The 144,179-nt window shown below is 36.3% G+C and overlaps 1 protein-coding gene across 1 annotated transcript; it reads right to left on the bottom strand.

Annotated features, from left to right (window-relative positions):
* Nucleotides 1-29,913: 29,913 nt before the first annotated feature.
* On the bottom strand, nucleotides 29,914-91,701 carry GABRG2 (gamma-aminobutyric acid type A receptor gamma2 subunit). Its single transcript, XM_030459025.1, has 10 exons — nucleotides 90,933-91,701; nucleotides 66,903-67,051; nucleotides 65,170-65,237; nucleotides 63,972-64,192; nucleotides 61,267-61,349; nucleotides 60,421-60,558; nucleotides 35,838-35,990; nucleotides 33,648-33,853; nucleotides 31,823-31,846; nucleotides 29,914-30,299 (listed from the first exon to the last, which is right to left on the bottom strand). The coding sequence occupies exons 1-10, from the start codon at nucleotides 91,037-91,039 to the stop codon at nucleotides 30,024-30,026; spliced, it is 1,425 nt and encodes a 474-aa protein (XP_030314885.1). The 5' UTR covers nucleotides 91,040-91,701; the 3' UTR covers nucleotides 29,914-30,023.
* Between the last annotated feature and the right edge of the window lie 52,478 nt (nucleotides 91,702-144,179).

Here is a 144,179-nt window from a genome sequence, read left to right as displayed (position 1 = left end):
GTGCAACTTTTATTATTGTAAATTACTTTATCCTTCAAAAATTAGAACTTTTGAGACTTTGGCATATTTTAGCCAGTGATTGTTTTAAGTTGCTGAGAAAACTAATTCACCTTTCTGTTTTTAAGAGAGATACTAATTTCAATCTGAAAAGGTGGTTGGTTTCTTTTTTATGGTTTGGAGTTTGTAAGTTGGACATCTGCATCTTTAAAAGATTTTTGATTCTACTGTGGAAAATTAGACTTTACTGTTCTGACACTGGACAGAGAGCAGCTAGGAGTTCTCTTCCTTGGTCTTCTTTCAGGACAACTGGTCAGCCATAAATATATACTTGGACTGTAAAATTAACAGAGAAAATATCACTATAGCTAATAAAAAATCTTGTTCTGGGTTGTGCCATGTTGTGATTAACCTGGCAAGAGGAGAACCAGTTATAACACCTCTCAAAAAAGGACAGATTTTAGAGATAAATGTGAATATTTGGGGATCGGGGTAACATTAAGTTAGAGAACTTAATTTCTGGTACTTCCTTTTCTTATCAATGTGGGAAGAATTAGAGTGGTGAAAGCTGCCGCCATACTTTTGTACTCTAAGTGGGAATATGACCTTAGGAAAATATCCAGTGACTTTGACTTCTGACTGGGGAGTCTTTGTTCCTAAATTTTAATCAGCTACCTGTAGATCCATAAATTTGTAATTATTGTTTTTTTGAAAAAAAAAACCAAAAAATCCTAGTAATCTTATGAGAGATGAATGAATGAAAGAATGAAACTTTTTTGTAAATACCTCAGGTAAAATAATGAGGCATGAGAAATGCTGTCTGATAAACCTTGACATGAGCAGTGATCAAACCTGCCATCACTGGGATTTTTACAGTGTGTGGTCTCTGTGTAATCAAGATTAGGCTCCCACTATTGTGTTAGAAAAATTCAGTTTTAAAAAGGCAGTCACAAGGTAGAAATTAAATTTTTTGTGACAGTGCTTAAAGGACTACATATTTTAAAGTCTAGGTTAATCCTGTTTGAGAGAAAGGACACATTCTACTCTTAGCATGTGATTCTCACTGCACTCTTAGCTTCTGCCTTCAGGCTTTACCTATTTCAAGAACATGCAATAGGAAGTTCAGGCCACTCTAACTTTGTATTTGACATTAATTTTTTTTATTTCCTTCTGTTTACACGTACTTGTATGTTCTTTTCCACTTTGTGTCCTTGTCCTCAAGGTATCTGCTCTTCTCACTATACTCCAGCAGTAACTTATCATATGCTGTGAGTTCCACATTTTAGATGTCTGCTGCCTTAATATTTAGGTAATTGCCCTCTTCACTGGAATAACCTGTGTACCCCAATTAGAAGTGATCAGCCTCTTAAGCTGTAACCTCTGGAGCAGATGTCCCTGCTGGAGGGGACAAGGTCCAGCACATCTGTGGAAAGTGTAAAGGATTCTCTGTCATCAAAGCTAGAACCAGGCTTTTATGCAATACAATTATTGGCTGTTGCCATTTCACTACTTAGCCATACCTTCACCTTCAAAATCTTCTGCTGGAGAACAAAAAGGAAACAAGAGAAAAACCAAGAAAATGTTTTAAAGAATTAAGTTAATTCTTTAATTTATGTCTCTATTCTTGTGTGATCTCTGTTTGGCCTCACTGAGGTCTGTGTTCTTCAACACAGCAGAGCAGCCAGTACCACAGATATCAACTTAACCCTCTCTCTGAACTGGTAACTGGTAAAGTACTGAGCTTTCTGTGCCCTTTGCTTTCACATTGAAATTCAAATTCCATGTTAAGAGCAGTGAAGCTGAGACACAAAGAGGCAGGGACATTGAGGCAGAGCATCCTGCTACAGAGCCAGAGTAATTTTTCTGTCTTGCAAGGAAATTTAAGGATATTTTTCTATAGTTTGATGGGGGATTTTCTGGGGGGTGTTTGTTAGACCACATCTTCTCTGTTAGTACTCTTAGCCCAAAGAATGTGAGCCCTCTGCCCTGAATGCTACCATACATTCAGGGAGGATACCACCCATTGTCCTGTGAGGTGTGTTTAGCCAACTGTTTGTACTAAGGTGGAGAAATTAAGGAAAATATTTTCTAAAGAGAATACTTGTTAGCTGGAAACTTTCCCTGTATTTCTAGTGCAACCTTTTAAAATTCACGTTTTAGTGCTGATTTTCACTGAATCACAGAATTGCTCTGATTGGAAAAGCACTTTAAGATCAAGTGCAACTACATGTGGATGTCATGAAGTTGAGCTGTCATCCATGGATCTACACTGCTTTCTAGTAGCTGAGGATCTGTCATGTGCCATGTGTATCCTAATTTTATAGATTTATCTTCAACAGGCAGATTCTTAATTTATTTCCATACATATTATTTCTATGAAAAAAAAATAATATCATAGGATTGTACTTAGCTCAGAATGAGCTACACGTTGATTTTTCAATTCTGCTTCCAAGTTAAAAAAAAAAAAAAGCTACAGAAGCCCTTTACTTCAAGAGTTATTTATGGTACAATAGCCACTGGGTGAGGAGGTTTGCATTGAAGTTGATGTGATTATTGGTGAGCTTTGTTGTTTCTACAGTGTTGAATAAATTGTTCTCAGTGTTTAAGTCTTCTGGTCAAACTCTTGTTTCCTGACAGCTCATATGGATTTTGAACTGTGCTGGATGATGCTTTGTCACACTTTTTGTTTGGTTTTTCTTTATTAAATTGTTAAAAAAACTACAGAAAACTTGCAAATGTACAAAAATCCTGAACTGCCTTATTTCTCAAAATTGGTTTCCAGCCCCCTCAGACCAATTATTCTGTTTTTTGTTTAAAAAAGTTACCTTGCCCCTGTATCACTGGAATATGTGAATTTTAAGGTCAGTTTTCACAGAATCGGAAATTAAATGAAACAATACATTTGCCTGAGATTCTAGGATCTAAGCAAAAGGAGAATTAATAACCTTGCACAAGCAGTAATTCATACTGCAAGATACCATGGCTGATTTGAAAGGATTTATATTACCTGGCTATCAACTGGGTAACAAATCAAATAAACCCAAGCTAGAAATGTTTCGTATTGAACTTTGTGCTCATATTCAACTTCTAATATTAATACTGAGAAACTGATACCTGTCTTGTAAAGCAATTTAAAATGTGAATAACAAATATTTCAGTAACAGGAAACTGATGGTGAATAATAAAAATTTGATGAAGACTGATGCAAGTTATTTATACCCTTGGGAATGTGTTTCCACAGCAGAGGACAGTGCAAGTGATGGCAACAAAACTACTATAGCTAAGAAATACTGAACCAAATTTTGCCTTTGTTAAGTAAAATAGTTATTGTGTTAGTGACTAGAGGAGTTGGTAAGTTATATGTTACTGTAAAAATGAGCTGTAGGAAGAAAAAAGCTTCTAGTACTTACTAGCTTAAATTTAATCCATAAAATCAAGTAATAAATTAAAACAAAAACCCCAAAGAATCCACATAAAAATGGGTTTTGTAGCTTCATGAAGATATTCTTGTGGTTAAGAACCTGCACCAAAACAATATTCCCTTTCAGGTAATGTTTTTAAGGAGTAAAAATAATAGTAATTATATAAGTACAGGATGAGTCAACGGGAAAAGTGGATGATCCACCCTTGAGGGGCATGAAATTCATCATGACTCAAGTGCCTGAAATGCTGAGCTTCTATTTAAACCCTGTTTTTAACAGGGAGAACAATGACAAGCAGTTGAGCATTTAGGCCACACTCTGAAGCCTACTGAACTTGACAAATCATGCTATTAATTTCAATCTGTGATGAATTAGCCTCGTGGTTAATAAAGGCAATGACCTAAGAAAAGAAGCAGGTATGAAATGCAGCCTTTCAGCCTGCTGATGTCAACAGGACAGGACCTCTTTGATTAGCTCACCATACCTCTTTCTCACCTATTGACCCTTTAGATCTTTAGTTACCAGATTTAGGGAATTAAATAGGACATGGAGCTTTACAAATAAATATATTGATGAGGAAATGACTCAAGGTTTTAAAAAATTTATAGTAAGGAGCATAGAGGGGAGTGTGCCTGAATTCATAAAGTTATTACACAGCTCTAAGGCATGGAACACTTCATGATGATAATGCTCTTAGACACAGAGGAACACAACCACCTGCTCTTGAGAGAAATACCCAGCTTCAAATAACACTCTCATACTTTGACTAGAATCTAAACTCTCTAAAATTTGCTCAGTTTCTAGCTGTCTGTTTTTTTGCAGCTTTGCAGAACTTCTGTGAAGAAAAATAAAATAGAATAATTAGAGGTGATACTTGAATTTAACAATAAAGATGCTTTTCACCTCCAATGCTTCAAATGTAACTTGTGTAGGACTCCTTTCTCCAGCAAAAATATTTTAAGTAGAAAACCAGATCTCCATGTCAAAACTCTTTACTCAAGACAAAACTTCCGGATGTGAGTGCTGTACCAGGGGAAAACAGTTAATTTTCTTGTGATTTATCACTGTGTGTGTCTACTAACCATCAGAGAATAACAGTGTGAAACTTGGCATGAAATAAGTGGCAGATCTTTGTATGTATAATATCTGTATGACAGCTCCTGTGACTCAAGCTGGGAGTAAACTGCATCTTCAGAAGTTCTATGAGTTCCTACTTTACTCACATGATAAGATGCTTCAAGGAGCTACTTGTCTCTTTCTGCTGTACAGCTCTGACTTGAATCTTCCTGGGTAGTGAAATAGACTGATAGATAGACTAATAGATATTTTAATAACTGAGATCAATGCAGCTTGTCCTTGAGAGTAGTGTTTTCTACAATAACCAGGGGATGTGGGACCAGGCAATGCCATGGTCAGTCTGCAGAAAAAAGAGCTGGAGGAAAGTTACAGGGTTTGTCAGTGACACAGGCCACTGAGCTGAACACAGGGTTATTGACCTCAGGCTCAGTGTCTTAGAGAAAAGAAGTAACTGAGTTCAGGTACATAGAGCTTCTCACACTGAATTCCCTGACTTCTCAAAATGTACAACTTGAAACTAGCTCACAGCATGCTGTTTTTTAAAAAAAGAGGTTTATTATTATTATTTTTAGAAGCACTGTATTGACTTTGCTGCAGGCAATAGGTAGAAGGATAATGGCACTGTGTCTTGAGAAAGGTTTGTTAGCATTCAGTTCAGTAAATTATTGCTATTAGCATTCAGCTGGAATAAATGATTGCTGCCAAGAGACAGCTATACTGCAAGCTCTTCAGCTGTGCTATTTAGGTGTTATGGCACAGAGTTAAAGACCCTTTCAAAATCTTGCATTCTCTTCTTGAGTGGGGTGAAAATTGAGATGTTTAAATTTTTTGGAATAAATGAGAAGCTATAGTAACCTCAGGAGCTTGGTAAACAAGTGATGCTCTAGATAGTTACTTTTAAATTAAACAGTCACTTGTATGTTGCTTAGGAGCAAAGGATGGTGACAGGTTAGAGAAGATGTGGTTGCTTGTGACTTTCTAAATGTAATAACAAGATGGCACCTACAGACAGAAGTCACTACTATCAAATTTTATTCACTGCTGAAACAGCAGGAATTTACTGAAAATAATAAAAATACTGAAATGTACAGGGGTTTTTTCACAATTTTTCAGAAGCTCCTATGGATTTAGGAAAAATGTAGGTACACAGTTCACATGTTTCCCATAATTATGTGGCTGTCTACTTGTAACTACTCTGAATTTAAGTCAAGTTTCTTCAGTTATTTTTGTACAGGCTTTGATCAAAAAACTTCTGTGTGGGGAACACCAGGGAAGAACTGAAAGTAGACTTTGGAACATAAGTAAGCCTGAAAGAACACGTCAGGCTTGCAGGAGGCAATATAGAGAATAATGCAGGATTTCTTTAATAATTCAATATATAAAAATATATATATTATTTGGTTTAACTAGATTGTATACAATTGAGGATTTATCATTATCTTTTAGGGACCTTTTTGACCTGGACAAGAAAAATCTGAGTTAATCAGAGCTATTTCAGTGTACAAGCTAATTTAAACTTTCTTCCAAAGCAAAATCTGTGTTCTTGAAATCAAAACTAAAGGTCTTTCATAACTGTTCAGAGTTCTTCCCTTGCTATAGCATTCCAGCATATTCTGTCAAATGCCTATGCTCTGCATTTTTTAGAAATACTGTAGCTTGTCTTGCGAAGTTAATTCACAGCCTGCTCAGCTTACACTTGAGATTCACTGAAGAAGCCACGAATCAATGTTGACTTCATTTTATCCACCGTGTCTTTGAAAAGTTTTGATGTCTTGGATAGTTCTGGAGAGCCATAAGAATGTACAGCAGAGGTGGAAGAGCTACTGTTTCAAAGCCTCTTCCTAAGAGGCAAACCTTCAGTATATATTTGTTGCTCTCCTTTCAGTCTAACCTTGGCCTTTTCAACTGGCTGTAAAATTCTGGATATTAACACTCACTATGTTCAGTTTATGACCTTCTGAATACCTTCTCTTCTGTGGAGGAGCCTACAGGTTTGTTGGATTTTTTTTTTTTTTTTTTTTTTTCAAGGAAGCTCTGTGAGTCTGACAATTCCCTTTAACTGAACAAATGTAAAACTAGACCTTTTGGCTCCCTTGTCTGTGTCTGCTTCTGAACAAACTCAAATTTTCAGATGCAGATAAAGTGCTAATGGCTTCACTTCTACAGCTGTAGTTTGTTATCACTGGAGGCTCTTTGAAGAGCCAGCAATACATGCTAAAAATTAGTAGCTTATGCTGGGGAGTGGGTTTGGAGTTAGGGGTTTTTAATTATTTTTTCTGAAAACTAACTGGGTTTTCTCTTTAGATACTAAAAAAATCAATCTTATTTTGCTTTTTAGTGCCTGTTTGCAAATATTTCTGGTGTAATAACTAAAAAATAGGCATTCAGTGGCTCCCAGTGTGCACTGCTTCAGGTGTAACTGCAGCAGATGTACTTGTATGTGCCTGCTATTACTGATTATTTGAATAAGCTGGGAAAGGAGAATAAAGGCATTAAAAGAAATTAGGTGCCAAAATTCCTTTTTATTAGACAGCTGTTCCTGGTTTCCATTATATCCACAGACTTAATTTTCATTTCAGATAACCTTTAGGATTTGTCCAATTGCCTTTTTTCACTGTCTTGAGGGGTAAAAATTGTTGCCTGTTTTTTTGTTTGTTTTTTCCTAGTAAAAATATCAGCCTACAAGGAGACAGATGGGCATGAAAAACTCATTGTTCATTCTTACCATTTGGAGAATTCAAAAGTGTCTGGTTGTGTGTGAGGACTGATCAAGGTGGTATTAGTGGATGCAGTGATTAAGCAATCAGTCTTGCTTTTGATGCATACCCAGGAGTATGCTAAGAGCATACTTATGGTGATGAACAGCAGAGCATTACTGATGAATTAGTGTATTTATTTCAACACAGTGAAAGCCATTTTATAAAACTACGTCCTCAGGCCTAAAGTTTGCAGTGTTCTCTTTATAATGTTCTGGGGCTTGGGCTGTTTTAGGGCATAGTATGTAGCATGATTCACTTGCCAATTTGTGTTAGCAGTGCTGCAAATATCACCTAATTGCTAGGTTTGAGAGGCTATAGCAAATCCTGTCACTCTTGGGTTTGTTTTTCTGGTCTTTAACCTTATGGTGGCTTATTACATATGGTAAAGTAAGTTGCTTGACATGAAGAGCAGTCCAGAACTGACTGACTGTTATAACTGAATAAATAGTATATGGATGCTGACATCATGCCTGTGTGAAACTGGATTCACAATTAAGAGATCAAATGTATTTTTTAATGTACATACTTTCTGTCATTTGATGATAGATACAGGTTTTTGTCTGGGAATTCTTTACAGACAGTAAGGTGAACTTTTCCTGCAAAAAACTAGGGGAGAGGGAAGCAGGCTGAATGACTAAGAACTCACCTAATAAATCAGATATTGAGATAAAGCATGGATAGCAGCAAGTGAAAGCAAATTTGAACTATGTCCAAATGCCCCAACATGAATTGTACTGTCCTGTTATTAAAAGCATAATCTATGAGTAACAGTTATCTTCATTCTCCTTTGAATATTATGAAATAATTTTAACTTGTAAGAAGTCTCTCAGCTGGAAGTATGAAGCCTGGTTTGTACATGCTCAGCAGATAATTGGACTATGTACAGATGAACAAGAAAAAATAATGTACACATCGAAATAGTCTAAAGCATCTATCAGTTTTAAACAAATAGAATTTTAACACAAGGTAAAATGTAGTGAGAAGGAGGGCTTCAATTTTTTTATAAAAAACATTTCATCTTAGACACAAGCTTGCTACAAGAAGTGTTCCTTTAAGCAGGAAAATAAGAGAAAGCACCAAGGAGATTTTTATAGTGGCAAAGTTCAGTTCCATTACTGAGAAAATGAGAACTTGACTCTGCAATCAAGTCAAAATGTGCTGACTGTAGCAGTGTCCCCCATATGTAGTGGAAGACTTTTAAAGGAAGAAAACTACTTTAAAACTTAAACTTTCTTGTGTGCCAGTATGAAGTAACTTCAGGCAGATTTGCCCCCTTCAATATAGATTATTCTGGTTTACTTTTTAAATAGGAGGATTTGTAATGTTTGTTTTCTTCTTTAGTTTGATAGTGAAACCTTCTAGCCCAGATGACTCTTCTTGCTGTAAGGTTACTTTCAAGTTTGTGATAACTGTGGGCACTTTGCAGGGCATAGAGAGGGACCAATTCCATTGCATCTGTACTGTCACAGAAGTAAGAATAATGCATGTATTGGCTACACTAGAAAATGTAGAAAACATAATCTCTAAAGTTGTGTTTGTGTGAGCTGATAGAAAAGTGACAACCTTTTATTTGTTCACAGAAGATTTTAAAAAGCTTAGAGCTTGCAATGTCAAAAATAAAACAACTGCAACACTACAGCAACTGAGGAAAAAGTATCTGGTAGTGGCAGCACTTCTCTTAGGGAGTTAATTATTAGTAGTGTATATATACTCATATAGACAGCTCCTTAGGAACTGTGTTTTCAACTGTTTTATTTCAAAAAGACTGTTATACTGTTTTAGAATAAATGCTAAGAGTTACCATGCAGCAGTTATGGTCTTGGATATAAATGAGCTCAAACTGCAGAGTAGTTTTCATATGACAGATGTATTATGCAATGGGCATGGTCCTGACCAAACAGGATTTATGACTGTGAAGGTCAGCAAACTTTGTAATAGTTTCTGTCTAATTTGAAATTTATTGTGCTTATCTAGGTTGCTCTGACTTCCAGATGGGTTATAAATGGTAGTGTACAGATGTTCTGACAGATTGTAATGCACATTACCTCTTAGGTTATTCTAATTAATTGAGATATGAAATTGTTATGAGATCAGTATCTAAGAGCTTTGATTCCAGAATGTCCTTTCTCATCAGACCAAACACAGATTAAAAAATGTACTCTTCTTGGACAGCATGAAGGGTTTAGATACACTGACTTGATGCACTTCATAATGCATTTACAATTGGTAGCCTTGTTGGCAACCAGGTTTCTCCCAGGCAACCAGAACCTCTAGTTCAGTTGACGTAAACAGTTTAGAAGAAAACAAGATTGAATTAATTATCTGTGACTGATGCATTTGAATGTGAATTTGCATATCATAGTCCTTCTAAAAGGACTTGCAAGTGGTTCTTTCTACAGGCAGTGAGCACCCAGATTTTCTGATTCAGGGCATCTCTGATATCAGAGAGCTACAATTTACATATTATTCATCATGAGATTTTGCAGCCCCATAAACTGGAGCTAGCATGTCCAGATGCTATCTGTTCATAATCACAATGGCTTTGTTAGAGATTCCCAGCAAATGAAGGAAGTGTAGGATACTCTGCAATGCTTCTCTTAGTGAATTTCTTTCCTACCAGCTGCAACTGTGCTCTGGCACTACTGCCTCTTAGGGACCAGAAATATTGGGGATCATTGTAATGGCTTTGGCTGGGACAGAGCAACTTTTCATAGGTAGTGTGGGCTCAGGTTTTGGATTGGTTCTGAGAAGTGGTGATAGCACAAGGAATGCTGAGCAGTACTGACAGACTCCAGGCCTTATCTGCTGCCCATCAGTAGGCTTGGTGGGGGGTGATAAATTCAGAGGGGACACAGCTGGGACATATGACCCCAGCTGAGCAGGGGTTATTCCATGCTGTGTGAGCCACACTCAGCAGTAAAAGCTGGGGGCGAGGAGAAAGAGATGTTCAGACTGAGGGCATTTGTCTTCCTGAGGAACCATTAGCATGTGATGGAGCTCTGCTTTTCTGGAGGTCACTGTGCACCTGCCTGCCACTGGGATCTAATGAATGAATTTCTTCCTTAAAAGTCAGAACAAGTTAAACAAGTATTATATCTGAAGTTTTTGCACTACCTATCTTTATTTTGTAACTAAAGATTTACTGTGTTTTGGATCCTGCAGATATTATTTATTTAGTCCAGTTTTCTTAAAAATCCTGAAGTGCCAGCATGAATCTATTTAATTTTAAAACTGTTCCAGAGAACACATGTTGTATGAATATAGTAATGCTTAAACATGCCAAAAAAAGCTTAATATTGGTATAAAATACCTCTGGATTGTAAATTTAATAATTTTTTAAGGTTTATGCTAATGGGGAGTCAGTTTGATTTGGCTTCCCAAGTATGTAGATATGTTTTTTTTCATACATAAAAACTAAAGTGAAGGTACACTAAATGGCATTTGAGCTAATGTTAGTTGGTACTTGCTAGAAATATTTATGCTTTGATATTGAAAGCTTAAGTCCGGCATCAATGTCTGTACTTTAACAGCATTCTACACTGGAAGTTGCCTGACACATGGCATTTTCCAGAGGCAAAATCATTGCCCTTTAGAATTACTTTTATCTACCTCAGGAACAGAAATGACCAGTGGCAGAGAAGTCAGTACTCAAGGCAGTGCCTGGGAAGGTTTTGACAACAGGGAATGTTCCACATTACATCCTGTTTTACTGTTAGTTTGTTAGCAGAGGATGCTTCACTTTGCCCCAACACATAACTGGTATTCCTGCAAGGGATTTCAGGATATTGTTGTACCTTAGAGTTGAGCCATGTGATCCCTCCCAGTAAGCCAACTAAACATGAAGAAACAAACTATTGAACGTTTTGTGTTGCTGAGTAAGAACTTTGAACCTGAAAGAGCAACAAAACCAGAAATACTGTCTCATATTTTTAATGTTTGCTTACGCATTCTTTTTTCTGTTTCCTCTGATGTTCAAGATAAGAAAATTACTTAATGCATACTCATTAGATTTAAATGCTTAGCCAAAAGTCCACAGAAATGCATTTGCAATTGAAATGTAATTTGCAGCAAACAGAACGCTCTCACGTTACGCAGTGTTGGTTATTTATATGAAGCACCTAATTAGAAATGTAAAAAATTACATTGCATTACTTAGTTTATTAGCACCTCATACTATATTTTGAACATGGAACTCTTGTGATAACTACTCCAAATTAGATTCATGGACTTGGAATTATTTGCTAAGGGATAGGATAGAACACTTTAGTTGATGAAGGAAATAGAGGGTAGCTTGAGAAGGAAAAAAGGACAAAGTAACTGCCTATGGTTCGTAACAGCTCTCAAGGAAATAAGTAAGAATTTTCAAGCTGAATGTTGGCTGACTATGCTTCTTCAGTAGCAAAACAGCAAACATCAAATTCAGGCTTGCAATTAGACTTCAAACTCCACGTTAGGCCCAGGTGGCTGCTAGCAACTTTATTTGGTCTTTTCTACTCACTAGATACAGTTATAAAAAACACTCTCCAGCAAGAAAGCACATTTTTGTTTGTTTGTTTGTTCCCTTCTTTCCCTGCTGCTGCTTCTACTCATCTTTTTGTCTATCCTTGCTCTTTGAGCTTTGAGAACTGATTTGGAATTTGATCTCTACTTAGGGAGGTAGGGGAAGAGTTGGTCTTCTCTGTGTCCAGGCAGGCTGTATTATAGCTTGTTGTCAGTCTCAGTCAGAAGACCATGGTCACATTTATCTTCTGTCCATCTGCAAGTGCAGAGACCTAGGGTAGATCTTAGACCTCAAGATAACCTAAAGAACTCACCCATATAATTGCAGACAATTGACTGAATAGAAAGAAGTAGGGAACTTTCTCAGCCTAAAGAGGAAGGTGACAAATTCTCTGAAGTCACAAGGAATTATGAGCTTCAAATTGGAAGTGGAGTTTCAGATTTGATAAGTGACATCTATTTTAAGAACAACAAAATGAAGCATGGAAATGCAGTCTTTGGATTCTCTGTTACTGGTAGTCTTTAAGAACAAATTAGAAAAATAATGTTTTGGATATATGTAGCTAGGCATAGCTGATCCTGCTTTGGAGCAGGAGAACTAACTACAGAACTTAGACTCTCTTCCTCCTTTATTACTTTTAGTATGTTATAACCCTAATGTTGATTTTGTTTTCATTGTTCTGATCAGCCCAAATGAGTGGAAAGACACAGGGGCTTTTCCTGCTTTATCAAACCAATGAATTTCTTTGTCTGTAAGGAGGAATGTTTCTAAAACTTTTAGAGGCTTAATATCTGTGAGCAGAAGTAAGCTGACATCACAGGATAATATTAGACAGAAAATCATGATTTTTTTCACACAAAGTTTTCAAATTCACTGCACAGTGTATATACTGTATGCAGATGGTTTGAAAGGAGACAATTAGTGTTCCCAAAGACCCTTGTTTTCTCAGATGGATAGTGATATTTCTGAGGCAACAGGAGTAAAGATGTGTAGGCTTCCTGATGGGTGTCTTTGCCAGTAAGTGAGTTTTAGTGGGAAAATAACAGCTCTGAATTTGGCAGCTACATCTGTCTATTTATATACTGTACCAGCTATGGTCATCTTGGTGCTGTGTGGGACGTTGGCTGAGTGGGCTACCAAAAAGCTATCTTTTATGATAATGAAGTATAACAGCTTGGGAAAATGCTTTTCTGTGGAGATGTCTGGACTTAAAACAAGCCAAGCACATCAAAGGAACTAAATCCCTGACAAGGGGTTTGAAAAATAGGTCTGGGCACAGAGAGGAACAAGAATATAGCAAACACGGAAGGGGAGTCCAAAAAAAATTATCATGTCCAAAGAAAAAATCCAAAGATCATGTCCAAAAAAAAAAAAAAAAAAAAAAAAAGCATGAGAATGGACACCTCTCTGTAGAAGTCAGTTAATGCTTTTTCTTAGAAGGGTGTGAGTTTTCTGTCAACCATTCCTCCTACACAGCTGCTATTTTCTCACTATTTCTGTTTTTAATAAATCTCTTTGAAAATACCTATTGAGAATTAGAGCAGCTTGTATGGTTTGTCACCTTCAAGAGAATAAAATCTTTTTATATGCTGGGGAAAGTAAGAAAGGGTGAAGGCCTGGAGCTGGAAAGCTGATGCCTTTGTTGTTTTCTTAGGAGACTTCAGAAACAAAGGAGCCATAAGTAGGCAAGGAAACGGAGAGGTCTAAGAGCAGCAAACTATACTTCTTTAGAAGGTAGCTCTAGTAAAATCACTGGAGTTTTTATCTAGGAGTTGAATTTAGTATCATTTTTTCATTATTACCCCCAATATTTTTGTCTCCTAGAGCAGAAAGAAGTGATGCTTGAATTAAAAATGCTTGAATATTAGCAGTGCAATGAGGAGACATCTAAGTATGCCACCCTCCTTCAAATGAAACAAAAAATATATAATCCATACAAATTGGCTTGAAATCACTATTTCATTAGCTTGTGGTATTTCTGGGAAAATGGATAAAAAGAAAACATGAAATAAGCAAGTTAGAAAATGGATTTGCTGTGTTATTTGGAATAGTTCCGGCTGTAGTGAGACAGGACCAGGTGCCCTGAGTTATTGATGAGTGGGTGTGGGTTCACCTGTGTCTGGCCTCCCTCCTGAGCATGTGCAGGAGCAGGGGTCCAATAAGAGAGCAGCTGACACCCACGGAGAGAGCTCTCACTCTTCAGTGAGGATGGAGAAGCTCACAGCTCAAGGAGCCCCAGGAGCAGGCAAGAAGGGGTAGATCCCAGAGCCCCAGGAACAGCCCTAGGACATCGTCCAGGAATGGGCTAAACCCCGAGGCCTCAGGATCAGCCCTAGGAGCAAGAAGGGCTCCTCCCGCTACATCTGGCTGTGCAGAACCGAACAGGAAAACTCTCTTTATTAATCCAGTATATTTTGCTGAGTTACTTTGTAGATCTACCAGCCAGCAATGCATAACTTTTATTGTGATTGTGCTTATGTGTAAAAATATTGTATTTAATCAGTTAAAGTAACACAATTGAAAAGCTTTTCTTTATATGATCTCATTGCTTCTATTATATTCTGCCTGAAATCACATCCTATTCTTTTCATCCAATAGTTTTTTAATTCATATCCATTCAGCTATAAAAGTGTCTTAGGCAACTTTCCAGAAGTCTTCCAGATTTTTTTTTTTTTTTTTTTTTTTTTTTTTTTTTTGGCAGTGCTTATTGGTGATTTCTTCAGCAGGTCCCTTTCTTCTATCCTGCATCAGCAATGATTTTTAATACCTAGTTGTTACTGGGCATTTGGCCCAAAACTTTTTGGTCACTTTAAGTGACTTGAATTTCAAATCTGACATAGAAGCTCAGTAGCAGATGTGGGTCTCAGAAGCTAGAAAAGATGAAGGTAAAATTATCTATCTTGGAGATAGGTTTTCATCTGAAAAAAAGAATGTTTTTTATCTCTATAAATCACTGCGGTGACTTGTCTGTGACTGCAGTCCATTTTGTATTGGGAGTTCCAAACAAGGCACCAACAGACCTGTCAATACTCTCTTGCCCTTTCTAGGTCACTGACAGCCCAGTAACTTGTTTGGGGGTTTTTTTGTTTGTTTTGGTTTGGTTTTTTTCCTCCCTCTCTAATGGATTTGCACATAGCTAATTACAAAGGGCCATTTTCCTGGACTGCAGCCAGGGTGTAAAGCTGTCTGAAAACCACTTTTCTATATGTATCTGAACTTTTTGCTCCCAAAAGGTGAGCCCTGTGAAGTTTGCAGTTCATCCAAAGAGCAGATCTTAGCAGTGCCATTTTCTATAGACCCAACCTATGTGAACCCTGACATGGAGGATCAGCCCTTTGGAATGAAAGGTTAATTAAATGTCTTATGCTTTTGAGTCCTAGTTTTTCTAGCAATAGTCCTGATTTAGTCTCAGGGCAAGTTTAAATAAAGCCAACTTTCCTGCAGCAGCACTGACCATGTATCTCTATCATCTTTTGGAAGTCTGAGCCCCAGAGTCTGCAGTTCAGCTGGACTTGGTTTAGCCTATTTGCTGCTGAAAAATTGCCTTCTAGTTTGAAATACCCACATTGTGTGAGGCAACTTAGGACCAGCAGAGACACTTTAGAGATGTCTTGAGTCAGCAGAATGCTTTGTCAGTAGTAGTGTGTAAGGACCCGATACGGTTGAAACGTTTTTTGAGTATTACTTTTGGCTTGAAAATGGAGAAAGAAAACATAATAGATTTTTGGTCAGGTGTATTTAATTGCATCACATCATAATATTTTATAGAGAGAGAACTGAACAGGCTCTCCCATACAATTTGTTTTTATATTTAAGAACTATGCTGCTGGTTTGCTGAGGTTAAAGCTTCTGACACTGGTATAGTGTTGCTGATAAGTTTTCAGCATTAAGCTTTTGAAAAACCAAGGGCAGACTCTCAATGCACTTTCATGGGATTAAGAGTGTGGAGACACTTGGCTGTTTTCCTTCTGGAAATTGTGAGGAGATTTTGCTCTGACATCCACAGAAATGAAAAGGTTTATAAACCATAGGTTTTTGAAAAAGTCATAACCCATCATAGCACAGTTGTTTCTAGAGTCTCAGCCTTAGGAAAGGTGGCTCAACTTATGAGAGGTTGCTCTGGCATAATAGCTACTATCCTGCAAGAGCCACCAGCCTCAGAACAGTGAAATAATAGAGCTGTATGATGTACAGTTCCATTTTCAGGAAATGGAAATTTGGAGCTTCATGAATGCACTTAATATATAGGGAAAAATAATTTCTAAATATTGACTTCTCTCCAGAATAATATATCCACTGTATGTGCCTCTCATATACTGCCTCTCCATAATCTCTTTTTGCAAATATGATTTTGTTTCTGTGAATGCTGAATAAACACAAATTTTGATATAGAATCAAGATTCCTAAAATGAAAATATGATTTAAGTAGCAGAAATAATTAACTCCTGATTGTGTGATCTCACCTTTTTAAAAGTAATCTGAGTTGGATCACATTGCAAGGACTTGAATAGTCCAGTACACATTCTTAGAGGTCTCTACAGGCTGAATTCACAGCTTGAAATAAATTGATTAAATGAATGGTTTTAAGGGAGAAAAATGGTAAATAACAGAATTATCACAATGCTTATGTTCCCTTCATAAGGTCGCCCCAAAACTTATTCAATGATCTGCATGTAAGGAAAGATTTTAATTTATTTCAGCAGTGATTTTTAAATAAGGTTGCCTATATTAAGACTGAAGAAGCTGCCATGAGTTTACTGAATTAACTTATTTAAGAGTTTAAAGTAATCAATTAATATGCAATGCACACAGATTTTTAGGTTAATGGGGGAAGCTAGAGAAGTTAAATAGTGAGCAGACTGTTTCCTGATGCCAGAATAAGCAATATGGATATTTTAGTGCAAATTTGCAACAATTTCTTGTGTTTACCATAATAAAAATTTATCAAATTATTTTATGAATTTACATTTACAGTGGCAACTGGTGCCACTTAGTTGCATCATCAATCCTATGGAATGTAAGTGTAACATATAATCTTAAAAGTGTTCATTACAACCACAGTCATATTTTTCCTTGTGCTTTTGTATTCAGATGACTCAAAATTTCAGACTCCTTATGGTTACCAGAAAAAGGAGAAGCAAAAAAGACCAGTCCACTGTTTACCTAAACTGGGGATTTATCACAAGATCTTAAAGTTTCTGTATTTGGAGTATTGGCTCAGATTTCTGTCTAAGCTAAGAACCTTCAGATATATGTGGTCTTAGTTTGGCACTTAGAGTGTGCTCAGTGTGCAGGATGACAATTCAAGATATTACTTCTGCCACAGACCTTGGAGTAGAAAGGCAGATAGAGTCAGACCACTCTATACTTAGCACTGTTAAATTACAGTACAAGGGAGCAGTAGTTATGACCCTGATGACATTTTCTTCAGGAGAAAATTGAAAACAAGTATGTCTGCAATGTTAGATACTGATGTCAAAGCTTCAGGGAGTTGTAGAAGTAAAAAGAAAAATGTAAACCAAAACCATAGTATGATCTTGGGGTCTTTGGAACCATCACTCTCAAAATGATGCTTCATATTTCTGCAAAAGGAAACAATATTTGATACAGTGGTGGGTAATGTGAGATTTTCTCCCATTTGTAGAGGGTTTTGATTCCAAACAGATCAACACTAAATTGCAACATCTTTTTCACATCCCAGTGGATGAAATAGGAAGACACTTTCCTTCAATCTCAGGCAACAGCTATGATAGGTTAAGAGAATAGAACCATTGGACCCAGAAGAATCAGAACAGAACCCAGACTGTGAAGAGGAGAAGCAACCAACAGGACTTAATATATGAAACCAAATGATTAAAATCACTGTAGACAAAAAGCTAATGTTGGCTTGAGACAGCTCACTTTGTGCTGTGTGGCCACAATACACAACTGCTCCTGGTACACTGCAGCTTCCAAGCTTCAAGGTGATTCTGAGTAGTAAACAGGAGGGGGTTTTATTCTACTGAATGCAAAATACAGCCTGCTCTGTCCTATACTATTAGTTAGACTTGTTATGATTCCAATCTGACTACATCAGTACAATATCAGCAGGTCTGATTAGAGCAACTTGTGATGGAACTGAGAACTCTTAAGCTTCCATGCATTGTACCAGACCCCTGGTGTGATCTAACATATGAGGGAGGTTCTCATACTTTTTAATTGCAACAGTTGAGGTACAAGGTTCTGTATCATGTTGCCTTCAAGATAATCCCTTGGCAGACTTTCACATTCAGACGTGCAGTATTAACATACTTTTAACCACAGCAGTTTTGCTTACTCTTCTTCCCCTCTCCCACAAACATTATTAGAGCTCTGTATGAATTTAAGACGCCAAGAAAAGGGAAATGACTTTGCACTGCCTAGGTGATATAGATCTGAAATAGTTTAGGCCTCTCACTGTGTCATTCTTTACTACATGAATGGTCCCTGGGCTGCAGAATCTGATAAAAAACATTTATTCAGAAGCATTTGCAGAAAATATTAACTCCTCTGAGAGGGCTAACAGAATTTTTCGCATATTTTTAATTAAACTGAAAAGTTCCATTTTTGCATAATAGGCTGGTTTGCTTGCTTGCTCAGTTGCATTCGCTTTTTGCTCTCTTTAATTATTTCTTTCTTATGCAAGAATCTTCTTCGCACCTTCTCTTTGCTCTCTCAGCAGTTTGTTTTTCAGTTTGATCTTCACTGACAGCTTTCTTTGCTGTGTTTTGGTGCATAAAGAGCAAAATATACTTTTCAGTCTCAATGACTTTCATTTTAGATTAGGAAAACTGAGATACAAAGTGAGAACAAATGCAAAATCTTCATGAGAGAGAAAGCACAGAATCTCTAAGATCTGCCGTTTACAAACCTCTGTAAAACCTTTCATCTTTAATCCTCTTATAATGCTGAGAGGCAGGTGGAGAGATTTTCCTACTTTATGGCAGAGAAAGGACAGATTTGTGACTAAGGCACAGATTGAGTCTCAGAATTATAGTGCAGTTCACATGTTTTGATATAAAATTCATATGGGTGTTTTTAGGCTTCACATGGCCCGTGTCCTTTCTTTCCTCTTCTTTGTAAAGATAGAATTCCTGGGTCTATTTAGATACTGTAATCTTGTAAATGGTTTCTTTTGCATCAGAGCTGTTAACTTTGCTGTGGTTTGAAATTGAGGCCTGATAAATCCACCCCAGTATCTCCAGTTGTGCATGTGCTGAATCCCTTTAGAAAGTCAGGCTAAGAGCTCACTTACTCTGTCTCCATGCTCTTACCTGAACTGAGGATGAATAAGGCAAACACACAGTAGTTTTTCAGAGAAATTATATGTAGCAAACAATGGCCCTGTTAACAATATGAAATCTGCATTGCACAAACACTGAGCAAATTTCTCTTCAGTGCTGTGAGATGGATGGGGATCTGTTTATATTTCTATGTGCTGACAACTCTGAACTAGGAGCACAAATGAATATTCATCTTCTTGATGGTCTGCAGACAGCAATGTATATTTCAAGGGCAACTTCAGTAGGATTTGAAATGCATATGAATATTTTAAAAGATTCTTTTTGAAACCTATTACTTTTTATTCCTGTTATCTGACAGGTAATTTATTTTCATATTGTTCATGTTTAGTTATTGGGGCTTTTTATCTCATCTGACATTTTATGCTGTTCAACTCATCAGGAAACCAGGTTCCTTTTCAGCTCAGAGTAACATACCTTGCTTCTCTTTAGCCTATTTTTTTTTAGCATTGGGGAAGCTATGTGAGCACTCTCATGGAATTCAGTGGTTTAGAGCTACAGTATCAGTCAAGTGAAGATCTTTGCATCAGTGAAAAAAGTGTATTTGTGATGGTTTGAAAAACAAAACATTTTGGTTTATTTTTATTTCCCAACTTTGCTTGCAGATTATGGAATCTATGTAGAAGTTCTGTGTAGGTGTCCAGAATATCTACAATTTCTGTCTCCCTGATATTTTTGCATTCTGTCTTAGAAGGTATAGATATCTTCCTATTGTCCAGTGGGTTTGCATTCATTTCATATTTTTATTCCCCTTTAAAGAAAGCTTTCAGAAGTACCTTATCAGTTCTACATTGCCTTCAGGTATGCATTCATTTAGTCTTAGAATGGGCAAACTTGGGGTGGGCGTGAATAAAAATTTCCATATCATCTGTAGAGTACCCATCCTGGTTCCATTGGTAACAACAGGAATTTCTCACAAGTTTACTTGTACAAATTAATTCAAGGTTCAATTGGTGTTACTAGCTGAGGGTGATTGCTTTAGAGGAGGATTCTGGTTTTGGCTATTGCTTCTTGAAATGGAAAATATTAGCATTATTAGCTAATAATTAGGGAATCATTATGGGGTCAGAGATTGAAACCTGGGATTTTCACTGCCCATGGGTGAGTTAGGTTTTATTAATGTGAGGTAAAGGGGATTTTTAGATTCAAAAGAGTAGGAATAACACAGTGTACCTCACGTCATCCCCCAGCCTGGAAAAAAAATCAGCTGCAAATCACTTGAGACAAGTAGGGCTGCTGTTGTCTTCAGGTGATGTTCATAGTGCTTCCCTCCCTAATGGTGTTGGGCAGTTTGCTAGACAGTTTGAAAATAAATAGGGATGCTTCCCCTGCTCAGAACATGTCCAGGTGGTATGATATTTCACAAAGAACCTCATAAAATGGAACACTTCTTCTCAATATTTACTGCAGAACAAAGTATGATAAAGGTGAAGGTTACTTAAGGAGATGATATATACCTGAACAGTATTTTTCCTATGAAGTGGTAGAACAAACACTTTGAAGGTATGAGTGAGACACAAGGTAATTAATATTGTTACCTTTTTATGCACCTTAACATCTAACTTCATATAAGATAATGTTTCAGAGCAAGAATCTATCACTGAACTGCTTTTGTTAAAAATATTCTATGCAATAGAATTGCCTGGCAATCTGAAAAGAGGAAAAAGCAATCATTCATTTATGAAAAGCCTTGTAGCTGTTTCCTACACTTCTCTTTTTGCTAATCTATGTATCTCTGTCATCTAGGTTTCTGAGTTTGGATTTCACCAGCAAAACCCCTGACCAAATGCAACAAGTCACAACAAACAGATGGTCCCATAGCTTTGGGGTCCATTTTGTAACACAAGTTACATTATTCTTCTGCAGTTGTACCTGTGTGGTAGATCTCATGAGGGTTTTCTTTGGTACTGCTGTGCTTATACAGATGGGAGTGTGGGATCTTATCCTAAATTACAGCAATGGACTTGAAACAGAAAGTGGCTCGGTCCTTTATAATTTTTAAGGCCATTTTTTCCAGTATTCCAAAGTATGACAAGGAATTGTCAGTGTTTTCTCCATGAAACTCTGGAGAAAAAATGAAAGCATTACTTTTGGTGGTTACTTAAATGACTAAGTGGAAAGTCTCCACTCTATGGGGTTTTTTAGTCTTTTCAATTGCTTGCTTAAGCTTTGGTTGTTTAAGCATGCTGAGTAACAGGTAGAATGAGATTAAAAAATGTAAAATGTTTGTTTAAGGAGAGCTTAAGAGAGAGGACTGCTGTCTTTCTGAACAAGAGAAAAAAACAAACAGCAACCAAAGAAACCCACAAAAACAAACAAACAAAAAAGTCCACAAAAAAACCAAAAACTACCCCAGATCTGCATAGCTAAATATAGATGCTAACTTGCCTTCAGGTGGGGATATATTCATGGACATATATCTGTCATATAGCTCTCCAAAGGTTTTGATTTTTTTTAAAATTATCATACAACAAATTAAGGGAGAAGTGGAATGTAAACTTCTTGAAATGTTAAGTCTTAAAAATGTAGCTAGTGAGGTATTAAATTTGTATTCCATTATTTTACACTTTCAGAACTCTACTTCTTTTACCTTTTATTTTTACTTGCTGTGCAATGATTATGACTTTTTTATAAGTAGAGGACTCTGCTTTAATTCTTGGAAAAGCATATTATTCCTTCTGATTACTGCTGAGCACCTTTAGAAAGTGGCTGTTGCTGTTTAGAATACAATGCATTCTCTTCTATTATAGCATGAATGATTGTGATTAGCATTTTGAGTTGTATTTTGCTGGCTACCAATGGATTAAACAGGGCTTGAAAAGTTAATAATTTTGTCACTAAAATTGAAAACCTGGTACTTTTTTGTTTCAAAATATTCATTGTACATGTTTTCTAGGCAATATCAGAATGTAAATCCATTTATTGCAACTTTGACAAATAATTCAGACAGGATGAAGTTATTTAATTCTACAGGATAGAGTAATTGTTATGTAATCTCTACACCAAAATGATGTGGTGACCTATTGTACATCTCATATGATTGCTTTTGATGGTCTTAGTAATTTTCTAAATTACTAGCTTCTTATTTTTCTAGGAATTTTAGTAAGACAAATAAAGAACAGGCTGCCAGTACTTTTCTTTTTCTTTACCTAGAAAAGTTGATTGCAGAATTAGTTTGAGGTTTTTCTATTTTAAAAGTTCCCCAAACACCACTTTTCAGTTCTATGAATTATTATTTTTTTTTCCCCAAAAGGCAGGATAAAATAAGGGTGTCTTTGGAGCATCTTTTCAATTTGAGTTTTCTTTTGCACTTTACATAAATAAATGTGGACTGAGGGCTGGCTCCTTCTGTACCTAGGTGCCAGGGAAAGTGGGAGGGGAGGAAGAAAGAGCAATAACATAATGCTAAAGTTAGTGAAATCCTCAGAAGAATTTTTATAATCATCTTAAATGTTCATGGGATGTGACCTTCAGCCTGTTACATAAGCAAAGTCTGGGTGTCTGCATTAACTTCTCAGCATTATTGATTATTCTTATTTTACAGGTAGAAAAATTAAACTCTGGAGGCTAAGTATATGGTTACAAAACAAGCTTAGCTTTTTTTTTTTTTTTTTTGACAGCATAGCTTTTCTCATTTCAGGTCTGGGATGAATTTTAAGAGTTCTAGGGAAGAGGAGTGTTATATCCTTAATTTTCTGCTTAAGGACAGAAATCACACAAAGTCGACCAAATGATTCTCAAATTCCAGAGATCTAATCACCAAAATTTTACTGGGCAGGGATGCTGTATTTTTCTTCATAAGAGCTCTAGAATATGCAGCTACAGAGAAAGATGTATGCTACCATTTACAATTCAGCAATTTCTGGTCCCAGCTGATACCATTACTAAAAGGAGCAGCCAGAAGCTGAACAAATGTGGTGTACAGTAAGCAAGAAGATTCTTAAGGTTATGTATAGAAACTAGCATCACTTTACTAATCATTAGTACTAGGTAAGAACACTGAATCATTAATAAAGTTTCTCTCACTGATGCTGTCCCATTCTAATCAAGTTACTATTTCCATATTGTCCTCTTGCATTGGTTCAGGAACACTGGACCCACTAACAGGAGTTGAGGGGGCTCCAGTAGCACTCGCGTAATAATTCAGGATATGCTGTTGGAACACCCAGCAGCTTGTACAAGCTGCACACACTTAATGAGAATAATTTTTCCATTATCTGAATTCCTTGATGGGCAATGGAGAGGGCTCTTTAGAGGATTTTTGGAAGAAAGTTATTACTTTGGTTAAAAGAATATCACATTTCTTGAGAGTTCTGTTCAGTTGTGCTGTCAGATATATTTGGGATTTGGGTTTGGTTTTTTGCACACAACTGATAGTGTCTAAGGCCAATGACAGCTGGAAGGAGGAACTGCTCTACCTTTGCTTTGAAGTGAATGCTCCAAAAGACAGAAAAGCATTTCAATGCCTACAAATGTTATTTTATTAAAACACAAACTAGTATACTAGAACAAGATGACTCGTCAAATGGAACAAGTTCTGATCAACAATGGCAGATCATACAGGGCAGGTTATGTGTACTAGGAGGTTGCAAAGTATTTTGGGTTTTTTTTGACACCGTTTTGCTTTCTACTCGGATAGATTTGTGATTTTTTGATGATGTTCTTCCCCATGTAGAATTCTCTCAGGGAAACCATCTGGTTTGGTGGCTCGGACAGTTCTGTCCAAATGCTCTGTGGAACCTAGAGGGGACCAGAACAAATATACAGTTACATGCCCTGCTCCCTGTTGTTTACTTACCTTTGTAACAGGTTCTAACTTAGGATGTTTCTACAGTAAAATTAAAACTAAAGAAAACATTCTGAGAAATCAAAATTGGATTTGTACTTATCTTTGTATTTTGCTTTAGTGCAGCTTTTTTTTTTGCTTACAGTGGTAGTTTTGCAAGAGAGGCTGTATAAATAAAGGGAGAAAAACTCTTCCATAACTAAATCAGTTTCTTAGCCTCCTCTTGCAGTTTCATTTTGAGTGTTTTTATTCCTTAGATTTTATTTCTTCTATATACCAAGTGTTTGATCTTAAGAACAAATGCTTTCTTTTGATTCAAACATTACAGCATTTAATAACCTACCTGCTTTTATCCCTGCATGGTCTCTACTTTGTTTCTCTGACACTGCACTCAATCCAGTACATGCTCAGCTCATGTGGATCTTTCCAAAAGAACTATCAGTACCAGGAAGGGCAGCCAAAAATGCTCCTGATGTGTGACTTGGGGGTTAGAGGACTTACTGACAGCTGTTTTGCTATGAGCTTTGTTTTTGCTTTCCAGAAATATTTAAAGAGCTTCAGCACTTGTAGACAGCATCCTCAGGTGCCTGACACCAGCAGGAGTGCTTCTATATGGGGAGAGGATGACTTTGGTGACATTTATGCCACACCTGGATGTCAGGATTTGCAGGTTGCTTGAATATGAGGACTCTCTGGGCCAGTGGAACTCAGAGAGCCCTCAAAAGAGTTATCATCAGCTCTCCTGGAAACAAAGACAACCTTGAGCTTAGCAGTTGGTCTATCTTACCTCTGTTTAGCTTTCTAGTGTTGAATCAGTTAACATTACAGCTTCAGCTGCAGTTTATTTACAATAATATCTCAGAACTGAAATGGAGTCACAAATCTTGTTCAAGCTGTGAAAATGGTGATTTATGCAAGAAAGCTCTAGAACTGCTAGATCAGCAGGAAAGCTATGAAATTTGGGTGAGTGTTCAGTGAGGGCAAAGGAATTGGAAAGAGCAGAAGGAAAATGCTTTTTTCCTACCAGAAATCTCACTGTGGTAGCAGATTAAAGGGCACTGATACAAGTAGAATAAGAATGAGAAACAGAAATCCCTGTGAAATCTGAACAGATTTGTGAGATTGCAGAACTGCTGAAATTGTTGGGCTAGGCTTTTCTCCCAATCTTAAAGAAAAGAATAAAATAAAGCCTGAGAATTTATGAATTTTTTGTCAACACAAACATGCAGACATTTAGTTTTTACATAAAAGAATAGTAAATAAATTTTTCCTTTGGGTAGATGAAGGATTAAATTTCTCGCAGCAAAAAGTCTGAATCTATTGTTAGGATTGTAAAGAGTCATGGCTGATTATTCCTCATTAGACATTTCAATATGCCAGTTATGAAAAAACATGTCCGGAAAAATTACCAGTATTTTGTATGTTTTCCATACTGGTTGCAATAAAGTTCTAACAGTCTTAATTATTGTTTCTCTTCGTTTTGATAATCAATACGAATTTCATGTGAGTTCAAATGACAATCTTATCCAGCCATGTCATACTCTGTTTTCTTTCCTTACAAGAAAGAGAACCTTTTTTAGTGTTTTTTCTGAATTAATTCAACAATCTGAATTAGTTATTCAAATGGCTTTTCTGATTTGTAAGCAAAGCTTTTGGTTCATGTCTGTTACTCAAGATAATTTAAAGGTCATGAACATTCTTTTATGTAGTTGAAAGATATGTTTTTCATTGCAAATACTGGCTCTAAAATGAAAAATACAGTAAGGTGTCAGTAGGAGTCTAAATATTTTCATCTTACAGGATTCAGGATCCTTCTTAACAATGAAAGCACATTGGTTTAATTTTCATGCATGGAACAATAGATCTCTCATGGGTATAATAAAGTGATTTACCTGGGAAGCTTTTCACAGGATTTAATTAAATTCTCTTTGCAAAGCAAATTTAGTTTGAAAGACAACACTTGCATTTCAAAATGCCACATTTTCCCCTGGGCTGTGATTAAATTTCATATGGACGGCTCCTTTCTAATTTCACTTTTATTCTTGTGTTCATGCTTACTGCTGGATTCTGCCTTGGATCCGTTAGCTAAAAATAACAGGCTTTATTCTTCAGCTGCAGAAGCTCATGACTGGGCTTTAATTTTCAGTAAGTTCTTACCTTGGACCCTAGCTATTGATTTCCAAATAACATTAACTTTGTCACAGCATAATCAAAATCTGGTTCTTCATCCAGGAACATGAAGCCTGAAACCTAAATGTGCTCTGTCTGCTTCAGAGAACTGCAACCTTCCTTATTCTGTCCTTGACAATTATTCTATGAGTTCTTCTTAGCCTGCTCTTTGGGCTGCTTCTTTAGTTCATTAATGTACATAATTTGTATGTAATTAGCACATTCTTTTGCTTCCTTCTGCTTCAGTTCTCAGCTTCTGGCTGGATTAAGCTCAATATTGACTTCAGCCTCCATGCCATGGTCATGCTTTAGTTTCATTTCTCAACTACCCACTTCTCCACATAGATTGAGTCCTGCCTTTCCTCTTATAGCATAACACATTAGAAAAACTGAAAAAAATCATTGTTTGTCCTTTTCAAATCCAAATTTATAGCTCATCCCTACTTTGATCCTACAAAACCAAGATTTTTGTGGAAAGACAGATAATCTAAAAGTATATTTTTCTATTTATTTTTTGATTCCATGTTAAATAATGCTGTCTACTGAAACTTGTGTAGTAAACAAAGCTTTTTGTTCCATTTCTCGTTATTTCCTTCAGTATTTTAGTACTACTTTTTCCTATCTGAGTTTTTAGACTGAAGGGTTTTCAAGTCACAGGGTCACTGGAAATGTCAATGGAAAAGGGTAACTGAAACTGATCCTCGTAGCATGATTGTCCAGGTCACTCATGTCAGCTGGAGTTATGTGGTGGTGGGAAAATAAACTGGAAATTAGTGGATTAAAAGAAGACCATTTGATTTTTACTTGTTTTTGTATGTGTATATAATCTCTTCTGGGAACTGCACCTTCAAGAGCTTTAATATTTTATATTGTACAAATGCTTAAATAACTCAATACTGATGACTTAAAATAGTCTTTTCTAGTTGCTTAACATGCAAAATAGGAGAGTTCTTATTCAGTCACATCATTTCTGTCAATACCAGCTCTTTATTTACAATCTGGGTTTTGTAAATGTTATAAATGTATGAAGATGTATAAATGCTTTGAAAGTGTCCTTGTTTGATATGTATATATGACATAATCCCTAGAACAACCATGTCCTGTCTCAGTTGAGACATCTAAGTGCTGTTGGAGTATAAATAGCAAGCAAATAATTGTGCCACTAGTGTACACTTGACAAAACTCTTAATGAGCATCTGAGTGTCCTTGGACTTATCCCAGAGCAGTAATAGCTCTATGCAATGTGATGAGCTTGAAAATATTTTAGTCTGTTACATCAGGAGTAAGTTTCTTCACTAGAATGCAATTGGGAGGATTTATGTGTACAATGGGTATATTAATGTATTTTTATTATGTATGTGAACATATAGATAGGCTTCTGAGAACCTTTCTTCTAGTTAATAACTCTCTTCATACCCAGATGAAAAAAGCTGTTTCACTTGCTTTCTTGTTTGCTGTGGTGGCAGTTTGGCTTTACAATACAAAGGACAACTTTGGATTCTGTGCTGAGCAGTTAATGTCATCTCTGTTCAGAGGAACATCATATTGTGTAGTGCTAGGCTGGGATTCCTCCCTTGCTGGAAGGAGAAAGCCAACTTGCACAACTTGATCATTTATTCCTTATTGCTACATCTGATTGTGCAGTGTCACAGGTTTTCTATAGGCACCTGCAATCTGATGACTTGGGGTAAAGGATTCAGTGTCACCAAATACTTAATGTCAAAGACCTTGAGAAAAAAATAAATCTTAATACAGTTACTGATATGCATTTGGATTGAGTCCTTGGATTCAGGGAATTAAAGGACTTGTTTGGGTTGATGGTTAATTATTGAATAAATCCTAAAATCCAAGGAAAAAGAAACCTGAAATGTGTAACATCAGCCATGCTACTGAGTGCAAGGAACAAACAGCTGTTAAATAACTGACCACTGGGGAAAAAAATCATCTTCTGGCTCAAGCTGAAGCACATTTCCATTTGAAAGATGACTGGCACTTATCCAGGGAGTGGAGGCACTCTTAAGTGGATGAAGAAAAGTTATCTTGCTTTATTAGGATACTTCCAATTCAGTGTTGTGGTGTGATTTGGTTTTTTCTGTTTTTGTTTTTTTTCTTGGTTTGTTTTTTTTTTTTTAAGATAATCAAGATTTAATCTCTATCCTTAAGTTATGTGAGTGAGCCATTTGGCTACAAAATGAGACAATGCAGATGGTTATGAGGATTATAATGACATATTTAGGCACCTAATGAATCAAATCAGGCCAGTCTAGCCTTTGAAGCATGCCTTTAACATACTAATCACAAGACAACTAGAATTCGGTGCAGCAGTTTTATTGAAAAAATCCACAGGTGTGTGCAATTCCTTTATTAAAATGTTTTCAAATACATTGGACAAGGAGCAATTGATGATCAAGAGTTATTACTTTTTTTTATACATTTTTATTTCCAAAACTATATAAACATTGGAAAACATTCCTTTTCCTTCATTTTAGCCATTAATAATTCTGTAATGGTAGGTTACATCTTTTCCTGTTCTATCTGCAAGGTGACATTTTACATCTTTGACTGTTTAAAAAAAGGTCATTGATATTTACATGTGCTTAAGGTTGCATAATTGAGCATCATACAGGTTTTGAAAACCAGTGGGTAAAGGATTTAAGGATTCACCCGGGTGGATTCAGGGGTTTTAAATACACATAAACTGCTTACATGTGATTCAGTAGTCAAGACATCCTTTGTTGCCTTTTATTTTCAAGGCTATCTATAAACTGTGTGCTAGCCATGGGAAGGGTTTGTTTTAGTGAAGGTACTCAGTGAAAAGCAGCTCTGACAACTATTGCTGATCCGAGGATGTGAATGGGTAGAGAATTTAAAGTGTATATATAATACAGAATCCAATGTTTTAAAATGAACTTGAAGCTTTTATGTAAAAATAATATCTAGAACAAAAGGTATTTCCTGGACTGGACAAAAGAATTTAAAAAAACCCTACAAATATTTGTATAAGGAAAAAAGTAGGACTCAGCATGGAAAAAGAAACTATGAGCTCATGGATTAAATTTGGAAGCTGATTTTGCAATGAATAATTACTGGAAATTCAGTTGAAATATAGCAACATGATCAATGGAAAATGAAGGCTACAACTGCAGCATACACATACAGTATATTATATGAGCTATTATATTGGCCATACAGATTTGTCTACATGTTATTTATTTGAATCCTTCAGGCTTCTCTAATGTCTTACATGAAAGTGCTGTCTGCTTGGATCTTCCATGCATGAGGAAAAGGGGTAATTTTTCAAGGAAAAAAAAAATTAAAATTTGTCCACATTTCAATTACACTAGCACATCCAGAGACACAAAATAAAAGACAAAACTTTATAGTACCTTTGTTTAATTTTGTTTTGGCCCCCGAAAGATGCATGCACTAGACTTTATATACTACAAGGTACTGAAATATTTACAGCATTGTACATGTGCTCTTAAAGGGATGGCAAAGGGAACGGTCTATTTTTATCTTGGTGGGAGTAGAAGTTACTTTCCTAGCTTAATAATACCTATTCAAAGTGAGAGATGACTCTTCCAAAAAGAAAAGCCCACAGAGAATAAAGCTATAGCATAATTATAGCCAATGTTAACAAACAGTTCTGCACTTTACCTGGGAATTCTCTCACTCCTGTTCGAAATAGCAGTACCAACTATCAAGTGGTGTTGCCATTTTCCCCTTGCTCTTTCTGCTGTTTCCATTCCAGCAGGTGTAACTGTCTATATTATCTTTATTTCAAATTATTCCAGCATGTTGAATGGACATTTAATTCACAATAACCTGATGGCAGCTTTTAGACAAATGATATGGTTGATATTTACTGGGTTATGGCACTAAAGAATTCAGACCACTCTAAAGCGCATTGTAAAATACTTCAAGTGGACTTAGGAAACCATCTCTCTAAGAAATTCAGTGAGTAAGGCTCATATCACTGATTTTCCTCTGCTTTTAAAGGTAAAGGTATGATACCCAGTACACCAAATTAAACAAACAGAAGGCAGTGGGGAAGAAGATGCGGGCATAGGAGTCCATTTTGGCAATGCGGATGTGTATCCTTCCGTGCCTCCATGCTCCAGTTCGACAATCCTCAAAGCAGCAAAAAAAACTGGCACAGTCCTTGCCATCGAGACATTCATACCCATACTCTTCATCCCTTTCTTGGAGGTGTGTAGCATTGTTCATTTGAATAGTAGCTGATCGAGGCCGGATGTCGATTGTAGGTGCCTAGGGTGGAGTGGCAAAAAAAAGGAAAAGAAAAAGAAAAAGATGGCAGGAGAGAGAGACTGTTATTATCAGCAGATCCATGGGGATGTAGAGGGTTATGGTCAACATGTGAATGATGGTTCTTTGTGAGGTACATGGAAAATTGCTGAGGAGTTCTAATGGCAATATTGCCTTGAACTTATTAAAATCTGTTGCATCATATATTTCAATGTTTCAGGAAAGCAGCACAAATCAATAACAGCTGTGGATGATAGCTTTAAAGCCACACTAAGCAAACACTTAGAGGTTCAGGGAAAAAGTCAGGAATGTAATTGATGGTATTTGGAATTTCTTTTCCATTTTATATTTTGCAGACCTGCTTGATGTCTGAAGGTAATTTGTGTATTGCTCATGGAAGGAAAGGAAATAACCGATTGGAAATGCAGGATTTTTGATACAGGGCTGTTTTGTGTTGAGACAGGAGCAAATTATATAGACAGGAAAATCTGACTTACACAGAAAACTGAGTCTTTTGAATAAGGTTAGGAGAATCTCTGTAAAAGTCTCCAATGGTTTAAATATATTCTATACAATATCGTTCCCCATCTACTAATGTAGACCAACTGGAAGGTTCACCATGTTCCAATTTGTTTATAATAGCAGTACACACACATATAAACATATACTTGGAATGAATTTAGCAAATTAAGCAATTAAAAGGCATATGAGTACTTGGCAAACACTAAGATGAGAGGCATTGAGATTTCCTGTTGACAGTTGTTAGGATAAAACAATTCAATTCTTGAAGTATGTAAATTTTATGTAAATTTCCTTTTATTTTGTAGTTGTTTTTTTTGTTTGTTTTTTTTTTTTTTTTTTTTTTTGTTAAATCTCTGCATTTCAGAATGAAGATAAGGCTTCCATGTGGAGTATAGCTAGATATATCTGCTAAGACTGTGTTGATCCAGTGACAGCACTGAAACTATATATGCATCATATATGCATCTTAAACCCTTTCAAAACTCTGACGTTTTAATAAGGAACAGCATTTGAATAATAGATGATGACACTGAATTTTTTTCAGGTCAACATCAGAATACATTTGGTTTTGTAATTTGGAGTGATATCACAAATGTTGAAAAGGTTGGGCCAGAGGTGAGTTCTAAAAGGGTGTATTGCAGGTTTCAGATGTAACTGGTGTTATTGGATCTCATGGCAAATTGAAGAAGAGGAGCAGAAACATTTTAACATTGAACTCTCCAAATCCATGTGATCCAATAATGTTCATTGCTGTTGAACTTAGATAAGTTCAGAACCAGTGAATTGGTATTTGGGCTGCTGAATCAACTCTACAAATTGTTTAGAAATATGTAACCATTCTACTTAACTAAGAAGTTATCTTGAGTAGAATGCTTAGATGTCTCATTGAAAAAAAAAAGAAAACGAAACAAAAAAAACCCAACAGAAAACCATTTTCAAATAAGCTCCAATAGTTAAATTCAGCAGTTGCATGCAGTGAATTTCCATTCCACAAAACATTATACCTTGAAGGAAAACATCCGAAGAAGCTTTCATTTTGTAGACAGAAAACAGAATCAGAGGGTTTTGGTTTAAAGTAAAGAAAAGAAGGAAAGAAAGAGACAAAAATAATGTAAATTAAAAATATGTTTCTAAAACACAGTAAGTCAAAAATAACTAAATTTATAGAAAGGTTGGGATAATAGCCATTTAAACAATATCTGTAACATAAAAGCCCCACATTTTTGACTTGTCACTGTCTTGTGACTACACCTGTGCTAAGGACATAAGATGGCAAACTCCATTTTCATGTTTCTAGACAATTCCAGTCTTTTATACAGTTTTGAAAGAGGCCTTTCACATTTCATTAAAACACTTTTTATAAAAACTGTTTTTGACTGCAGATGGGGTCCTGAACACTCTACTTTTGAGGTTTATCTAGCCTCTGATTTGGAATCCAGGCAATCATTTACAGTTTGTGCCCAAATGCTCTTAGATAAGTAATGTAAAGATCAAGTCATCTGCACTTACATGGACCTCTAAGTGAGACAAGTCCATTTAAGACAGTTACTCTTTGCTCCTCTAACTGCCCGTGAAAGACACATGCTCACTTCACAGCCTTTTAATTCAGGAAAAAAACAAGCTGAGCTGCATCTCCCTTCTGAAGCCATTTGCTTTTGACCAAAGGAGAGACCTACAATCAAATCCAACTTTAGAATAACTAAATTTAGTTGAAAATTCTTCTATACCCTTATAGATGTTCTTCTGGCTTTTTATGCCCTACAGAGTACATATATATGTATTTTTAGAGTCTACTTCTGAAGAGCTTTTCAAGTTGAAGCTATAGCAATAATGCATATGAAAAGGTTCTCTCCTAATTTTCTATATACTTTTTGTTCTGTATGTTGTAACTTAAAGAGAATCTTCAAAAGTCCTTGAAGATTTTTGAGTAAATCCAAGTGACTTCATTGTTTCCTAAATGTCTGAAATTAATTTGAAAATAATCTCTATTAAAATAAAATGCTCATTCTTCACATTTTTTGCGGGCATATTTGGGGTTTTTTTTGTAGGCATTAGGTTACTTTTCCCTCCAGGTTTTATACTTGCTCTCTTCAACTCAGAGATTCTACACAACAGGCATTTCAGCTCAGTTGCCAAAAGGCAAGGAGAAATCTGTTCGGGACAAAATAAACAAAACATTTTTCCTCATCTAGGCAAAAGCCCAAAATCCCACTGAGGGTGCTTCCAAGATTTTTATATTGGGGCTATTATAATTTTTTTTTATCCACGTGTAGCATGCATCCATCAGTCACATTGTGAGCTGCTTGTAGTTGAGTAACTTTCAAAGGGAGAGAAGTAGATAAAGGGGTTAAAAAATACAAGAAAAAAAGATAAGGAAACAATGAAAAGGAAACAGATGCTTAAAGAGAAATTAGAAAAAGCACGTTTTTAGCTTGAATATAAAACTTTAACTGTTGTCCTGATAATAAGTAAAACAACCTTGTCAATAATACAGACATAAGTTAATGGAAGAGAATATTACTAAAGCTAGAACAAAAAAATTGTCAGTTCTTTCGTAAAGGACACAGCAGGAACTCTATATATAACATAAATAATCATTTGGAGGTAGATGGAATTTTCAGAACACTTTAGGACAAGGATCCTTTTAACCAAAGAAACTAGTTTCTCCGACATCCATACAACCAGAATATCAGTTTTTAATGCTCAAGGTGAATGTTTGCGTTCCTCTGAAGACAAAGGGAGAGATTTGCAAGAGCAAAATCTGAAAATGATTAAATGTTCTCAGAAATCTAATTGAATTTTAAACCTTATTGGCAAAAAGATACATACTGGATTTTTCTTCTTTTTGTCTTTATCCTTGCTTGGCTTTCTGTTGCTGACAAAATAGTGCAAAGTTCCATATTCCACCAGTGCAGAGAAAACAAAAATAAAGCAGACGGACACAAAAAGATCCATTGCTGTCACATAGGAGACTTTGGGAAGAGATTTACGTGCAATCGTACTGAGGGTGGTCATTGTCAAGACAGTTGTAATACCTGGGAGATACATGGAAAAAAACAGAAATATTTCAAGTAACAAACTGATTTTGCTTTTGAAATATGCCCAGAGTGCAAACTTAGGCCAAGATATTAAATGACAGATCCCAGGAATGAGACCTGGGTTCAATAGATGCTGCAGGGTTTAACACTGGGTGTGAAACATTCTTGTGTGGTCACCTCAAGTGCTGCTTTGCAGAATATATTGGTTAGAAAGGATTCTAAGTGATTTTATTTAGTTTTGTAATTTGCTTCTGGGGAGCCTGTATTTAGTTTTACATGAGAAATTGAGTTTTAGGGTTTGTATGCTCAACCCCTTAAACAGAGCTAGAACTTATGTAAGAGTGAGAAAATCATCGTGGAGAGTAAAAATCAATTTACTGCATTCTCCAAAGTAATCTCAAGGACATTCTCAAATACTTTGTCCTGTTGGGATGTTTTGCATATTTTTAGTTGCAGTATAATGATATAGTATTGTCACTAAGTGAGATACTTGCAGCCATTATATGAGGTAGGAATTCATGGATGTTCTTGAGAGTGTGTGATAGAGTAGGAACTTCAGAAAAAAAATGTGTGTAGATGTGTATTTGTGATACCTAAAGATATAAACCAGTTTCCTTTCTCTTGTCTAAATGTCTTGGTTGTCACACATTATTTGCTGCTTGTTATTCAAGAGATTTGTTGCATATAGAGCTGGAAGGGAGAACCTCTCAGGGATCTTTATAATTGTAAAATTGTGAGGTCAGATTTCTCTCTATGCCAGAGCATTCTCTCTTCTGCCCTTCGTAAGTGACTGTAGTCTATAACAGATGAGTACTGTGACATTTCCTCAACATCTCTTTTCCTTTCATAACCTTATTTCCTCTACTCTGATGTGAAGAACATGAAAAACACATCAGAACAGTTAAAATCCATCCCATTTTATATGACAAATTCCATACACCTGATTTTTTTTTTTACCTCCTCAGTGGTACTAATTGACTAATTCTCAACCCAGGGACTGGTTTCTACATCCAAGGAAAATTTAAAATAAGAACTGAATGCCTTTATTAATTTTAAACTTTTTAAAAGCAGATTTTCTAACCTCTTATTAGAGAGGATATGAATAAGGCAATAAAACACTTTAAGCTTTGTCATGGGAACCACTGGTCCTCTCTTCCTGTCTGTCTTTCAAGGGAATTCTGGAATTAAAATGCTGTTCCTCATTTTGCACTCCAGTGCTCTGATGAAAAAATTGAAATGCAGATGGAAAAACTAAAATTATTCTGACTTGTGTGGTTTCTGTGTAGTAGTAGAAAAATGTGTTTGGCTTTCTCTACTTCCATGTTTCTACTTCAGTAGTTCTTATAGCTACAGCTGCTTTGCACAAGCGAAGTTAGTTTGGTATCTTTTTGAGTTTATTTTTGGAGCAGTTGCTGAATGTGTAGAAGTCACTAATTTGGATTAACTGCATGTCACTTTTTTCATGTATAGGTTTGTATTTACCACCAAATTCCCCTGATTTTGTGCCTCAGAGCTACATCTGATTGCAGCTTAAAGCAGAAGCAGAGTGCTAGATTCTTCCCTTTTTACCACTAAAGCACTCATCCAGGAAGATTGATTCCTTTTTGGTCTTTATTTCACTTGTATTGCTAGACACCACAATATGGAAATAGAGCAAATAAAACTAATGCATTCCTGCCTCTAACCCAGCAATGTTCCCCATCCTCTTATTATATAGAAAAAATAGTGCTGTCATCAGAAAAGATGCAGAAGTTGTCTCCAATCAACAATACTCAGAGTTAAGGTCTGACATAACAAAAACAAAGACATAAAAATATAAGTTTAGGCTCTGTTATTCCCTGGAAAGGACTACAGCCCCCCAAATGAAAAAGAGCTTGTGTGAAGTGGTCTCTCCTCTTAAATTAAAAACTGATGATCCACTGAGTTGTCAGTTAAACACTGTAACACTTGAGATTTTTATTCCTTATCTTATTCAACTTACCTAGTGATGTTCTGGCTGGGACTGCATCCTTATTAATCCAGAAAGAAACCCAGGATAACACAACAATAAGTGTACAGGGAATGTAGGTCTGAATAGTAAAATAACCCATTCTCCTGCTCAGGTTAAAGAAAACAGACATGACTACATAGTCTCCTGAAAAGGAAAAACATAGAGATAGAATAATAGGTTAAAGCCAACATAGATTTTCTATATAATAGAATTTTCCAACCTGTGTCCTGAGTATACAGGATATATATAATATATATATTAAACTGATTCACCATTAGTACTGGGAACAGCTACATGCACACCTCTTCTTCAGCACTGCAGTAGCTCAAGAACTGGTAGATTTTCCACTCTGTGAAAGTAAAAAGTCTTGTAGGTTTACTTCATGTACTTTAAGCTTTCAAGGGTAATTTCCTTCATATAGTGTAGCAACCTCTTTGTACCAAAGGCATTCCTTGGACTTTCAAATGACTGGTAGAGTCCTCTTACAGCAATGGAGTGAGTGGTGGTGGTCCAGCAAACCCCACCATGCTGTCCCTGTTAGCATGCTTTCAGCTCTGATCTCATAGAATGCAAACTTTTTGGTGTACTTCCTAATCTATTAATCTTCTCAGTTATTCTTTAGAGCTAGACTGTGCCAACAATGAAATTTTTGTTTGCTTCCAAATCTTTTCTCTTGCTATCACCTCTAAAAGGATTTGAACCCATATCTTCTAAGTGCCCCAAAACAGCCAGGCTCTCTGTTACTCTGGTGTGCATGGCACATCATTCCCATTCAACAGTTTTACAGTTTTGTGATATTTTTAATTTTTTTTCTCTCAAATCATTAAGTAAATTCCATCTGGATTCAGGAATACAGCCAGGCTTCAGTTTTTGATGATCGTGTGGGGTTTTTTTCCCTAAACTGGAAAAAAAAAAGTTCTCATCTTTCCTTCATGTTACAGCACTCCTGGGAAACCTTGATTGCAAAAGAACTAGAAAACCCCAGGCTACACAAAACTTCATTGCAATTCAGTGAAATGCAGTCCAGAGAAGCCTCAAACTGAAACAGAAATAGGATTTGCAAATTTAGAGTGAGAGAGTTTTTCAGCATTATCAAAGGGACTCTATGGCTAATGTGTATTCTGCTTAGATCAGTACCTTTAGTTAATGTTCAGTTATCTGTTTTCAGGCATAATTAAAATTTTAATTTCCCTCAGATTAATCCCTTTGAACCTGGTCACAGAAAAAACTTGATCACTTTTCAGTTTGTGCTTCTTTGATATATTATTTTCAATATTAATGTCCTTATCCCAGGGATTAACTGGTTTTAATTTAATTATATTATGTTATAATTAAACCAAAAAACTTAAACCACACATACATTATTTGTTTGTTGCAAGGAGAAATAGATGAATACCAGCAACCAATTTGAATAACTGCATTCTGATTATTCCCTTAATTCACAGATAAATATGCATTATATATGTATACCAAAAAAAACCCAAAAGCAAAACATTACTGTTGAACAGGAAGACTAAAACTGAGGTCATAAATGATACTGTGACTCATTTTTGATCTCTCTGGATCATGTATTGACTTTCTAATACGTGATTATTTTGTCAGTTTTGGGAACAAACTTATTTATTCATTCATTTTCATATATGCCACTAATAGCACTGGTATTTCAAAATAGGTTTTTTTCCTTGCTGCTGTACTAGGGGAGGGTTTACTTTAAGTAGCAGCTGTGTTACCTCCTGCAAACCGTTCTAATGAGAATACTTAGTGTTAGCAAAGTACTTCACTGAGACAAAAAACTACCTGAAAAAAAGAGGTGAAATATAAACCTGAACATAGATGAGAACATAAAAAGCTACAAAAAATTAGTTCAGAACAGAAAAAGATCAGATGTTTTCTGCTATTGCTTATTTTTCTTGAGCTGCAACTGCTATAGATTCTTTTGGAGTAACTGAACTGATACACATCATATCCTGGGTAACTACTTTCTCCTTTTTTTTTTTTTTTTTTTTTTTTTTTTAAGTCTGTGCTTTAACCATTTTAACACTCTTGTAGGATCTCTTATTAAAACAAGCAGAAAGCATCTGCATTCAGAACAGAAGTCAGCACTTTCTTACAGATGCTACAGTGAAGTCTACCTGTGCTGACAAAATGAAAGAAATGACACAGAGCAAGATGTGCTGCAAGGACTTCATGCATTGTCCTTTTTCAGTAACTGTGTGTGCAAACCAAGTAAAATGGTGGTGTGTATACCATGAATATGCATGTATGTGTTTATACAGAGAGTAGTCTCAGTCCTTCCTTTTTATAGCCTGTTCCCACATACATTTTTGTGTGTTTGTTCTAGAAAGGTTGGTAGTGGTCATCTGGTCTCCATGGAGATTGTTTGGATTTTTCCTTTAAAGCAAGGAGTGTTTCTATACAGTCATCTATTTTTATTTTTACAATATTGATGCATCATTTTAAAAGTATTTTTTTAGCTCAAAATACATGTAAAAGAGCCTTTAAGGTGTTAACCTGTTAGAGGCCTCTGCATTCAGTAGCACTGAGCCATTGCTTTGAACTCTTGTCATCTCAAAGATACACTTTGGATTTCCATTGAGCCCCAACAGTATCCTTTCATAGAGCTTTTGCTACACAAACTGCATTATTTTAATAATGGATTCTTAAGCAATTATGTTTAGAAATATCCTATCCCTGGTAGCATGTTAAAAATTGTAAGTGGCGTAATTGTTTTGTACCTTCACAAATGCCCACCTTCTTCAGTGCAAAGACTTCTTTTCCTAATGGATATATGTGGAAACAAAGTCCAAAATATTCCAGAATTATATCCTTAGGGAACACTGCATCAGCTCCTGACAAGTCCACAGAGTTATTCTAGCAGACCTTATTTCTAATGCCTTCTAGAACTAGGAACATCTTACTTGAAAGCTCCAGGAAATTAGACCATATATACTTACATGGTCTTTAAGGTTTGTACTAGTGAATAAATTAAATAGGAAGAGGTAAAAACTTAAGTTTCAGCTATAACTTGTTGGGCACTGTGGAGCTGGTGAGTCTGAAGAAAGGTTCAAGGCTGCATACATTCATTTTAGCTGTTACTTTCTGATCTGGGAGCCTGCTGGTACTGCAGAGACTGTTGTGCTGTGGAGTAAATTCCACTATTTCAGAGAATCTTAATAAAGGAATAATGTTAATAGCACAGATGTGCTTTACTTAATTCTTACCTTGCTTGCTTGAGATTTTGGGAAGTGGGATGTACAGGTGAGAATAACAGGTATAAGTTAGGAAATGCCAAGACAAGGCAAAACACAAATTCTGTGTTATACTGAGTCTCTCTTCTAACCTTGAATATCAACAACTGTAAGTAAAGCTTTAAGGAAAATGAGATTTGGTGGGATGCTCCAGAGAAGCATCTTGCTGGTGTTGCCTAGTTTCTGTAGGTGCTGTTGGGATGTATAAGAGCAGTTCCTTCTGAGACTCTGAATAATAAGAAAAGTACTCTGAGAATACAAGTTGATGCAGGACCAAAGATGGGCAGTTTAGGATCAGTTCCAATGCCATGTACATCCAAATGTAAAGTGCATTAAGTCCTCTCTGGAACACAGACTTGACAGTACTTTGCTATAATTAAACTTTTTCTGATGGCATTTTGCCGCAGCCCATTTTTTTATCCACATTTTTTTGTTTTTTCTGACTGTTCATGGGCTTCTGTGCTCTTCATCTGGGACCAGGTTAAATACTTTCTATTGTTTTCAGATTATCTCTGTGCCTGAGGTGAGTTTTCACTCCTGCTGTGATGTCTGCACAGAAGCTGTCAAATGAAGACATTATTTTAGTAAAAAATGGCCAGACTTGGTCCTTAGCACAGTGTCATTCATTAGCCCTCACTTGCCAAACTGATAATCTTTTCATTATTACTTCATCTGCCTTCCCTGAGCTCTGGCTCTTGTTTATCCAATATTTTCTACTACAGCAAGAAAACTTCTGAAGCTGACAGATTGCTGTTTGGAGGGCTAATACAGTTTTGGGGTTTTCTAGAAATGATTAATGATGCAACCTGGCAGTATCTTTGTAAGATGACATATTTAAGTACTTAATATTTGGAAACCTAATTAGAAGATCTTGGATTACTTAGTCTTTTACTAGAGACTTCATATTGCCACCCATTCTAAGGTATTTATAGCTATTACTTAGGTCTAGAAAACAATACCTAGATGATTTTCAATTTTTATTCTTCAGTATAGATCTATATTTGTATATAATTTTTTTTATCTGGCAATGCTATAGCAGTTAATCAGGGTCTTCAATCACATGGAAGTCACATGCAGACCCTTGGGAAAATGCTATCCAGGTAGTATTTATCCTCATATAAAAAGTCATATCCTGTTATCTTCTAAATATGTATTCCTGGCAATTCTATTTGAAAGATCATGAGACGGAGGCCAGGGTTCTGATTTGAGCAACAGCATCTTCCTATGCTACTCTGAATGGGAAAATGAAGATTTTTCTTGGTGACAACAGATCCCTGCTGCAGCCAGGTAAAGTTGCTTCTTAAGTTGCCTTAAGGCCTTAAGTTGCTTCTAAAGTAGGAGATGTTTAAAAAGGAGATGCATATCATCACAACCTTAGTAAGTACTTTCAAAAGGTTTTATTTCTTACAGTCCTGTGCCAACCTAATTTACACTGACTCAAAGCATCCAGTGCAAACTTTAGAAACTGAGAATCTCCTACTACTGTACTCTTGTATAATATGGTAATTTGAATACCAGGATTTAGGTTCTTACAGGCACTAGAACTGAATTCCTGATTTGAGGAACCATCTGTGCCTCTGTCCTGGCCTAAATCCCAAAAGTTCAATAGAAGGAATTAGTCATGCCATGAAGCATAGCCAGGGGGAATACTCACTGCACTCAACTGATTTAATCAGCACAGTGGGTGTGATCCTTCATTGCTTCCTGGTTGTGGAACCATTAATACCTGTGTGAGGTGAATGGGAAATTATACCCATTACTGCTCTCTTTATGTGTGTTTAAATGACTGCTCAAGTGTAAGGTACTGGGGCAACAGGCCTCTAATTTGTATTCAGAAGTGCTTTGGAAGCTATTGCAAATGCTAGATAAAAGAACAGCTTTCCAACATCACAGGAAATTGGTGTCTTAATTATAGTTCAGGTAGCCACAGCTACAGCTGGGATTGTCTCGAACTTTCTATTATGCAATTCTGTTGAAACACTGTTAGAGGTAAGTAATTAAAAGAATTACAGACAAGATGAAAAAACTATCTCTTGACCAGCTGATCAAGTTACTTATATGCATCATTTCAGTTAATTCTCATAGTTTTTGAGTGGAGAAAATTAGGTGTCCTTTCTGTTAAATATATGTAGTGTAGAACAGGGAAATACAACTGAGTGAAGGGAATGGCCTTTTTACACGTTGGCATTTCTGTGAAAATAATTTCTGGGATGCATCAGAAGTGTGACCAGCAGATTGAGGATGAGTGATTCTCCCCCTCTAAATCTTCTAAATGTTATAATTTAGCACTTTGTATGCTTAAAATGTAAAAATCTGTGGAGAAAATCAATTGTATAAGAGAGTTTTGATGAATCAATAATTTGCAGAAGAGCACTGCCAAGTATCTTTGTTATACCTGTTCAAAAGTTGAGATTTTCCTCTATTAGATGAACTTCTGAGACTGCTAACAGGAAGGAAAAAAAAAAAGCCACAAGAATAATATAGAATCATAGAATCATAGAATTGGCTGGGTTGGAAGGGACCTCAGAGATCATTGAGTCCAACCCTTGAACCACCGTTGCGGTTGCTAGACCATGGCACTGAGTGCCACATCCAGTCTCTTTTGAAATATCTCCAGGGACGGAGAATCCACTACTTCCCTGGGCAGCCCATTCCAATGCTTGATCACTCTCTCCATAAAGAAATTCTTTCTAATATTTAACCTAAATTTCCCCTGGCACAACTTAAGACCCTGCCCTCTTGTCTTGTTGAAAGTCGTCTGGCAATAGGAACCAAACTCTTCCAAAATTTCAGACCATCTTTTGTTCTCTCGGGCCTGACCAAATTACCAGCAACTAGGAGTAAGGTAGGTCACTGCTTATGATAATTAATAAACATAATTTTGTTAGCAGAGCCACTTAGTTCATACAGACCCCAACATCCATCAGCTCTCCAGATTGTTTTTTCTCCCTTAATTTTGTACAGGATGAATAAAGGAAAGCAAGAACTTTTTTTTACAGTGTTTATGAAATAAACCTTATGAAAACACAGAAACCTTTTCTCAAAATTAACTCATATAAAAAATACATAAATAATTCACTTGTTTATATATGTTTAAGCCTATCCAGTTAATTTTTCTGTATGGAATATACGTACTTGGTAAAGCAAATAAAAGAAACGTGCCACTGGAGGGCACTGTCATCTCAAAATAAAAATGAGAAACGCTTGCAAGTCTGGCAGTGGAAAAGTGAATGTTAAAAATGACTGATAATTCTCCTTATTGAGTGTTTATGCACTCCAGTGGCATAACTGACTTTTGTGGTTCTGTTAATAGAGGGACACTTGTAAGAACTAAACTGACTCCAGTGTGACAAATATTACCAAAGTAACATCACTTTTGTGCTACAAGTAATGGTTATAAACGACATAAATTGTTAATGAAGAACAACTGTGGCAGCAGAATTTATCATCTTTTCTTCATAAATAACTAATAGATACATCCTTGTTCTCTCTCCCTTTTACTGTTAACATGGCCAACAGTCTCATTTTCTTTTAGGCACAGATCACAACTAGCACTGCTTCTGTGGTTTTTTGTTGTTGTTTGGTTTGGGGTTTTTTATTTTAGAGAATGAACAGGTAAATAGTAGCTAAATGGAAAAGATGTGTTTTGGTTTTAGTCATCTTAGTGGAAATACCATTAAAATAGTAACATGATTTCTATAAATACTTCCTTAATGGTAGGAGCTCCACAATTTTGTCATTGTCAGTACTCTTACTCTGAATGAATAATATTTTTTAAAAAAGCACACTTGATGAATTTGAAAAAAAAGGTTTTAAAATGTCTAGAACATTCTAAGAGAACTGAAAGGCTTTAACCATTGACAAGTTTGTTTCATTATGTATCCACACATAAAACAGGAGGGTATCAGCCCTAAAGGATTTATTGGTTAAGTCTGCATTATTCAGATTTCTAGAACATGTCAAAAACATCTGTTAGTGTTCTAGAGCTGGCATTATTGCATCTTGCTGTGTATTAATTCAGTGCTTTACATTGCTGGGCTGGAGCTGCATACACAAATCCTACCAAATCCAGATCATATTCTAATTCTCTGTAGCTCCTAAAATGTCAACCTGCTGGACCACTACTGCCTATAAAAAACCTATCAAAAAGTTTTCTAAGTGCATCCTATTTTTTTTCTTTAAAAAGAGTTAGGGTTGGTGCCATTTTTATACAGATATTCTGTAATACTAACTAGTTGGTAAACTTGTGGGTTGTGTCCTGTGAAACAACCAATTCCATGTGCCCTTCTCCCATGTCTGGCACACTTAAGGGTAGAAAGGTTACCCAGAATCTGCTACAAGTGGAGAAATAAAAATAAAAGGCTTAGTCAAATATAGACAAAGACTTCTTTCATGTCAAAATAGGTGATGGGACCTGAGTTTTGGTGTATGCTCTGCCCAACAGTGTATGGATGCAGATTAATGCCCTCAGGAAAGGCAGGAAAAGTGGAGAGTGGGAGAGACAAGGAGTCAGACCTCAGTGGGAGGGGAGATGGGAGTCAGAGCTCTCTCCCAAATCAGGCAAGTGTCAGACTGTGAACTGCATTGTACAGTACAGCTCTAATCTAGGATGAAAAATAATGTAAATAGTTTAAGATTGGTGTATTTGTCCTGATGCATCTTCATTTGGCTTTTGTCCTCATCTCTTTTCTTGCCATGACAGGGTTTATATTTGGAATTCTGCTGGCATTTACTGTCTTGGTGAGGGTACTGAGTCAGCCTGAAAATGTGATTCAGTGAGATGTCTTGCACTGCTACAGTGATCTGAGGAAAACAATGTTTTTCTAAACATTCAATTTTCTGTGAGGATTCATTTTTAACCCGTTGAAATTATTCTCCTGTATAAAACCTAAGGTGATCTATCTTTGATGGTTTTTTCTTCCAACAAATCAAAGCTCCTATGTCTGTGTAGTTCAGTACTACTGAAACAGCACTTCTAAACTTGGTATTTAACATGTGAAGGTTTGATGTTAGCTCCTCCAGTGCAGTATATTTTAACACAGGTTTCAGGCAAAAAGTCACTGGGCACATAATTGAGTTTTCATTAAAGACAGGACATAACTTGGATCACAGTGCTGATCATAAGCTGATGTTTATGAGACTTACTGGTTTCCTCAGCTAAAAATTAAAAGTCTGGGAAAAAGACAATCAGAAAGAACACTGTCCCCTAGATATCTGACCATGGGACCTTCTCATTAGATCATCCTTTGAAAATGCCCTTTTCACTGTTTGTCTTTCACATTTTTTTCTTTTTTCATTAGGGATTTCTAGACTGCATAAGGCAGTTTTAAAAAAATAAATCCCTTCCCTTTCAAGCATACTCAACAATCCTTTTCTCTGAGGTGTAGCAGCAAAATACCACTACTGTGTCATTGGGAAGTCATCATGTGAAATAAAATACAGTGTGTGTTTAGCCTTTAGGGCAAAGAAAGAAAATCTGACATGGCATTGTAGACATCCTGCAACAGACTGGAAACACTTGGTCACAGTGCTGTTCTCTATCTGGCTGCTGGCACTTGCTCTGCCTGGGCTTTACATAAAGAATGGGGCAATTCGCAGCCATGGCTGATACAGCACAGCACCTGTAATATGTGATTTCACCCCAGTTCTAAATATTAATTTCTGAGCTGGGATTATAGATTGATATGTAATGAGGTAAAGCAATATTAAGCCTTTGAAAAAGCTTTTATACATAGAAGTCCATTTATATATAGAAGACAATCTCTGGAATTCAGTGAGTTGCAAGCCTGGCTTTCAAATTCCATTCCAAAGGATGAATCCTGACTACATTGCACATCAGGATGGAGGGCAGGGTATGGGAGGAGATCTTTATTGGTTCTGGTTTTTGTTTTTTAGGCTTGGGGTTGTTTTTTTTAGAGTAAAATGTCTGTGTATGTGAATGTTTTGATATCAAACAGCTCGATTTCCTCTGGGATCAGGGAGAAGAGAACTAGAATTATTTTGTGTGAAATGACAAGCCCAGCTGATGAAACTCCTGTGAAATGAGATGAATCATTGCAGCCATCCAAGCAAATGAAATTTCTTTATGTATGACATGACTTTCTGCCCGACAGTTCTTGATTTTGTTTGGTCCTTGGCCACTCATTCCTCTAGAAGGATTTTTTTTCTCAGTTCATTTGACAGAATGTGTCCCACTTCTCATTAGTTTCTAATTATAGGAGGAACTAACGTAATGACACTAGACAGTAATTAAAATCTATTACTGTTGCTCCCACCTTCCCTTTGAATTTACAGAGTCAAGATTCACCCTAAGAATTTTCTGTTGCTGGAAAATGTCACCATGTGGGAAATGTATTGAGGAACTGAAGGTAAACTTAGGTCTCTTTCTAAGGCTCCATCTGTGAACACTAGAATCTCAGAGGGAAAATGAATGTTACTGACCCTATATATTTGCATATATTTTTTCCTTAGGTTGGGACATAATTACAAACAACTGATCTTTTATTGTTTGCTTTCAAAGGTAGCTGAGCTACTACATTGACATTAGAGAGCACAGGAGGATTTTTAGTGTGCAGGATTAGTGTTCAGATGTGGCAGCAGCACGACGGAATAGATTGCAAGTGCTGTGAGTGAGTCATTATGCTTGAGTGTGTAAATAATCTGCAAATTATAGAACCTTCTGCTTCCTTTCCCACTTTACTCTTCCTAGAAAGCATCAGACCAGGATGAAAGTTCAGTGTCTCATCTCTCAGTGGTTAGGTTTATAAATAATCAGTTTGACTTACTGTGACATAAAATAAGAAGAAATTGTGAGGATGACAGAAATCTCAAGTAACCTACAGAAAGTCAAGAGCCTGAGTTTCCAGGTAGCACAACATGTTGGGGTGGTGTTCTCTTAGAAATCTTGCTGTGCCTGACACAGTCAGGCATCTCCTGTCCTTTGCTCTTTTGGATGTCTTGATTATCTGAAAAGTTATTCACTCATAGCTAAGGGCTCTGTGCATGTTTAAAGCAGTGGCTTGATGAATTTTGAGTATTTGACCTATTATCACTGTACTAATAAAGGTTTTGATACTGTGAAATTACTAATGTGAGCAAATAAGAATTGTTTTATTATATTAATTTCAAAGTATCCAGACAGTATACCCGATAACACCCAACCATGCCTACTTTTACACAGGGAGAGAAACAAATATCTGCTTTGTTTCCATTCTTGAAAGCATGAGGTATGTCACATCCCTGGTACTTTAGATCAAACACACTATCAGGATTCTGGAAAGGCACGAAATAAAAATTTTTCAAAGCTATGTAAATTTTATCATGTTGAACTTTACAGCAGTTTACATCAAAGAAAAAAAATGGTAGCCATTTTAGAGGGGTGTTAAAGCACAACATTTATCCTATACCATGTGTCTGTGTCTTTGTATATTGTTGGACTTCTTAGGCAACTGTGCAAAGGATTTTTGTGGAAGAGAGTGTCTGTAACTCCAAGAGTAATAAGGTTAAATGTAAGATGAGAAAACAGGAGTGACATCAAAGGTGGCACTTTGAGGCCTACTTTAAAAGCTGTTAACATTAAGAACCTGAAAGAACAAAGTTTAAAAACAAATGGTGAGTCAAAAGGGACAGACAACTCCAGCAAAAGTCAGATATTAGGTGGACTTATTTTCTTCATGGTGTTATCTTGGCTAATCTGACACTAGACAGGCTGAGAAGCTGTTTATGTCCCAGTGGATGAGTGTGTGGACAGAACTGTGCCCAGAGTGGCTGAACAGGACATTTGCCATCCATCTACCCTAGTGGAGGCTTCCTAAAATTTGAGAATTAAAAATCATATGATGGTCTCTTTGAACACCACAATAGAAGAAAAAGTATTTTTCGTCTAAATAACAACAGACTTAGACATGTTAGAAAACTCCCTTGAAATTAGTATGGTTTACAAAGCTCTGTGCATGCCCTGGTTCCTCAAACGACTGCACAAAACTGGTGTAGTTTTAAGTCACTACTTCTCAGATTTCCTTTTACATCTTTAGAGGCTGCCACACATGGCAAAGGTCATTCTGAAATTCCTCTAAAAAAACTTTGTGGGAGGAGGATTTGAGGATACAGTGCATTTAATCTCTGATTTGGATGTTTCCAGTTGTTTTCAGAGCCAGGAGACAGCATTACGTAACCCTGGGCTGCAATAAAACTTGATGTTTTCTGCTTCCTCTCAAGAGGACAGAAGGCATGACTGCATGGAGGCAATGTTCTGCAGGGGAGCTACAGATTTCACAGATGCATTCTGTGTCTGAACCCCCCAGCAGAAGAAATATTTATACAAGAAAGTACCACTCAAACACCAGCATCTCACTTCCACTGAATGCACAGGGAGATTACTGGAAAGACAGTACCATAAACAAAAAGCCTGAGGGATGCTGGGAGGAATAATCATGTTTATGGCTCAACTTCCAGCATTATTTTTTTCTTTATGGACTCCAGTTCCATTTATTTTTTGCTCCTTTTAAATATTTTAGAAGACTTCGTCAGTGAATATTTAGTGCAAACCCCCCAGGAAACCAATCTAAGTAACCAAGAAAAGACTAAAGCTCACCCTGGTAAGAGATCCTGGAAGGCAAAACATCAAGGAGCAGAAGTAGTAGAGATCAAACCCAACTTTATTCAGAGCTCAGTGTGATTGGCTACCAAATATCATGGGCTTCAAAGAGCTAGGGCAGTAATAAAATAATACTTGGAGCACACAAAGCTGACAAAAATAGGTAGCAAAAGGTAAATTGGCTTGTTGGAAAACAGCGCAGCCCAAAAATACCCTGAAGAAGCTGTGGGCAAGGTATTTCAGGTCTAGTCTCAGCTTTCTCACTCCAACAGCTGTAGGACAGCCCTTTCTCTTCTCTCAACCACTCTCTCCTCCCTTGGAGGCTCTTTGGAACATGTGTGTACTGTATGTTTCAACAAGATCTGTCACATTGTCCTCTAAACTTAGGTGGAAGTCACTGAAAAAGAAAAAAGCTACTATTTTCCTTAGTTACATAATATTCCTGGTTATGTTGAGACTTATGCAATAAATTTGGTCTCTCACACAAAAGACAACTTGAACATATTTTTTTATTACTCTTTTTTGGGTGATACTATAAAGTACTACTATAGGCGTGGTCATACAGAGGCAAAATAAACTCAACTCACAAATATTCTTATTTAAAATCAGAGCATGAAATCAGTGCTCTTTGGACTGGTCTGAAACTCTCTGCATTTTTTCAAACATCTTTTTCTTAAAATACAAGGCAAAATCTGAATTTAGTTCAGTTTTGTTGTATTTCTGGCTTGCCAGAAAACAAAACAAACAGTCTGTATGCTTTGAAAATTTTTTTATGCAGTGTGGAACAAGGTGACAGGGTCATAAAACAGAATTTTTGGATGATTTCTAATGCTAACTTCTTGTTTTGAGATCTGCTAGTACTTGCACAGGAACTGCAATGCATGTCATGGCAGATGAACAGGTAAATTGGTTACACCAGGAGGAGCTGCTGTTTGACTCTTGAACATGTTTGGGTGTGTATATCATACATAAGGTGAAAGGAAGAAGAAAAATACACTTTTTGTAACTATTCATGAAGGTTTACTGTTAATTGATGTTTTGGTAACCTCAGTATCAGCATGTGGCAATGTATGGTCTGTTGGTATAGTAAGAAAATGAGCTCTGTGCTCCTCCTAATTTTCCTAACTCCTTTCTGAACCTGCAGCCAAACGTAGCTGACTTCAGGATTCCCAACATCAATACTACTCACTTATGAGCTCAATTTTCTTTTTATATTTAATGCCATGTTACTGTTAATTAATGGAGTGATTGCTTTTTTTGCTTTGTGGACACTGGTAGAATGACCTTTAGAATCAGATACCTGACAGAAGTTTCTTAGCCTGTCAAGTGCAAGGAAGCTTCCTGTGGCTATGGCGTATAAAGATACTTCAGTTCTGAGTCCCAACCCCAGATGTTTTACAGTGACAATAGTGATGGGTCTATTGTGTTAGGGCCTCTATAAAAGTAGTGGACAAAAGTGTATTTTTTTTTTCCTAATTAATGTGTGGCTGCCTGGAATTCGATCTAGGATAGCTGTATTTAACTTGTAAAATAAGTATATTTCACTCTCACAAACAGAACTAGAAATTAATATAACCCACTCTTGGAGTTGGGTCATTCTGGAGCATATATATTCTATTTTGTTGATTTAGACATGTCTGTGTATAGGTATTTCAGCTTGTTGCATAGGTCCTAACTAGGATTTTGACTTGTAAAATTCCTCCACAGCAGAGGAGTTTGGACTTGCTGGGAGAGCACCTTTTGAACTAAGAGAATGAGTGTGACTCCAAGTAAATCATCTGTCTAATCTGAAATACAGGAATTTTGAAAAACATGCTGTGTTTGGATGTTAGAGGTCTACGTTGCTCAAAAGTTCCAAATGTTTTCTTCACCTTCTATGGTCTGCTCAAGGCATGGGAGGACCAGTTTTGTACATCAGTGAATAGATATCTGCCTCCCTAGCTTTTGAGCAGTATCTGCTGTTCAAGGATAAATTCTTGCCTAGGTGAGCTGCACTTCTTTCTTGCTGTACCTGGAAATGGTTATACTGGAACAGGGTACTCTTGTTAATGTAGATGTGTGAATGTATCTACCTCAAGCTAGATGGTAACTACTAGGATTTAGAGGTCTAGAGTTACAATTTGCTATGAAAGCTTAATAAAAGAATTTATGTGATGTACATGATGTGAAGGCATGTATATTACATAAATAATGTATTATATACATGAGTTAGAAGCTTTAAAAATACTACAGATAATTTTTTTGTGAGAAGACTCTGAATCTGTATTTAGGCTCACTTGTTTGAGACTAACTTAATGTTGCTGTATAAAATCTATTAGAACCATACTTTCTAACTGCAAAATCTAGGCAAGCCATTTCCCTGGAAAAACTATTTTTCCAATGATAAATGCGAAAATTTCAGAGACATTTTATTCCATATTCTTAAGCAGATAAATCCATTATATTACTCTTAGAGATTGCCTAATTACTCACGACTTCACATCTATTACTATTAAGAATATGATATTCTGAATCATACTTGTGGGTTTTTATAACTACTTAGAACAATGTTAAATAAAAATATCATGACCTTATTTGTTTTCCAACTTGAGACATTCCTCTAGAAAAGACTTTTTAAGACTGTTTGGGAGGTAAAGAGTATCCTCATTCTCCTCCTATTGTTTTGCCTGGGGACAATGCCTGCTCTGTGTGCAGATTTAAATTGTTTCTGGTTTCTTAAACAGTTTGTCTGGCAGAAGCCAGGTGCAGAGCTGTGGCAATGAGCAAAACAATCTTGTTCACAATCACAACTAACTTGTAACAGCAGAAATATCCACTGGCAAAAGCAGATATTGCAAAATAGTCTAAGGTGCAACTGCTGAGGAAGTGAAATGGAAAAAAAATAGCTCTAATAGAACAGTTATTTGTATGCTAAGAAGGGAGATGGAAAATGTGTTTAGGCATATCTTTAATTTTGTGGGTTTTTTAGGAGGATATTACTGACATTGGGTTGGGAGTAAAATTGTTGGAAGAAAGAAAAAGAAGCTGCCAATCCCAAAATCTCTTTAGCTATTGGAAGATGGGAAAATGATTTTAAAATCAGATAAGAAGAAGAAACAAAGGCACTGAAGCAGAAGATACTACATGATGTTTAAACTAGTAAATTAACATAGAGTTAAAAAGAGTTAGGTGTCAGAGATAGGGAGAGAAACTACAGAAAAATGGCCAGCATTGAGATTATGTTCTATAATTCTTCTTAATACCAAGAGAAAGGCCACAGACCTGCATGCAACAGGTCTGAGGGGAAGAATAGAGATGAAGAAGATGCTTAGTTTAAAGATCATGTCTCGAAGAGAGAGCTATGAATCATGAATAATTTATAATCAGTGTTGCCATTTGAAGTCAAACAGATCAAGCTTAGGATGTAAAAAAATTCTTTAAAGACTGAAGATACCATCTTGAAGTTTCAGTTACCAGCTTGAAAAGAATAAAGGTAGAGCTGCTGCGTGTATGTAATCACCCAGGTCCAAATCCTACAAGGTATTTAAATGGCTTGACCTTTTCAAGAGGAGACCTTTGAAGAACTATTTCTCAAATAGACATATTCAGGATAACATTCACAGCTACTACAAAACAGGTTCCCCTGGGAGTCTCCATTCCATGATGCAGTGTCAGTACCATCACACTGGATGTTTCCAGACCAGGAAGTGCAACTTCTTAATGTTTTCTTAAAAGTGAGGTTACAAAAGTGTCAGTCCCAGAGGTGATATCTTTTTAAGACTTCCCTCTTTTAACATTTGAAAAGGTTATGTCCTGGAAAGATTTATAAAATGAGCTGTCAATTCTAGATCTGAATCACTGTGTGGCATACAAAGAGCAATGTACTTGCAGTCCTCTAGGACTTGAGGGAAAGGGGAATGGTGGACTGAGCTCTACCATGGTGGCTGGAGTGGACTCTGCACATTGCTGGTGTAATATGAAGCCACTCTGTAAGGTCTCATATATATATATATATATATAAACATATATACTTTTTAAAATATTTTTAAATTTTTTTTTTTTAGTTTCAGCTGCTGTGTTTGTATGTCCATAGAGAGATAAGGCTGCAACAGGTACAAGGCCCCAGAAAAGATATTCTCAAAAAATCATCCAATGCTTTTTGCATTTATCTTCCTTTAGAGGTTGCTGTCACTAAGGACTGAAGGGTTGAGATGACAGGTTTGATTCAGAAGTGATGCAGTGATCATTCACATCTTTCAGATGCAACTTGTTAGAGATTCTCTGAGAGACAAAATCACTTCTGATGTTACTTCAGATGCCATAGGAGAGGGATACTCAAAACTCAAGAGGCAAAGCAATGAAATTGCAAGCAATAATTTTCCACCCAACAAAAGAGTATTTGCTTTGAAAGGGGCTCAGGAGTTTCTTGGATGAGGTGTGGAAATCCCATATGGAAATGCCATCCAGTTTTTTTTTAAGGGAATGACATTCCTACCAGACAAATACAGCACTCCTCCTCCATAGTGCTGTGCCCAGCAGCAAATCTCCCTTCTGGATGAAGCTATGCTGGTGCCATTCCTGAGCAAGCACTTTGAATTCATCTGCACATACGGTGAGTGGGAGAGAAAGAATAGCCAGAGCCAAGGGAGCATTTTTAATACTTCAGTAGAGTGCAAAAGAGAAGTTGGAAGGTTGCTTTTTTGTCATTACTTTGAGTTTTCACTGTGGAAATGACAGCAGTGTTGTCAAATTGCATTGCAGCAGTTCCCAGCCAGATGAATTTTAAACATTTGATTAATTCTAGAAGTAGAATAAGTTCAAAAGAAGATGACTGATGGTAGTTTTTGAAAAATACATGTTTTACTGATGTAGCTTCCTTCCTCTTTCTTGATCCTAACAACTGAATGTGAACACCTTTTTAAGCAAAGTGAATGTTTGAAAACATAGGTGTAAACAAAGTTCTCCAAGCAACTCTCAACATAAAGCAATTTTTGTTTTGTAGTTGTATTACCATGAACTAGTAACCTTGATCTTGGATTAAAATTCCACTATCATGGAAATTATACCTAGAGGAAAAAAGAGTTTGTTTCCCCTAGCTTTGTATTCCACAAGTAAGTGGATTTTAGAATTACAGCTTGACTACATCAAAAAAAATGTTCTTCATTGCCCTTTCTTGAAAGGCCACTTTTTCCTTTAAATTTTTTTTTTTTAATTGCTTTTTAGGTTTTGTGTGTGGTTAGTACCTGTAGCACTGTCTTCAGATAGGCATATTAGCAATTATCATGCTTTTATTTTGTCTAGTACAGGTGGACCAAAGCTTCCTCATTTAGCTAACCTGGTCTGAAGGGTAGGTTCTCTATAGTAGAATTTTAGCTTGGGCAGAGTTTCCTCATTTTCAGAAGTTCTAGAGTCAAATATTACTTCAAGAACACTTCTAGGTAAAATTTTTGTTCTCTGATCTGAGCAAATCTTCATACAAAATGTCAGTATATATTAGAAAATTACTTTATAATTCCACACAACAAATCCAAACTGTTTATCCAAATTGTGTGTAAAATAACTGACATTCTTCACCTTACAAGTATTTGGCTGTACACTTCTCAGATCCCTTCAGTTGTTTCCTGATTTCAGTTCAATTCCCAGTATTATCATTGGGATATTTTGGCTTGTAGAGCTTGAGTTCCATCAGAGGTTGGAATTACAGTATCTTGTGAAAGGTAATTAAAAATTAAATAATGAATAGATCTTTTTATAAGCCTTAAAACTGGCACTGTTTAAGCTTTTGTTAAAACTTAGAGGAGTATGTTGTGTTTTATCCTGTTCCTCAAAGAAACTGGACTCCAGAGAAATGATTTTGACAACACCTGTGAGGAATTCTTGAGCTGCTGAAAAAGCTTAAACTGGCATTTACACGTTCATTAGACAGTAGGGAATTCTGCCATGAGATGCAAATCTGTGAGGAATCAGTCCTTCTGCTCCCAGAACTATTCGTTTTTTCTCCTTAATTTTCCCTAGAGAAAGTTTCTTACTGCACCATGAAACCAAACCCCATTTTTATCTTTTAAGGATGCAGCATTTAGGAATAAGGTGGGCCACTAAGAGATAAGGTAATGTTTCCTCTCAGCTCATTAGCCTCATCAGCACAGCATTATATTTAGGAGTATGGTTAATTATAAAGCTCCCTAATGAAGCAGAGGTGGGCACAAAAACTGGCAAACTCAGCAGGGGAATGTCTGCTTGTGGGTGCTTTTCTGTTGACTTGTTTCAGAATGTAACCTCAGCTGTGGTGACCATAGCCAGAATAAAGTGATTTAATTCTCCTGTACAGAACAGTAGTGATGGGGAAGTCCAGCACCAACAATCTGAGTTGTTACAAAGCTTTGAGATAAGGACACCATAACCAAGGGGATTGTTCTACACCCTAATTGCCTTTCCCTCTATGAGAGGATACTGTGGGACCTTTTCTCTCTGGGGTAAAAGTAGGATTTGCTCTTAGCATATAAAATAAAGCAGTTAATGAGTTCAGAGAAACTTTCCATTTCCATATTCCACTACTCAGAGGGGTGATCTTTCCATCTCTTATTTTTCTTCTTTGAACTACAGAGCCACAATGGGGTTTTAATATTTGCACTCTTCTTAAATCTCCTACTGAAATCTGTTGCTTTTCAACAGTCTCTCAGAACTGAAAGACATCACCGATTTCCTATACCTATTCTTGACAGGCTACTTTTTTTATTTCTGCAGTATTACCAGGCCTAGTCATGCAGTTTTTGACAATTGCTATTTTAAAAAAATAATAGCAGGGAAAAAAAACCTTTTTACTTCATATTCAGTCACAGTCCTGCTTTTTCCAGGATGGTAACAAATTGTGAGTTATTTGAGAACTCTTATTTCATAGCTCAAATCATTACCACTAGAGCAAACATAGCCAGTGACCAGGATGCTGGCACAAATTGCCCTGGTTATTGCTATTGCACTTGTACAACTTAAAATACATATTTCCAAGATATTGCTGTTTTACTTCATGATTTCACAACAGGAGCAATTTAATAGCTTTGTTCCAGACCAGTAGTTTGCTGCAGTAATATAAGAAACTTTAGTGGTTGGGAGTATTCAAACAATTTTTTTATTTTATTTTTTATAATTTTTACTAGACAACAGCAGCAAACAATCTAAGAATCCACTACCTGTTCTTTGACTGTATTTTTTTATATTTTTCATAATTAAAGAAGGGATGTTAAGTAAGACCAAATAGCTATAGCTATGTGTAATTTGTATGGACAGGGTCTGAACTCATTTTAGGGTGTTTGGATGAGGATAAAGGGAAAGAGTTTGGGGCTTTTTAACCTATACACTCACTGAACAGATGCAGCCTCCCATGACCAGTTGTTACCTACACAACATGACTACTTCCTCTGCAAACTCATTCTTGAAATGAGAAAAAAGTGAGCTAAAATCAACAAGAACCCGTGGTTTGCAATAGTAACATTTTTTAATAGTTTTCTCAGTTCTTAGAACTATATACAAGAGAGAACAAATAGCAATTTGCTAACTGGTTTCATTATTATTTCTAGTCACTAGCACTAAGACAGACAAAGGGTGTTTTGGTACTCTAAGCATTAAATCCTGAAGAATATTTGAAAATTCTCTTATGTAGGGCAGAATACAAGAAAGTGTTATTACATAAATTTTATCCTGAAGCTCTTTAGCCTTAATTATGCAGTCTTCTTGAGAAAAGCAAAGAACTCACTTAATAGACTGTATCACTTTTTGAGATAAGTGGCATATTTATAGCTCCAATAATGTATATCAAAATGAGGACAATTATGCCCTGCTTAAAAAGCTGATGTTAAAACACAGTATTTACAATTAAACTATTGTTTTAACAGTAAAAATGAGGGAGTTAATGTTTGAAACCAAATTACAATGACAAATATTTGAATGTTACTACCATGCTTAATATTATGCTACTATGTTCCTCTGTCAGAATCTGTTGCCAGTGTTAGAGGATGACTTTATGGAATTGGAGATAACATGTATCTAAAAATGTAAGTAGGACATTTTATAATCAGAAGGTACTGCAGAATTTTAGGCGTTTGTACATACTGTACATGTTTTCATTTAACATCCCACTCTATTTTCTTTTTGGCTTTCCTGGTTGATTTGGTAGAAAAAAAGTTTAAAATTCAAAGCTCACTGGGAAGGTCTATTTAAACTCAGTGGTGTTAAATTAGTTTCATTTGCTTTTTACATGGGATATTTGGCTGGATTTGGGTATTATTAGCTCCTATCAATGCTGCCTGACTCAGATTCTGTTATGCAGACGTGTACGTCCTACTTCCACTCAGCCTTTCAATTGTATCCATTCAAATGCAGTGACAATATCCCCTAACAAAACATCATCTTAGATAAGTAGATTACTAAAAATGCTATGCAATGAAATGAAATGGAGAAGCTAGAAATTGCACTTGCAGACTGAAGGGATTTAACTGTAAGAACAGCCTTAGAGGTGTATGTTTATTATTGAGGACATATATGTGCCCCAGGCAAATCCAAACTTACTTTAAATGAGCTATCCCTATTCTGTAAACATGAACATTAAGCTGTTCATCACCTTCAAACATCCTTAGCAAATGTGTTTTCTGCCTGGTTATATGAAGGAAAGACTTTTAAGACAGATTCACTTTGCTAATTTGCTGATTTTAACATAAAATTAAAAATGTATTCAAAATTGTTTTTCTTTAAATAATTTAAATATCTTAAATTATCTAGCATTCTTGCTATTAAATGAGCAAATATTATTCTTAAGATTTCTTACATATAAATAATATTATAATAACCATTTTCTGTTATATCCACAAAACAATATGAATTACAAAACCAGTCTTGCCTTTAACATCTGTGCTTTTCCAATAACCCTACATTAGGTTCAGTGGAAGCACTTGTATTCCATATTACCCCTTATTAATTCTTTACTCATATATTAATATTTTGTATCTTTACCCGACCTTTCTAAAGCTCAGTTTAAACTGTAGCAAGCCATGCTTTCAAATATGGCAAACCTTCAGAGACAGAAACTCAGAAAACTAAGCATGACCATTAGAGTCTGTTGAATTGGGTAGTCATGCTGGGGTGGGATGAAAGAGGTTTCAGGCCCCAGCAACTTTTCTCTGGGGACACTCATGATTTCACTTTGCTGGGGTGACTCAACTGACTTTGCATCTAGGAAAAACTGAGTAAAAAAGGTCTGAATTACTGTCTCTATTATTTTAAAAGGCTTTAAATCCCTCTCAGAAGATTAATCATCAAAGAGCCTTTAAAATCTTTTTATGACGAGTTACAGTCAGATGAACTTGAATGTGGATCTTATCAACATTTATAAATATCTAAAAGGTGAGTGTCAAGATGATGGGACCAAACTATTTCAGTAGTGCCCAGCAAAAGGACAAAGGGCAACAGACAAATTGGAACACAGGAAGTTCCATCTGAACATGAGGAAATAATTCTTTACTTTTGAGGGTGACAGAGTACCAGAACAGGCTGTCCAGAGAGGGCTTCAGTACAGGGCTTGGAGTAGGTGATCTTCAGAGATCTAAACCAGAAGCTATACAGATAGAAACTTGGAAAGTCAGATTCTTTCAATCTGTAAGAATTTTAAACATACTGATTCCACAGTGATAGTGGTTGGTTTTTTCCTGCCCATTAAACCACTGAGATCTAGCCCAGCACTGTGGAAGACATAATGAAGCCAAAGAGTCTGTGTTCTGGATGCTTTTTTTGCATGAACACCAAAGCAATGATGACCCTTCCAGCCTCAAGGTTTTATTTCTTCTGCTTTGGCTTGGGGCTTCCCACTGCTTGCCATAAAACTCTTTCCAAGGAGTCTTACAGCAGCTAACAATATTTTGGAGGTGTTTTTCACATGGGTGCTTACACTTGCCCTATAAATGGGAAAGATCCATTTTATGGTGTTTATAAGAAACCATGCCAAAACTCAGTAGTAGTTATATATAACTTACTTGGATTCACAAGTTTCCTTGTTGGAGATGTCATTTGTGTTAAATTCTCTGCTTCTCAGCCTGTACTGGTAAGGTAGCAGGGATTTCCCTATTGCTCTGCTGTCACAGGAATGGATTCGTAGAGATTTCCTATCTGACTACAGGCTGCATGATGAGCAGAGAGGTGTTGGGATGAGGAAAGAAAGTCAGGGGAGACTGTGCAGATTTTCTTGGCTTTTGAGATGTTGCCAAGGGCTGAAGCAGACAGCTGACTTGAGTCTCCTTCCCAACCATTCCAGGAAAAGCCTGTTTCCCTCTTATCTGCAGCTCATAGTCCAGTTTCTTAGGAAGCCTTCGTCTCACTCCTGTCACCTTGCCTGCCTCCCAGGGATTAATATACATGAGGTTCTATATTTTTTCTGATTTTTACAGTTCTGGAAAAACACACATACATAAATCTTAGATGTCTGCATGACAGAGAGGAACCAAACAGCCTACTTACTGTATTAGTTTGTTTATACAGTCATAGGAATTAATCTATAAATACCAATTTTCTGCACAATTAAACAACTTGAATGAGAAAATCTGAAGAATAAAACAGGTATCAGAGGGAGGGAATTGTACTACATCTTTACTCTTTGAAAACATGAGCATGAAATGTAGACTGATTATTTTCAATGAGCAAACTTTTTACAAGAGTTTACAAAAACTTTAGCAAATATTTCTTAGTTGCTATGGTTTGATGAATCACTAAACTGATAAGAGTATCTGGGTTATTTGAAAAAAGTTTATTATTATTAAAAAAAAATATGCAGTAGTAGTTACATTAGATTTGTTTTATCCCCTGACAGCAAAATCAAACTGTTGTAAACTCCCACCACAGCAAAAATCCTCCTCCAGCTGACAGAATCATCTATAACCTTACAGAATGGTGGTATCTGAATGTTAAATAACTAAACTCCTCTTCTATTTTATTTCAAATAATGATAAGTTTGGTACAGCAATATCAAACAATGGTTTATGTCAGTTAAAATAAGGGAGAGTTTGAATCAAAAAGAAAACAAAAGTAATTGATAAGGAAAAGTGCTCCCTACTCTCTTTCTGGACAGGTGTCAAGAATATTTATAAGTAAAACCTTGAGATATAACTATTAAGCTATTTTAAGGTTATCTTAAGGACATTAGCTTAGAGATGAGGATTTTCTCCAAAGCAGTGGACATGACAGTAGGTCTGTTCAGCCTGGTGTCTGCCAACAGCTTCAAATGTTTCACTGTCCTAGAGAGACACTATTAAGCTGAAAGGAAAGTTGAATTATGGTTGAAATAAAATTAATTTTCAACCTGGGTAGGATGAGGCTTTAGATCCCACTTGAGTACACTGCTGCATTTTGTGCTTGGCCTGTTGCAGAGGCAGTCTGAGATGAGTTGTTTTGCTTTTCGTAATTTTGTTTTGAGAGCAATTCCACCATGTCATGTGTAATAGTGGTTATTAGCAGCTATGGCTCATACCCATGCTGCTTTCTTGTCCTCTTTTGCACCTTTGTTTTTATTTTCTTGGGAAAAATGAGAAAGGTCAAATGCTTTCTTGAATAGCTGACTAAATATCCTCCTCAGTTAAAATGGCAGAAGATGCTCCAAGGCAAATGTGGCTACAGCTGGGAGGTTTCATTCCATTTTTGCCCTGCTCATAAGACTCATGTCATTGGTGCTTAATGTCCAGTGATTCAGGAGTTTGAAGCTGAATTATTTCTCAGCCTCTTTGTTTGCACTGCAGTGTAATGCACAGCAGGCTCCTCTCAGCTTTAGAGTATCTCACCCTCATTTTGAACATTACAGCAATGCTGAACTTTTAGACATAACATGGATGGGGATATATCTGAAGTTAAAATTAAAACTGGTGTCTGAATTTAAATCAATACATTTTCCAGAACAATTAAATAAGGCAAAAATCAGAAGCAACCTGAAAGAAAAACTTCTTTCATTTGCTTTTTTTTCTTTTTTGAAAGTAAGAAATCAACGACGAGGGATATCGTGCACATATTCTTATATTAATATGTAATTTCTCTTAGTATTCTTTGCAATTTTCACTGATTTTCTTTTCACTAAGAAATAAACCAGTATCTGTTTAGAGGAATGTATTTTACAGCTTACTTAGTAGGGTTAAAATGTCTATTTTTATCAAACGCTGAGTACTTCCTTATTTATCATTTTAAATTCCATTACTCGTTTCCAAGGAGATAGAAATATGCAGGAAAATCATCTGAGACCCTGATTTGTAAGGCTGTTCTCTTTAATGAGAGTTGAATGTGCCCTATTTTAAGGAATAAAATAAACTTGGAGCTGCTGTAGTAAAGAGGTTGGGACTTCAAATTTCATTCCTGTGCAGGCCTACTTTCTGCTTCTCTAAGTTGGAAGCAGATTGAAAAATAAACAAATCTGTATCACATTGTCGTTTAGTGGCTCAGCTGAGCTTTTTTTATGCTGAAGAAGGATAAGGAGGTTCCCTCACACACCTTTTGTGGTAGGGGCTTTCTCCTGACAGTTGTACGTATTTATTGGAGCACCAGTAGATGACAAATATATTTTCTGCCTCAGTTCTTCAGAAATACTAAAGCCTGGATGCTTCTATAGGTATTTAAAAGTCTGTAATTCTTTGGTGAAGTGCTAATGCTAAGTCTAAGAGAGATCTTTCTTTTTTCTGTCTTTTCATAAAGTCCTAAATGAACCTGAAATTAAACAGATCAGTTGTCTTACCTGATGTAGTCTTCACCACCTCAGTTGTATTTCTTAATCCTGTGAAGGAGAACTGGTAAAGCCTCCAGGACCTGGTGTCCCCCACCTCCACCGAGCTGCGCTTCCACTGGTAAATGATCTCTTCTCTTGGGTAACCATCTTAGTGCAATGGAAAACACAGAATTTGTTTCACAGTCATTGCCAGAATTTTAGTGTACATTGGGGAATAAAAATACTGCTTTATATTTCTGGAAAAAAATTGGAGAAGCATATTGCAAGTATATTATAGACATGTTTTCCTCGAGTTACTTAGTGTCTTTTACTTAATGTCACATTTTTTTGATTTTTTTTCTTTTTTTATAAATCAAAATAGCTCTTGAGAAAAAAATTTTGAAAATGAGATTTCCACTTTTGTGGATCCAATAGGATGCAATTTTACCTGTCCTCCAGTCATAGCCAAAATGAATGCAGCTGGACCAGGAATTCATACCTTCACCTGACTGAAAAATGTCAAACTCTTGACTCCAACTATTGATAGTAAAACACCCATACACAGAAAGAAAGAAAGAGAATCAAGCCATGAGGCTTTGATGCTGAAAGTAAAAATTTCTATTGGTATGCTAAAATATAAGCATAAATTAACCACATAGGTCCCAGAAATGGTATTCATTTTATACAGCATTCCTCAATTATATTTATGAGCGTATATGATTCATGTACTTGAAAATACTATTAACATAAAAATGAAGATCTTTGGACTGTGTCTAGTTAACACCATAGCCCTTGCTGATTTTATGTGTATATACATTTATAATAAGTGGTTCAGTGTGTGTAAGAAAAAGGGATATTTCTAGGCATGTTACTTACAGCTTGAAAATTCCAGGGGACAGGAATGGACATCCATTGGGAAGTTGTGTAACTGTAGCTGACATTCAGCATCAATTGTCAGCCTGAGGAGAAAGAGATGGGGATATACAGAACACACTTGAGAAGTTTGTCCTGAAAGCTCCATCATGGCAAGCAAAATGAGCTTCTTATTAATATGGAATGTGGCACTGGACTATGGAAATATATATATGTATATATATATAAAGTAAAACTAAACTATTGATATGTGTGTATTAATTTGGATATTCCAAGCACAGTTTCTTTTAAGCAGGGTTTCATTTTTGGTTACACAGGCCCTGATTGCTGCTTTCTGGACAGTGTAGTAGAATATGGTATTCAAGTTCTGTTCTTATGCATCTGAAATGACAGTGTTACTCATGGCTGGCAAATCCATAAGTAGTGATAGAGGTCATTTTATGAGCAGTGACAAATCTCTGTGTCACAACATGCCATAATGCACTAGGGGAATGTATTTTACATGACAAAGATTGTATTCCAGCAATGATGGATGGGAGTCCAAATTTAGACATCTGCATCCAAGACAGCCATGGCTAGTGGAAAGGCACTCAGAGGATATTCTTATATAGTTTCATGCCAAAATAAGGTATTTAAATCAAATCAGAAGAATGTACTAAAAGGTGTTTCTACCTACTGAATAGCAGGATTCTCTCCATGATAACTTGGGTGCTGTAGGTGCTACAGGAAATGTCTCCATGATCACTCAGCTAGTGTAGGATCAAGTGGAGACGTGTACTTTTAGAAATCCAAAATTAAATGAGACTTATTCCCTGATGTGCCTTCTAAAAACTCCAGTATTTTAGTCCTTTAATTATTGCTGGTCTATACATAGCTCCATCCCTGCCATGAGCTGCATGATACTTTGAAAAGGAGGGAGCAGGTGGGATGGGAGAGGGAAAAGTGAAAGGGGGGAAAAATGCAAGAGCAGAGTGATATTTATTTGTTCTTTGAGTCTCTCTCCAGCAATCTCATACCCCTCTTGTACTGGAGACCCTAGCACTGGACTCAGTACTCCAGGTGTGTCTCCCTGGTACTGAGCATGGACCTCATAGTCCCAGTCTGTCACTTCAGGCACATGAAATCCACCTCCATGTCCAGTTATTTAGCCCATAACCAGTTATACTCCACCAAGGTAAATGTTCATTTTCCCACTTTTCTACTGGTCCCAGGGAGCTGGGGTTACTGAAGGCAGGGTCTTAATAGGAAAGACAGGTGCAAAGAAGGCATTGTGTACCACAGCCTTTTGGTGTCCTTTGTGACTGGGTCCCCATTCCTGTTCAGCAATGTGCCCATATTTTCCCTATTCTTACTTTTGCTGAGGATGCACATGTAGAAATCCTTTTTGCTTTCATGTCCATAGGCAAATTTAATTCCAGAAGAACTTTGACTTTTCTAACCTTGTCCTAAATTGTTCAGATGCAACTCTATATTCTTCTTGGGTCATCTGTCTCTGCATCCACCTCTAGTGAAGTGGTGGGACTCTCGTTTTTTTGTTTGTTTGTTTGTTTTTTTGTTGGTGTGTTTTTTTGTTTGGTTGGGGTTTTTGTGGTTTTGTTTATTTTTTTCACATGGGAGTTTTTTCAGGATACATGCAGGCTGTGTTGATACAGGCAGGCTACCTGCTAATTTAGTTTGACTTCCTGCTGGTCAGGCTGGATCGTTGTTGAGCCTGGGGAAGGTGAATGAGCAGATCAACTATCTCTTCTACAGTGTTCTTCTCTTCAGGACAGAAACCTGTCTCTGATGATATCTTATATCATTTATGGATTAATCCAGGTTGAATCCTTACTGGTGCTTGCTGTGTGTCACTAGAACTCTGCATACATTAATAACAGATAACTGCTTTTGAGTTTTGTCAGGTATTTCTCTTTCTAATGAAAGAAACCTAGGGTTTTGAAGAGAAAAGTGATGAAATCTAAAGAGACAGTATCATAGAATCATAGAATTGGCTGGGTTGGAAGGGACCTCAGAGATCATCGAGTCCAACCCTTTTACCACCGTTGCAGTTACTAGACCATGGCACTGAGTGCCACATCCAGTCTCTTTTGAAATATCTCCAGGGATGGAGAATCCACTACATCCCTGGGAAGTGTAGCTAAGTCCAAATTTTACATTTTAAAAGTGGACCTAGGACCCTTTTTTGTCTATTTACTTTGACTTGCACTGGATTTCAATTCTGAACATTCTCTCATCTCTTTTGGTGATGCAATGTGTAATGAATGTAAAATAACCATGAAATAAAGTTTCTCTTTGTAATTCAGACAGTTGCAATGTTAGGAAGTTGTCTTAACCAAAACTAGGGATCTATTAATTACCATTATAATGAGTAATAACTTTTCTTCAAACCTTTTTTTTGGCAGAAAACAATAAAACACTCCTGAAAATGCAGATTAGTTGCTATAACTGTGCTTATATTCATTTTACTATAAGAAGGGGATTATTGTGAAGTGAGACAGTACAATCTATAGGAAGAAATAAACTTTTCTATGTCCATATAAAATAAATTGCATGCAACTAGGATCTTCTCAGTATTTCCCTTCTCTAAGGTTGCATGCATAAGTAAATAGTAAAAAATATTTTTTCTTTCAGTTAATGCCACATAACCAGAATTCATATTTTCTTTTGCTTTCCCTAGAGAAACTGAAATCAAAGTCAGGTATAAATACCTTAATGTGTACAGCACTCTGCCATCATTCCAGATCCTGAGCATCCTATTAGGAGTTGTTATCCAGTGAGCATCAGCTTTCTTGGAATTTCGGAAGAATGTATCTGGTATCCAGATCTTCCCAACCATGTTGCTGTTTAACCTGAGCACTTTTATGGTGCTGTTGAACTTCAGACGTCTGTCATACCACGTTTGGGCGAAAAATATATCAATTGTATATTCCTGTTGTGTTAACCAGAAATACTGATGAAAACAGAGCACTCAGAATTTCACATAATTCCTGATATGCTTTCCTTATTTTCACATGAAAAAGTGTGAAGTGTAGATGATGATACTAGAACTGACAAAAACAATTTTCTGCCAATTTTCAAGGGCATGGTTTACTAAAGATTACAGTTTTTAAACTATTCTGTTATTTTCTCACTGACAGGGGAAGCTAAGATGCAATTAAGTGGTGTAAGCACCTTTCTAATTCTGACTCCATACCTCAAACAATGTCTCATCAGGTTTGACAACAATTATTTAGTCTTTTGGATATAGGATAGGAAAAATTTGAGCTGACTCAGCTCCATTAATTGCCTGTGCCCTCCCAGCTGATATCAGAAGTGGTGAAGTCTCATTTTACGTGTCACCACTGGGCAGCCAAAAGCTGAAGAGGGAAATACAGAGGGGAACGATGCAATCTGAATTTTCTTTTATGCATGAAAACTACATGAATGAAGTAGAAATTGTCCTAAGGCCAGAATACTTTCCCCCACCTGTATGAAGATATAATTAAATTTCTCTGTTGGAACTATGTAAAAAGGAGAGGAGATAAGATCTAGGCTTTTTTGTTGTTTTGTTGTGGTTTTTTTCCTCTCTTGGTAGCAAGAGTGGCAATATGAGTGGTGAAAGTTTCTTTTTGTTTTATAGCAATACGAAAGCTTAGTTTTACAGGATATAAATTACTACAAAGCCCTTGCAAGTAAAAGTGTGAGTATAGGTTATAATTATTTAATTTTTCAGCATATAGTTCAGTTTCCCTATCTTGTACAGGCTCATAGCTCATATGGTCCTCACATTCATCATAATAATGAGATTTTAAATATAATAGAGGCATAGCACAACATGGAAACTGATGAAAAGTTTGGTGTGTCAAAAACGATGGAGGCTTTGTAACAATGTGAAAATTGGAGGAGAATTGACAATCATTGACTTACCATATTGATAGCATTCACTGGCCCAATGCTATTTACATACATGTCAGTGTGAATTACTGTGGGTTTAACTGTAAGAGAAACAATAAGGATCAGTACCATGAGTGGAGGCCAAAATCAACTACACAGTTCAAACACAAGCAAAATATTAGTACCTCTTTTGATGTCTATGGCTACCCTAAATCTAAATTGCATACAAAATAAAAACTTACAGCAATGTCTCCAGTTTGATATTAGTTGGAGACACTCGCAGACAAATGTTTGTATTGTTTATTCTGTCAGGGAGAATTTACTTATGCTATGAGAACAGTGATAGCAGAGCTGTTACCCACTCCCAGACCCATTTTAAAGTATGTTTTTTGTCAGGTCACAGAAACACTTCTGACAAAACACAACCAAGCAAACTATTTGTGTTGCTTCGCATCACTCGTTTTACATTTTAGAGTCATATAATGTATAGAGGGGTTGGAATATATAATGGTATAATATAATGGGGGTTGGAAGGGACCTTTAAAGGTCACCTAATCCAACCCCCCTGCAGTGAGGTGTATCAATCCTCACCTTGAATGTCTCCAGGGATGGGGCCTCCACCACCCCTCTGGGCAACTTGTTGCAGTATTTCACCACTGTTGTAGTAAAGAACTTGGTAATATGTATTCTAAATAGATTGATTTATTGTGATATTATTCTATTGTAGCTTTATTATTTTTTCTTATACACCAAAACATTATTTTTTTGCCTAAATGCTTTTATGAAGGCTTAATTCCTTTCTGTTCTCTTAAGTCTTGGACTGGAAGAATAAGACAAATTCCTCTGCTGATTTACACCAAATGCATACATTGAAGGTTAAATACTTATGTTATCCCTTACTGTGAAAAATTCCTTGGTTTATAAGCCACTATAAACTTGTTAGAAACAGCTTCCTTCATTAACCTTGATGCTTTCTGCTTTTTTCTGCCTGCCTCATCCGTGAGTTCTGTTTGCATTTTTCTATAATCTTATTACTGCTGTATCCTCTTCTCCAGAGGTATTGTCTGCCTGCTTGCTGCACACATGGGGCCTTCTCAAACTGATTTGCAGCAACTCAATGAGATTTATCTCTTAAAGCTTCCGCAGTAATCTGTGGAGAGAAAGATTCCTGCAAAATGGGGTTCAGTCAAATTACACTTCCATTCTGCGTCCAGGCTCAGGTCTGTACAATTATATTGGCCATGGGGAAATCTGGGGAGGTCAGCCTTGCTTTTTTGTCAACCTATTTCTCTGTGCCCCTTTCCCGAGCTGCTTCTCATCCTGCTGTGCAAGTCAGGGCCCATGCTGCTTCAGTCACTGCAGAATGTTCCAGGCTCTGTGTTCATCATATCATGCAAAGATCAGGCTGTAGTATCTTCCTTGCCAGTATATTATTTGTGATTCTCTAAGACCCTCAGATCTATAAAGATAGAAACTTGCTTTTTAATTCCCCAGAATTCCTAACCTCTATGCATGGGCATCATTATAAGCAGCCTGATTCAGCAAATCACAACAGTCTGCTAAATCTATCCAGAGATATTTAATAAATCTTAAATTATGTCAGCTTCCAAAATCATGACCGCTTTTCATGCCACATTTTCCTGCATTTTATTTTGCTCTCGTAACTACTTTGCCTGGCTTCTGCTTTCTATGTAACATATTACAGTATGAAAATTTGTTCTTTTCACTGCTTAGTCAAAAGTGGTTAAAAAGGAAAGCCAACATACCTCCTATGTCAGGTCTCAACTTGTTGTCGTATCCTTCCAGCAAGCCATTTAAAATAAGAGTGACATCACTCTCATGGACTTTGGGAGTCAAAACCCAAGTCTTATTTGTAGTGTAATCTTCATAATCATCATCTCCCTTTTGGGTGGAACTGTTAAAAAAATTAAAATAAAGAAATGGAGAGCCTTGAAAAATACAAATTTGCAGGCAAGATCTTTTGAAACAATGTACACATAATAAAGATTTTAACATTATGGTACAAAACATTCAAAAAAGTCCTGCTCTAGGAAAGAAGAAAGAAAGTCTTTCTTCCACTTTAGCAATAATTCCTTTTAGAACAGTTGAAACAATATTCTATTTATTTGAAGGAACCATCAGTGCTTATCACCTTTTGTATGCCTGTTTTTTCTCCCACTGACTCAGCTGAGACCCATTTTGAAAAAAGTCTAATTGTCACTTATATGCATCTCTCCACCAAAATATCACTTTGTATGCACAGTGTTGTTTTGTTACTTCTTTTTGAGAGAAAAATTTGATCCAACACCTTCCTGACAAGGCCTGTAATTAGATTCATTTAAACAAATTGTCACAAAGCTTTTCTCTACTCTGATGAACTCGAGCTTATTACTCACTTGGGAAATTCAGAGTGAATTCTTGCTTATGGTTTTCATTCTCACTTTTGCTAACCAGAAACCAGAGAGGGGAAATAGTCTGTCTACCATTTTTTTTTCCTACTGACCAGTGTGATAGCAGATATAGTATAATCCAACCTCCTTAGCAGAGTAAAAAGGGCAAGTTTGGAATCAGAAATGTGTAGCCTTATTGGAGATTTTGTTTTCTTAACATATGTGCCTCCAGTTCTGGGAGAGAAGATAGGAACTACTTAAGAATATGACATTGTCAGATATTTTAATTTCAGAATGTCAGTGGTAATCAGCTGACTGGTGTTAGGCAACTCCAAGTTGTTTGCATAATATGCCAGTGCCCTTCATTTCTGACCTGCTTCTGTGAAAAAGTTGGAGCACTGCTGGATAGGGAAAATCTTAATAACAATACAAATGACTGAAGCTGGTGGGTGGAGTTAGAATGCAAATGGGTCAAAAGCAGAAAATTTAATTTTCCTATTTCAGAGTCTGTACAGAAGTAGGGAGAGCACAGAGCAGCAGATTCTCATGGGGGCTGGAACTCATGTTTGGCACACAAGATTGAAAGCAGACACAGCTGAGAATGGTCATGGGTGCAGTACATGAGGGGGTAACTATTTCCAGTCATTCTGTTAAAGGAGGTCGTGTCTCAGCTGAGCTGCTGTCCTGCTGCATCCCTGCTTAGATCTACCCAGAGCGGGTGACCTGAAGGCCTCCCTGTGCTGAGCACTTGGGAGCTGTAAACTGCACAAATACAACTTAAATACAAAAGAGGCTTTAGCTTCTTCCTTCCCCATGGGCACAACCTAACAGCAAGGAATCACAGCATCTCTGTTCCTCTCTGTATAAGACTCTGCTTCCCAGGAGGTGCTGAAGGTACAGGGAAATTGGAAGCCTGAGAGTCTGCATAGGGCTGTAGCAAGCAGGAATGCACAGCATGCACGAGGGCCAGTTGTGTTCCATTCAACTGAGCTTGGAAACTGCTCCTGAAGCTAAGGTTAATTAACCTGTGCCTTCATTACATGTGCTGAGTAGCACAGGCTGCAGCCTCCAGGCAATATCTTACCCATCCTGCACCAGCAACCTGTATCTGGGAGCTTCAGCAACCCAACCTCCTTCCTCTGGCTACACAGGCCTGAATCTGTAGTGTTTTACTGGTGATTAAAAGCAGAGTTTTGATTGGCAACATGCTATGTAGTGTTCTGCTGGTACTGACAAATAGGCGAGGATAATTTAAATTGATGGGGGAAATTTGTTTATTCAGCTGTCTGGACTTCAAAGATCTAATTGTAATTCAAAGGAACAGAACTGAAGCAAGGTTCTCCCTCCTGGAGGAAAGGAAATGAAGTTTTTGCAAACAGAAGGCACTAGATTCTGTGCAACATGAATTAAAAATCCTCTCTTTCTCTGAAAAGCCACACTCCTGTCTTATAACCAGTCAAACCCATTCTCCAAGAAGAACAGTTTTTTTCTGAATGGAAAAGAAAAATTACATCATATACATTCTTTCACAAAGGCAATGTGTTCCTGAATATTAATGTGATGAGAGAGCTTCAAAAGTCAAACGGCCAGTTAATGGTGTAATAGGATCTGGTGTTACTGGACAGTGCAAAATTGGAAGATGAAAAAGTCTATTTGTCTAAGACTTGCCTCAAATCTAGAATGGATTTACTGAACAGCAGTCCACAGTCATTAAAACTTCCATTTGCTCTTGATAATTACTTGTAGGAAAGAAATAGCTGTTTGTTTGATGCTATTTCAAGCCATTTTGGCATTCTAAATTTCAAAAAACAGCAAATGTTTGATGAGATTAATACAAGGAGAGGGAACACAACAAATGTAACTTGGAAAAAAGGCCACTGAATTTCAGCTTTCATCTGAATTCTAAGTGGAACATAAGTTGGCGTGGGTATCCAATTATCTAAATGTCTGTGTAAAAGCTTCATACCCGCCAGAACAATCAGAGGTGTATCTGTCCAGATGAGCAGTGCTATAGCTGTGCAATGCCATTAATGCTAATGAAAGTTAAAATGACAAAAGCCCTCTTCATCTCCTTGAGGCTTTCAGTTCAGTCCTTCTGATCATAGAGCCTAAATTTTGCAAGTGCTTTTCATTTCCACAGCAAATTCTGCAAAGCCCAGATTATACCCATGCTGCAATCTTTATTTTTGTAAATTGTAGGTATTTTCAGATCAGTTAATGTAGCTTGCAGACTGCAGGTTTTTGAAAGATAATGTTTCAGGCACTGCCATGAGAACTCACTGTTTGAGAGATTCCCACTTCTGGTATTAATACTTTCAATGCACAAGACTGCTTTACCTAAATCCAGTTTCCCTATTTGGCAAAGAGATGGCTTAAGAGGGTCAGAACCCAAACTTGAAGCTTCCAGTCTCAGAGTAATTAAAGTTAGAAGGCTGCTTTGGAGGTCATTTGGCCCAATCCCTGTTCAGTTTGCCAGCTAAGCCTGCATGAGGTACCTATGATTGTAATTAATAACATATGTATATATATATATACACGCACACACACACACAGAGATATATATATATATGAATGTGAGTGTGCCTAACATTGAGGAAGTCTTTCTGTGTGTCAAAATGCTTGAAATACGTCTTCACAAACCAGATGTAAGGCAGAATTTTCTGCATGATAATTAGCATTTATCAGTTGAGATCTGCAAATGCCTTAATTAGGGTTACAGGCATATTTGTGGGAGGGATGACGGCAAAAAACTGAATTGTATTTTTAGATTTATTTGATGAAATGTGCAAATATCTATGAACTAGTATCTCACTCTACAATTACAAACAAACCTCATTCTGACAGTGAGGCTTTTACCATGGCAGAGGCTAAAAAAACTTCTAACTCTTGTTTCCTATATTTCTCTGTAAAATACACCTATTAATCCAAATTCTGCCTTGAAGAAATTGTAGCTTTATTTATAGCATATACGTAGCTCTTTTGAGTGCTCATTAGAGAGGTGGAACTAGACCACAAACTGAGGCTACTGATCAGGACCTTTGCTAATGCATGTAATCTGTAAGTTTTTTGCAATACCACATGGGTAATGTTTAATCATTCATGGAGAAAGTGGGCAGAGGTACCTAATGCAGGCAGAACTGGGTTCACCAACCAAAGACACAGACCCAGTGAAAAGCTCCTCTATTTCATTGGCATGATCTCTTTTACAAACCCCTTAGTGTTAAAAGAATTATTTCTATGCTGGAAATATGTTGAAATAGTAGAAGATGAGTTCAGTCAGTCCTAGAAGATCTGTCTACTGAGAAATCAAATCACAGATGAGTTAGGAAAAAAAATGTTTTCCCTTCTTTTCTGAACCTTGTCCAGAAGATACAGCAAAGCCCATTAGGCAAAGGTTTCATTAGAGAGCTGATAGTGTTCTCTTAGCAGTCTGGAAACATGGAAGTCCACATTAACAGTTTGGGAATCCATTTTCCATTTTATTAAGCTCAGCATGATATCTCTTCTGCTGAAGTAAAAGTAGTAAAGATCATGGAAGTAAAGATTGATACATAAAAATAGCCACTTTAGTAAAATTTAACAAATATTTGTGGTAGTGGCATGTAGCTGTCTTACATTATTATCCTTGAAAGCTTTTTGGCTTAAATTCTGTCGTTAAAAGTTCAAAATAAAGGGTGGGCTATTTATTTAAAAACTACTATTTTTTACCTAATTGCTAATATAAAGTCAGCACTCTAACTTTTGGTCTCTGCTGTTCCATAACATCTCTATCTCAGAGAGATAGAGAAGAATCATACTTCCAGAAGAGCCATACGTAGCATTTCTTGGAAGCACAATACCATATGGTGGTAAAGATACACTATACATTATTTAAAATCAGAGCAGCAATAATTTTCCAATCTAAACTGAGGGACAGATTGGGCACAGATTGTCTTATTTCATTAGTGAGCAATAACTCACAAAGGATATCCCTTTGAAATAAGGTAAATATTTCCTAATCCCCTGGAACAAGATTTTCATGACTTGTTGTTTGTAGTAAAAGATGGAAAACACTCCAGTGCAAAAGCCTACCATGGCTGCTTGGTCTCTCAGCATTCAGATGTGAGGTCCTGTATCTGTGTGGTCAAAATCCCTGTAATTTCAGTGACTTTAAATAGTAGACTCCAGTTCATACCTGCTGTGGCTCTTACCTTTAACTTTGCTAAATATAGAAAGTGAATTTTAGTTTTTTCTGGTTGTATTATTAAGAAACTTCACACAGGAGCCAATTGTTGTGGCTGGAATCTGCCTGAAATTGCATCACTGTTTACAAGCAGAATCAGAGTAGTCAAAAAGTGCCTAAAGAAAATGGAACTGTGGAAGTGCTGAATAGTCAACAACTAATTAGTTTGAGTAAAAATTGAAGTTTATTTGTCAAAAAACATCTGCCCAATTCCATCTTTCATGCCAAGTAGACTACAGAAGGTGCAGAGCTCTCAGCAAAGGTTTAGTAAACTACTCACACATACAACGAGTCTTCCATCTAAATCTTAAATGTTTTCTATGTATCAGTAAAGGATTGGGATAAAGCTTTTTTTTTTTCTTTTACCTAACAGCACTGTTTAACTTAATGAATAGTCAAGCTAAAGTCATTTTTGATGCGCCTAAAAAATTACCCTAATCTGTAGGTCATACATTATTCATTATGATAACACAGTCTTGGTGAGGGAAGGATATATCCCAGGTTCCCAGTGTGGATACAGAGATGCTGAATGCAGATGTGACATGAGAATATAGAAAATGGTGTTTATGCAAGAGATAACAGTGCCAGTGGAAATCTTGATATATCTATGTTGTTTCTTGTTGACTGACAATTGTATTTTGAGTAAAGATACCTGAACTGAAATAGAAAATATTTTCACAGTGCTGTATGCTGAGTTCTCTCTCACTCTTCATGTTTCTATTTTATTTGTCTTTAAATCTTAAAGGCTGTGCCCAGGACTAGGCTTCTATCGTAACTATAAAAATTGATATATATTTTTTTCTTACTACTAAATGTTATCATAATATCTAACCTTTGCTTTTCTCAGAATGCGAATCAGGTAATGTGAAGGTTTAGACTCATCCCAAGTAGATTCCCACATGAGGGATAGAAACACAGAGTAATGCTTTCCTTAAGAGGAAAAGAGGAGATTCAGTGACTTACAAGTACTTCTAGAAAAGGAAATCAAGACTGTGTTGAGAGATTTGGACTAGGAAATCACAGAGTAAGGGTCTTGTCCTATTCCCTCTACCTAGAGCTCTGGTGCTGGTGAGATTGTAATTCTGGTACCTGGATGGAGCTTTAGGGTCATGGAATCATTTTGGTTAGAAAGGATCTTTAAGATAAACCTTTGAGATCCTTAAGATAATCAAGTCCCACCATTAGCCCAGCACAAAGTCCACCTCCTTATTTCAGAAGATTCTGAAATAGTAGATCAGCAATATTTTCAGAAAAACTTGTTTCATATGTGGCTTCTAGAGAATATTAGCTGTGTTTTGGCTACTTGATGTAGTCATGTAGCAAAGGGAGGCTTTGGAAGTTCACAATGAGAAAGAAAATACTTTTTCCTCTACTTAATGCTTCCAGTAGGTTGGATTTTAGGTAGGTCACCTGTAGAAGATGGTTTATTTGCCAGGCTACTGCTACTGCTATTGTTCCAAGAATTAAATATTTAATAACTTGTCATGAAATGATCACTGCTTGAAGGCAAAATAAAGCTGTGTTTTTCTGTCATTCTTAAGTCACAGAGGTACTGAAGTGTACAATAAAGTAATTGTTAAAATAATACTGTAATTCTCATAAATAAATTGTTACAGCTGAAACACTATGATTATGTAGGGACTGAGCACAAAGGTCTCAAAATGGGTATTGAAGACCCAGAAATCACTGGAGTAGCACAGATGAGGACTCCGAGCAGATGACTTTTCAATCATCTTCACAGTCCATGAAGGCCCTGGATTGCCAGCAATTGGCCATTTCTAAAACTATGCCTGCCCTGAGTTTTAAAGGCCAGCAATATTCCTGTGAAGGTTTACACTCTTTTCCATGGAATGAAATGATTCCTGGAAACACACAACCCCAGTGTCATGCTCTGGCTTTTACATGTTTGCCTCCAGTCCTTCAGCAGTTCACAGCACCCTCACTGGTACTTGTCACCCATTTTCACTAATACAGTCTAATTCTTAATCCTTTTCACAGACTTCTAAATTGTCATGGCTGTGATGTTTTTATATTAAAAGATAATATTGAATTAATAAAATTAATTAAGATAAAACTGTAAGTCAGAGGAGACTGGCTTATCTTTCCATCATTCTACATCCTCCCCAAGATGTGCTCTCCCACCTAATTACATCGTAAGTTCTATCCCTCTGTATTTAGAGTTAAGGTATCTCTTTTTCTTCTTTGCAGCTTCAGCTGAATGTGGCAAGTGCTTACATACAAAGGGTGAAAAATGAAAATTTTAATTTGGTTCAGGTTTTCCTTCTTTGCTATAAATTTGTGAAAAAGCATTTTAAGCAAGCTCATATTTTGAACATGTTACCAATGAAACTTGTGGTTTGTAACATTTATTGTTTTCTAGTTCACTGTAGTAAAAAATTGCAGTGCAATTTTTGCATTGCTGAACTCATAAGTGATCATGAGGAAAATTGTCTCTTTTTAAATATTTCTAGTACCAATAAAATGGCCTCATGGCAAGTTATCACCAAAATTACCAGAAACAGGGACCAGTGTTAACAGTCCTGGCAAAGGACCAAAAGCTGAAATGTAGCAAGCAGTGTAGGAACAGTTTCTCCAGCAGAAAAATGAAGCATGTTGATTCAATACGTTGATCAAAGATCTATCAGAACAGAGCAATGTAACTGAACAATGTACCACAGTATAAAATTGAGGGCAGGAAGAGGAAATATATGCTGTCTCCAGAGAGGCCAGCAAAATGTAGAGGGATGAAACCGACTTGTGTATCCAGTAAGGAATGAGAGATAATTATAGGAACAAGCACACATCATTCATTTTGAACAGCCTGAGCCTGAAGAGCAGCATTTATACTTATGAGGGCTCTGGAGGACTCCAAGGTCAGATGATTCAGATAAACCTCCATAACTTAACATGTTGATTTTTTTTTTTTTTAATATCTGAAATTTTGCATTCATATGTTTTCTTACATCTTGATTACTGTAGATAATATCTATCCATGTATCCCTTTCTACTGCTGTTGTAGCTACTGATTTTAGTGGCAAGTAAAGGAAAGCATTAGATAAAAACAAACAGAAAAGGGAGAAATAGATTCATGTGTTCTTCTGCATCATAGATTTACCTTGCATTGATCTACTTTATTTGAAATTATCTAGATATATCTAATCTTAAAAGGCATAACTATGGCATTATGTGAACTTCAAAATGTTTGGGTTTTGGTTTATGTTCCTCTCCACTTCTTTCCCCTCCCATCCCCTTCACTCCTTTATTGTAAACTCTTCTGTGTACCTCTGCATGTGAAATCTAAGGCACTTGGAGCATTAGTTTTGCCTGTTGCTGCTATTCAGCTCTTGCAGACTTCTGCTATAGCTAGGAGAGCTCAAGAGGAGTGAAGTTAATGGTCATTTCTGATATATGATCTGACTTTTTAATGTGAGCTCTCTTCATGTTTTCTAGCTGTTTGATTGTATGTAACTGTAGTCTGTCACTGTTATATATGTAACTTCTCTTCCCCAGCAACACAGATTACTTTTAGAAAAGATTGCTCTCAAGTCTTATTGTAAATTAAGAGGAGCAAAAAGTTTAATTCTGTTCTCAGTGAGTAAGATTAGGAGAACATGGATGCCCTCCAGCTATCTATTTAAACAACAGTAGTCCTAAATCCCCAGTCCCATTGCTCAATTAGATTACAAAAATGAAAGAAGAAAGATTCTTGATCTGTGAGGGAGCATTTTCTTTCTTGTCTTCTATGTCTCAGTACACAAGCAGAGCACTACAATGTGGTATTCCCAGCATTAGGAAGATCCCAGTGTCAGGAGCATTTAAAACCTACCCCTTTGAAAGTATTAATGTCCTTCTACTTGCTATGATAAACCAAGTTACAACATCTATGCTTGTGGGTGTAAACCATTATTACAACACAGACACATGAATGGGCTTTGTGATTTGTGTTTGGTGAAGGCTGAGCATGATGGTAAAAATCTCATTATGAAGGAAGAGAGAATCATTAACTGGGCCTTAGGAAATGCCATTGTATTACTGGGATGATACTTCCCTTGCTCTTATCAGGAATGTCATAGCCTGTAGCATTGGTAAACCAAGTGGCTCAAATAAACCCTGAATGATTAGAGAACCAGCCTAAAATAAAACCAGTATAGGTTCATTCTGAGAATATTCTTAATTCTTGCTTCTTTCAGCTTTCTGGAGAAATCATTACTGAAATGTTATTAGACAGAAATGGGTTCTGAAAAAAGAACTGAATGAACAGAAAACAGTTGCTTGGTACACATATCTTTAACTCGTTGTGAAGCTAACTCATTCACAAAATGAGTGTAAGCAAATGGTGAAAATTAAATTTTTTGTTGGTGTTTTGTTTTGGTTTGAAACCAATGCTTCTGATTTAACTTCATTTTTAATGCATGGTAACCAGTAGTAACCCATGTGTTCCCACATAAACCAACTTATCTCATGCAAGACACTGTTTGCACTCATGCTCATAAAACAGACTGTGCAGGCGTGGATGTGAAATTTAGTTCTGATAACAGGGTAGAGGTGTGATACATTAAGAATGTAAGTGGCAAGCTAATGTCTCTGTGTCAGCTGAGGAGCAAAATTGTCAACCAATGTGCCTGAATTCCCCTAATGGAATCTATTTATTTTGATGAAATAGCCTATTTTGCTTTTGTTGTGGAATTCTGGTGGACTTTGGTGGTTGGTAATGTGAGAATGGTTTCAGATTAGGGTCTCCATGATGCTGTGGGGCATATGAACATCCTAGCTTATGAATAAGGATTTTTAGCACTTCTGCTGCAATATGCACCCAGACAGGGTTATTTAATAGCCACATCACCCATGCCTTTACTGCTCTACTATTCATCCTGTGTTCACTTCTCAAGGCTTCTGCTGTCTTACAAGACTTGTATTTCTCTGTACTATATAACTGGGTAAATAACTCATTCTTCAGAGAGCCACTGCTTCTTACTGTTGTTTGTATAAAACTACGATTGTACCACACAAAAAAGTCAAACAACTTAATCATAGATGCCTGGTCAATCAATGAAATTTCTGTAGCAGCTAAATCAAGGAAAACAAAGCTGTTGGCTGGTCAAGAAAAGTTCAGAGCCAACAGACCTGAAAAGCCCCTGTGGAGTATCCATTTGAGCTCAATCCCAAGACTATAGCCTCTCCTTCGCAAGGGCAATGTCCTATTGCAGGGCTTCAGGGTACAATTCACAAATGTTCCTTGCAAGGTAAATATTCATACAGAACTGCCATATCTTCCTTTATTGTTGATGCCTTACTATGAGAACTGTTTTGGAACAAAATTTTAAAAGCAAATGCCAGGGTAGAGAAAAAGTTGTAAAACACATACTATGGATATCTATTCCATCAAAGGAAAATTTCACTGTTAAATGTGTTTGGCTTATTATACAAGAATTTAAAAAGCTTTCTCTGAGAAATAATATAGTTTTAATGCTGCTGACTAATTAATAATATGGTGACTCTGCCACTTTATTCTAATGAAAAGAAATTGTATATGGGTTCACTTGGTGTTTTATTTCACTTTTGACCTTTCTATCAGTCTCCAGTAAATCCGATATAAGGCACAGAGCATGTAAATTCTACCTGCCTCTGAAATTTTTGATATTTGAGTGGCCTAGACATAATGATCATTGCAAAGCCTATCTTCCCATTCCTTATGTTTAAATGTGACTATTAATGTTAGTCAAAACACCAAGAAAAGAGGAGAAAGTTTGTTTCACACACCTACAAACATACGTTCCAGATGTTTCTCTTTCCTCCAGAAATATTTTGCCATGTGTTTTTCTACTATCTCATCAGTGCAGTAGAATTTTATAAATTATCAGTGTTCTAATTATGGTCAGGCAATTTTTTCTTTGCAGAAGCACAAAAAAACTTTTAAATATAAAGCTACTAAAAGCCTATTTTGTATATAGATAGTATTTGGGGATCAAGAAAGATGCCTCAAAATTCAAAAGGAGGGTAAGAATCAGAACAATAACTATGTAGAACCAAAAGATAATAGTGGGGTTGATTAATTTGTGGACATGGCTACAAGGGTCAAAACCACCATCTGATGACTAAACATATTCCAAAAACATTATTCTAAAAAACTGCATCAGGAATCAAGTTTATGAGGTAAAACTATTGCTGATGTATTTCTGAAATTCCTGGAGGGGAAAAATCATGTTAAGGCCTCAGAGATGTAGGGTTACAATATAGGATTTGCAATAGGATAAGACAGAGTGAAGAAGATACTACAGAGAATGATACAAACTACAGAGAGACCTACAGAGCTGAAAAAGTTTCTTTCAGTTCAAAAGACTATAAAGAGTTTTCTGTTTGGTTTTTTTTGTCTTTGCTGGAACACTATACTGTGGCTAAATCAAAGGATCCACTCAATGTGCTGCAGAAACTCTTTCAGATGTAAATGGAAATGTCCATACATTCAGGCCCCAATGTCCAGATCCCCAGCAGGTTTCCTTGGTCCTTTCTCAGAGCTCTGTGGAACATCTACCAAGGCACCAGCAGTTATCTTTAAAAGTGAACTGACACAAGACCAAGCAGTGATAAACAACTGTCACCATCTGACATACTCGGTCAGCTTGAACCAGTTGATTCCCAGCTGTGGGGGCTCCATTTAAGAGGTCTGAGTGCCAGCAACATGTGTTATCATCAATGGAGACTTTGCTCTTTGTGAGCATTGAAGAAAGATCCCTGAGGATGTTTAGGGCAGCTGCACAAAGCAACATGGCAATGAAGAGTAAGCTCATTGGCAGAAGGCAGATGGTTTCAGACCTCATTGTTTGTGGGTACAGCGAAGGCACCATGATGCTTCAGAGATTTGGTCATTTGTAGATCTTATCCAAACTGTAAAATCAGGAACTTTTAAAAACAGGAAGTCTTCTCATGACAAATGTCAGATGGGACCATTAGGTGAGGATGGAGACTTGAAAACTTGGAAAGATAGCAGTCCCCTGAAATTATTGGCACATTAGCAAAAGGAAGAATATAGTTGTTTTATTGATTATAGCATATCTCCTACATGGATAAATTCATCTTCTGTTTTTCTTACCCTTTCTTCCGCAGCTTTTTGTGAGCTACAGATTTATGCAAATTAACTGGCAGAGAAGAAATTCTGGTGGAAGCCACCTTCAATTTATCCTCTTGAATACCATGAGAATTTGGCAAACAGACCTCAGAATAATTTGTTAAATAAAAAGAAGGTGCTATTCCAAGCCCTACAGTATTCCAGCAAACATTACCAGCAAAATAATTTAGAAGACAGGACATACAAAATAATTTAGAAGATTCCAACGGGATGAGGTTTAACATGGCCAAGTGCCGGGTCCTGCACTTTGGCCACAACAACCCCATGCAGCGCTACAGGCTGGGGACAGAGTGGCTGGAGAGCAGCCAGGCAGAAAAGGACCTGGGAGTCTGGATCGACAAGAAGCTGAACATGAGCCAGCAGTGTGCCCAGGTGGCCAAGAAAGCCAATGGCATCCTGGCCTGTATCCGGAACAGCATTGCCAGCAGGTCCAAGGAAGTGATTCTGCCCCTGTACTCAGCCCTCGTGAGGCCACACCTTGAGTACTGTGTCCAGTTCTGGGCCCCCCAGTTCAGGAAGGATATCGAGGTTCTGGAGCAGGTCCAAAGGAGGGCAACCAGGCTGGTGAAGGGACTCGAGCATAGACCCTACGAGGAGAGGCTGAGAGAACTGGGGTTGTTCAGCCTAAAGAAGAGGCGGCTCAGGGGAGACCTCATCGCTCTCTACAACTACCTGAAAGGAGGGTGTAGCCAGGTGGGGGTTGGGCTCTTTTACCAAACAACTTTCAACAAGACAAGAGGGCATGGACTTAAGTTGTGCCAGGGGAAGTTTAGGTTAGATATTAGAAAGAATTTCTTTACGGAAAGAGTGATCCGTCATTGGAATGGGCTGCCCAGGGAAGTGGTGGATTCTCCGTCCCTGGAGATATTTAAAAAAAGACTGGATGTGGCACTCAGTGCCATGGTCTAGCAACCGCAACGGTGGTTCAAGGGTTGGACTCGATGATCTCTGAGGTCCCTTCCAACCCAGCCAATTCTATGATTCTATGATTCTATAACTAGAAACCACTTGCTGGCATATTTAGTTTGTATCTGTTGGATATTCCAGGATTATGATTTTCATACTGTAGACTGCTCAGTATTCTGATCCTGGTACAGAAAACAGTGTTGGTAAACATTTAAACATAAGTGAAAGGGCTTTCCTGGATGAAGGCTTGAATTCTTAAAACCTTTTAGAACTGAACCCCAGTTTAGCTGCCTCAGTTTCCAAAGTGTCATTGCAGAAATGGTGTCCCTGATAAAGAGAGATTCTTCACATGCTGTTTGGAATTCTTGCAGGTAAACTGAGAAGACCTTTTTAAAATCTGTACTGGTGATGCTAGGATCTTCCCATTATGCTTCATGTTTTTTTCATTAAATCCTTTCATTAACATGTTACTGGGGAGCTCAGAAAACTGCATATACAGGTAACAATTGCAATTAAAAAGGCTTCTCATTTTTTAATTTGAATATGTATTGCATTATGTTTACTCACTTCTACTACTTATCGACTATCGGGAACCTAAGAGACAGTACTTCAGGGAAAATAACACAAGAATTGGTTTCAAATATATTGTGTTTCCTTTTCCTCTTTTTTCCACCCCTTACTTAACAAATTGCACGATTAAAGCTGCAAACAATTTTCTCATCCAGTACTCTCCAAAAGCCTTCACATACACATAGAACTTTTTCAAAGTTACTGTGGGAGCTAAAATTCTTGGTTTCTTGCCAACAATTAATTTATTTCAAAGCTTAAAATAAAATCCACTTCTTCAAATCTGCAAGTCTAAAATTATTCCTATTCCATTTTAAAGTAAAATGCATCTAGGTTTTGTTTTTACACATGTAATCCCTAGATGACTGAATAGTAAATTCTGAAACTCATTATAGAAACAGTCCTCATTAAGAAATGTACCCAAGACAAAAAAAAAATTCTATTAAGTGGTTAAAATGTTTTGAAAGTGTATAAGGGGAGTTAAAAGTGATTGGATATTAATGGCAAAAATTGCTAATTCATTTCAAAGATAAGAATTCACTCTAGAAGCAGTGGTGGCACATTGTGACACTGTCCTCATCTGGGCAAAACAGACACATCTTAATTTTACAACCTTTTGACATCAAGGAGGTAAAAGTTGTGGATCTATATCACAATAACTCGTGGCAGAGAATAATATCTTCATGCTACTCAGGATTATCTCTTAAATGTAGTGTTCAGAGCCACATTAGTTATTCTGAATTTGGAAAATAAGAATTTGGTCCTAGAGATTTGGGGGACTTTAATCTCGTGTGCTGCATTAGAGCTTTATTTAGGTTTTAAGTCATTTTAAAAGCATGCTTTAAGTGTTTAAAGCAGCTTAGTCTGAGGTTTTTTAACTTTTCCTTTAGAAATCAGGAAATAAAATGAAAAAAACCATTATTAATGTAGCATTGGGTGTCCTTGCCCCAAATAGCTTTTAAATATCTAACATGTTTAGTCAATACAATGCAATTTTTGCCCAATAAAAATATCAATGTTTGTGATTATATTCTAAGATCTGCCAAGTATTTTACCACTAGTAACCTTCCCCTCTTCCAAATTCTTACCTTTCAGGAAAATTGAGTTTCCTTTACTGCATAACAGAACAAAATTGTAGTACTCAGACATATTTGGGTTCAGTGCCCTCGCAGGCTATTGGAGCAAATTGCATCATTTCAGTTATGGATATAGAAGCCAAAAGATGTCTTTTCATCCTTCAAGTTTAGCCACTAAGACAGTTCTTGGCAATGTAGACATTATTACATGGATCACAAGCCTCATCTCCTTTTTCAAGACACTTTATAACATGACCACTCCTTAAACAGAAGTTACTTACTGCAATTAGGGAGCATCTGCTTCTCTCTCCCTCTCTCGCTTTTCCTCCTTCTTCCTCCTTCTTCCTCCTTCTCCCTCCTTCTCCCTTCTTCTCCCTCCGTCTCCCTCCATCTCCCTCCTTCTCTCACAGAACTGACAGCTCCTATCAGCATTCTTACTTAGGTTCTTATTTGAGTGTGGCATTTCCCTGGCCTCTAATATCTAAAACCTATACACAGGCTATCTTCACTTATGCAAAAGTCTGCCCTGTATTTGTCATCTTTGTTAATGTGATCTTAATAACTCATCTTTCTAAATCCCTGCACTGGTTTTCTCTCTGAAGTAATACCAGGGTTCTTGTTACTATGTTAAAAAAGCTTTCACAATACACTGCCATGACTCCTTTAGTTCTACCTCCCATGCATAGTAACTGGGCAGTAAGCTGGGCTCATAGCTGAAGTCCTTACTCTCTGTATCAAATAACTCTAAGAGCTATCAGAGATGAATCTGTAGAAGGTGAAACTGATTATAATTTTAATTATTCATTATTTGGTGGAATTCTTTATCCACTGATATTTGTGTGCTTGTTTGCCTTTGGTGTATTATCTACTTGGAAAACGATTTAAAAATACTTTTGGAAATATTGACCATCACCATAAATAAGCAGGGAAAAGATGACTGCAGATTCCTTGATGAACTGTTCTACCTTGCCTGCATCAATATCTTTTGTACACCCGGCTGAAGCCTTTTAAGAGTTAATTTGCATTGCGAAGTCTTTTGTGTCTTTGTCAGTTTTTAGAGAGGAAAAGCAGAATGCATCCTCTACCACACTGCCATAGGATGGACGTGAAATAACCAAGAAATGACTGATCTATCTGACCATTATGAGAATAATTCATGTTTGTTTGCTGTCACACTTTCTCTTGCTTTATCAGACATACCTATGGATCTGTAGGTCTCATTAGTGCTTTATCCCAGAAATACATTCTCAATTAATAATATATTGAATAATACGTTGCTTATTTTAGTAAGGCTTCCCAGCATTATCTCGTTAATATTGTTCTTGATGGTTTTCTTTCTCATGCTTTCTCCTATCTAATTTTCTCTCTTTTGAAAAACAATCTGAGGGGATTGAATGAAAGTGGAATCCAGGAGATAATCCTCAATCTGTCACAGCAGGCAGATTTCTGTTTAGATTTGAAGATATCTTACTACGGATTAACAAAGGCTTCATATGACCAGAACATCCTATTTGTGTTACACAATATAACATTGAATCACTAATGACTGAAGACATTTATTTTTTCCCATCACCTGCTGTTTTCCAGGGAATTCTATCAGAAGGTTATTTTGGGTATACATGAGATCCTCTTTAAGATGGATATCTCATCACTGTATAGGGCCATAGGTATTCTTCTGTAGAACATGAGACATTAAAAAAGCTTACAATAATAAATAGCTCAGAAAAAAATCTAGCTTTTCATCTCAGGGGCTCATATGTAATAGCAAATTGACATTCAGTAAAAACTAAAATTTAATACATCATTACCTGCATCATTTGGAAACATCAAATGCAAGCACGAAAAAGTAAATATCTTCTTGTAGTTCTATTCCTTCCAAATGCTCATTGTTCCTTTCATTTATTTTTAATTTTTTTTATTTTATTTTGATGTTTTATTTTGACAATAATATGTATATGTTTGCTAAGGCTTTGTATAAGTGCTAATTTAATCTTTTGCTTGCTCTCTGTGAACAGAAAGTTCTCTCGTTAGAATAATATTTAGTTTCACATACAATGACCAGATTTCACAGCCAGGCCTACGCATTTTGTTGTATTTTACTGAATAAGTGTGAAAATGTCCTTCCACTAAATCTGAAAAAACACCCAGATCTGATCTTGTCGATTAAATCTGATTTACACAGCAGTGATTTTCATTCTTAAGAATAATAATCTGTTGGACTGAGATTCTTGTATGAATGATTGAAGTCCTATTCCCTGCTATCTCTTGGCAATAATGGTGATGTTTTCATATCAGCTGTGTGTTGTGCCTTGTCTTTTGCATCTGGCAGATGCCACCAGCAGGAGCTACAAGCAAAAGATCAAGACTAGAGCAATACTTCCAGTGTGAAATCTCTCTGCTTCCAGAAACATTCAGCTAGAGATTTCCTGGAACAAAACATAACCTGAATTTTATGGACTTAGCTGTAATTTTCTTCTTTTTGAATCTTTAGAAATCCTTGGGCTCTGCATTACCTCACTGATTAGAAGGAAATCCATTTTTCCAAAGTTTTCAGGCACCTGATGATAATTTAATTGAGTGCTTTATGCTCTTTATATAAGAGGAAACAAATGCTTCTAGAGTCAACTTTTTACATGTTGTTTGGGACATCACATGAAAAAACATTATGCAGCTGAGGCAGTCACTTGCCTGGGAAGGTGTTTGCTGCATTTCTCTTCTGCTTATGCAGTCACTGGTGGTTTTCAGCAGCATTGTAACCTCCTTTTTTTTTCTTTCTTGCCAGTGGTTGTGTTAAAACTATTACTCTGTTACATAAATAAGATATCACTGTATGTCAGACTGAATACCCAATATTCAGTCTGACAAGGCACGCATATTAATTTCCTGTCCCAGCTCTACAAATACCCCAGACTCACAGTAGATGTAATCCTCACTGTTCTCCCAATAGCTTTCTTCAACCTACCACCTTCGCCCCTCTTTTACCTCAGTTTATCTCAGCCAGTTGGCAGGTGCTGGGACTTGTGAAAATATGTACCCACTATCTCCCTCTTCCCACTCTTTCTTCATATGGGTGGAAAAAAGAAAAAAACTGATAGTTTTTTGGTAAATTTCTCACATTGAAGGAGCTGGTTACACATTCTGATATAAATGAATTTCTAACTACTTCATATGACAAGTTTAAAAGCAAGTAGTATAATTTTCTTATTTCCAAATATAAAATTAAATGCTGCTTTCTCCAGCAAAACTGAATTTTTTCTTTACTGGAAGAATGAAACAAGCAGGTTACTTGGGAACAAATTAAAAACTGGACCAAATTCAAAGAGCAAAACTGCTTAGTGCACCAGATCTATTCTGAGCCAAGAGCTCACCTACATCAAATGCCAATAAAGACAATAAGCCTCAAAAGATAATACACACTTCATTAATTCAGATTCCCATGGTATGCTTTTCATTAGCATCAGAACAATTTGGGCCATAACCCAGTATCCAAAGGAAGCATTCAGTGAATGCATATTGAGTCTAAAGTCTAAAAAATTCAGTGTATTTAGAATTAACATTTATGTTGTTTCTTTCTCAGCTCTCCTTCAACTAAAATAGTTCTTCACCCTGTTTTTCATGCTTTCACTAGGGGTAGTTGTAGCCCCTAATTTTCTTAGTGCTCAAGTTTGTGTTTTGTCTCATTCTATGATATTTAGGCTCTTTCTTGCCTAATAGTAATTATGGTAATTATAGTTACCTGTTGACGGTGATGGACAGTATTTGACAATTTGTGGTTCTTTCATGTTTCCTTCTGCATTCTTTTTATTCATCACATAATGAACTTAGTAGATATCCTCCACCTTTGACCCCTGAAGCATACCTCTACTTCCACTGAAGTTACCTGGACATCTATTTCTATCATCAGTTACCATATCTTTTCTAAAAGAGGCAAGTAAACAAGTCTCTCTCTCTTTTACTGCCACAAAGTCCCCTAGTTCTTGTTCACAACTTCTATATTCAGAAAACAATCTCTGTTCTTCAATGGAGAAATTCTTTTGTTTCCAGAGAGCCAAGACAAGACCTATATACCACTTTATATCTATTTCTTTTGTAGTCTCTTTGGGCTCAAGTGGAGTGGAAAGTTTAAGCTGAACTTCTATTCAGAATGAAAAAGAAGGAATGAAGAAAAATGTGTTTAGAGGCATTTTAAAGTAGCTGGAATGTAGGTTGAGAGTTTTCTGTAACAAGTAAAAACATTATATAGTGTAAGAAACACTTCTTGAGTATTCTTACTAAGTTAAATTATAACTTTGGGTTATTTCCCAGTTCTTTCCTATGGACACAAAAGTACCTGTAAGAATTTATAGTGCAGAGATCCTGGCTTTTCCCTCAGAAGCAGATTGACTTCAAGTGGCTCGGGGACTACTGAAGATAAAACTTATCATGTGACTGCTGAGATTTCCAGCACTAGGTATAGGATAGGCTGTTGTTTTTCAGTAGTCATAACTGGGAAAATGAACAATCAAACCTTACCATCTGTGTCAGAGGGAATTTATATTGCAGTATATCCATTAAAATGCCCATTTAAAAAGTACAACACTTAGGCTAGGAAACATGAACATTTAAAAAACCTCTTTAGTTCTAACATCCCTATGGCAATAATTTTTTTAATGTTTCTATTTTCTAATCCCAAATTCACATTAAGCAAGCCCCCAGCTAGCACTGTCTTTACTGCCTGTCTCCCATAACCTCTCTCTTTTTCTGTATAAGACTCCGTGGGGGCTGCAGGTACAATAGTTTGTAAGGCAGCAGTTCAAACTGTGCCAATGAAGCAGAGCACAACACACTCTAGTTAGTCTGCTGAATATTAAAAAAGAAATAATTAAATATTTACCTCAATAGAATATTTGTATGTAGGAACATACAGAAATTTTAGAGCTGAGTGGCTGAACATGACAAGGCAAAAGCTACATACAGGGTACTGAGCTAGCTTCAGATGTAGCTACTACATCTCCACATTGCAGGACACTGCCAGTCAGAAGTGCTGACCTGAAAACTGCTTTGTAACCTACTGGAACATATCTCTGCAAGGTACTGTACTGATCAGAATGTGAGAAAAAATCAACCTTCCTATAAGCAAGTTCATCTGGTATTCCTCACCTGTGTCTAATGCTTTGTCTAATCCCTTAATATTCCATGCTTACAATTCAGTTCTTTCCTGGAGGAAGTGGTGGCCATTACTTAAGCTGTAAGAATTTACCTGTTATGTCACTTTTTGTGCAACCATTACAGAATTTCTTAGCACATGCTAGCAGAGCAAATGCAGCATTAAAAGGAAAACTTCCAGATCAGCACCAGTCAAGAATGGTTTAAACTTAAGACCCAAAAGCATAGTTTGGATGGACATGAAGGTGTATAATACAAATATTAGAAATAGTACATTAAAAGGGTAGACCCATTTCCTAAACTATTTTTACTGTAGCTAGTTTCTATGGTTTTATAGTTTTTTACTAACAGGTTTCACTTTTTGCATTGTCAAGGCTCCAGACTTTGGGAAATCTCCCTAACATTGCTTTGCATATTCATTGGAGTATTTTGGAATGCATTACTTTTGGCATGCAGCTAATGGCTAGATGGTATTGTCACTAAAGAAGAATTTAGTTAAAGGGCTTAATCCACCTCTTCAAAGAGTTAGACACTTGCAAGAAGGGAAGCAGTATGTGTAATTTATTTCACCCCATTAACATATTAATAATGAGTTAGTGGAATTTTACTTAAAGTTCAAATCTACTTTATATCAGTGGTTTTGGTAGTCTTATTACTACAATAATAATTGTATCAAGTTTGTATCCCAGCAGTACAAGTGACAGCAACCAGGAATGCTGCATGGCTATGAAAAAACTCAAAACCAGTCTCACCCTCCTTGCTACCCCTGAAACATTCAAATAGAGTGCAAGTCCTGTGTCCATAGAGCCTCTGGTCTCCTGAAACAAACACTGTAATGCAGAGGCCAATCAGCACTAAATACTCAATTTCACAGTGTCATAGCCAAGGATAAAGTCATCATTCAACAGCACACAGACTGACATCTTCTGTCATGACACTTCTTTAAAAGGGATTATTCTTGTTAGGTAAGAAACTGTCTCTTGTTCAGTAACATCTTATTCCAGTAATGCTCCAAGTGGTTTCAATGAGAGTTAATATTAGTCCTAAACTCTGTATTAAAGTATTGGAATCTAGTGCAGGAGCAACTGTACCTGCAGAATCAATACCAAATGGATACTGGCAACCTTTACAGTAATTCTAAATGCCTGTTCAGCTGAAAGATATTCATGACCCTTTTAATCATTGCTACTATATCACTTATCACACAGTGCAAGGACCAAACTGACACTGCTGGTGATTTACAAGAACAAAAAAATTTAATTAACTCCCTTGTTTAGTAATTTACTACTGGAAGTAAATATATATGTGAAAGTACATACATATGCACCTAACTTTAGGTGCTAAAATGATTGCTTCGTTTTTGTTTCCTCTGGTCAGCCTTGGCAGTTTTCAGTTTTAGGTATCCAGCTGCATCACAGAAACATTGCCGTGACACTACCTGGGCATTAACAAGTGAAGAAAATAAAAGTAGGTGTTGTCCAGCATTTCACACCTGGACTTTACATTGTGCTGTGATCATGTGATTTTTGCAGTCAAGTTGTTGAAGTTAAGGACTATGCAAAACCAACTACTACAACGTGCATATAAATACTGTGCACAGTATAGCTTTAAATAAATATCTTTATCTAAAATATCTTTCTATTTGAAACTTAGCTGGGGAGTGAGATCTATTACAAGAAATGTGTTCAGTAAGTGTAATCAAATAATAAGTTCCAATTAAACCCCATAATAAGTTTTCAGAAATTTAGAGTTTTGTTTCATTAGTTTTCACTGACACACACTTTTGGTCATTATGATTGGCAGCACAATGCTGTTAGACTTGTCTGAGTGATAAAATAATATGGGAACTTTATGCAAGAAGTTTGCAGTACAGTCATTAATGTCAAGGAACACACCGAGAAAAGTACTTCCTAAAAGTTTACTGTGTGCAGCTGTAAGGATGATGCTCTATCCATGGCACAAAGCTGATGCATAAAATTGTTGTAAAGGTAAAATACTGCAGAGCTGTAATATGACATGTTCTGAATTCAGTCAAATCATGATTTGCTAAAGTCAATGCCAGAACTTTATCTACTTCCATTAGTGTCTGAATGATGCCTTAATTTCCTCCTCTTTCTCTAATCTTTAAACATCAACAAATGTGGAACAATTAATTTCCTTATTCAGTAATTTTTTGTATGGATAGGGGACAAAACTGTGATACAATTTATTAACTTGGGTAATCAAGTTTTACGTGGTCAATTACTTTGATCAGATTCAGCAAAAGCTTCAGATTTTGTGTGTATTCTGATTTATATCAACACATTTGTTCATATGCATAACACAGAGCTCATTCAGTAGTTTTCAGCTGCATTGGCCTTTAAGAATTTCTGTGTCCAAGACAAGTGACACATACGACAATATTATTATATGATATACTATCATTAGACTATTATAATATTATTATATATTACTATTATAATATTTTATATTATAGAATATTATTCCCTTCCTTCTGAAGTGTTTGAGTTTTTAAAAAAGAAATACTTCCATCCTGTAAACAAACTGTACCAAAGATCGATTTTTGTAACACTCTCTTGGTCCATGAGTTTTCAAAACTAAGAATAAGATTTCTTCCATGACAGAAAGAGAAAATTGCCCTGATTATTTGAATTAAAATTATATTTTTAATATATTTGGAAAGCCCTAAAGTTAATTGTCCCCTTAACTTGTAGTTTTTTACTACTGTTTCTCTATCATTTATACCTCAAAATTATGAGGTCAGGAAACCCTCAGAGGAAACCATCTTGTCTATCACATGGCTACAAACAGGAAACAGAAACTTTTGCTCAGATAAAACTTTAATTTGCAATATGAAGAGTTTCTAAGCTTATGAAATAGTTTCTGCAAAATTCCTCTCAGTCTATGGTATTCTGAAAGATGAGTGGAGGGAAGGAAGTGTGTTAAAATTAGTACCTGGGATTATTTTAAAGGAAGTTTTATGTCAAAATAACCTGAGACCCCATGTTCATGAAAACTTGTCAAAGCTTTTTCCATTGTCACATTCACACAGTAGACATAAACAGTTTGGTAAGAGAGCTAATTCACACCTGTCTTACTCCCAGTACCAAAGTATCCCTCATGATAGGCTCACCAAGTTTTATTTCACTTCTTACTCCATTTTCAACTGGGTTTTTTTTTCACATGAATTCTTTTTTCCTTTTTGTGCACAGAAAGTTACTCTAAAACCCAGCAACTTTTAATTTCTCTGGCCAATAATTTTTGACATTCTATTATTTTGTCTTAGAACTAAAATCCTACCAGTGCAGTAAGCAAGCAAATGAAAAGCAGCTCTTAGTACAGTAGTAAACTGTTCTTAGTATGGTATCATCTAGATAAGAGGATAGGGTAAGAAAGAAGGTAAGTTTGAATGAGGAAAATGCCTGAATACATCATTAATAGTAAAAAAAGAGAGTGGGCACTAATTTTTCCCATATATCAATGACAAAGAAAAAGTCTAGTACCAGCTGAAAGGCCAGGTACCTTACTGCAGTGTTACTGCCTTATCTAACCTGTTAAATGCACAGTCCACAAATTTTATCAAGAATGTCTGGTTCAGCATAATGCTTGGCACTGCAGCAATACTCACTCCCCCCTCCACTTTCTACACATTTAAACTCCTTGCTTAGATTTTTACCTCTTGGCTTTTATGTATCCAGTACACATGCAGCATGCACAGGTTATCTTCATGTGTCAGCCGGGGGGGGGGTTAATGCTACTGTAAACATTCATCTCGTATCATCAGTGAACACTATTACATTCCATTGCTTTATCCATCAGCATTAAAAATATCTGGGTAGGTGGGCAATGCCAGCAGCCCGGCACTGCCTTGGGAGGGCTGTGCAGGGATCTCCATCTCTGTCCTTGCTCGGAAATCCTTGCCCTGGCTCCTTACGGATGAAAGAACCGTACGGGGAGCCCAGGCACAGCCATGATGTGGCTGCTTAGGTAAAACCAAGAAGGAATGCGCTGACATTCTGCCCACAAAACACAGCTGTATTATAACTCCATGCACTGTAGCAAACAATAATGCCGAGATAAAAGGCTTTGCTAACATGACATCAAATTCTGTGGAGCTGCCGGCACGTACCACCATCATACACACCCGCTGCTCACCCTCCCTGTACGTTTCACAGAGACAACAATTGTAAGAAAAATAAAACATTGTAAGACCTCAGCTGCTAGGAGATAAATGAATGTAATGCCACTACCCAAAACTCTGACATTCTTACCACAGCTCTGCAAATTTGCAAACAGATTCTTCACCCCCCCCAGCCCACCTTCTCCCCCCCCCCCCCCAAACAGAATCAGAAAGCACATCTTACCACTGGATGAGAGAGAGGAACAGAAGTGCCCACACCATCATTTTGAGAGAAAATGCAGGATTCAAGAATGCAGTGCTCCCCAGGCTTGTTGGATTTGGAGGAATCATCTCTTTTTCTCCCCCCCACCTTTTCCCCCCCCCTTTCGTCTTGGTTGCAGATGGATCCGTCCCCTTCTTTAATTTTTTTTTTTGGTAGTGGTTCTCCCCCCCTCCCTACCAGGTCCCGTCAGTGGGATGATACATTGCACCCAGCTGCGGGAATTAATATGCAGGGGGACAGAAATTAGATCTGCACAAGCCCTTTGCAGATATAATCAGAAAACGTCAGCTCAGGCAGCAGGCAGCAGCTTCCAAATCTGGGGGAATAATGTAATTGGGAGAAAAGAAAAAAAACCAAAAAACAGAACCATAGACACCCTCTGAACAAAAAAAAAAAAAAATTAAGGAAAGAAGGAACACACACATATGCACACATTTACAAAGCCACTGTCACACATACAACAAAATGCAATAAAGCAATAGAAAGAGTAAACGAGAGGCAAAAAATAGAAAAGGAAGAAAAAAGCAATGGAGCTTCTGCTTGAATGCAGATTAACTCTGAGGTCAAAGTGGAAATGATGCACTCTGCTGCAGCACAGATTAACACATGCGTGGTGTCAGCCAGGGTGCTTTTTAACCTTTGATTACACATATGCAGACAGACTGGATTTTCATTTTGGAGGCGAGAAGGATTTGGCAGGCATGAAAAGGGAGGGTGGAAGGAAGAGCTTGCCCTGTGCTGCTGAGCATCCTCATTGTTCTAAACAGCCTGGAAACCCTGATTGCAAAGGGGGGGAGAAAATGAAAGGATGGATGGGGGAGTGGAAAAGGGAGGGATGGTTGTTGCTAAGTAACTCAGGAAATGGGGAAGCAGCCTTGGTGGAGTCAGTATGAATGAGGTGATTTAATGTGATATAGGATTAGGGGGAATGTGCAAGGATTTTCTCTCCCCTTCCCCTAATAGAATCAGGCTACACAGGCACAAGAACTACTTCCTGGCCAGATGGGAAGTACTAGGTGCCTATAAAAGCTGAACCCTGCCAAATTGTGGAACAATTATCTCAAGTTGTATCATCCGAAAATGTAATTTAGCAGCTACTAGTGAAGCAAAAATTTCAGGGAATCTCATGATATCCCAAAGCAAGAGTGACTCAGTCTGAAAGAAATACTGGGACTGTGACCTACAATAAGAAAATTTTTATCTCCCCAATATTTCTGCCTGAAACTAAAGCAAATATAGACAGCATGAAGCCTCCCCTGTGCTTTGTAAACTGGGAGATTGATGTGCAAACATAATCAACAGTAGCTGGGAGATGTGACCTGACACTTTTCCAGTTCAAAACCCATCTTTCTAAAATTCAGGTGAGAATTAAATCATTTTTCTAAATAATACTTAAATGGAGAGAAAGTGAAATGCTCCTCGTAGAACAGAAGTATCAAATTTCCCTCTGGATTGACTCCAGTCTGAACCAAGGACACATGTGTCCTTCTCAAACTTGTTTTTTACTTCCTATCATGGTATATATTTAATGACAACAATTCCCAGCTGATCAATGTTACTAATTGAATGAAATACACCTTGGCCCCTGGATAGTTCTCTGATGATTCAAGCCCCTATCTAACACTGTCACTGTATTTTATCAGGTTTCCAAACAAAGTGACAAGTTATGTACCTGGTTCATAATATTTCCAGTCAACTTGTGAAATCCACCCAATTCAGAGATAAAAAGCTGTAAAATATTCCAACTGCTCTCCCTGTATCTCAGTGTGTGTGTATATATATGTGTATGCACATTTAAATATTATCATTTGCCCAGTGTACTTCATTACCTGTGAACAGGATACTTTTGTGATTTTATTGCTGTAATATCTGTCATCAGTTACCAAACGTTCCTCTGAAGGTTAACAATGCTGTGTATATTTTGATCAAGCTGTTCAGCCTGAAGAAGAGGAGGCTCAGGGGAGACCTCATTGCTCTCTACAACTCCCTGAAAGGAGGTTGGAGCCAGGCGGGGGTTGGTCTCTTTTCCCAGGCAACTCTCAGTAAGACAAGAGGGCAGGGTCTTAAATTGTGCTGGGGGAAGTTCAGATTGGATATTAGAAAGAATTTTTTCACGGAAAGGGTGATCAGACATTGGAACGGGCTGCCTGGGGAGGTGGTGGACTCTTCGTCCCTGGAGACATTTAAAAAGCGACTCGATATGGCACTCAGTGCCATGGTCTAGTGACTGTGGCGGTAGTTGATCAAGGGTTGGACTCGATGATCTCTGAGGTCCCTTCCAACCCAGCCTATTCTATGATTCTATGATTCTATGATTCTATGATCTCGAATCAAAATTGTTGATAGCTAAGTATTTGAACCATGCAAATTGTTACCATCTTAACTAGAGCCAACTATTTCTGCTGTAACATGGAGGATCTCAGCTTTACCCTACACTTCAGGTCCTAAAATTTGCCCCATAGCACTTTGTTTGGCTTACAATAGTTCCTGGACCACCTACAAAATTGTTATCTGGTTTTACTCCAGAGCTTTGGTTTATTATTCTTGTGAGAAGCCAGAGGTCAAGGCCAAAAGAGGCAACAGAAGAAAAACCTGCTAAGGTCCAGCCTTAAGTGTTTTTTTACAGGCTTCCTATCACATAGAGGGTATGCCAAAGGGGGTTAGATGCTGTAATACTAATTCATGAGTTCTTGTAATCATTAAGATATGGAGTCATAGCCCTAGTATTATTCCTATAAGCATTTTATTAGCTGTACCTTCCATGCACATTGTTAATCTGGCTTTTGATAGCCATATACTGAAGGTTGTGCAGATTTTTCTGCATGTTAAAGCTTGTATCATCATTTCATGTTCAATTTTTCACCTGGGATATGTCCACTTTTATTTTATTTTCAGATAGCATGAACTTAGGTAGTGGGAACTGTGTTCTTTGGCCTCTGATACTGGCAGTGGGCAACAGAGAGGCCAAGTCAGTGCTCATAGATAGTAGATATTAGAGCTAAGATAATTTGAATATCAAAATGCTTGACTCTGGTACAGAAAACTTACACACCAATAATCAAGCAATGGCAATTTTGCAGTAATTTCAAATGCAAATTTGCCCTTGCACTTCTTTGCGATCTTGCCCTGAAGGAAAAGAAAGCAAAGCTAGACTTTATGCTTAATGCATTTCAATATCATAATCTCTGGCTATGATTATAACCTTTGCTGAGAAAAGGTTTGTTTATCTATAGCAGAAACCAGAAATATAATAGGCTGTTTTCTATTTGAATACATGTTGTCTCTGAGGCACAGGATTCTGCTTTTTGTGCCTGCAAGCTCAGATCAGTGATGTTTTAGAATTCCGCCACAATAAATTATCACAAAGGACCAAATTTACATGAGGACACTGCCTGGTGTGAAATGTTTTTCTGACACCTTTTGAGTGATAAATCAATCCCAAAAAGTAATTTGTCCCTGAGCACAAACATGGGATCTTCACAACAAATGACTTTTGAAAATAACCTTTTTTTTTTATGCAAAAATGTCTTATGAAGAATAATTAAACACAGAAGTGATTGTTCCAAAACATGAACTCTCTATCAGACTAGAATAATATTCACAAGAATATCTTGCTGTATCCTAGCAGCTTGCCCATTTACAAGGAGGTTCCCAGTCCTATTGATTTCCCCAGGTGTCTGTATCCTTAGGCCTAAGGAAAACATTGCTTTTAATTACTCCAGAATTATTTCTCCTTTATATTAAATATTACATCATACATTAACAAAAGGACAAAAGACACATGTGAAAAAGCAAATGCAAAAATAAAAGGCATTTGTAAGAGACAAAGTAAAACAAGCACCGACAGTTTTGATATTATTGCCAAGTTATTCAGAAAAAAAGATTCTTTTTGTCCTTATCGCATGTTCACATCTGGAAGTTTTCTCCAGCTTGAAATTCCTCATCTTGGCTTAGGAAAAAAAAAAAAAAAAGAGATTTGAGTAAGAAGCGGTGACTTTTTTTTATAATTCATGTTAAGGATGGTTTCTTAATGGCAAAAGAAAATAAGAAAATGTGGCTAACTAAATTTTCTGTGAATTATTTGGGAGACTCTTAATTACATATCAAGTAATGTTCTCATGCTTAGAAAGAAGTTTGAAATTGTTTTTCTCCAGAAACAGAATGTCCTAGTTAGAAAAAGAAACCTTTTGAACTGCATGAATCCATGGTTTGGGTTTTTTTTTCTTTTTTAACATGTTGAATTCCTCAGGAGAATAGCAACATCTCTGAGATGGAATTCTAGGATTTGGTATTCTTTTACTCTTCCAATGGCCTATCTCCCAATACATTTTCTTCTCATCAATAAGGGTATAAATGTGTATTTATCATGGAAAAACATAAAGTAAATCTTGCAAAACTCCTAGAAGAGAGGTAGCTCATGGTTTTGTGTAGCGGGAGGAGAGCGAGGTTGGCGTCGCCGGGCTGGATAGATGAGCGATGTAGCCTAACGTAGAGTTGCTGCGAGATTAGCCTGCTGCTGAGGACGCAACCAGCCACGCTCGAAGCTAGCTCTGGAGTGAGCTGCCTGGTGGATGTGAGACTCACTATTTATTGGTCCACGGCCTCGCGCATGCTCCGTGGGGCCCTGCCTCAACTGGGCACAGGTGTAGTGGCTCACACCCACTCCTTGGTGATTAGCAGACTCCTTATGTTGTTCCCCTACAGTTTTGTACATTTATTAATGTACATATGGGTTTGTGGTTGTGTATGGAAGGGTGTGAGTGTTTTCCTATTAGATTATCAGTTTATTATCTTACTGATAAAGAAAACTCCACTAGATCAGGAACTGCCAAGTCAAGGGACTGTGAGCAGAGATTTCATTTAGAAGTCCCAGACATCTCATTCTCTTTTAATTCATGTACACAAAATCCAGATACTTTGGAAAGGAGTGGTATGGAGGTGGAGTGAATAGAAAGTACAGTCTTTAGTGTAGATAAAATCATAGTTTGGAGATGATTATTGACTTTTTAATGGACAGGAAATCTCAGCCTTTTAAGGAGGTGGCTTTTTGAAATCAAATCTAACTGAACATTATGGAAACTGCACTAAATTTTACATTCCTATAGGTACTAAATGAATCAACTCAAAACTATAGTGCATCAAGTATCCAAATACACATCTGCCTATTTTGGCAAATGTAACAAATCTAGTTATTGTTACATAGCTAAAAATAGTCAGTTCTTAGTATTGAACATTACAACTGCTTTTCTCTGGTAAGTGCTGGATGGAGGAGTCAGAAAACTGAATAACATTGTGCAGAATATAGATATCCTAGCTTGGCATAGGAATTAATTAGGTAGGAATCCAGATGAATTTTATTAATTAGCTGGAAAAGTATAATTTAAGCATTGTTTGGTGCTATTTCTTATTATTAAGATGATTCACTTGAGCTGTCAGAATTGAGGGAAAAATTAGACTAAAGAGGCAAAAACACTTTCAAGAAAGCCATCAAACTGAAGCCAACTTCTTGTGGAATTCAAATTCCTCTTTTTAAAAAGCCAAAAATCTTGTGCTACTTGGGAAAATATTAAGACTTATTTTAGAGATTAGCAATTTAAAAAAAAAAGGGAGTTCTTTCCTAAAATATATATGCAGTTCACTTCAGTTTTTTACGCAAAGTGAGTATTTTTTTTAAAAAAATGTATTTAAACCATTCCATCAGGTTTCTATTCCTACCAATCACTTTCTGAGTATTTGACTTACAAGATAAAGATGCTGGTAGCCTAAATACAACCAAAACACAGACTCAAAATACTGTGTTTGTTTATATGCTTTGATCTTGTGCTAAAACAGTAAAGAAAACAAGTTTTTGGCTAAGACCTCTTTCACTGTGCTTAGATTTACAAGCTCCTGCCAGGAACAGACTTAACAAGTGCTGTTTTGTGCTGTAAACATCTAAGATTCTCTTACCATAAAACTCTTTCAGCAAACAGCATTCTCCATCTCCCTACCACCAATCTGAAAAAGCTTTCTTATTCTGCAGCATAGCCTAGAGGTCCCCATAGCTTTATACAAAATTCTTATGTGAAGAAATCACCATATTAAGATACTTCCTGAGAAACACCATAATGGTTGTTTTCTCAACACTTTTATTAATGCTTAAGTCTCTGTGCATCAGGTGTTTCACAAATGCATGATTTTCAGGTAGCATATATTGATTTATATTAGGCCAGCATAGTTTCTTGTACAGGGTGTTTTGAGTGTGTTTTTATTGTGCCAAGAAGATAGCTGAAAACTATGTGTTCAAACTACAGCTTTTTTCCCCACACGTTGTGCTATATCTCTATATTTAAGATCAATGACTTTTGAAACCAGCCCAGGAAGGAATATGTTCTGTAGTTAGTAACAAGAGAGGAAGCAATACAATGTCTCTAGAAGCACTGGATACCACAGGGAAAGATACATTAGAAATCTGAGGGAATTATTTTGCAAATGCACTTTTCAATCATTAGGTACTTGAATATTTGTGTATTGGAATGAAACTGAACAGGTATTCCTGAACTGGCACATTTGATGGAGCAATATGCTTGCAAATATATTTTCCTCTTATATACTCACAATGAGCAGGATTAATATGTTCTGCAAACAAATAGTTAATGTTCTAAAGCACTTATATATAATAGAACTATCAACACTTATTTCATACTGTTAATTACTGGTTTGCCATTTTACAAAAAGCATTCACTGTCACTCTGTTTTGTATTAAAGTATATGTGAGTCGTAAAGTGAGTAATAGAATCCAGAATTTTTTCTTTAGTTGTCCAATTCAGTCTTGTAATTTTCTTTAATAGAGTGTAATTATTTTTATGCTTTTGGAAAATTCAGAATTTGACAATTTTTCTTAAATATTCTTAAAAAAAAATATCACTGCTGAGGTTGCTAAATCTGTTAATTTAAACTGTGTGCATCAACAATATTCTTTTTATTCCCATATGGAGAAGAATATTTGCACAGACCATGAAAACATTTAATAGTTTTCCCTAATCTGTAGTGCCAGAAAGAATATCAGTACCAGATACTTGGTTTCTGCATGAGGAAAAAGACCTTGGCCATCTTAGGGGTGATTACTTCTTTCTGAAAGAAGTATTTTATCAATTTTTCTACAAATACATATATTTTTCAGAAGAGTGAAGTCTGCAGATTCCTAACAACAGGCAAGCAGCTTGACATGCACGTTTAGGATAAAGCTCAAGCACAAGCCTCACAAACTGTGACTGTTGCTGTGTAACTGTTATCACAACATGGTTATCAAAGTCCAGGGCTTTGCAAATTGAGGTGTAGCCCTTTCTTTTATTAATGTAAGAAAAGCCCATTACTTGACAGAATATAGTTCCATCTCGATGTTAGTTTTCACAATTGTAATCACTTTTTTCACAGTAAAGAATATTTATGCTGTTTCTGATTTTCTATCACACCAGGGAAGAGAAAACTAGAAGTAGAAAAGCGAGATTCAGCGGCACAAAACCTGACTTTGTTCATTAGTGAATATTTTAAGTCACTGGTCTCCAACACCTGTGTTATAGCAAACATGCCACTCTTTCTCTCAAACTCTGCTTCACCGACTTTTCCTGTGGTTGTCATCCCTTTTGAATAGAAAATTTGATTTGACATGCAATTTAGGTTTGATATTTTACTTAGTGTTCACTAACACAGCAAAAAGCATGCCAGATTCAGTGTTTCCTTTAGATAGTTTACATAATCCTGAGATCTTTTTTGATATATCATTATATCCTATGAGTTCATTATTCAGAGTCTATTTCCATCACCAAGGCAGTATTTCCTTTGCAAGTAAATGTGAAGAAAACTTCATGCCATTTGTGTAAGAACCCATTTGGGCACAAATGTTTTTGTGCAGGTTGATTGGAGCTGGAATATCTCCATCAGGAATGGCTCCAGAGTACTGAGGTCTGGGCAGTCTATGCTGTCTTACAGGCAGCCTTGCCAAGAGAATGTTATGTCCAATCTGTATAATATTTATAATTAATTATACATATTTTTGCAAAGAATGTGGGGCTTTGTTGTGATGGTGGCTTTGGTTTTGGTTTTTTTTGGTTGTTGGTTTTTTTTTTTTTTCCTGCAGAAAGCAAGCAGTCCATTTTCTTTAAGAAGAAATGTAGGTTGTCTGATGATATTAGTTGTAGACTAGATTCTAGCTTTTACCTGTGGTCACAGATTTCTGTTCCAATGTTTCTCTGTGCTTTTAAGTTTTAAAGCATCCTAATACCCCAAAAGACAAACATTGTAATATATTTTAATAGTGACTCCTCGGGGGAAAGCTCTGGAGTTTTGTATTATCCATCTATGCCAAATAGTTAAATGTAAACTGAAAGAAACTTTTCCCCTATTGTGAAGGTTTATACTCCAATCTTTGTTCTTAACTGGCTACCACAGTTTATTTTCTCAGATGAAATGATGCTTCAGGAGCTACATTGGGACCATACAGTGACAGGAAGTACAGAAATTGTAGGGATTTAGCATTTGACTCTTTTCAGCACTTTAAATCTCTCAGAACTGTGGCTTAGAACACAAAATCTCTCTAAAAGCCTGTCACAGAAAAATGTAACATTGCCAGGCTGAAACCTGGGGCCTGGGTATCTTGTTGAAATGCACTCATGAAGCAGATGAAGTCAGGAAAAGACTGCATGGGGTCTCTCATGCAGCTTCCTACTCAAAAGCAGTGTCAGGGCTGTCTGAATTTAAACCAGGCTTTGCCTGGTCAGGGCTAGAAAAGCTTCAAGGAGAAGCCTCTCTGGGCAACTCATTCCAATCCCTAATTATATTTGTAGTGATTTCTTACCCTGGTTTTATTAGTGAGCCTTTTCTCTGGCACTGCTTTCTGATCCACTTCCCTGGGGGTCCTGGGGAGCTGCTCCATGTTCAGCCACTTTCATGGCCCTCTGAGGTCTCACTCAGATTTATCAATCACTTTCTTGTACTGGGACCCCCCAGAAGGAAGAAATGCTCCACATCTGGTGTGATGGGGACAAGGAAACCTCAGTGGTGACCTCCTTACTCTTGTCCTTCCTCAGTGCCATGGCACAGTAATTCCCTTTCTTCCTGCTTCCCTTATTCCAGAATTTGTATATCCAGTGTTTTATTTGGTCTATTGAACTGTAGGGAAAGAAGCCCCCAGGGTTTACTCCATGTTGGATGCAGTACTTGGTATCTGTTCTTGCTGAATTCCATGCTATTCCTCTTCTTAGTTCCTGCAGTCTCTGGAAGTCTGGAAGACTCTGGGAGGGCATCTCCCAGCACATTGGCAGCATGTCCCAGATTGGTGACATTCACAGACTTGATGGTGGTGTCCAGTCTCCTCTAGTATAGAATTTTATTAACAGCTAAATGTAAAATGTAAAACTGCTACCTCAGCCAGACTCAGGATAACTATAATAAGTATTTATTTTATGTTTTAAAAAATGAGATTAAAAATCAAGTTAGTTGCAGAAGCCTACCACTGGCTGCTTTTTTTTTTTCTTTTTTTTTCATTTATTGATTTGTACCTGCTTCCTATGCTGGATGTTTTGTGCACCTTCTCCTGGTAAAAGAAAAACTAAAAAAAGAATTTAAATTGCCTTTATTTTCAAAGGTAGCAAGTTTAGTTCAATACTTCTTTTATAGTACAGGCTTTATTACCAGAGGGGCTGTTACAACTAATGAGTTCATGTTTCAACACAATCCCATTAGAACTTTAGTAAATTAAACTGCATTTTAAAGCAAAAATAACTAAAAAAAAAAAAAAAGTAAGTTCAAATAGATTTAAACATACAAAACAGAATAATTTCTAATCAGGTTATGATACTAATTATTATTATTATCAATGGTAATTATTTAACAATAATTTTCTTATTAAAAATTGGTCATGTGATAATCACAGTTAAGCCTAGTCTGAAATCTGAAGGCTCTGAGATGTGCTACTATTATGTCAGGGGGCTGGACTAAAATGATTATTAATATAATATAAATTAATATATCATTATATCATTAATATAATAATAAAAAAGAAAGCAAAACAAGACTAAGCAGAATTAAACCAGTTGCTATGGGAGCTTCATTTTTAATATTCCTGATCATATGGTAACTCAGATACATAGAATTAAGTAGAAATTAAAATGAGAGAATCTGAAAATTTATCCACATGAAAATTAAGTGAGTCTCCTGACACAGTTGTGAATCCACTACTGAACAGATAGTGCAAGAAACATTTAAAAGGAGGCTTTCCATCACTTTTTAACTATTGCTTAAATGTTACACATCCCTCTTTCTTTAGAATAGTGTCTCAGAAGCTGTAAGCCAAGATTTGTTTTCCTGAAACATTTCATCTTTTCCATTCAGCAAATATTGATTTAATTTCTTGTACTTTTCCCAAAGAAGCAGCCAAGAAAGTAATGGACTGTTCTCTTTCATGTTTGTCAGATGATGTCCAGAACAGTGATGTCAGAGTGAATGCAGGGATCAAGTCTAACCTGCTGCCTTTACATCTGGATGTTCAGCAGTTGTGCTGTTATCCAAACTAGAGTTCCAAAGGACATGAAATGGTTCCTTTTTTTCAGAGATGCTTCTTAACTCAGTTATTCTAACTTAACTAAGCTATTTCAGAGCAATACTGAGGAAGCAGCTCTCTAGACCTCTGAGGTAGCATGTTTCCATAACCACCAGAAAAATATATATTTATTTATGTATTATTCATCAAGGTCTGTGAAACAGATTCTGGGAAAAGCACAGGGAGGTGTAGAAAACCTCACAAGTTTAGATTCAAAACTGAAATTTTACAGACCTCTGTGGAGATATGGGAAATAAAAAAATTATTCTATTTTAAATTGTTGTAAAACTGATTGTCCTGCTGGCTCTGAAATATTTTTTACATGTGGATTTTTTATCTTTCCAATTTTGAAATAGATAAGCTCACCCAGAGTTCATCTTTGAAGTTGACACTTCACCAGGCAGCTACCCCAGCAGTTCTTGAACAGTTTCTCCCTGAAGGGTGAGAATGAGGAAATCTCTGCCCTCTTTGTTTTTATGAATATTGTTGTCTACCTGAATGTAAAACCATAATTTCAGCTAAACATCACTCTTGGAGACTGCTCCACTCAGTCTCACTTCCTAGGTGTCCATTCCAGGCTGCTGTTGTGTAGTGGTAATGGAATATGTGGATAGTGTTCCTAAGGACAAAAATTACTACTTAACACTGTTTAAAAGAGACAACAGATGGGGAGACTATTTCTCAAAATAATCCTCCCTGATGGAAATTGCAGTCACAATCCTGCAGAAAGAAATAGGAAAAAAAATCTCTGTGCAGCATCTGTGAAAGGAAATCCTGGGAAAACAAATAAATTAGGCTTTTTTAAACAGACAGATGACTGCACGAGGACCCAGAGTTATTTATATATAACAACATTTGTGTAGTTCCTTCCATTTTGTTTATGGATGGTTTAACTGAATTTTCAGATGTGCTCTGTCAGAACATGTTCCTAACCCTGGTTCTTTTACATTGCTTCAAAGTATAGACGGAGATTTGCTTGAGCAGCTGGGAAATTCTTGGCATCCAATCCCCAGAGGTAATGCCAGCCAAGTTTAGGCCAGGTTTTTTGCCACTTAAAGCAAGATAGAATATTCTCCTTTTTGTTTTGCTTGAAATGCCATCCACATGCGTGAATATTTCTTGTCACTTCTGTTCTCCTTTTGGCAGTGAATAAACCAGTAAGCTGTAGAACTTCACAGAGTTCTAGTTCTGTCCCCATTCATCTTTTTAGTGTAATTAAATAATTTTTTCTTTATTCTATTTGTTGATCTGGGCAGTGTGTTTTCTATACCTTTGTAGTGACTAGAGGCCAATTATAATACTTGTTCTGGGTGGTAACATTCCTTACAGATGCTCACTAACATTTAGGTTCTGTTGTTTATTAGCAGAGAGGTTTGGGTTTTATAGAGCTCTCTTTTTCTAAAGTCTTGTGTTTTCCAGAATTTGTATATTCAGTGTTTTATTTGGTCTATTGCATTGTAGGGAAATAAACATGGATTTTCCCTGTAGCAAAATGTCACAGGACCAGCTGCAGTACAGCTAAGAGGGGTTAAACAAGGGGAATGAAACAGGACAAAAAAATGTTCTTGAAATAGGAATAAGAACAGATGGCCTAAGGTAGCATTTTTAGATATTATATTACATAAACTGGTAGGAGGGAAGCTGAAAAGGTAAATAGCAACCTTTTTAATAGTAAAAATGTTCTGTTGATAATCTCTAATCCAAGCTCATCTACTGTATTGAGCTAAATAGCCTTAATAAATGGTAGTTATTCTCTCTGCCTTGTATAGATATGAACACAGAAAATCGCACTGTGAAATAATACCAATTTCAACATGAAGCTGGTTAATTAGTTACACTGGAATTCAAGGGATACCTACAACATCAGTAGCTCCTCTTTGTGGTTTTTTAAGAATTTTGCATTTCTTTGAAAGAAAATATTTATTATTTTACATTATCTGACCTGCACAACTCATTTGCAAATGAAATTCCCAGTAATATCCATGAGACATTCTGCCATGATGTGCCTGCAAAGGAAAAAGGAGTCTCTAGGCCTGAAGCTGTCTGCCACACTCAACTCTTCATTTCCCCAGTATCTAATTTTTTATTTAGGATCTTTATTATTCCCCAAAGTTTTGTAACATTGCCAAGAAAGTTCCAGTTGAAATCAAGTAGCACTTCTTATTTTATTGTTTGAAATGAAGCTTTGTTTATAACAGGGAAAAAAAAAAAAAAAAAAGATTTCCTCTGGAGTTGCTTCTCTTTGTGCTAGCAATGCACCTCTAGTGTTCAGAAGTTTTGACACAGTATGGACAGGATTTTTCCAATTTTCAAGCAGTTTTTAGATGTCTTTCACAGTCTCCAGTGTCTAACCTTGGAGACATTTTGTTGGCCTACTTGCCTATGCACTGACAAAGTATTGTAGGTAAATTCAGTCTAAGTGCCAGACTATCACACGTATTCCATGACTTTTCTACCCTGACAGAATTGTATTACTGAAAAAAATGCTAAATTTCCTCCCAAGTCTTTCTGTGAGTATTCTGTTGGCTTTTTTAAGAGCAGGCAGAACCTGTAAAAAAGAGACACCCTGATAAAAATAATATAAATAAATATAAGTATTATAAATGAACATGTAGTTTATGTGCATTGGGAATAGAAATAGAGTACTAAAATTGTCATGACAAGCCAGGTGTCTCAATAAAATAAATACTGGTAGAAGTTACAGGCATCAAAATACCTTATCAGCCAACATTAAATAAATATTAACATGAAACATTCATAATGAATATGAAGGAACATGTGAGTTAACATAAAACATTGTTTTATTAAATAATTTACTTTTTTTCCCCTGTTCATCTATTCTACTTTCAGATTATGCTTATACTTTTAAACTTCTTAATTTTTTTCAGCAATGAATGGAGAACTCCTTTGTATACAGGTCTTGCAACTAGAAATATACAAATAAGTGGTGGTTTAAGTTCAGCTACCTAATACAAATGAAATTTTTAATTGGTACCAGTAAGATCTTTATGTAACCCAAATGTTTCCCTTTTTTCTTAAATTATCAAACATTTCAAGGAATAGCAGAGGCAACAAAGAGCTAGATTCACAAATGCCAAGAGCACAGGGAAGACCCTTTCTCTGTCTTCAGTGGAAAAAAAAAAGTTAAAAACTCTGGTTTATTCAGCACTGTAACACCTTCTACTGCATACACAGATCTCTACCTACAGCACCTAAAAAAGACCCCTCACTGTGTTTTGGGGCAAGATGGAACAAGATGCTCATTCTTCATTTGCCCTGTGTGATGTGAGTAATTGTTGTGTGTTAAACAATTATTAGACTTGAGGAAGAACAGATTTTTAGCACTGCTTTCAGTATGTTCCTAATCCCCAGCCTGAATTAGGGAAAACTAGAAAAATTAATAGAACTTGAATCCCCTGCCTTCTGGGAAAGTATCTGGTAATAACCAGTTTATTATTTTAATACGTAGGATCAAAGATGGAGATACTCTACTAATTGGTAGATAATTTGAGTGCTACTGCTTCTGCCACAAACTTTGTACCTCTCATTTTCCTGTCAGTATAGTTCAATATCTCAGAAGAAATAAACAGTTCATTATGTACACGTGAACTGCAGTTTCCACTTTGTTCTCAGTTGTGGGGGCTGTTGTAATACAGATTAACTGGCAAGGATCTAACTCAGATCAGGTTTCTAAGTACTGGAGAAATTTGAGTCAACCATTTGCATTTTCCTCTTGTGCACAGGATCACAGTGGCTCAAAATCAAGCTGGATCCTCTTAATAAAACTCTGACATTATCACAGGAGTTACTGTGTGCAGATTTGCCACTTATAATCAAATAATAATTTCCTCTTTAAGTTTGGTAGCACTATTAAGAGATGCAGGTGATCTTGATGATTAGATGAGCTGTTCCTTACAACAAGCACATAATTTCATGTTTGCCATGAAGAATATAAATCAAGAAATAATGATATAAGATCTGCACTTGATGTATCTATGGCAGCTATAAGAGAATTGGTATAGTGTTTTATTTCCTTTATTTACCTGCTTCTTAAATGTTTCCATCTTCTGTCTTCGTTTTTTTTTTTTATTTGATGGTGAGGAATAATTGTGGTCCTAGAGGCAACCCTGGCAATAAATCTGGATAACTATTTTTGCCAGTAAAATGGGAAGAAAAGGAACATGATTGAATAGGTCCCATTGGTTTATTTAGGCATTGTCAACCATCATTTGTGAATATCAGATTTTAAAATTTAGTCTACAAGCCTCATGTTAATAAGTAGAAGCATTGTTCTTTTCACTCAAGCTTCCCAGCCAAATGGTATTCACACTATACCTAGATGCCATTAAATGAAAATATATCTTGTTACTCTTCTGGTTCAATATGACTGAAAATATTTAGGAACCATAAGAGGTATTTGATATTATGACATCTTTAACAGATCATTATATGAATAATTTTCATTAAACACAAAATATGTGGTCTCAACTGTCTTAGTGATAGCTCAGTGTAAGAAATGGCAGCAACTTGGATTCTCAGGGACTTTTCACACACAGATTTATTTTCCTTTGATTCACAAGTCTTGAATTTTACTTTTTGCAAATAAAGCAGAAAGTATTGTATACTTTGTATATATTTATGTATATAGGACATGTTTGTATACTGTGTACAAATAAAGCACTGTAGCAGTGATAGATTCTAATTATTAACTTAATAGGTGAGTTTTACTCATAGGTAGAAGAAAACTAGAGACATACTTTGTTAGTAGGGAACCTTTATTCACAGCTTCATCTCTACAAATTCTGTGGTTTTTGAGGTCTACATTCCTGTTATGTAAACGTTGATATTTGTTCTTTGCTGGAAAGGCTGGTTTTGCTGCTTTCTGGTTTTACACAAGGAAGTTATTTCAAATTCTAAAGCCAGTTTGAGAACTGATTGAAATCATATGACTGTGACCTACATACAAAAATGCTACAAAGCTCCTACTTAAAACACCCCAAAACATTCTGGCCTTGTTTGCAGCGGCAGGAATCTGACTTTGAGGTCATTTGTTGCCCCTTTTCTAGAAACATAACCTAGCAGTCACATGTTATAAGAACATTTGCAAAGGCAGCTGTGATGATAAGAGTAGGATTAACTTGCAGTGTCAGCAGGTGGTGGTTCCAGAGCACGTCAGGTTGTGCATCCTTTAGGGATGAGGAGTGAAATGCTGCTGCTGGGGGGCAGTAGTCAAATCTCAAGCAGGCAAGAAGAGGAGAAGCAGCCTATGAGGGGAACTCTGCTTGCCCAGAAGTACAGTAGGAAGGAATTCCAGCTTTACAAGGTCAAAGGCTCGCACACAAGAAAGCAATTCAGCCAGCCTGATTAAAAGTTAAAAGTATATAATACTATAAATACGTAAAATTTGAGGTATTTAAGAAAACAATTGTTTTACATTTCTCATGGAGATTATTCTTTTACATCACATGATCCCAAATTCTCAATTAGTATTTACATCTTTACATTATACATTTCAACTACAGTATTCTTGTTTTTCTGGTGCTTACTCAACCTTTAAGGCTTTTCCAGAAAGACGATTTCATTTTATTTTTGACAATGTTTTTCAACACAAAGCCTTTGGAAAACTGGAAAAATGACAGCAGGAATGCCCAGAATTGCAAGTGTTGTCATACTCATCAAAGAAAATTTCCATCAATTTTAAGTGCTTTATTAAGTCTCTATCTTCAGAACAGACTTGTCCATATCTAACTTTAAATACTAAAAATTCTGTTCTGCTGGCTGGGAACATAGTATTATTTTTTCAAGTGTCTACAACAGTATGTTACTTCATTGTTCTTTTTGTAGCTCAGATTCAATTTTAGGTTATGTTTAAAATTATCTGCTGTATTCTTGGTATCAACTGCCAAGCACATGATATTCTGGAAATCTGCTGAATATCTTATGCAGACCTTTTTTTTTTTTTTTTTCCTAAATGTTATCCCTAATTTTAGCACTGTTAACACTATCATCTTGCAACTAATTAGGGGCATATACAGCATGACCTGCAAATAATGTATCCAGAAAGGGTTTTCCCTCCTACAGGCTTCTATTTCAAATGTTTCATGAAATCAGAAGGTATGTAAAAGTTATTCTGAGCTACTAGCCCACCTACAACATGTCACTGCGAACTGCTGAGAAGTACTATTAAAAAAAGTGAATTTCAGAAGGTGAAGAAGATAGGAGTCATCGTTGCATTTGTTGTGACGGAATTTCTAAGCTGTTCAGTTTTCTGAGTCAGTTAAAAGCAAAAGAGAGAAAGAATGTAGTGTGTCAATCCACAGCTTCACTAGAGTAGTTTCAGAAGTGATTTTGCCAAGTGCCAGATGGTCAGTGACTTATCTGAGGGCTTAGATAATTTATTGAAAATCACTTTCATTTGTTTCTTTTTAATTTCTGTTTATGAACCATCTCTGAGGTCTTCCTGTCATACTTTCTTCCTGTGCAGCAAGCAAGCAAATGAAGAGCTATGAGATGTCCCCGTTGCTTTGTCTTGTTTTGGGTAGGAATTCCTGGGGTGCAACTTGAGCTTCTGGTACACATTGAATGCCCAATGACTTTCCAGTTCTGTTGTTAGGAGATCTCTATCTAAAAGTCAGAGTTGAGCTGGGCCCAACTGGTGTAGCAGTCAGTACCATATCATTCAGCAGACATTGACAGGATCTGAATTTTGCAGTCCTATCAGGAAAACCTGGCTCTCTGCAAGCACAGTTACAGTATCCCAGTGGTCCAGGTGACTGTGCAAATGATGGAGGGAGCAATGAGGCTATATCTGGCAGCTGACCTTATAATATATATATATATATATATTTTTTTTTTTTTAATTTCCAATTTCACACCACCTGTTAAGAATACACTTTTTAAAATTTCTAAGAAATATGGGACCAGCACTGTTAATTGCCACAGATGTCAAAGGTCTTCTACAATGGTATAATAAAATTTTATGTTGCTGAAATCTGAAGTCCTGGGCTAGAACTGAGCATAGCTGTGAAAGGAATTTGCTCAACTCATTAATTTTTATTGTTTTGGAGTTTAGGTCTGAGTCCTTTCTTAAAATTCCCAGTATACCTTAGAAAGAAAATACAGGTAACCAGCAGAAGAATTCTGCTATTATTGACTAATAAAAACAGCTAAGAAGAAAAAACTGACTAAAATTATTTTTCTAAGGGCAGGGAGCATAAATGGAAACTGTATGGTTTCCTATAGCAGTATTGCAACCCACATGACTGTGTTGTGCCCAAAGGATACCAGGGACATATCATTCATTGGATGTGTGACTGGTGGGAAACACTGACAGTGCTGATGAATCTAGCATTTGAAAGGAAAAAAAATGCAATAAAGTTATCCACATTCACAGAGAAATATAAGTAAAAAAAAAATCTTCTCAGCATGATGTATTAAGCTACCATTCTGTTGAATCTGTATTCTAGTGCTGGTCTAGTGATTGACTTCTGGGAAATCTAACAAACATTTATTTTCATTTATTAACATCTAAAGATGCAGCATTCATCACTGGTGATTTTAACTCATGTTCCCCTTCAGCACTGATACAGCAGTGAGATGACCTTGATGAGAGAACATTCCACACTATTAAATACTAGACATTCAAAAGACAAGTTTGATTTCTGTATCTATTTGTGTCATTCATTCCTTTGGCAAAACTTGCATGCAATGAGAAAATTCTTTGCATTTCAATGCCTTTTCCATTAATGTTGAAGTTAAAATTTAGCTTCTTTTGAGGGTCATAATTGCTAGATATTAAAGGTCACTTCCTAATTAATTGTTTTTGCCCATCAACTCCCTGTGCTTTGCAACTTTTCATATATCTTCAGGATAATTCTTGCAATGTATAGGCAAAAATTACAAGTATTAATAACTAAATAGTACATATTTAGAAGACAGTTTGCATAAGTGTTTCTCTAGGATACTTTCCATGAAATAACTCACTAAACTTAATCAGAAAACTTGGACAAATAATAATTTTATCTTCCACTTAATGTGAAAATGATCCAAAGGTAGGAAAAATTTAAATAGACTGAGAAACATTCAATATATTTCTTTTTATACCTAAATATTTGATTTAAGAAATAATGTTTCACAATAAAAAACTTCAAGTAGGGATAAATTATGTAGTAGTATAGGAAAAAACATTTTTTCTTGAAAATTAATTCTTTAAAGTCTACAATTTAAATTCATCAATTCCAGTCATGAGCAGTAAGGGACAAATTCATTATTAAGTTATTATTGCTGTGCTATTACCTGGATGACAGAAACCTTATGTTGGACAAAAATACATTTGGCATAAGTTTTTTTTTTAGAATGGGCTTTCTTCTGTATCTGTGTCTGTTGCAAGATAGATAATAAAAATACCACAAATAAGGAGACACAGCAGTGGATTTGATGTGCTGAAAATAAATTTCAAGCCTTTCACTTTCAATTTGTCCCTCACCTGCTGAACTAAAACATTTTAAAGATTCTATACCAGAGCAAGTTTGAATATTTGCTCCTAATTTTATCAGGATTTGCCCTTGCCACCTATCACAGAAATCCATTTCTTAATTCAGTACAGGTTTTATGGTATTTACAGTTGTTAGTTATTCATCTATTTGGTGCTAATGTTGAAACAGTAAAGAAATATCAGTGGTGATTTTCACTTAATACTGGAATGAACTCAATCCTCAGATCATTCCTTATGTTCTCTCACCAGAAGTTTAACTTCTAAGATTATCTCTGGGAGTTCCTATCTATGTGCCATGGGGCTGCAGATGCTGATAAAGTTAATAGCAGTTATCTCATGTTATTCTGTTTTAAAACAGATAAAACAAAGATTTTGAGTTTGGCATTGAATAATATCACCTTTCTCCATGTGTGTTTCTGCTTGAAAAATTACTGCAAGCCAAATGCTAAGGTCCTACAAGCAAAGAAACTATGGTGAAATCAGTGAAGTTATTTTTTTCTACATGTAAGGCCATTTGAATTTGACCAAACTTTCTTATCTCTAGCACATAGATTTGATAAAAGAAGAAGAAAATAAGTTTCCTAGACAAACTGTCATTACAGGTGACAGGAATTTTTAGATTCAAAAAATGGAGAAAAGGAGAAGTAGAGAAATTGGTATGTTTCCACTTCTACTGTAATTACTGTTCTTCTTTCAGTGTTTCATGAACTAAATTTGCTCAAGTCATGAAGTATCAGCTCCTTCTTGTTGAATTATAAGATCAATGTAAAATGAATATGAGCTCTTTTTGCTTTTAAGGTCTTGAAAAGGACCTTTCATTGGTATCACTTGTTTGCAGTTGACAACACATCAGTTCTTGACTTTGCTGATAGCTTGATTTAATGATACAGAAGGAGGGGAAAAGTGCTTTGGAAAGTACACTAAATATATAACTATGTTCATAATCCCAAATACCTTCGAAATCCATCCTCTGGTCATTTGCAATTGAACTGATTTCTATAAAATTTGGGTTTATAGAAATCCTTGTGTCAAATGCTGAGGCTGTCTGTTAAATAATAGTGTCCTAATCAGGAGGTCAGGTCTGCAGCTGGTGAAAGGGAGAGCACGCTCAGGTGTGGCCAGTTTGGTAAGCCACCAGAGTCTAGAAAAGACCAGTACAAACAGGTTAGTAAGTGACTGGGTTTAGTTCCTAGGAGGAAAGAGAAGGGGGTGCTGTGAATTTATTTACATTTCATACCTCTTTAGGTGGCATACAGGCCTGTTGTCTCCTTCATACAGAGGGCAGCTATTGCTTCTGATCTGGACTGGTTTATTTGCAAAGTATTGTGTAAGTCTTCCCTAGTTTCTCAAAAATCTGTTTTTAATTTTCTTTCTAAAGATAATCACCCATTTTACTGTGCCTTGTTGTTGAAAGAAAGTTCAGTAGTAGCATATCTCTGAAAAAAAAATAGCAGAATAACTACTTCTTTGCTAAGTGTTGCATTAACTTGTTACTTTGAGAAATTAGTACAATGTGAGCAAGTAATATTTTTTTGTATGGACCTGAGGCTTCCTAGGGCTACTTCCCAAGCATTGTCCAGCTTTCTGAACAGAAGTGATAATCCTTGTAGCATTGGGTTTGTATGTTAAAAATCCTGGCAGTATGTGCATGCAGAAGACATTCAGACATCAAAGTTCAGGGATTAGTTTTTACAAAGTTATACAGGTGGCTGAGACCAATCAGTTCTGTGTCATACTGGAAGTTTGACTCTAACCCTTAAAACCAGGTTTTGCAGTTGCTTTTTCTCCCTATCTTTTGTGGCTGAAAGGTTGCAGAATTTTGTGTTGTTTTGTTTTTAATATAGATAGGATGCAGAAAGTAGTTCATACCGGCCATTTTTCGAAGCAAAACTGGGATTACAACTAAATTATGACAAAATTATTTCCTTGAAACCACAATCAGAAGAAAAAAGTCAAAGTTAGAAGTGTATTTTCATATTTTAAAAGTTATATAACTTCATTATTATTTTCAGTGGTAAGTCTGTGCTTCGTATCTAGGTTTATGTCTTATGCACTTTTTATTGTGAAAGCTGATCTGATATGAAAGCTAAAACTGCTCTGTTTCATCTGCTTGAACTCCTTGAAAAATTTCCCCAAAATACTCTTTGTCAAACATCTCTCATCTCTTGTAGTTTTCTTTGCTGTGTCTATGATTTCTCTCATTCCTCCAGCTTCCTGTGGCAGTACTCAGGATATCTGACTTCTTAGTGTTCCTTGGTCTTGTGAGATGAGGGCCAAAAGAAGACCACTCCTTTGACCTATATCAAGCAGGAGAAACTATTTAGATCTAAAAAGTCTCTGATGGGCCCCAGAACACTGCTGGTTGGCTGGGCCCAGGCTGGCTAACAGGCCCATTCCCTCCCTCATCCTTTAGAAGTAGTTTTTTCTTTAAGCTTATGATTATAAATCTTAAAAAAATTAGGAAAGCCCCTGATTCAGCATTAATATAGTAAATTAAGGAATACTTAAAAAATCATCTTGCAGAACTGTGTAGCTGCAGGTTGGAAAGCATGGCGACGAAACCTATTTGCTAAAGAGATGGAAAATGGGAAAATGTAATGCAAAATGATGGAAATTTGCCTTGTGATACCACTTCAAAGATTTAGCAGCACAAATTAACCAAAAAAAAAAAGGGAATGTTTCCTTTTGAGTTTCATAAGTGATAAGTTTATTATGATTTGCTTGTGGTATCTGACCATAAGAATAGCAATTTGTAGTTTTACAAACGTTTCCAGATTCTTCCAAAATATAAGACATCATAAATCTGTTTTCCTCTACTTAACAGAATTACAGAAAAAAAACCCAGACAGGTGTACTGCTGATTTAGATTTCAATTGAACTCCAGTGTTGGTGTGCAAACTGTCTAGCACAAATGTTTTTTCTGTTATATTGCCTACCCTGACACATCCCAAATGTATGAAAGCTGAAGTCACTCAGTAATTTTGCTGTCACTCTTGATGCAAAACACCATGGATGACACCTTCATTTAAATCAACACCTTTTCTGCTCCTGTTCCTGGTTTTCCACTCACTTTCAAGTGTAACATGACTGGGAGTATCTCACCAGGATGTTTAATGGTCTCAATTTTCATTCCAAGAAGCTCTTAAGTCTTGTCTGAAGGAGATATTTGTGATCATATTCAAATGTATGAACCATGGCTCCAAGCAATGTTGACCTGCATTACTGTTAGATATTTTCTAGAAGTGGTGGTGGTGGAAGTGTGGGATTATGATCACTGAATTCTGGCTTAGCTCCAGTGTAAGATCAATGTTTTAATAAAGCAGTGAACTGCTACATTTGTCACCTATGAAGTGGGTTATGATGGTATCCATCTTACCAGGGTTTTCTGAGGCCTCACAAAAAATATTTCAGCAATAAATATTATTATTTGAGTGCAAAACAGACACCTTTCCTTCTACTGTCACCTTCCAAGTTTTTTGTTGAGTGGGATCTTATTTGCACATTTACTTTTTCTGGCAGAACACTTTGGGGATGCCAGGCCTCTGTCTAAACTGGAATTGTCATGTTTTCATGATTTTTCAAATTCTTCCATGCATGGAGACAGATTTATATGTCAAATGTTCATTTCTAAATTTTACCAAATCAAAGCTGAGGTATGAAAACTGTTTTAGAGAAAAGCAGTGGCTAAATAGCCTTTATTTACTTCACAAAATGATTAACAAGAACATAAGGGTGGTTTCCTAAATCAATGATTACTGATGGGCTTGCAGGGTAGTACTATCCCACTGTGAGTTTCTCTTTAAGCATTTCAGACTCAGAATCTATGAAATACGAAGCATTGTTCTGTAAACTTAGTTGGAATTGAGTTTTAAAAGATCTGTCTGTTTTGTCAAACTGTCTTGTTTGATCTTTGAGGCAGTCATTGCGTTGGCCTAAAACTTCCAGAAAGTTTCTAAGCTCTTTTCTAAACCTCTGGGGAGGTTCTGATGATACTAAACCATTCCTTCTCAAAATCCTGAAATTGTCAAGCAGCAGCAATGTATCACTGTCCTCTTGGTTTTGGAGGAGTTTTGATAAATTCAGACATTATAGTTATTCTAATGATTCTCTGACTGTATCTTTTACATCCATACTACTGGATAACTGTCCCTGTCACTGCATATAGTGTATAAAATCTAATTAGAGAAGAACCTTGATTACAGAAATGACTGAGCTATTCTTTCAACTTGTCTCACAACATATGCTCTCTCATTAGACTTGTCTTTTTGTAACATTTATTTAATTAATGAAAATGGTGGCTCTTAAAAATATTATCAAGCCTAAAATTACCCTGGATATTCAAAGGAATATTTCTGAGTCAAGGAGGAAAATAGCACCTAGGCAATTCCTATTCTTCATAACTTGCCATGCAAATAATTATGTTAAGAGGTAGAATTAAATGAATAATTCATGCTTAGCCAATGTGTTTGGAGTTTTGAAAATGGAGCATCTGAAAGTAATTCATGTTGTTATGTATATATACTAGGCAACAAAAACTTATGATAAGATTTCATTAAATTGCAATGAACCAGGTAGCAGGACTAGGTTTGGGGTTTTTTTAATTTTAAATTTGTCCTTGCTATCTTCATAATTGAGTTTATTGTTTTTTAAAAAAATTATGCATTCTGCAGAATTTTAACATGTATTTTAAATAAAATATGAACATTCATGCCTTTGAAATGAGCCCTTCAGTGTTGAAGCTTTTGTTTTCAGAATTTTTTAACTGTAAATGGCACTTCTTTACTCTGGAGGTGAGGAATTGTGTTTAAAGTGTCTTTTTAAATTTATATATATATTTTTTTAAATCCCACAATTTATTTACCTTGTACTCATACATCTATGAGATGTTACATAATCAAGTACTGGGAAAATCTGTTGACACAAATTTTGCCCTCCATCACATTCCTTTTTGGATTTAATAATTGAAATCTGAAATTTGCAGCGTTTTAGATAAAATGCAGCAGATGACAGGAACTGAAAAGAGTGAAAAGTGCTGAGAGATACTTGATCTATTTTTTCCTTCTCCACCTTAGCCTGTGGGTGTTTCCCAGGATCAGTGTGGAGCATCATTTGAGGTGGTGTGGAAGGGCTGTTGGGCAAGAAAAAGACTGCAGACATTGATGCATTGCACACCAAGGACAATTTCTGTGTCCCAAGGTGGTATTGGACCATGTCAAGCCAATAATGTCTAATAGGAAAATGTCTAGACCTTGTAGCTATTGGCTATTTGTCTTTTCATAAGTGGCCAATTCTTTCTTGATCAAATTATACCTTTGCAATTAGGGAAAAGTAAGAAGAATATTAGAAATTTTTTCTCTAGCATTGCCACAAAAAAAAGCTATGCAAATGAACCAGGTATTACTTGTGGAAGGCACAGACATTAAGGCTGGTGAGCTGCTTAATCAAATTTCACCTGCAATTTTCCCCACTCATTCAGCATTCTGTTAATACAGCTCAGGTTTGTGTTTCACTGTTTACGATGTGGAAAGAGAACCCTGATCCTGAGACTGAAATCAAACCATTTATTGCCTTGAAAATTGTCTACAGACTTGAGTACAGTATCAGCTTAAAAAAATCAAGAAAAAGAAATAACTTAGGAAGTTAAAATTATATAACGTGCTCCAGCACTAAAAATGCTTTTCACACTATTCTTCCTTACTTATTGATCCTCATTCTGACAAAGTTAAAATGTAAGCTTCTTCAAATAGGAAACTTTGAGAACACAAGCACTGGATGAAATGTCAACTTCCTAGACATTTTCATCAGACTGGACAGCTTTATGATATGCTGTATTCTATTTTTCTCCAAACAGTACAGTAAGTCTTATTTTACTGAAAAAGCTAATGGTGCATGACTGTCAAGTGGAGTTTACATAAAAAGATCCACCATGAAGATAAGTATGTCATTGAACAGAACCACTGCCAAAGCTGGAATATTTTTGAAAATTATTTTTAAAACATCAAATTTATCCTTAAAGAACTTCTGCTGCATCTAGAAATTTTGTAGTTTGGACTCAATAGGAGGTTCTTACTTGATTTCTTAAGTGATTTAAGTCATTTTGTAGCACTACAGTATGTGCTTTGGTATCTAGATTTCTTTCAGTTGACTGCTAAAGGGACTTGGACTACTACCTTTTGACCTTTGATTTATACAGAGCTATGCATCAGAAGCACCTTGTAGTAGTTGAGTATTTTGGGGCTTTTCCTTCTTCATGACTCTGTACTTCATTATTAAACATTTTGCTATGCTCCCAGCATACATATATATATATATATGCATATACATATAGTGCTTCTTCAAGGCTGGTATGTTTTGAAAATGACTGAAGATGTCCATATGCCCTGAAACACAAACATGTTATCAGTACTGTTTGTTATAGTGGGGTTTTTCCTTTTACCGGTCAAACTGTTATCAGAGAATACTATTAATGACATATGATATGATGATAAAATAACAATGAGGTCATGCTATCTGGCTGAGGTCACACTTATTGAAATGCATTAATTCTGATGTTTAAAGCTGTATATGTCTCTTTCTACTGGGTAGCCATAAGTTTAGATAAACTAAAATTCCATTTAGGCCAAATACTGCAAGAGCTCCTCCTAATGGAGCTAACAGAAAGAGAGAAAAGGAAAAAAAATGTTGGAAAGGTGATGCAGAGAAATTTTCCTGTATTTGTTACTCTGTTTCCTAATTTGAATGGCATCACCATGTCACTGAAATGCTTTGATAAAGATTTATCTGAAAGAGCTTTGGAATGTTTCAGAGAAGCACTAATTTATTCATTCCTTCTGCAAATGATTTCACAGAGTGAAATCAATACCTGGATACATGGATAAAAGCATCTGAATGCTCCTCAGGTGGGTGCAGCTGCTGGTGCAGTTTTCCTTTCTGTGTCTCTATGGGAAGCCTGAGTGAAATATTAAACTGACCACATCTGCATCCTCCTGACTACATTAGCATGCAGCAACTGCAATGCAAATCTCCTCTTTTTGGAAATTCAAATCTGTATGCAGGAAGCATTTACACAATGAATAGATGGCTGGACTAAATTGAATATTTGGCTGATAATAAAGTCTTACAGATTCCTGTCCTATTTCAGCTCTTCAGCTGAATGTATGCCTCTACTCACTGGTCTGGGTAAGGATGACAAAACAGAATCTTAATCTAAGATGACAAAATGTGCTCAACAAACAGACGAAAGTGTTTTAATTCAAGCTTTTGCCAATAAAAGAATGGGCTGGCTGAGTACAGCAGCTTGTAACAGGTTGATATGGAGAGGCTGTTAGATTTTATTCTTTTTTCTTTGTTTTCTTTCTTTTTAATATAGAGCAAAGTCACCTTGAAACAAATTTGAAATAATTACAGCTTGTTAAAATAAATAGTGTAATCTAATGAATTATTATTTAGTGACTTTTAGAAGCTGTGACTAAAGACTCATATTTTAGACAAAAGAAGTATGAGAAGTTTTAGGGGCCATTTGAATCAGTGGAACTACACTTGGCAGAGAAACAGATGGTTGTTATGGAAAAAGCAGTTTTCTATCACAATGTTACTGCTGGGCACTTCAATCACAGGTGTAAATAAGAGCTCCCTGGGGACTGCTGTTTCACATCCAGCTGTGAGGATCTCTGAGGGGCTATTTTAACAGATGGACATCATCACAAAGCTGCTCACACCTGATGTCTCTGTGCTAAAGGCTGTCAGAGGAAATGTGCATGGCTTCATATTCTGTTTCTCCACCCCTTTTGTCATCCTGTAATGTGTAGCATTATTCAGATAACCACTCTCTCATTTGCATAGTGAGAGCTGCACAATGTAAAAAGCAGACTTAGCCCAAGCCAGATCTGTTCAGTAACTTTTTCCATGGGTTTTTCTACCTCCCTGGCAAAAATGTCTACATATGTTTGGATCTTGCATATTCCAGAAGGATGGCTGTGATAAATAAAAATGGCATATGTTGCTAACGTCAGAGTTTGAAGACAGCTGGTGATTTTCAGCTAAGACACAGTAGGCCCAATTCTATTTTCACTTTTGTTTGAAATTCAGAGGACTGACTGAGCTACAGCAGAATATGAGAGTCTGGTTGGCTCTCTAATGGTCTGATATTTAAATAAATCAGAGGACAGGGTGAAAGAAGGACTAAATCCAGACGAGGCAGATTACACCATTTGATCAGCACATTGCTTTTCAGTAAGCACAGATCTGGGTCTTTAAGAAGTAGCAACAATATATTCTTAATGATTTAAATCAGAAATGCAGTTAAGGATAAAAAGGAATCATAGCTTTTCTGGCACCAACCAAGGGTCAATATGCATTTCCTTAATGTTTATTTGTGCCAAGCTGTACACATTACAACTTGCTTAATTTCCCAAAGAGAAAGGCTCTCCATTCTTCAGTCTCCATTTGAGGAGGAAGTGACTAAAAGTAGAAATAATTTGTTTAATTTTAGTAATCTCTGTATAAAAAGCACATAAACTTCCTCATTATAGTAATTTTGGGAGACAGCCACTTCCAAGAGAACCAGGGTACATTTGTGTCATTCTCTTTATAGAGTCAACAAGTTGTCTAGATGATTAACTTAAACATTTACCTTTTATTGTGTCTAATTGCGGTACGTAAACCATTTGTAAGATAATTTTAAATGAGCAAATTTAAATAAATACATTTTTTTAAAATTAAAAAATAAATTTAAACAAATTAAATCATTTAAAATGAGAAAATGCAAGTTCAATTAATTAATCTGTTAAACTAATTTAAAAGAATTAATTAGGTTAGTATTTGATACAATTAACTTGTCCAACTGTAGTACTGAAATGAGTCATTTCAACCAATACTAGAATGAAGCAGTAGAAGATTTACTGTCATTTCAAGGCCAATCATGTAGAGTGGGATCTATTAATTATGAATTTGCATCAGTACTTAATTACTATGTACTTCTCATTTGTCAGTTTAGTACTGCAACAATCTTTGTGTATTTTATTGACCAATATGAAAAGTAAGGAGTATTATTTTATATTTTTTTAAAAGGAGAGTTTTCCTTCATTCCTCATGCTATTCTGTTCTCCATTTGGGCAAAAGACCTTTTCTTAGTCTGTCCTTTTGATCTGATGATCTTTTTTTTTTTTTCCCTTAGTCACCTTCCTCTTCACCAATTTTCACCAATTATTTCTCCTCATTTTCAAAGCTCTTTTACAACATATTCTTAGAACACTGCAGAGAAGTTTGGGGAAAAACTGTTGTATTTTCCATCAATGTCACAGCATATTTGGCATTTAGAAATGCACAGTCATGAGAAAACATGAGTGTTGATGGCTGGTAAAAAATACTTAACATTCTGTAAATAAAATGCTATTCTTTCTAGCATACCCTTTAGGTAGTGGTGTCTTTCCTCACCTAGCATCCTGACTGCAGGCTTTCCTGTTCTATAAAGAATAGAATTCAGTTGGAATGAGCTGAGACAGGCAAAATCTTCCAGTTCCCACAAGCAGTGTCAAGACAAGCTATTTGCTGTATAATCACTTCCTGCATGACAATAAACATTTAAGGTCTAAATGTCACTGCTGTGTCATTTCATAAATAGTAGCCTGAATCAAGCTGGCCAGTGATTCAGCTTTCTTTGTGGAAGAAATAAAGCAGTTTTTACAGTGTGATTTCTACCTGATTTACTTCTTCTTCCTCATTTACTTCATTAGAAACATGTGCAAGAAGATGATGAGGTGGGTTTGGCTCATAAAAGGTAGTGAAATACACTTTGTTTCAGATGTATGTACAAAGATCAAGTTATCTGATTCTCAAAAAAACATAAATTAATGAAATTGCAAGTCTCTTACTTACAGAAACACTTTCTTAAAATAATTGTTCTATTAGCTTGACAAAAGCAGTGAACCTTCTAAAAACTTCAAGTCTGTGTCAACAATTCTTTTAATAAATCTGCAGTTTAGCATGTACTCCTGCTGTGATTAGATTTGCACTTGTATTTAATGTAATTTTTATTCAATTTTTGTAACTTTTGCAGATTATTTCCCCCTCATACCCCACTTCCCTTTCTAAGACCCTCACTTCACCCCAAGTGTCTAAATGTATGATGTAAAGCACAGTAATTTGACAGAACTGTCAGCTGAATATTTTTGTTTCTGCCCTTAGCAGACAGTGCCATAAATAGAGAACTGAAAGCACAGTGGCAAGTTGCTGAAGCTTGGTTAAACCTGCCAGACTTCTTGGGTTAGTTGTTAGGTTTTGTCCATAGTGTAAAAGGCAACCTAGTTTAAAGAGCAGAGAATGGGGACAAAGGCACCGTGCACGGAATTCTCACTTTTTCACTTTGTCCACTCAGTCCTGACCAGATCACTCAGTTTTCTGTTCATCTATTCACATTACCCATTGCTACCACTTATTTAGACAGCCTAAAGCTGGAACCCTAAGTGTGTTGGTCTAGCAGGTAGCACATCATTCTAGCTTGCCTAATTTTGTAGGAGTTGATTTACTCTCTAAATGTTTATGAGCATTCCTTGTCTTCACATTATATCACAGTTATCCCACAGATCAGTCTGATCTATGCCAAATTTAACAATGTCTTTTAGTGATAAAGGGTCTGTGCTAAGACTCAGTCTGGCCAGAGCTCTGAGTGCAAGTCCCTAGACTTGATCTTTTGCAATGAGCAACTTGGAATGACCAAAAAGTTCTCTCAGCTTCAAACTCATGTTTTTCAGAGTACTGAATAAAAGTTTTGGAAACAGAGAACTTGGTGTAAAGACATAATACATAGAAAGCATTTTTTTTATATATATATATGCCTATCCATTCTATCTTTTAATTATATTGTCTTCAGATTCTTGGTTTTCTTGGATGAAGCAAGTTCTGTCCATCTCCTGTTGGCTTCCCAGGGCCTGTAAAGACAAGCTCTATGTCTGTGGGCTTTTTTACTTGCTGCTCATGCCTTTTTTTTTTTTTTTTTGTAAACCTTGAGAGCTTAAGCAAACATCAGGGATTAAGTGTATGAATTTGTGTGTTTGAAGACCAAGTACAGTGAAAGTAGCACAAGATGTAGGCTCCTCAGTGCCACATACAAAGCTTGGGACTAGTTCATACAAAGTTCTGCTTAATTGTTTGTTTAGGTGTTGGGAAGGTTTTTTTAAAAATACCTCAGTAGGAAGAAAAATTATCAATTGCAAAAAAAGTTTTTACATTCAGTACGGCTGAACCTTAGATTAAAATATGAAATTTTTGTGGTCAAATTACAGTAATTTGCCCCTTCTCAAACTAATTTCCTTAGGTCTAGAACCAACAGGCTTAAAAAAGAACCAGGTAAACCTACAGAAAAATATGTCTCTAAAATGCCATACTGGGTTATGATCCCAAAAGATTGGTATTTTAGAAGGTTATCTGTTCTTTGGCAGTTAGTCACAAGATTAATTTTTTTATGAAGTAAAAATTTCCTGCTGGATACTGTAGTTTTGTCAGATTCTGCTTCCATTTCACTAAGCTAAGGGAGGTTAGACAAGCTTATTTTTTAAATTAAGCTTGAGATGCTTTCAGCAAACCATATTTCTGGGGTTTGGGGTTCCAAATACTTTGAGCTGACAAATTAGCAGTACAGCAAGGGTGGTGTGTCTTTACTGAATATCTGAAGCTAGTTATAGTTAGTAGCCCAGTTGTAGTACAGTGGATTTTTTAATTTTTTTTTTTTTGAAGTCTGGAAAATATTGAGGGACAATTCTGCACCAAGCTCTCTTTAAACAAGTACACAGCCACCTCCAGAACCACTCACTGAGCGTGGGAGCAGGTGCTATGTCTGTGCAGAGCATTGAAACACTCATACAGAGATGACTATCACATCAGATAAAACCCACAGAATAAGGATTTAGCCTTTTTTTTTTTTTTTTTTTTTTGAGCACAGCTCACTCTTTCCTCAGTCCATGAGATGACAGCTCTTTGACAGCTCTTTGTTACCGAAGACAAGTGGTGGTTCTGGTGGATGCTAGAGAAGAACATGTTTCAAGAATAACAATTTTTCATCATGAGCAGGATGCCAGCACCCCTCCAAAGACCTTTCTGGTCTTTCCCATGTGGAAGTGCAGAAACAGAACAGGCACTTGAAACTGGAAGCTGAAAGATTGGAGAATTGATCTAAAGGAATGCCAAAGATATAGTCAGTGTCATGAGTAGGCCCAGAAGGATTTGGCCTTTAATTTGGCAGCTAAGTAAGGTTAGATAGTTAATACTGAACTAGGAAAAATACAGTCGTTGTACCAAGAATTGGTATCAGATACAAAAGGAATGAAAACCCCTAATTATAAATAAAGGGGGGGAAAAATCTAAGAGAAAAAAGTGTCATTTATTTTTTATGGAAATGTGCATAATGAAGAGCCCTCTGAAACATCTTTTCAGTATTTATGACTTAGTATTTATTCTGTTAAATCTTTTTCAACACATTTTATCAGAACTTTCTATTTTTTTTACTATGCTAAAAACTTGATTTTTTTTTCAAGTGATAACTGAAAGGAGTTTGGAAAGGTATGAATCTGTTCTGAAAATAAAAGGTGGATTGAAACATGAAGCATATGTGTATATAAAATAAAGAACAAGCCATAGACCAACAAAAAGCAGCCACCCAACTGTGCAGTACTAAAACCCTTTCATCACACATCCCTATAACTATGTTCAGAATTTTTCAACTGGTCTAGGATGAGAATAGTGGACTAGATAACCATCCCCAGAAACTGATTTCTGATATATTGTATGACAGTGCCAAATAGGGTTGTTATTGTTGGTTACTTTTTCCTTCCAAATGGCAATAATTTCCCATTACAAGCTGAAAAGCTTTGGAAAGTACACTTAGAAAGTTAAGGCTGTATTATTTTAAATTTTTTAACACTAGCAGCTGTCAGTCATTTGTTTGAGTGCTTGACTTTTTTCTTTAAAAATGTGATTTATTTGGAAGACATTTTTCTGTGGCACTTTGTTTCCCCTTGGGCTATCTCTGAGTCCATAGCACTGGAGATGGTAGTTAATGAAGACAGATGATGTTCCCAGCCCCCAGGCTACTGTTTTCATTTTTCAATACCTGCCTCTGTATCAAGGAGTAAAGAGAGGCACAGACATTCTCTGCCAACAGCAGGGTCTTGGTTTTCTTTCCCAAGGTCTTTTTTTTTTTTCTTTCTTAATGGTAATAGAAAACTGGGGTTTCTATAGTTATATATATTGTAGAAATTCTGAAGGGCAGGATTAATTGTAAATGCAATGTTGAGAACAGCCATTTGAGCCTAACAAAATTAATGCTAACGTGCCATTTTTTTTTCTTTCTTGTGCCATCCTGTCACTGCTTGGTATGCAGTGGTGGAGCAGAGACTGGAGCTGAGCTTTGAAATCAGTGAAACTGCAGAAAGGGGACTTTCTTCTCTTCCATGAGTATTGTTGAAGTGATTTTTTGAGGGAGGCAATCAATATGTGTGTCTGCACAACAAATGTCTTGAGGCTTTGAGACTTAAGTGAAATGGCTGGAATTTGGCTTGTGGATTAATCCATGTTTGTGATTTTCAGGATCTTCCCTATTGGCCATTTCAGTTGGTTATGTGGGTCTCTCATCCATTATATATCCCATCACTAATACCTCAGCTGGGCTAAGAGAAAACTGTGGTAGAATTTATTAAAAAGGACTGGTGGATCTCTGAAAAAATAACATAAATATCCTGAAGTCACTTACGTGAAGTCACAACTTACTTTCTAATGTGATATATCCCACAATACTTAGAGATATGCTTCTCTTTAGATAAAATACAAAGAATTTTGAAATAGATGTTCATGTGTGACACTTGTTTTTTATGCCCTCGTTTTTGTTTCTATTCTGTAACGTTCCTATTGGCATTGCAGCTTCTGCAATTTTTCTCCCATTAGACTACTTTCTAGAATGACAGAAAGTAAAAACAAAATTCTAAGTTAATTTGTTTAAAATAATAGTGTAGGTTCATTTGCATTCATTTGACTGTGTTACATTCTCTACTTTTTATATAATGCAGGTTTTAAAAACTCAAGACTGAAAAATGGAATTCTGTAATTAAAACTGGCTATGCTTGCCTTCTATTATTATGTTGTGGCCTTCCATCAGCATCTCTTTCTGAGACTTTCTGTTCTAATTGCACATAATTAGTTTACTGCTATAAGTGGATTACTTCCAAAACCCCCATAACTTAAGATGTTTAATATTTCCCAGAGAATAATCATATTTGCTCCCTTGAATCTGAACACTTCAAAGTTAAAAATTCAAAGATATAAGAATCTTTGAAGAAGGAGCATCTGAGAAATGGAAAGATCAATCTACTTGTTTATACTTCCTTGTCCTACAGAGATACAGGAAATTCAGGAATAATATTACATATAGAGCCACAAAATCATCTTTGAAGCACAAAATCCTCTCAGATTCAATGATAATTTCTAGCTGACTTCACAGTTTTCTCCACTTCAACTTTCTACTTGAAAAAGTCTGTGAAATGGGGAAAATAACAGGAAGTCCACCTCAATTCTGGGGGGGAGAGGTGGCTGTAAAAGTACTAAGCGACTTTTTTCATTAAAAAATGGAATTATTAGATAGGAGAAATGAAACCAACATTTTCAGGGCTTGGTTGCTTTGGTCTTTTCATAATGTCAAGGTGTCAAATGATGAACTAGCTACATTTCTTAAAAAGTAATAGAACTTAAAAAGGTTTTTGCTGATGATCTTTGAGGTAATTTTTAGGATGATTTGATTGCCATGATGAAATAGTGGTTCTCTAGTATATAGCTGCTAAAGGGTTGTGGCAGAGTGAAATAGGATTAATGGACACTCAGATGCTTTCTTCTCTGTATCTGTAGTACCAAAAGATAAAATCAGTGCTGAAAAAAAAAATCTATTTTGGAAAAGGCCACATCTGGTTGGAGGAGTTTAAAAGTTGCAAAATCCAGACATGCCTTAAAGGACTTTTTCTTGTTGCTGAGAGGAAATTCAAGTTGAACAGGGTCACCTAGTCCTGTGACTTATCAACCATTGGCAAGGACTTCTGTAAAATATTTTTTCCTTTCCCTTTTTCATTCTTCAGAATCACCCTATCACAGTGGGGTGGGAGGGCTGTTATAGGGAGGGAAACACTGTTAACAGCTAAATTCAGGAAACCAGAGAGAGTTGTGTCTTGGTCTTTGAGGCCACTGGTATTTGGAAAGGTAGCTTTTAATTCAGAATTTTTTTTCACAAAGGAAATAGTTGACAAATTTAGAACTGTTCTACATCAAAATGTTAAGTTATCCTTAAGCAGAACTACACAAATAATCTCAAAATTTATAAAATGTACTGTACTTCTTTTTGGAATTTCCTTACATAAACTTCTCACAGACTGTTTCCCACTTGGTTTTCTGGTTCACGTGTCCCCACACCTTGTTATCTCTCTTCTCTCCCCTCTTCTTATCAGAGGACAGTGTGAGTATGGTCTTTGTGAAATCTGGCATGAGCTGAGCAAGCTGGAAAGGAGACACGATGAATACTGAATAGAGCTGACAGTAAATTATGGTTCCAAATAGTCCCCTTCATTGAAAAGCCAGAGTTCAGCTTTATTAAACCAGGAAATAAGACTGAGAGGTTGTCAAGGCAATGGAATTACCCCTGCACTGGGATTGCAGGGAGTAGACCCACTAGCATCAGAAAGTAGCAGCGGTTTCAAAAGTGTCACTGATTGCTCAGCTTTGTCTAATGTTTCTACTTCAGATTATAAATAATAAAACAACAAATTCAACTTCTGGAGATATGAGCATCAATTACATATTTGGGGGCTTTTGGACAGGGGAAGATCACAAAAGATAACCTTGAATATTTCTCAATCTTTTCCAAATCCACTGAATTAATTTGTCTGAATTTTGATTTGAAGACAGAAGCACTGAAATAATATATTTGTTTGGAATCCAAGATATAAAAAAGACAAGCAGATATATTTAAACCTATGCATATGCAGCACCATTGTCTTAAAAATATGGCCAAGCTAATATTTAAACAGCTCTTGATTAATTTGTTGGTTATTAATTTTTTGTACTTTATAATACTGAGGGAGAAAAAGACAAGTCAAATAGGATGCTGAATTACATGTTTGCAAACAATCAAGGAAACTGAAAGTGAGTTTATACACCTGTAAATCTATCAGATCAACAACCTCATTTAATATCATAGGGCGAATTCATTTTATCTTACCCTAGAGCCTGTATTGCCAAGTTCCAGACAAAAAGTTGTCACTGTATATCTAGAAAATGCAACTTAATGAATTTAGTCCATTCTGCAGCAACCCAGGTCAGCAGCTAAAATAAAAATAATTGGACACATGATCAGTCAAAGGAACAATTGCTAATTTATTATTTCTGTACTAAGCCAACAGATGCCCCCACATACACACAGAAAGTGTCAGAGAAATCAAATCAGTCAATTTGAGGTCACTCTGTATAATGCTTGTTTGATTTTGTAGCCCTGACTAATAATCAGTGTTTTATAACAAAAGGAGCATCGTTAATCAGCTTTCATTACTCCCTCTGTCTCTGATACTGGCTTATTTTGCATTTCTACACTTGTGATGGTATTTTCTATCTGTAGTAAGGAGTTAATATCAATAATCAGGGAGGTTTCCATAAGTATACACAATTGAAATGGCTGCTTGGCAACTTGCATCTGGTGGTTCTCTTCTCTAGAGGGTAAAATTTTATAGTTACCTTCTAAGCAATTCTATAATGCAAGGAGGTCATCATTATGCACCCACTAATGTGCAGCTTTGGTTTTTATGAGGGAGTTATTGAGTTCAATGACAGAAGAGGAGTACATGGTAAGTATATACAAGATAAATTGTACCATGGGAAAATCCAGACCTGCAGTCTAGGTCTTTCTAGCAAAGATTCTCTCTGAAATGAGGTAGCATTTTGTAACTGTCTGGAGGAGTTCTTAATAAAAATCACTTGGATTGTTTGTTTGTTGTACCCCATCATAAGAGGAAAATAAACTATAAAGTCCAGAAAGATATATCTGTCAAAAGCACAAAGCACAATTCAATTGAGTTTTCAGAATATATTCCAATGCAAGGAGATTTTCCCCATGACAAAAAAAAAGACTTTGAAGTAGATAAAGAATTTAATACAATTTTCTAAAGAGCTACAGGAAGTGTAAATAAATTTGCACAGAACTCTGATGTCTTATTTAGCTTGTATAATAGGCATTTATTTTGGTACCATACCATACTGTATTTTTAATTGCAAATTGTTACAATGAAAGTCAAGATGGGACATTTGAAGGTTATTTTTTTAAATTACAGACTAATAATTCCAAAGCAAAAATAAGAGAGAAAATATAGATCCTAGAAAGGTTGGGTTCCTAATGAGTTCCCACAGCAGTTCCTTCCTGATTTATGAATTTCTGTGATCCAAGAAGAGAATATAAAATAATTATGTAGCAGATTTTGCATATGAGACAAAAAAAAAGTAAAGAAATTATAAGTAGGTTTTAAGATTATCTGAGTTCTTTAAATTAATGTTACAAAAGAGCAGTAAACATTTTATTGTGGTTAATTTAGATACCTAGATATGCAACATGTGTCACAATCTAGAATAAAGGGAGGACTGTCTCTGAGAAGAGGTGATTTAGGGTTTATGGCAGATTATGAGCTGAATAGGGTAACATGGTAACTGGAAAACGGTGTGTTCCCTTCCCTGTGGTGGCTGGATTATATTCTGCCTCTTTATTTCTCATTGAATGAAGCCTTAGTAACAAAACAAGGTCTATGGGTATAAACATCAGGCTTTTCTGTGCTGTTGAAGTTAAGGTTTTTTTCCAGTTTTTAAGCTTTAGGGCAAAGAAGCAGCAGACAACTGTAAAATAATGGTTGTTGAAATGAAATTTTGTGGTGGGGGAGATGTAGCTCACCATAAGATAAATATATTTTGTCTTGGAGAAAAAGAATAATAAATTTACAGAAAAAATATTACCTCAATTGGATACAGACAGATATGAGTAGAATATGGTAACTGGTTTAAGCTAAATCACTGATGACATGTAAGGTTGATTTATGTTTGCCTGTAGAGAGAAAGGTATCAGTGTGAAACCAGGCTGGAGTCAATCATTTGCTTCCCTCTCTGCCACTGTGCTGGTGACTGATTGCCCAGTAGTTTCTCTAACACAGACAGGGCATGTCTGGCACCAGTTTTGTGCCATCTCCTGAAAGAATCAAACAGAACAGCAACTGGAGTAAATGCTTTCAGCACATTGCATCCAGTTGTAGGGATCAAAACAAACAGGGATGATAAAACCAAGAGAAGCCATTTTGTTATTTTCATATTACTGGTATGAAAATATCAAAAAGAAGCACCTAGGTATTGAGGTCATTTAAGTCCTGAGGCTTCAGGGGAAAAGGTGAAAGTCAAATACATCTGTCTTTGCCCCCATTTATGGCTGATATTCTCTGAGCATTTGCATGTCAAAGTAGGGTAATCATTACACCCAGCTGGTTGATCAGTTGTCAGCAGTGTAGAGTTTATTGAGGAAAATAACAGATGGGAAATAATCTGAAGTTAAAAAACCTGAGTAATAAAGGAAAGACTTGATGTAAAATTGCAGTCCTGAAAGTGAAAAGGCAGGCAGTGTGTCCTTGCTGCAAGGGTTATTGTTGGGCATTAAAGGAAAGGTGGAGCAGAATTGCAGCTCCTCAAACTCTAATATAAGTCCAAGGCACTGGGAACAGTTTGACCTTCCCCATCCTTCTGCCATGGGTAGACTGAAACCTGTGATATATTTATAGAGTGTTTGCAAATCAAGACTTAATTTACATGGTCAATCATTATGTGTGTACTTGTTTGCAGAAATGACAGCTAGCAGCTTGATTACAAATATAAATGCTAGCACAAAGCATTTGCTTAGAAGCACAAAGGGAGTTTCAGGAGGTTATGAAGTGTGTTATTGATGGGCTCACCTGCTCTGCACAACCCCTCCACAGCCCACACCCCTGGCAGGAGCAAAATGGAAGCTGTTTTGGGTGCTGATGTCTTTCTTGTTTAAGTCTGAATGAAGCAAAGTATGACTGGAGCATTATTCAGCATTATTCAGTAGCCATGTAACCCACAGGCTTGTTTCAGTCCAAATAAAACTGAACTGAAATTTCCCCTGTTTTCATTGATATGGTTTGGTGTTTGTTCTGTGGGTCTATGGTTTATGTTATCCAGCCATAGTTACGAGGCTTAAAAGCAAGCTAGATATGAGTGATCTAGTTAAAACAAGAGCTTTCCTTGAGATGAAACATTTTATGGCACTTCAGACTTCAAAATCTCAGCCAGAAAACTATATGAAAAATATCAGAATTTATGTTTACAGCTTCTAGCTTTGTGATGGGATACTATATGACCATGTACAATGCAACTGTAGTACCACAAGTGTCTTTGAACAACTATGCACTCTTTATTAAGTATCTTTCTATGATTATATGGATATAGTTAAACACTGGGACATATAAAAGACTCATTTGGTCTTTTCATTATTCTGAAAATAGTAGGGGCTATTTGTCTCAAAAGCTTCTGAAATTTGAATTGAGAACCTGCTTCACATATAAATATTTATTATAAAAACTTAAAATATTTTTTACCCCCTCATTTTATAACTCTATTCTCTAATAGGGAGTATCCTCTCTCCTTTCTCAAATACCCTTGAATTCTAGATAATAAATTAACATGCTGGAATTCAGGAACACTGTGAAAAATGTACCTTACAATCTCTTGATAACACAACCCATTTTACTTGGTGCTCTAGGTCTTTATTATAGAAAAATAGATTACATATTTACTAATCCAAACAGTTTCCCATCATTTGTTACTTTCTCTCACTAAGAATAATTAAATTCCATCAAACATCCTATCACTTAATCCCCCCTAGAAAATGAACTCATTAAATATGTGAGAAAAGTCTTTGATGTCAAAAATCCTTGTCCTGGTTGAGTAAAGAAAGCTTTATTTGTGTTGCTGAGTAGGAACATTTTGAATTTCTTGGTGACAATTTAATTATGACTACTGATTCTGCAGTTAGGAGCACAGTGAAATCAGCACAGTAAGGCAAGACCATTCCGAAACTGTGTTTAGTTGTTGCCTTCCAGAATATTTCATTTTTTGTTTTTCTTCACATGAGAACTCTTGGAAGAGGGGGGCTAACCCAGGTAATTTTTAAGTGAAGATGTTGATAGGGTTATTGTGCTCAGCCCAGAGTGAGATGATCGTAATTGTATTGAACTTTGGTTTGAAAACTCAGTAAGATCACTCATTTCTTCAGTTTGTGTTTGTACAGTACCTGGCACAATATAGTATATGAATAATAATAAAGTGAAGAAGAATTTATAATCTCAGGGTTTAATTATGAGGCTTTAATGGGAGAAGAGTAGGTGGTGGTTCCTGCTAACTCCCTGTTGTTTGAATAAATCAAACATTTTTACATTGTCAGAGGTCTGGCAGACCAAGATACTCCTAATTTTAGAAATGTTCATTTCTGGTATTAAGATCCTTTTTATTGTTTGTAAAATTATACTTCTTTTAAGTATTTGTATATTTTTATATTTGTAGTTTGTATCTGCTTTCTTCGCATGAGCTCTGTTCAGTATTTTAAGAGGTTTCAGAGATTTCTTCTGGAGTACCTAAATTCTGTTGGGTGAATACATTCAGCTTTTTATTCCTGAATGATGTAATTTAACTATAACCTTCACTAGATGTCTCTGGAATGGAAAAGGTGACTACTTCCTTGCATGCCTGTCATAAAAATTGTTAAAGAACCATATGCAACAACAAAAAAGTCTCAATGGACTAAGAGTACTCTCATTACTTACCAGAAGTTTTCTTCTCTGGCTGTTTTCTTCTTTAGTTTCTTTATATATCTGCTACTCTGAATCCTAATTATGAACCACTCAGACAACTGTTAATCACAAATTGTGGTGTGGTTGTGTATAGAACTTGGGTTCTGCTATGTTGAAGAAAATGCCTCAGAATTAACCCTGGCCTCTGGTATCATAAGGTCAAGATTAGGAAATTAGGAAAAAAAAAGTAGACAGTGTCTGCTGGTTTTCAGGAATGTTCCTCTTTTGTAAAATGGATCTGAAGAAAGTAAAATACAAAGAGAAACTCCTGCAACTACAGATTTTTCTTTTATGAACAAACGTTAAGAATGGAAAGAACTACTTTAAGGTGTATTGTTCTTTAATAATGCTGGAGCCATTGTGGGTTAACACAATTTTCCAGGCCATTTGTGGTAATCCCTTTGTGATAGGAAGATTAACTGGTGGTGATGCAACAAGTGAGCTGAGATCACTTGAATCTATTTATAACAAGGGCTATAGCACTTTCATTATTACTGGGATTCAGCAGAGACTTATTTTGTATTGCAGAGTGGAAAGGGGCTGTTGGAGGGAGGGATATTACTTTTATAGAGAGGTTATATGCAGTCCCTGTGAAATATTTGCATGACTGTTCCAGCAAAGCTGTAAAACGAGCCTCCAGTTTGCCTGTCCATCTTCCATGTCTTGTCTAAATGAATAAGAAAAAAAGCAGTGATTGGGACAGTGAGAAAAGGAAGAAAGAGAACCTAGGATACAAATTCTAAATAAATTTTATATTCTATGATGGAGAGACAGCATTGTATAAAAAAGACACTGCGAGAGAATCAGAAGATATACTTCTCTTCCAGATATTGATCTGCTTTGCTTCCATTGCTGTGTTTGGTTCTTTTCAACCTTTTTCTTTTCAACCTTTCTCTTACTTTACCAATGGTAGTTTCCTGAAGGCCTCTAGTTTGTATAGAGCCTCCTTCAACCAAGCCACAGGACTGTCTGGAGCTTTGGATTATGTGTTGTGCCAACTGAAGCTCCTGTTTCACCCAAGAGGACCGAATAAACATATCCAAATAAGCACTTGCAAATATCTCTCTTATCTCAAGTTAACTGGGAATTGATCAAGATGATGTACACTGAGCACTCCCAGCCTGACTTGTTTCTTTGTTTCTTGGCAGTCTGTGAAATAAATAAGAATTAACCCTTAGAGGTTTACACTTTCCATGTCAGCAGGATTTAGTGATGAAGCAGATTTATTTCTTTCACTTTAGATTAGGAATGTGGCTTTTCTAATAAACAATAATTTTAACTTGACAGAAACTATCCCAGTAGGCCAATTAATTAGAATTTACTGCATAATTTTAATTGGTCTAATAACTTCCTTGATTCCTGCTTTCTAACAAAACTGGTAATATATCTTTTTTAATTTAGTTGTCTGAACTACTGCAAAATTTCTCTGTTCTTGCCACTCATTTCAGTCTTTCCTGTTCTATCAGAGACACTTTTTGATTTTTTCAATCTTACTTAATTTAAAAAATTAATTCTGATTAACATAAGTAATGTGATGTATAAAGTTACACCACTCAGTGATTTCTGGGTCACCCCTTCTCATTCCTTGTCTCAGTTTTCTTTCATTCAGAGGATTTCTGTTTTTACATCCTAGTGCTGTAGGAAAGAGTAAAATAGACAACACCACCAATTCTTTTTCTTATTAATATTCCACATCTGTCTCTTTGGAGTTTTGGTTCTTATCTTCATTTTCCTTTTTCCTGACAGCTTTGCCGTGGAGTGAAGTTGGTAAATTTTCAGCAGTAGCTCCCAAATCCCTGGCCTGGTCAGGATGCATCTGCATAAACCTAGACCTGATGTCAGCAATATCTCTTGTTTTTCTCTTTTATCTTCCCAGTTTCAGATTGCAGGTTTTCTTTTTAGTGCTAAATAAAAGAATCCTCCTTGTGTCTGCACTCATCTGCTACTTCCATCATCTAAGACCAGGAAATAAAATTATACTATAATCCACTTCAAATCATATTATAACAATCCTTGTTAATTGAGGCTTTGTCTTTAATCACCTCATAATATTATGAAGATAGATTTTTGCCTAAAAAACTGCCACCCAGATTATGAATAGGGCCACTGAATATCCCTGAAATCCTCTATTTCTCTCCTTTAATTTGTAACTGAGGTAACTAAAAACCTTTCACCTGTATCTGAGCCTGATTCCAACATGTACTTTTCTCACCCATGACTCAGCATCTTACAACCTGCAAATTTATCAGCTTTGATCTCTGCTCAGTGCTGAGGTGACTAAAGCCCACAGCTATAATCCACATAATTTACAACTCTGAATGCAGGTCAAATGTTGGATGGTTCAAACTGATTTTCTGAATTAAGGCTGCAGTTCCTCATTACATCTTTTGGGCACGTAGAAGATGATAAAGGCAATTAAGGTGCAGGAATCTTTTTTTTATTATTATTATTTAATTTTTCAGATTTGAATTATATTTATTTTGGCTCAAATACTATGACAAAAGGTTTGTGAAGGAGAGGCCCAACTTCTTAGATGAAATCTACTTAGTTCTTGGTTTCTCAACTTGAATCAAAAAATGAAGCATACAAATACAAGTAAATAGTAGCATCTTGGAATGTATATCAACAACCTCAAATTGATTACGGGATGGGAATTTGTTCTTTCTTTCTGCTGCAGCCTCTTCTGAGTCTTCCTCTTCCTACATGTAGGGCTTTTTTTACTTCTTAGTACTTTCCAGCAAATCACTGAATATTGTGCTGCTGCTTTTTTCCCCCTGGCAGGTCTCTCATCTTTTTATCTTTTGTACATACTATGCTTTTTATACTGTTCAGAGTAAAACACAAGACAGACTGCAGATGTTTGTTTTATATAGCAGAATATACCTAACGTTTATAAGAATTTTTATTAAATCACAGAGGTTGAGTAGGATTTTTTCAGTTAGCTAAGTATTCCCTGTGAATCACTTGTTACCACCTTAATAATATAACATCATCAGCTTTGCATTTTAGTCATTATATTTTGCCTTCCACATTTTTTTCATAGCATCTTTTATACCCTGATCACTTTGAAATAAAATTTCTACTATTTCTCATCGCTGCTTTTTAGAGCAAGCATTTATTGCTCAAAATAAAGTACATCTATATCTTTAAAAATCTGCAGGAAAAAAAACTTTATGAGCATAGTCACTGAAATTTTATATTTCAGTATTTAGCAGGCCATTTTTGCTACTGATAGCTCAGAGTCTTACATACTGTATTCAATTCTACCTGACTTGCTATAGAGCAATAGGACATGGATATTCCTAAACGAGGACAGGATGGGCACAAGCTACTTGGTGATTCCTTTCTGTATTTTACTGTTTCTGACTAGAGAAGCAATGACTAAAATTTATTTGTGTGTTTCGGTTTTGGGTTTTTTTGCATTTTTTGTACAGTTGCTACAAGTCACAGCTCTGGGGCACTGCTATCCCAGGACTATTGCTCTCTAATCCTGACAAAGATTGCCTCCAGCCACTAAATATTTCCAGAAGCTCCTTGTGGTTTTTAATCCTAAATTTCCCTGTGGCATGAAGCAATGTGTCATCTTACTTTTGTCCTGAGTCTCTTCCCTATATCGAGCACTAACAAATCTTGGCAAACGGAAGAGTAAACCAAAAGCAGATAATTGAAAGCATTTTAACTTGATTAGAGGTTCAGGACTATTTCTTAGGGTTGAGTGATCCCCCTCATTATCTCACAATTTCAGCTCTAAATGTATGTATTTAAGACACAGTTATTTTTCCCTCAGGATGTTCTGCCCTTGGCAGAGTCCCAGAGCTGATGCAAATTTATCTAAGGGTCAGCAGGTTTTGCACTCTTTCTGTAATGGTAGCCATAGAAATATTTTCAATGTATTTTATACAGATATGCACTTTACTATTCCTGCTCCCCACAAAGCAATTAAAGATCAAGAGCAAATTCTTTTTCACTCACAAAAAGACCTCATTTTTACTCATATTTACTGAACAGCAGCCTCCCAGTGTCCTCCTTGGAAGACTCAAGTGCCATAAGGCAACTGGTTGTATTTAGTAATCTTCTGCATCACTGGTTTTGCCTTTTGGGCTCCAAAACTGATTTTTCCTCATTTTGGCAGATCTGTGCAACTCTGCCCCTTGACCTATTGCACTGCACTGGCCAGCAATGGCTCAAGTGGCAGAAGAAATGTAAGTCAGGCTGGTGCTTTCTGGGACATCAGAAGTGACAGTTTCATGACAAGGGAGTGGAGACAGTTTTTTGAAGTTTGTTACAGCTGGGAATCAGCCACCTCAGGGGCTATGTAAACTTAGGAAACTTTTTTCTTTATGAAAAAAAATCTCCTCAAAGACAGGGATTGTGTCTATGCTGTAAGTACACAACTTAAAGTTGTTTTGAACATATTTTAGACTTCTAAGAATTTCAAATGCTATGTGAGAACCATTGACTTCAAAACTCTTAGGTTTTAATTTTTTTTAATTTTTTATTTTTTTTCTAGAAACATGCCGGGATGAAAAAAAGTCTCCACAAAATATATTTTTTTAATTTAAAATCCTATTTGAAAACTGCCCTAGCCACAATCTTGTCCATTGTTGTATAAGATGGGCCAGATTTCAAGCCATCAGTAGCACATTTCTCTGCTGAGACTTCTAAACCACACAATCATAACCATTTCTCTGCTGAGATTTCCATCATTTTCTCCTTTTTTTCATATTATCTGCCTCTTATCTCTGTGCAGCAGTCACTGTTGAGAAGTCCCAATACTCACCTGGGATCCTAGTTGCTGTTATAATGAATACCTAGCTAATCCAGGACATTTTTTCTCAGAAGAATTTAAAGGTCATACAAGAAATCTGGGAGAGTAGAGTGAGTGGATTCTTACCTGATTTTTTTAAACCCAGTTAAGTGCAAGGTAATTCTTCCCCACAAATAACTTTTGTTGAAAGAATGTAATATGAGTTCAGAGAAGTTGTAAACACATCAACATCATTATCACCACTTTAGCAATGAAAAAATGTAATTATAGAAAAAGTTGACTTATCCACATTCACCTGGAAAACACTTAGTATTTTAGGACCTTAGAGAGCTAAACCATAGCTAAAAATATTGGATTGCATCAACTGAGCATGACCATAGTGAATATTTTTCTTTTGATTGTGCAGAAGTGGACAGAAATTTATGTTCAGATGAGCAGTTCCCTTAATCCCACCCCCTGGGAGTTAGCAATTATTATTGCAATTGCTATTAGGTTGTGGTCTGCCCTACCCCGTTTTTTTTTACCTGTGGAATTCTGTTTAGTTTCCTGAACAAAAAAGTTACCTCAGTACCCACCCAGTGTTAGTGGCTTCTTGGCCTTTCTGAAACACATTAATTTAAGTGGAAATTATGAAATTAATACAGTGCGTATTAAAAAAGAATTTTTCAGTTTTAGGTAATTCTGATATTTGTGAGGATTGTTGGTTGGCCTTCTGTGGCCTCTTTCAGCCTTACCATTCAATAGGGCCTGAGTATCACTTCTGAGGGCACCTCAGAGACTTAGGGCTTCAGTTTTCCCCAGAAAGCTGTGGCAGGCAAATGTGTATAGGCAAATTGTGCTTGTGTCCTTATTTTTCCACATGTATGCTGAGCAGTGTGTCCATCCTGACTATGCAAGGTGCTGGCACTCTGTGTAATGAATGCCTCCAGCAGCAGAGGTGAAAACCCAGGCAAGTTCTTCTCTGTTGCCATACAGAAACTAGTAATAGAAACAGGATAAATTTTGGGTCTGGGGTGGGGGTCATGATGCATTACAATTCAGTTGTTGCTGTCTTGGTTTCTGATCAAGATCATTCACTGGGCTGACCTTGAAGTCAGTTTCCTGTAGTGATGCACAGCATCCAGCCACAGCTAGGATCTGAAGAGAAATGATTATTTGCCATTTGTGCTGACTGTACCTTCTGATATTATCAGTCTTTTTATCTTTTAACTATGCATTACCAACAATTAAATACTGTATATAATAAAACAAAATAATAGCTAATGATCTGTGTAGCCTGCTTGCCATACAGAGGTATAATAGCTCCTGTGACATTTTTTAGCACCAGTATTTACCTTTATCACTGGTAAGTGCCTCCTGAGACTCATTATTCATCTAATTCCCATTAAGAGGCAATAGTAAACCAGCCTGTTGTCTTACAACTCTTGTTGTTAAGTACTCTGTGTTTAGTAATAAATACATCAGCTTGTGCTACACCAGAGATTTATTATTTCTTATCTCTAGACATTTATAAATAAATTAATCGTGTTTATTTATAGACTTATTTACTTCCTGCACTAGCTATGTAAAACCCCTTTGCTTCAGGTATATGATCATATTTCTTAAAGATTCCTTATTTCCTTTGAACCAAAGGCTGTAAAAAAAATTAATATTCTTGCTTTTTATATCCTTTACTTTGCAATTAACCAAGGATGATATTTAAGGAAAAAAGTTGTATTGAAAAATAAACTATGTTAGTTTAAGAATAACATGATAGAAATACTTAACAGAACTGAAGTTACTTGGACTTCTTTTATTTCTTCTGCCAATACAAAGATCTGATACACGAAGACAATCATTAACTTGGGTCTCTAATTTGTCTGATCAGTTGCTCCATGCACATGTATGATAATCCACAATATAAAATTCAAGCTCTGTTACATAATTAAGAAAATCTTTTGCAGCAGTGTGATAGTCACCAGGAATTCCTTTTCAAAAACATCAAAGTTCTGTTCATGTGCCTTCAAGAATAAGACTTTTAGCTTCATGCTCTGGCAAAATCTAGACTCAGAAATATGTTAGCAGGACTTGGTGCAAAAGCCATCTATCTTTTTCTTGTTTTAGGTTATAATTACTTTTTAGCATCACCAGAATGTTTTTAAGAGGCATTCTGTGCATGGCTGGAAATGTTGGGTAAGGTTTTCAAAATCATCAAGCACTTCTTTGATGTTGTGCTTATCCACATAAAAGTTTTTTGTTTTTTTAATTTGCTAGGAGAAGGCCAAGGCTGTCTAGGGGTGGAGCAAGAGATGATGGATGGTTTATCATCAGGACTAAAGCTATGATAAACATCTGAAAATGAGCTTTCTCACTTATCAGTTCTCTGTATTATCCATAATGAACTCTCTCTTCTGTCTCAGTGTTCTTAAAATGAGTGTTCTCAATTTTTATCCCTTTTGGGAGTTGCAAGCAAAAATTTTTAAGTCCAAAAACTGTTAAGTGGAAGCAGAGATTTTCAGCCCTGGCACCTTTGTTGGAAAAGAAGGTCTAGGTCAGTCACAAATCCACATAACCATGGAGATTCAGGAACTCACTGAGCACAAGTCCCCTGCTTTCTTAGAAGGCTGCTAGTGAAATCCTGGCTGCTGGGGTCATGAGCTGCAAAAAGATTCCCCTGCTCTGGGAATCTGCCTGGTTTATGAGGGAGGAGAATAGGGTGAGAAAATTCAGGCTCAGTTATGCTGCCAGTTACCACTGCATCAGCACATCAGTTACTCATAATCCAACCTGCCTTCTTTTTTAAACTGTTGAAATGGTTTGTGTTCCTCTGGTCATTTCAGTTCTGTTTTCTTCATCTTCTTACAGACAAGATATTTAAGAGAGAAGGGAGACACAAACAAGCTGGCAAAGGCCCTAATAACCCAAGGCCTCATTTTGTTTGGTTTGAAGTAGCCCAGTTCTTTACAAATCAAGTTCTAGGGAGGACATGACAGAAGTGTGCAGAAATCAGCAGGATGATTGACAGAAAGTATTGTTTTAGCTGCAAAAAGCAGTTTTCTTCCAAGTTTGATTTCTCTGTCTCACATAAATGAAGAAACCAAATCCTATTAAACACACCAAGTTTTACATTAATCAGCACATTATTTTGTTGTGTCCGTGAGGCTTAGCTGAGCATCATGTGTAGTTACAAAAGTATTTCACTTTAGTTTTAATAGGGCTTTAATATAATGTTTGAACTAAGACCTCCATGCTGTTATGTCTTGAGATATGCACCATTACCTTTAACAACTGCAAACCTCACCTCTTGGTGGCTGCCAAAGCCCCTGACACAGGCAAATGATAAAAACAGAAGTTGAATTTTATGTGATTTTGTAGAGCAAGAAAATGAAAGCAAAACTCTTGTTGAAAATGCCTTCTGAAGGTATTGAATTTACCAATTTAATCAAAAAAGAAGATGGCCTCTTAATTTAGTACATTCTGTTTAAATGAAAAATGTTATTTTTCTTTTCTTCCTAAGTCTACATCCCTACAGCAGGTCCTAGCAATTGGCAGAGGTTTTTTTTTACTGTGGCCTCTATTGTCTTCTTCTCCTGCTCTAGTGTGCATTAATTTAAAAGATTCTTGGCTGAATCCACTTTGATTTTGTAAGGTATTTCATTAAAAACCTAAATTTAATTTAAGAGCAGGTCTATCTATCATAGCTTTACTTGATTTTATTTTTGGTTTTAGATGAACATAAAGTGTATTTTCTTTTTTATTATTTTTCATATCCTTGCTGTTAAATTGTATCACTACAATTGAGACCAGTTCTAGCAGCTTACAAATGACTTGTTTGTAAGTGTAGTTCTGAGGCTAGGGATGGTCATAGAATAGGAGCTCTAAGTATAGGGGGGTTTTAAAAGAAATTTTCATTAAACATGTAGCAGTATACCATTCTCCTATGAAGTACTACAGTCCCCCAGTCGGAAGATCATGCATACATGTAAAACTCTCAGGTAGCAAAGACTGTATTTCTGGGCAGTCAGTGGCAAACCACTTCTAAACAAATCCGGCACCTCAGGCCTGGTTCAGATCCTTTGGCTTTTACAACTTGAAGTTAATGAAATACTTCATGGAAAGAAATTAATTATATCTGTTTGCACTCAAATGTTCTTGATTGGAGAAAGAGGTCAGCAAATTTATTTCCTCCCTTGACAGCACATTCAGAGGAGCAGTGCCCTGTGCTGGTTGATCTCTCTGCAGGTTTTTGAGGGACACATCTCTTGCCTTTGGATGAGATGCATGGAACAGCTGTGCTGCAACTGCAAAATCTACTCAGAGCATCTTCAAATGCCCTAAAGCAGTTTAATCAAATAAGTTTATCAGCAGCTCTGAAGTCATCCTGCCTGTTTGGATGGCCCTATAGGCAGAGTGAATGAGCCTATAGAAACTTGTCATTTCAAGGCTTTTGCCTCTCTTGTTGTATTTCATGTAGTTTGTAATCAGATGTAATGTGACAGCAACAGCTTGACAAGATGATAATACACTTCACTTGCAAAATTCATATGCTAAGACTGCAAACACATTTTTATTTAAGCTGTGTCACTTATGCATAGCAGGGGGATATTTTTTTCTTCCCTGGATCTGCTATAGAAAGTCTGAAGAGATCTTAAGTTATCTTTTAAAGTATGACTGATATTCTTACAGCCTCTATGAAAAAGTTTGACTTTCCCCAGTCACTAATTTATTTGGACAGTCATTCAGATACAAATCACAGACTGAAAGGTTCTTTTATTATTTGCTTCCTGAAGCATGTCTGCCCCATTTTCTAGCCATCAGGATGTTGCATAAGCTTTTGTTATTTACCATATTGGTGAAAAATGGAAGATGGAGAGAAAAGGGAATCAGTTTTCTCAGGCCTCACATGGCCATTCCAAGAGAAATAATAGAATTAAGGAAATCCTTGGTGTTCTTGGTCATTAAGAAGGTCTTGCAGTAGCTTCTAGGGATCTAAGAAAACTGGAGGAGTTTCCCTTACTGAAGTAATACCAAAGAAAACACAGCAATGCCATGTCAGTGTATGCTGGACTGACTGGTGACTGAATCTGCCACCTGACAAGGCTGTTCTTCCACTCTGTGAAGCTGAATAGTGCTATATATTTTTCTCTGAGTCAAATCTTGCTGCATCTAGACATTTCACTAATTTTACTCAAGTAAAAGCCTGCCTGAAAATGTCTGAGCAGTGACAAAGAGGATGTGAGAATCCCCATGTATGCTCTACAGCTGGCATGTGAATAGAGGTGGGTGTTCAAACACTCACTTGCCACTTTCTTTACCACACTTCTCCACAAAAATCCTGTGTGGGTTTCCACAGGGATTCATCTCTGTGGAGTTAATATTAGGAGGCAAGGAACAGGGATTTAGACTGCATTATTTTTATTCAAAATAGAGGAAAGCACAGTAAGTCAATAGAATCTGAGTCCACAACACCACAATCTTTCATTTGGGAGAATCCCTCTGTAGGACTCAGAAGTAATAACAGCAAGAATCTTTTTCTGTATAAGTATACATTCAGATCATCCTTTTCTGCTTTGGAGCCACTGAAACTGCATTTCTGCAGTTGGTTGCCTACCCCTACAGAAGAGCATCCAGGAACTTTCCCAAGAAAATCCCAGGGCTAAAGGCACTGGAATGACTTCCTTTCTCTGTGTCTTTTTCGTTGTGGGAAAGAATGAAGCTAGGAATTGACATGTGCAACCTATACATATGCCTGTTTTAATGCTGTCTCCACAATTCATTAAATGAGTGAAAAAAATACTATTTTATGTGGTCTCAGGTTCTCTTCTAGCAATCTTTCTTAGATCAGCACAAACAGTGAAATCTATAACATAAAACCTCAAGCTTTTTTTCTCACTCTCTGCCATTCTACCTGAGAGACAATGCATATTATTCTGTTCCTACCCTCTATCTTCTCCATTGTTGTGGTGCTAAAACCTAACAATTGTTCATCTGATTCAACTAATTGCTTTACTGGATCTGCATTGTACAGACTGAACTATCTTTTTTTTGAAAGTCCAATCAGGTTTCAGAAACTTTCCTGTTGTTACATTTGTCTCTGGAAAACACTAGACAGAAAATTACATCTATTAAAACTGCATTCATTACCAAATCCACAGAAACTTAGTGTTTGAATGAATAGCAGTTTATCAAGCAATGTGTCATAAAAGGCCATAACTAAAGAAAACCAAAGTAAAACATTCACTTTCATTATTGAACATTTTTAGCTTTATTATTATAATAGAATTACAGTCTGACATAAAATAAAGAGCTTTTGCTAAACTCTGTATAGCAATACATGCTTCTGCCATAAACAACCTCTATTAGATTTAGGTTTTATTGCCACATCACTGCACTGAGGTGCAATAAACATTCAATGTCATCTTTTTAAAATTATCCCAGGAGTAAACAAACTGTCCTCTATAAGAGTGTATCATTATTTTCAAGGAAGACTTACTATTATTACATGGTTTAGCAAAGCATTGTAAAAAAGCTACATAGAGAATACCTTGTCTTTGATAAACTGTGCAATCAAGTTTATACAGTATAATACTATTGGCATAAACTAACTAAGAGGTGATATAATGCAATCATTGCATAGCAAAAAGCAGACTAGGTAAGTAATATTCACATCTAATGTGCAAAAGGCAGACCAAAAGGTAGCTATGAATTGCTAGAAAGATAAAATGCCCTAGATGAACACTCTAGTTTAACGCCAAAAATAACAAGATAAACAAGTACACAGAAGTTAAAGAGCCATAGTTTATTTTTTCTATACATATATCTACACATGATACCAGAAGATGAAACATCTCCTTTTAATAAGCTCCAATCAGATAACTTATCAAGTTTAGACAGGACTAAATGTTAGACAATGAAGCATTATTTTTTAAAAATATTTTCTAAATAAAACATTAACTATTTTCTTTCGTAGATAGAGAAGGTCATCTTTTTTATTTATTGAGAAAGAATTTAGAAAACATTGCTTATGAAATTTGACTCTAAGTAGCTGTTTCTCTGGAGGCTCATGTAGCATTGTTCTAAAATTCATTAATACCATATATTACGTTGTGGGTTTTTTTTTGTCAAAATGATGCTTGCAAATATCCACCATTCTTCCCAAGTCTTTAAAGAATCTTCACCTGAAATAATATTTCTAAGAATTAGCAGTAATGATACTGACCAGAATTTTTTTAAAGGGAGCACAATACCTGCAAAATGGACATCTTGTATTTAAAGCCCTTACATATTGTTCCTACAAATATATTGCTACAGTAAAAATGAAATGTAGTAATTTTACTCAATAAAATCTATTTTCCTGTACATTCTTTTATGTATGACTTTTTTGTATTTAATGCTACATATATTACATCACTTATTGTAACAGTTATGTATCAGCAAATATAGCAGTAATATACAGATGAATTTCTGTCTTAACAAATATTTCACCATTTTTACCTACCAAATATAATTCCATACTTTAGTATTTATGCATGACCTGAGCAGACCAGTCATTAATCTAATAGTACATTGGATGACATTGTCGAATCGCAAGCTACTGTACACTGAACCACTTTACAAATGGAATTAATTCCAAGCACTTCCTGTGTATGTATTTTTTTAGGCTTCCTAGTACCACTTTTGTTTTTCATTTATTCAGGCTCTAAATATGTTTGATTGAGCATTTAACAACATATTAAGAGCGAAGAGGTGGATCCTACACAATGTTTTAAGAACACAACTTTAAAAAAGTAAAAAAATGTACAATCTCATGCTGCATATTTACATATATTATTTAAATACTATATTTTGTCTTTCTACTATCCATAAATCTCAGTCTAAAGCTTCTTTTTAATGTATCATTTTATAAAAGAATACATTCAACATATCTAGAGCTTGCAAAAATTGTTGGGTTTGTTGGGTCCTTTTAAACTCTCTAAAACATAGTGATGAGTAAAAGCTATCTTTAAAAGCATCCAGGAATTGTTTGGATTACACAGGTGACAGAGAACCTGGACTGTGCACTTGATTGCGCAACTGGATTTAAATCTAGTCTAGTGACAACTTAATGCTGAGGACAAGACTGCAGTAAGACAGCAGATTAAAGCATTTGTTACCATTAGCTCTTATGTGCTATACCATGACAAACTGTAGCTAGAGTGAGTAGATTTCCTTTTTCTTTAAAGACCATTTAATATTATAAGTCAGGTGGTTTGGAATATAGAAGAGAAAAGGGATTAGGAAAATAACACATTTTATGGGATTCAGCAAATGGAAAGCTTTGCATCTTTGAAAAGATTAGAAAGAGTGGTTGAATAAATTGTATAGTATGTGCATTAGTAATGTCATAAAGAATATTTTCCCACTCCCCACAATAGTCTGAATAAAAATATCTTTTTCACATACATATAGAATACTTTCTGGGGACATTGAG

Source organism: Calypte anna, chromosome 13, assembly GCF_003957555.1.
Source record: "Calypte anna isolate BGI_N300 chromosome 13, bCalAnn1_v1.p, whole genome shotgun sequence".
In the NCBI taxonomy this organism is placed as follows: Eukaryota; Metazoa; Chordata; class Aves; order Apodiformes; family Trochilidae; genus Calypte; species Calypte anna.
This window is presented reverse-complemented; position numbering and strand designations above follow the sequence as displayed.

Bases quoted from the DNA above. Each gene is read 5' to 3' on its own strand.
- GABRG2 (XM_030459025.1), bottom strand. From the start codon at position 91,039: ATGATTCCTCCAAATCCAACAAGCCTGGGGAGCACTGCATTCTTGAAT. The intron at 60,559-61,266 runs GTAAGTAACATG...CATTGCACTAAG, and splicing joins TCCCCTGGAATTTTCAAGCT to ATGGTTACCCAAGAGAAGAG. The intron at 35,991-60,420 runs GTAAGACAACTG...TTTCCTTTTCAG, and splicing joins GGTGGTGAAGACTACATCAG to GAGACTATGTAGTCATGTCT.